Raw genomic sequence first — 121,896 nt, 5'->3', positions numbered from 1 at the left:
TGTAATTTGAACAACAGTTTTTTTAGTTTCAATTTTTGGTTTTTACAATGAATTGCAACAATAATTGAAGTTGCATCAACAATTGCAGCAGGGGCTGATCTAGGATTTTCTCGAGCGTAAGTTCAAAAGTTTTTTCAAAAGTTTTGTTGAATTTTTTTGTCGACCAAATTGAATTTCTGAGCAATCGCAGAACAATATAAAGAACCTATTTAGACAAAAAGTTATGCGCCGCTAAAAGGGTTTGTCCAAAAAGGCGCGTTTTTGGGGTCAGTTGGCCAATACAAAATAGTAGTGAAGGGGTCAAATCCCTGAAAAAAAGAACATCCACCCCCCCCACCCTTTCCCCTAAATTTGACACTGAAGTGTAGTCTGCTGATTTGCAACACTTATTGTAGTTGCAGCAGTCTTTTTTGGGTTTTCATTTTTCGAGTGTTTTGAATTGCAACAATAAGGCAGTTAATTGAATTGCAACAATAATCGTATTTGCAACAAAGTTTGTACTTTAAAGAACTCAGCAGAAGTTTTTTTGGATAAGTTTCTTCTCTCTCCTCCGTACATTCAGAAACCTTTAATTTCGAACAAACATTATTTTTTTAATTATGTGGTCGGAGCCTTCTGTGATAATAGCACAGGAGCACGTCATCCTTGTTTCGAATAGCGAACGCTCGAATGCTCATGTTCAGTGTGTCCAATTTTAGTGTACATTACTAGGTGAAACTATGTATTGTGTGAATTATAGGCTGATTCCGCAATAAGGACGCCCTGTTTGATCTTTCTTTGTTTTCTTTAATCGTTCCAAAAATAATTAACACGTTTTAACACTTGTCTCTAGATGCCAGAGACCTAAACACTCCAAATTGTGCACCTATCCAGGTCTCGTAGTGCAATAAATGTCAATTTGCTCAGAAAGTGTTGTTCTAGTATGCTCACTCGTTTAAAAACCCGATTTCATGTGAAAAAAAAAAACTCAATTTATGCTGTCTTTTGGGCTCCGCGCATTTCAATTTAAAATTCGTTCTTCTTAAAGCGAAAGTGACAAAAACTAAAGTTTCCATTTTCTTAGAATTTCAGCAGCATTCTAAGCTTATGTTGTCTTAGCAAACTTGACTGGAATTTAAAAAGTTGCCTTTTTCACAAATTGTGTAATGAAATGCTAACAAAATGGTAATTTTATATTAAAATTTGCTGTCCAATTTCGTATTGGAAACTTGATGATTATGCGATGATGTCAACTATCGTTTTTCGTTGTAAATCACAGATTATTGACTCTGTGAATAGTCTGAACAAGCTTCGGCAAATTCTGTTGCAACAGCCTGCCAGTTGACAAATCCAGAACTCTTTCTGTGTATTTTTGCATCAGAGTTCGAACCTCAGCCGGGGCTTCGGGCGGAAACTTCGTGTTTGTCAACAAAACTGGAATGATAGGTTTGCCGACTGTCATGGCTGTATAGAGATCTTTGTGACAATTACTCGAGTGTGAATACTCTTCCGAGAAACAACACAGAACAACAGTGCATTTTCGGATGTTCCTGATGATTTGATTCTGAAGGTTGTCGAGTTTGGCGGGTTCGAAGGGTTTGGAGGCGTGGCTGCTTGACGACCCTTTAGAGGAAGAAGGTTGGCTTCTCTGAGGAGTGGCTGCTGAACTGAAATCTGCCCAGCTTGGGATCCCGTAGTACTGCAGAAGTTCAGACAGTTTGTAAGCTTGCACCTTAAAAAGGTTCTTGTAAGCTATGATTGTAATCCAGATTTATCAAAGAATAATGCTTGTAAATGTTCAACGCGGCTATCTTAGGCAAGCTTAGGTGTTTTGGCACGGATTGCTTAAGCTGAATATCACAGAAAATCACCACAAATAGAAACCTAAAGTCTCTTCTAGTTTAAACTTCCCATTGGTTTATTTTCTGCGCTGCATTATAATGGGTGATAAGAAAGGTGGTTCGAGGTTCGTGATCAGTACTTGCGAAGGTGAGGTAACAATTCTCAGCCCAAAAAATACCAGAAAGTACATGTAGGTCTTAATCAGATGCAGAACAAAGGTTCTCGCTAATGAGATGAACAGCTACAATGTTGTTTCTTTTCCTCGGCAAGACAATTTTATTGGTCTTATAAGATGATGTTCTGATAAGTGCATGCTTACCTGAATATCCCAATGATAACTGATAAATACAGAGGGAATCGCCGAGTTCGCATCCAAGTCTCCGAAGGAACTGGACTCCAGGAAGTCCACCAGGAACCTGATATTTTCAGTCAACATATAAACATACTCTTGCTGGAGGACTACATTGGAGGGAATAGGGTTCGCAGGAGTGACCAGGTACTCCACTACTTCCATGTCCTGACCAAATGATGACATGTTTAAAGTGGCTGCAGGTTTGTCTTGAAGGATGGCTTTCAGACCTGGTCTCATTTTGGACTCGATTCCCTGTAAATTTAACAGCTGTATTAAATTTGAAAATCAATTAAGATATTGCTGAGGATCCTTTCAGGGCAGTGGCGCATTTAAGATTCTCGAAGAGGAAGGCGAATTTTCAAAAAATCTCGAACATTTTTTTCGACTTTTTCCAAGTGACCAAATTGATTTTCAGAGCTCTCAAAAATCACTTTGAAGACCCTATTTTGACCACTTTTTTTGCCCGCAAGCAAATTTTAAGAAAAAAAACAGGCCAAAAATGGCGCTTTTTAAAAAAAAATTTTTGTGAAAATATTATTAAGAAAATTGCGCCTTTACCGCTCAAAATGAGTATATATGGCAAAGGCACATTTAGAAAAATGTTAGGATCGGGCAGCCAAAAGTCGAATCCTTGAGAAAAGAAGCGTCCACAATCCCGAAATTGAATATGTTTTAAATGTAAGCTTTCACGAGCACATGCCTCTTCTCGAACGAGAATGGTGCACAAGTTTCGTTCCATCCACTCGACAAACACTACTTCGTTGTACACAAAGGGAGAGCCGGCTCCTGATTGGCTGACGATGACGAGGAAGTTGCTGCACTGGGCCATGATTGGTCCATTGGCTATCAGGAACTCCTCTCTGGATGCACCCAGTTTCTGATGGTATGTCACATTGAACCCTGTAATAGATAAATATAGTAATCTTGTGTTCATATTAAGGGTACATTCAAATGATCCGTCGAGAATCGAGAGTTATGTCATCAAAAGAGTCCGCATATTTTTCCAGGTCACTCAATCATTTTGAGAGGGCAAAATTCTTTTTTGACCTGCATTACAACGAAACTGTTGAAAACGTATGCAAGCTTTTTGTCAAAATTCTCTACCCAAAAATTGTCAAGTGCTCAAAAATCCTTAAACTATCCTTTTTGGCACATATTTTTTCAGCGGCAAGAGATCACTGAACACTGAAACACAATTGTTCGACTGAAAAAAATTCCAAAGATACTCTTAAATGTCTCCTTGCTGGTAGCGTGGTCGGCATTTCGGTTTGGTCTTTTAAAATCTTTTTGTGACAACATAGTTAACAAAATTTTCCCACATTTCTAATGTATTCAAAACAATCCTGACTAATCAAAAGTCAAATTTAATAGCCGAAATTTTTTCTGTGAAATTTTTACCTTTTGCAGTAAAATACTTCTGTACGTTGAACGCAATCGCGATGTCTTTCGGGTCGAAAATGATGTAAATTGTGGACGGTTTCTCTTTCGTGTTACTCAGCCTACAATGCCAAGCCTCCTCTCTGTTCAAATCCTGCTTCAGTCTTTCTTGAACCAGCTCTGGGATCTTTTTGCTGATGTGTCGCTTGTCGATCAGCAAATAGTCGGTCAGTTCCTTTTCGCCGAGTGAAGCGAGTAGAAATCCGTCAATTTTTCGCTCCAGGAAAGCGTCGGTGAAAAAATCAGAGACTCCTTTTGACCTCAGCCAGTTTTGAACGTCGTTCACCTATGAGTTATCAACTAAGTTATTCCTGAATACTTTATACTTTTAATTGCTTATGACGTCACGGGCACCGAACTTGCCAAAAAGCATACCACCTGTGGAAACATTGAAACAATACAATAAGTTGCGCCGAAGAATTTTCTGTTTCCTAAAAGAGTGAATTAATAATTTGAAATAAAGATTAAAAAGCCAGTTTTGTGTCTTTTAATCTCATATGATATCGAATGCGCCGTGTTAGCTCCGCTCCGGACCGTTTTGAGAATAATTTGCCTTCTACGAACTTCATTTTTCAACGATTTAACTCACCTCCCAATGGAGCAATGCTTTCTTTTTGTATTCCGAGTTGTTCTCCGCGCCTTCGTCCGGCGGTGCGTCGGATGTTCCGATGCCCTTATCTGATGTTGGGTTTTTGGCGAAACGTTTCTCTATCTGCGGTCCAAGCGTGCCAGTCGCGATGAAAATCTGATAAAAACTTATCATTTTAGTTGATAGATTTGGAACTAGCTAAGTCATCAAGTGTGAACAATTTAATGAAATCAAATCGCTCAATTTTAAATGAGATTGAATTGTTTTGTGCAAAATGCTTGCCTCTTTTTAATAAAAAATGGTAATTTGCTCACGATGGCAACTCTTCGCCGTTATAGCCCTTCCCTCAAATAATCAATACTCTAGGATTACAATAAAATCACAGTGCGTTAGGTATTCATTGCGTTTTCGATTTGCAAGCGTTATATATTTTGTGACATAGATCTCGGCGAGGTGTTGCATATAATGTGTCGAGAAGGTAAAACTGTCGTTGTCCAATTGTTGATTCCGATAGAAGAGATTGTCAACTTAATCTCACAAGTTAGCATAAAGAGTGGTTAGAAACAGTATCCAAGGGTGACAGACTGTTCCAAGGACAAACACCTGCTAATCAATTAGTCTAGCACCAAGAGTGAACATTTGATTGACAGCTTTCGAAATGAACTCAATTACTCTATACAACACTTCCCCTTCGATAATGAAACTTTAGTTGAGTAGAAATGGTTTCGCTGGTTGACTTTAATGACTGAAATGATTGATCATAGATGGTTGAAAAGAATTACTAGCTTCATGTTTGGATACAATTTAGACTTTAATAATGACAACTTTTAACAACTAAAAGATCACTGAGCAGTGATACCAATTGAGTTTTAAGTCACTAATGACTCACCCTCTCCCTGGGTTAGGACAGTTTTTCAGAAAGTTTTGTAACTCACTTGTTTCCTTCCTTGTTTTGATTGATGAAGTCAATCATTACGCCCCCAATCTTGGTGACCGCCGTTCTTCTGCGCCCGCTTTTTCTAGACGTCGTGGATGATGTCTCGTCCTGGCTCTCCCCCTGGCTGCTGTATGAGACCAGCTTTGCTTTCTTTGATGAGGCTCCTTTTTTCCTACTGGCTGTGATCGGCTTCGACTGGTCCCCTGGATTGGACATTCCTTGCTCCCTTGGATTTTGATTATCCAACTCGCCGCCTTGTGCCGGAATGGTGTCCTGGTCAGTTCCAACCTCGGCCTCTGGTAGTGTTGCTGCTGAGCGTTCTATAGGTGATTCAGGGGTGGTAGTTAAAGGCTGTTTGGCTCGTTTTACCGAGATAATCGGTAAGTCCTCGCTGTCTTCTGATTCAGAGTCGGTATCTTCGAAACGGCGCCCGGTCCTCTCACGTTTCTTTTTCGCAATTCGCTGTGCTAATCGTTCCTTTACTTCGCGCGGAGTCGGCGGTGGTAATGCTGTTTGAATGGCTCGCTGTTTCACTTCGCTCGATGGTACCGGTAATACCGATTTGGCTGCAATTTTAGACTTCTTTGGTATGGGCTTCGTGGCCACTCCCGATTTCCTAAGCACAACCCCATTGTCTAACGTTAGTGTATGTGTACTCTCAGATTTAATTTTAGAATGAATTTGTCTATACCTTTTTAGGTTTTTGTTCCCAGTTCGCTGAAACAACAATCCGGATGGTCCCGGTTGTCCATTGGGGTTCGCACTTCTGAGTATTGACGGTTCGTCGTCTTGATTCGCGGATTGGTCCACTGTAAGGCGTCGTGCATGGGTCCTGTTTTTGATATCGTAGGCGAGGTCTGATCTTACACTCCAGTTTGTATTAGCTGGATGGGGCATATCTTGCACATTAGGATCGGTGGCATCTAAACAAGCATTTTTTGTTTTTATAACCCGTGACCAATCCAAATTTTGCAGCGATGGTTTTCTAGTAAGATTCCGTAAAACTGTGTTTGCTTCTCTACCATGATGGGATTCAAAGGGCGAAATTTTAAGTGTCGAGTTTTTTGAGAATCTGAGGGCACCAAGGGCCCGTTCGACCATTTTCTCCATGGGTTCAGGAATCTTTTCGTGAGCAAAGGTAAGGATAGAGTTCTTAAGACTGCCAATGGTACGCTCGACGCACCCGGTTGCTCGATGGTCGTTTACCGGTGATTTAATGATTTCAATGCCCTCCCCATTACAAAAAGCTTTAATCGCGTTTGACATGAAACTAGTTCCCTGATCAATGTGGATTTTCCGTGGCACCCCGTGGTTTGATATATAGCTCTTCAAGAATTTCAATATTTTGTCTGATCGATTATTTCCACAGACCATTGCCGATGGCCAACGAGAGAACCGGTCGACCGCCACTAGCACATATTTTGGGGATTCGCTTAAGTAATTGATGGGGCCCCAAAAATCTAATTGGACTGATTCATTTGGTTCTATTGGTTCCGGTACCGATCCCAGTTGATTTTTATTTATTAACGTCTTTAAGTTCTTACCAGCTGCAGTACATTCAGGGCACCCTTCGGCAAACCAGACATCTTTTGCGGCATCGAACATATTTGATTTCCCGTGGTGGTACGCGTGGATTCGGATATTAATTGCTGACTGAAGGTTAATTGGAATTACTAACTTATCATCCATCCAAACTACGTTTTCCTTTACTGAGAAATCATTGACGAATTGGGCATAATAACGATTCATTTGAGTAACTTTTTCGTGAATTTCCGGATCTTGTGTAACAATGAGATAGCGAATAGCGCTCAGTTGGGGGTCCGATACATAATTTGATTCTATGAATTTTAAGTTAAACAGGTCAGGTAATGAAGTAGCTTTGTTAACGATCTTACAATTTCGCGGGATAATTGACATACATACAAGGTTTGGGTCCACTGGTGGTACTGTTTCTCCTTTGAATTCCGAGGGTAACGAGAGAGTTGTATTTGTGCGTATTGATCTTGTCTCTTTGGTAATGGCTTCTAGTGATACATTTGGGGGCAATTCTTCGATTTCGTCGCTACTACTATTCAGACTTGGATGTTGTTTAAGGAATTTCTGCCATTTGCGCATGCTGCGGTCCATAATGATATTTGCTTTTGAAATTTGAGGGCTGGATTTAAGTAAATTTGGATTTTGAGAGTTGGATTTATATAATTTTGAACAACTGTGTTCTGATTGAATAATAGCCCCAACTAATCCAGTGCGTATATCGCGTAGCCGTCGGCTTAAACCACGTGTTTGAATCTGATTGGTTGATTTCCGCTTACATGTTTTTCCGCCCTCTACCGAGTCATTTTGTGACGAAACTTCCAGTCTATTTATAGAATGCTTATTATCCGCTGTACAAATTGGTCCCTTGGATGTATTTGGTCCCTTGGATGTATTAAAGCCAAGCGCAGTGCGAATTAGGTTGATCTTTGCCACCGTAAACATATTATCATACGTACTTATTGGCGTTGCTTCCCTACTTGGATGACGTGATAAGTAGTCCGCCAAACCAATTTTAGCCCCCGGTTTATGCTCAATTTGAAAATCAAAAGGAATTAGTTGATCTAACCAGCGCGTTAAACGACTAAACATCGTTTTATTTTTCTTGTTATTACCGTTCAAAAGGGATATTAAGGCTTTATGATCGGTAACGATCAAAAAACTTCGGCCCAGTATGTAATTTCTAAAGTATTCAGCCCCCCACACAACTGCCAACATTTCCAATTCGTTTGTTGAGTATTTCTTTTCCGCTTCGTTAAGATATCGCGACGCAAACGAGATTGGGCGCCATCCTTCTGGTCCTAACTGTTCCAACACCGCGCCGAGCCCGTTATGGCTTGCATCGCACACTATACGAATGTCTTTGTGGATATCAAAATGCCGTAATTCAACAATGTTAGAAACGTGTTTCTTAAGGTGTTCGAACGCGTTCTGGCATTCAGGTGTCCAAATGTATTCATTATTTTTGCTTAGTAGGGGTCGCAGCGGTGCCGATGATTCGGCCGATGCCGGCAGATACTTGTGCAAACTATGAATTGACCCCATAAACGATTTTAATTGTGACAAAGTCCGTGGCGGCGTTAGCGCTTCTATTGGTTCTGTTTTTCTAACCAATGGAGTAATTCCACTCGGGGTTATTTTATGGCCTAGCCATTCGCATTCTCGTTGGGCGAATTTACATTTTGTCAATTTTAGGGACATATTTTCACGATCCAGTTTCTTTAAAATTTTCTCTACCGTCGCTATGTGGTCTATCGCCGTTCCCTTGGTTACGACCAAAATATCATCGATGAACGCATGCGCTTGCGGGTATTCAGCGAGTATACAATCCATTGCGCGCTGGAATTCCGCGGGCATTGTAGTGAGACCATAGAATCCGGTTTTGAACCGGTATGTACCCGTCGAGCGGCCTCCAATAAGAGAAAAATTGCACTGTATGCTCGTCTCAGCGTTTAGTGGCAGTTGGCCATAAGCATATGTTAAATCCATTGTTGTGAAATATATGTCTCCCTGTTTTTTTTCGCTAATCGTTTGTCCAACCGTGTCCATTAGTTCCTCGATATTCGGCATTTGGTATTTATTCTTATGCACTTGTTTATTTAGTTCCCTCGACTCGAGTGCCAGTTTCACGGACCCATCCTTTTTTACTGTTATTACTATTGGGGACACAAAATATTTGTCCGAGCATTCGGATAATTTTTCGAAATGACCCTGTTTCAGTAATTTGTCAATTTCTGCATCCACTTTCTCTTGCAACGAAATCGGGACTCGACGCCCCTTCTGTTGAACTGGGGTGAGGTTTTCAAAAAATTCGGCTTGTACTTTGTAGTTTCTTATTTTCCCTACCCTGCTAAAAAAGTTTGAAAACTGCTTACTGAAATATGTTTGCCATGAATCCAACTCCCCCTCCGGTTCCAGTGCGTCCTGGCTGCCTTCTTCAATGGACATTATGTGGTCCCCTGGTGATTGTTGCACCAACTGGAGTCCTAGTTGGGGCATCAGATCTCTTCCAATTATTGATGGTCGGTTCCCTCCGATTACTTTTATCCTTGCATGGATCTTCCAGCCGTTTGATTGTATTGTTACTGCCATTGTTCCAATCATCTGTAGTGGATTGTTCCCATAATCCCGAAAAGCATTGTCCTCCTCCGTAAGATTGTCCAGTTTTACTCCTGATGTTCCCAAAGTTTTCCGCAATTCTCCGATGGTGAAAATTGAAATTGGGGACCCGCTATCGATCCACACTCGAGTGGGTTTCCCATTGACTTTGATCGGCAATTGTGCCCCAGCAACTTTCAATTCTGTGACTCTTTTTCGTTTTATGGCCATAACCATATAGTCCCCGTCGGAGCTGCTTGAGTCCCACGAGTGCACCACTGGATTCTTATTAACCCATCCAAGGGAACTTGCATGTTGTGATGCTTCTTCGTCCGCCGAATTTTCTAGGTGATGATTGTCGCCATTCTCCCGTATCATTCCTACGGCTCCCTGTCCCCGCTGGTTTCCACGTTTTCCCCTGCAGGTTCGATCGAAATGGCCAATTTTGTGGCAAAAACTGCATGTAATCCCCTTTGCTGGGCATCTGTCCAAGTGTTCCCTGGTGAAATTTTGTTGATCGCAGTTATAACATTTGTTGTTATTGGTAGATTTCTGCCTCGATACAATCCTCGCCCTTGGTAAGAGCCCCGGCCCCTTGCAAGATTGTTCCGATAACCTCCACGGATTATTCCGACTGGTTCCGATTTTATCTGGATTCCTCCGCCTCCTGATGATGATCCTGGGGCCCCCACTGGTCCCGTGGCAACATATGATGATGCATACTTGTTACCCCTCTCGTACGAGAGAGCTATCCGGTACACTTCCTCAGGTGTTTTCGTCGACCTGCATAGTTCCTTTTGTGCATCCCGATTATTCATGTTAACAATGAATACGTCTCTTAGTATTCGGTCTTCTAGTGTTCCAAAATTGCACCGCGCTGCCAATCCGCTGAGTACGGAATGGAATTGCTCCAAGCTTTCATTGATAAATTGCTTACGAGAAAGGAGTTGGTATGTTTCATATGTTTCATTTCTTTCTTTCTTAAATTCCGTTTCCAGCGCGTCTATCATCCGTGGGTAACGAATCGTCTGGAGATCCAGGTGTGGTCGTCTTTGGTGCAGTTCATCCTGCCCCTTTTCCCCCAGACACAAATACAGGTTCGAAATCAACACCTGTTCTGATACCCGCCGATTTTTTCCGTCTACTTCCGCGGGCAAGTCAGTAATTTGGGCCTCTGTGAGTGTCGCGGCGAAGTAAAAGTTCATCGGGTTTAGTGAGTGCTTTGCGACCATTCCCCATTGGAATCTGTTGATCCAGAATTCCCACAACATTGGCGGTTCCGTGCATTTTGCTGGCCAAAAGCCCGTGATGCCCAGTGGATTCTTCCCCCCACCTGATCCTGCTGGCTGCGCCATGTCGAGAAGGTAAAACTGTCGTTGTCCAATTGTTAATTCCGATAGAAGAGATTGTCAACTTAATCTCACAAGTTAGCATAAAGAGTGGTTAGAAACAGTATCCAAGGGTGACAGACTGTTCCAAGGACAAACACCTGCTAATCAATTAGTCTAGCACCAAGAGTGAACATTTGATTGACAGCTTCCGAAATGAACTCAATTACTCTATACAACAAATGGGACAAAAAGATTCAGCTATTTTTGAATTGGTCAGTAAAAAAATCTAACTTTTTCACTGATGTTGTCTGAGTCATATGTACTCAAATCCACCTTCCCGCTGATCTGCTCGTTGATGGCAGAGGACAACTCGGCCGCTTCATACAACACCACGTACACTTTGATGCCTTTCGGGTTCTGACGACTTCGTTCCAAAATCGTCTTCAGTTCGTTCACACACTGCCTTGTAAAGGGCATTTATTAAAAAAAAAGTACTTAAAAAGCCCCTGAATCTATTTTCTTCAACTGTCACCAACTCCTATTGTACGCTATATTAGAAAAAGTATCCCTCCTATAAAAGACTCCTTAAATGATTAGGCATATTCTAAATTTCTTATAGTGACGAATTTCTTCTCCTTGGCAATTATTGAGATCAATAGCCCTCCTGCTTCCAATGATACCGTAGTATGTAATCTTATATATCACAGACTGATTGAAGGTACAGACTATTAAGCATGCAAAATAATTGAACTCAACTCCCCCTTTTAAAAATTGGGAGAGGTTATTTTTTTAAATATATTTAATTTTTTCTTAAATTTCGGAAATAGAGTTTCAGTTTTCTGAACGTTAATCATTAACTACAATCAGGGGCGGATTTTGTAGGATTTTCTCGAGAGGGGGGGGGGGTGGATTTTCAAAAAAGTTTCGAAAATTGTGTCGACAAATATCAAATATAATACTTTACCCAAAAAAAGTAGTCTCAAAGTAGAGTCAAAAGCCTTTACCTGTTGTCCATGTACGCATTTGACAGCACAACCACCGCACATTTGCATTTTTCAGCATTCTCAAGTCTCAAAGACATCCAACTAGACGTGAACAAACACTTCTCGTGGATGTCAAACCACAAGTCGTTCTCTAAATTGTACTCGGTTTTCAGAGTCGACACAAACTCTGTCACAAATTTCCGCTCCAGATAGTCGCTTTCGGTGCTGTGTGAAATGAAAACGTTCTTCTTGATTTTGGAGGCCTTGGAGCTTTTCGATTCGCGGGGTTTCGGGGTATTTTGAGGAACGTGATGAGACGCTACGCCAGTCTCACTGCTTGATTTCGTCGCCATTGTAAAAAAAAGATGATAAAACCAATCAATTCAATGTTTTTTCTGCTGATACTGATTTTATCAGTTATAAATTGAGTAAATTAATAAGAGATTCGATTTAAACTTTCTTTTTTAATGAGGAAAAGCAAGTTGATAAATTAGGATTTTACGAAGTCTAAAACACGTCGTATAACTATGCAATGAGATTGAAAATATACGAAAAGTAATTTGAACAGAAAATAAAGTAATTTCTTCTTACATGTTTTTTCGTAATTTTATGTTTTACGTGCGTAGAACGTTAATGTTAGCAAAAGCTTACGTTTTAAAATAGTTTGCTTTCAAATTTTCTAACTTAGAATCAGAAAAACAATGATTGCTTTTCATCAAAACATGTAACTTGAACAACATTTTAATAACAATTAAATGCATTTTTCTTGTCTGCCAATTTTTTTTTGTGACTAGACAAACAATATTTGTCATGGAAATTCTTCTATTATGTAATTTCTGCTTCGTAAAGCACTTTGTGCGTGAATTGAGAAAAAATTTGAGAACCGTATCTGTAAATTTTTATAAATCTGTTCATAGCAGGTCACTGAAAAAGGAAATATTGTTTGACAAATGTACAATAATTTTTCCTTAGCTTATAATCTGCACCAAATTGATAGATTGACTGAAATCAGAGTACAGGTGTTCATTTGATCGCATTATCTTGCCATTAAGTTCTGAGAACGAAAGCCTCAGAATTTGTCTTGTAGCTTAATATTGTTTTAGTTTCTGGATAATGAACAGGCTAAAACTAATTTCAAAGAAAAGCAAAAACTTTGCAAAATTTGTTTTAAAATACAAATGCTGAGATTCTAAGCTTATTTTGTTTCGAAATTGAGCGTAATTTATTGTCGATCTTAAATTCCAAAAACCTTCAAGATATCTGCGGTGATTTTTGAAACAACCCTTAAACCCTTTTTTTTCTCACACGCAATGTCAGCTGTAGGATCGGTGATCCTAACACTTTTTCGCCAAACTCAGATATAGATTAATTTGACAAACGCATGCAGCATAGTGAAGGTTAATGAGTTGTACGTAGCTTGGTATTCACTATCAAATACGAGAAGTGAAAAGTACACAGACGGTCGAGTCCCAAAATAAGTCCAAATCTTGAAAGAATTAGTCCCTCCTATGGTTAAATCTAAAAGACGGTTACGATAGTGATAACCACCCCCTCCCAATGGAAACTAAGAATTTTAACTTGATGAATATCATAGGACGGATAATTAGGATGATTTGACCCGGGCATGAAAAAACCCGGACCCCTAGGACACCACTGGCGCAAGTGATAACAGTTTCCGGAAGTGCAAATAATCTTTTTAGAACTCACTAACAAGTGGTTGGAATGGGACCAAAGCTTAATTTGTTTTAGGCCTAATTGACTGAACCGTAAACTTGGAACCCCAGACCCCCTTGACCACTACTTCCGGTGTTATACCCTAAGTGAATAGTCCCCACCCCGACTTCCGGAAGTCGTTTCTCGAGTCCAACTAAACGCAGGGTGCCAAAATTTTGGGATAAGATAGGTAATGTCAAGGAACATCATGTTTTAAGGTTTGAGCCAAAATCAGCGTTTGGACCGGAAGTTGATAACATTGGAGAAAAACACCCTTGAGACAGGAACTAGGCAATTTACGCAAAATAATGAGTGAGGTCATATTAAATTATAGCGGCAATCGACACTATATACAAATCCCGAAAAAAGACCCCCTCTGAGTTAAACTCCTCTGACAACTCCTTTTGTTGTTAAAATTCTTTTAAAGGGAAAAAGGATAATGGACCGTAGAAATGTGATAATTTGGGAAGTATTAATGGTAAATGAGTAAAATTTGGCAGGTAGGACCCCCATGGGACTCCAAACCCAAACATGGAAAACTGACCCCGGGTGACCTTGAAATGACCTTTGGGAATTTAGGGCCAAAACTGCATGAAAACCCCAGAATCAACGGGAAACGGATGTGGGAGTCGATCATGTTACTTATAATTGGGAGGACACTTATCTATTAGGAACATAATCAGAAGCTGAAGGGGGTAAAGTTCTACATTTTGCATTGTAACAATTAAGTAATAGACTAACTAGAGTAGACTTGGCAAACATTGGGTTCAGCTTTGCTTGGCGATTAATCTATCAGTAGAAGTTCAACTAGACCTAGACTAAAAAAATTAGTCCCACAGGATATCGGCAGTGATAGTAGCGCGGGATAGAACGTAGGTCTCCTAAAATATATGAATGGGTGGGATATTTACTTAGCTCCCACGAGGTGAATTTTGCCACAATTTAACCCCCAATAGACAAATTAGGTTTTCCTTGGTAGCTAGAAGGTCGGGATTGGAATAAAGTAAAGATGGGAGGTCGGAACGTTAACGGGATAACTAAAAAACAACCTCGTGATATCTGTTAAATAACCGTAACCTGGTTGAGAGATGAAGTCAGAATTGATGTTTTCAAAGTTTAGCTAGAGATACCTATAATTAACATGGGAGTTAGGATCAGTTTCGTCAGTGGACGAACTCATTTAATACCTAACTTAAAGGTACCAGAGAAAATATCAGGACTTTAAGGGACGAACATAACTATAACAAAAACTAAAATTCAAATTGAAAAACATAGCAAAAGGTTAGCCGTACGTTAAACAAATTTGGCTACTAATGAGAGTAATTGGGTTCTAAAATTTAGAGAGAATACTTGGTACTGAGTTAGAGTATTCTTCTTTCTCTGTTAATTAGAGAACAAAATTTGGTACTAGTGAGAGCAGTTGGTTCTCCGTCAAAATGAGCAGTTTTTTGGAATTACGGAGCGTAATTGAATGTTTATAATTCTCTAGAGTGAAATAATTGTTTCCTTGAGTGACGATAGTTGATAAATTGCGGACCCTCTTCTCTTGATTAGATGATTAGATTAAATTCTGTATATTAAATACTCAGAGCCTTCTGTATTTGGAGATATTTTCATCTAATATTAACTACTAATAGAAACTCTTGCAATTGCGAGTGCGAGCAATTCAGCCACAAAAGTAGTGACAATAAGCGGCCAGCAACATAGTACGACACAGAACAATTCCCACCAACTTAACCCTTACGTAATTTTGGATAGTTTGAATCTCGGTTGAATCACTGAATTCTGTACACAAGGGACCACTTTGCGGTGTCGTCAAGAAAGCAAGAGTGACAGGGAGAGAACGAACCTAGAGTAGCAATTGCCTAAATCTACATCAAGTACTTAGTCTTTTTTCTCATCATAATTACAAACTTTAAATGTTTGTTTTTCAATCAAAATTAGTTTCGCTCTGATATGAGCACTATTTCTTCTTAGAAAAATAAAGTATTCCGACAGAAAACACCGAGACTTGTTTTCGGCAGTGACTATTTTCGGAAAAAGTCGTTTAAGTTGTGTATTTTTTTCTACATGTCTATTTAGCTGGAAAACAAACCTAACCCTGTTGTCTTTCACTAGATTGCAAATAGGAAAAATGTATTTCAAAATATAGCCTGTTACTTCGAAGAACACTCGCAATAGAAAAAACTAGAGCCTAGGTTTTTTTCAGCCCAATTTGGCCCCCTCTAAAAAAATTGTGTTGGGAAAAAAACTGGTATCATCATAAAGCTCCACAGTCTCTTATTTCCGATTGCAAAAAAAATCAAAACAAAAACTCCTCAGACGTGAAAAAATAGACTTTTTCTGTTTTCCGCTTTTAAACTGAATGCAATAAAGTTTGCATGTTTCTTACGGATTTTTCTTTTTTTATCCCAGTGGTTTTTTTTGAAAGCCATCGGTTAGCCCTGGCATTGACCCGCCTCTCCGCCCATTCATGTTAAAAGCTAAAAGTTTTGCTCTTCAACTATATTATCACTTTAAAGCACTCAATCGGATAGTTTTTCAGTTTGACTTCTTTTGGTTGAGCAACAATGACTATTCCTTCTACTGTAGGCTCACAGATTGTTCAAAAATAGAGATTATTTTTTTAAACAGCAGTTTTTAGCAGTTATAAACATGCGTTTTAAAAATAATTTTAAGAAATTTTACTTCTTCATCAGTGTTTTTCAATCGCTACAGAGTTTTTTGAGACAAAAAAGATTCTGGAAAATTATCAAGACATAGCTTCATATAATGATCGATCATAGTGAAATCTAAATTAAAATCAATTAAACTTTGTTACTGGATTATTATCGATTATATTCTTTAAAAAAATTATCGATATCAAATTAGATTTGACAATCATTGATCATTATGGGCAGCAATGTCCTGTAAACTATCCTTAATCAATTTTTTCCTAATAAGATATGAATTTTGAAAACGCTGATGAAAAGTTTTATTTTTTGTTTGATATTATTAAAAACATGCTTTCAATTTTAACTGAATAAAATAAATGATTATTTTTCAGTATTCTGCCCCATTCTGTGAGCCTGCAGCAAGAGCATTGGGCATTGCTGTTCAAAAAATTAAAATCAAATTTAAAAATTAACCAATCAAGTGCTTTAAAATGATAATATAGTTAAAATCGAAGATTGATACGTGCTAATTCGCGAAATTCATTCATATAAGAGCGTAAAACAGAAAAAATTAGACCAGTTTTCTTTCGAGTGTGAGACAAATTTTTTAATGTTTTTTGGCTTCAATATGATACCAAATTATTTTCCCAAGGAACTCTCTTGGGGTCTGCAAAGTTGGACGGAAAAGCAGGCTTCTCCGTATTTTTTCCTTTTCCTTCCGGTTCTAATGCACTTTGATTTAGAATTTTTAAATAAAAGATTTGAACATCTGACCTTCTCAAAAATTTTTCATTTTATAATTGCTGGTTTTAATTAATTTAAGTATGTCTATTTTAACTTTTTGCCCTTCTCTATTACTAATCACACTAAAAAATTCAAGAACAAATTAGAGCTTTGCTTAAACTTAACTATAATAAGTTGCAAAAAACTGAAAATTATAATGGCAAAAAGACAGAATCTTTACTATATTTAAGTGCGAGTGACAGCTATCTACCATGTTTAAGCATAATAATTTTTCGTGTTCAACGAAAGAGTTTTTCCATGTTTAAGCTATAATATATTTTGCAATGCTTGAGAAAATTTTCCACTTAGTTTTGCGCAAGGTTATTATTTTTTGCGAGGCCAAATTAAGTCTGCCTGCCTGTCTGTCTGTATACCTGCTTTTTCAATTAACTTGATTATCTATCTACCCGTCTCCTAATTTTTAAGTTTCAGCCTTCTTTGACTTATTATAATATGAAATGCAGGCTTCACTATCTCGCCATGTTAAGGCGTTTTCAACGTAATAATTGCATGTTTAACAAACGAATTTGTACACGTTTAAGCTATATCGTATTTTGCTCTGGTTAAATTTTTTTTTCGATTTTCCAGTTTAAATTCTGTGTTTATTTCATCATGTTTGAAACTAGCAACCTAATAGTGGGATTTTGTCAGAATTTTCCCAGGTTTTGCGATTCTGGCCTAAATATATGAATAACCAAATCCTTTTAGTTTACGAGATAAGCAATTTTCGAGACTTTTCAAAAATTTTTAGAAAAATTATTTCTGAAAAATTTCTCGATTTTCGAAACTGTCACCCTATAGTTAGAAGCTGTCAGGGTTCTCTCAAGGGTTGCAAATCTTGCCTCCAAGTCTCACTTCTCAAATCCTTGTAGTTTGGAGATTTGAAGTTTTTTAAGATTTTTTCGATAAATTTTTCAAAAACTTAGATTTTAAAAATCTATTTTTTTGAAAAGTTTATCAAAAAAATCTTTAAAACTTCCAATCTCCACACTACAAGGATTTGAGAAGTGAGATTTGGAGGCAAGATTCGCAACCCCTGAGAGTACCCTGACAACACCCAACTACAGGGTGAGAAGTTCAAAAATTGAGAAAATTTGAAAATTAAATTTTCTAGATATTTTTGAAAAATGTCGAAAATTGCTTATCTCGTAAACTAAAAGGATTTGGTGGTTCATATATTTAGGCCAGAATCGCAAAACTTGGGAAAACTGACAAAATCCCACTATTAGGTTGCTAGTTTCAAACTTGATGAAATAAACACTGAATTTCAACTGGAAAATCGCAAAAAAACTTTAATCATAGCAATATACGATATAGTTTAAACTTGAACAAAATCTTTTGTTAAACATGCAAAATTATTACGTTGAAAACGCCTTAACATGGCGAGATAGTGAAGCCTGCATTTCATTATATAATAAATCATAGAAAGCTGAAAGTTAAAAATTAGGAGACGGGTAGATAGACAATCAAATTAATTAAAAAGCAGGTATACAGACAGACAGACAGACTTAATTTGGCCTCGCAAAATTTAATGACCTTACGCAAAACTAAGTGGAAAATTTTCTCAAGCATTGCAAAATATGATAAAGCTTAAACATGGAAAAACTCTTTCGTTAAACATGCAAAATTATTATGCTTAAACATGGGAGATAGCTGTCACTCGCATTTAAATTTTGTAAAGATTCTGTTTTTTTTTTGCAATTATAATTTTCAGCTTTTTGCAACTTAGTATACTTAAGTTCTTTTGAAGTTTAATAGATTTTTTTTGATATTACTCAAACCAAAACTCCAAAGCTTCAAAAACAGCAAAGATCTAATTTTGTTCTTGAACTTGTTCTTCGTGAACAGTAATAGAGAGTAGCAAAAAGTTAAAACAGACATAAATAATTAAACAAACAATTAAAAAATGAACATTTTTTGCGGGTAAAAGCTTTTTTTTTCAGACAAAAAATATTCATCAAACTCACGTAAAGTTTCAAATTTGCATGCAAATTCTGCTCAAAATGGCAGATTGATCTTTATAATTAATTCTTTCTTTTTCAAATTTCCTGCACCTTTTTATAGTTGGCTTTGATTGAAAATAAATCAAATATAATTGATAACAATCAAAGAAAAATACCAAAGCTTCAAAATTACCAATTTTTCAATTTTTTTGAAATCTTCAGTGTGAGCAATTTGTTTGCAGGAAAACAATCAATCAAAATTTCATGAATTATGCAAGAAATTGAATAAAATTCATAAAAAATTGATTCCATGTTTCAAACTTGTCTAATAAATTGATTTTTTGTCCACAAATTTTGTCATGCAAATCCATTATAACCGATACTTTTCTACAAAAACTTAAATTTTCGTGCAACATTTTAAACAGTTTTTGTTATAATTAGTATTTAACGGCACCATTTTTGTCAATTAATTTTAAAACAAAAGAATTGATGCTAGAAAGGAAAACGCTTTTCTCCTCAGATTTTTTATTCATTGTTTTGCGAATTACTGTTCAGTTTTTGATTAGTTCTGCAAAAATTGTTCGATGCATCTGTGTTGGGCTTCATTGTATCATGACTTTAATAGCGTTTTCGTATATGCATTTTAGAGTTCAATTTCCTTAATTTTTTTTTGTTCACGTTGGGGTTAGTTAACAAGTGAGTTTCTGACGGTTTGCCGAGTTCACTATGCTCTAATAAAAAAAATTACACCAAAACCAAGAACAGTTTATCCCAAATTCACCAAATTGGCGTTATTTAATCAACATAGCTTCCCAAAATGTTTAGTTAGGTATCAAAATGTTTTACATGACATCAAAATTCCCTCTAAAAATTTAAGTTTAAACTCCGAAATAAGCCTGAAAAAAAATATTGCCCGATTTTCTGATTTGTTCATCGGAAGTCGGAAAAAATAAGACTTAGTGGGACCCAGTTTCGTTCCCCGATTGTGTTGAGATTACGTTTTCATTACATTTTGATAGATTAAAATTTCACTTACGTTAAACTTAGAATGAAGCTTTCATCGCCTCGTAAATTAAAACTTATTAAGCGAAATTTTTACAGTAATTTGAATAAAAAATTGACAAAGTTTTCGTTAAACAGTTCAGTTGATATTTATGTTGACAGGTCCTTTATTGATATTATATCTTGCATTTTTAATGATCATAAAAATTTCATTGATTTTTTCCTTGTTTTGTGAAAGCAATTTTGAATTCTCTCTGAGCCAATTTAATTGGCTGTGCTCGTTAGACTCTAATAAAAATTAGAAATATCTCAACCATAATTTTTACCTAATCGGACAAATTGTCAATAATCAAATCAACATAACTTCTCAAAAATTGGTCGCAGGCAAACTCTAAGTTTATTCAAAGGAATCATTTTACCTGTGAATAACTTTTGAAAAGTTATGTGGGTCTAAAGATTGCCATTTTGAGATAACTAACGCTCCATATATTTCGCGCTATTGACGCGTAAGCGGAAATTTAATCCGTCTCAAAAATCGTTCCAAATTAGTTGAAGAAAACTTATTTGGCATAGTTGATTTGCTACTAGGAGCGAAGTATATGACTATGTACTTTTTATGGCGTGTGGGGGTTGGGATGACTTTCACAAAAAATCTCACAAACAATCATTTTTATTAAATTTAATTTTTCCATGTTATTACTGCTTCAAAGACCTTTAAAGCCAGTTGGAACAGTCAAGGCTTCGCCCTGATACGTGCAGTCTGGTTTATTTTAAGCTTAAGGTATGAAAACAATTAAGATGGCATAAAATGTTTCCTCCAAAATTGCTAGTTCAAATTCCGAAATTTGTCGGAAGAAAGAAAATCAAGCCGATAATATCCCCAGCCAGGAAATCGGTAATTCACCAACCCTGGTACTTTTTACGGCAACTATTTTAGCCGACAATTGCAAATTTTTTGGAAATCTAGGACCCCTACATCACAGGAAAAATCAATTCAGTCCCCCCCCCCCCCCCCGGTTCAAAGAAAATTTTATGCAAAAAGAAAAATCAGTTTCAATTGAGCTTATGGAGATTATTTGGCAATGTTCATTTATATTGTTGGTACAAAAGTGGGAAACAAACACAGCTCAAAATATTGAAGTCAACCAGAAATAAAAGCATAGACAGTCAAGCCATGAAAGACATTCAGACCTTACAAAACAGTTAATAGACATGACTCGAATAAGTACACACTATACAACTCGCTCTTTTTTCTCTATAATGTTTACTAAACGCCCTTTGGAAGTTTTAAAACAATCATGATTTGTTGCTGTTGTTTTTAAACAAGAATTATCTGGCTTAATGACATATTTTGAGATTACGACCAGAGGATAGTACATTCGTGTTCTTTCAAATTATTAACGATTTAGAACATTTTTTTTAAAATCCGATTTAAATATTACTAGTATTTTTATGTCTACAGTCAAAATCAGCAGTTTTTTTGTTAACAGGTGAGTTAATAAAGCTGAACTAAAAAATTGATGTTCTCTTTAAGAAAAACTGTCGACGCTCAGTTTTTTGAATCTTGATAAAGTTCCTAAAAGCAATGTAAGCAATAAAAGCAATATTAATACCTACGCGACATTTGCTACGTCATATTCGAATAAAGAAAAAGTATTGTCTGTTATTAATATTTTCATTCAATTGAAACTGGTTTTCATCGACATGCTGAACAAAAAAGTTCCATTGATCTACGCGACAAAAAACTAACAAGCAACTGTGAAGAATTACTGCAAAAAAACTAATTGAGAAACAAAATAACGCTTTCAGCTATGCCTCAATGACCAATTGACCATGCTCGAGCGAGCATAAAGTATATAATTAATAAACAAACTCGTGTCTGCAAATCGGAGAGGGTGGAAGGCCTTTAAGCCTGTCTAAGGAAAATCGTTTTCTTTTATTTTCTCACCTTTTCTTTTTTTTTTTCGTCCTCGCATACAAGTATTGCCAATGCTGGCTATTCTATATGAAATTTTTAATGGAACTGCAATTAAAATATAGTAGAGTTTGCCGGATTTTCAAAAAATTTCTGGGTGAGAATGTTTTTGCTATCGGATCACGTTACCATCTAATCAGTTGAGCACTATGATAAGAAACGCATTGAAATATAGTTGGTTTCAAAGAAAAACCGGAACCCAGATTCAATAAACTGCTTCCAAAAAACTCATAACAACAAGTTGAAACAGTAGAAAGTATCATTGTTCATTATTAAAATTCGAAAAATTTCATAATGTAGCTCAAAACATATCTTACAATTTTTTGTCGCTTAGGAAACTGTATAGTACTGAGCGTTCTGGGTTTTAAGCAATGAAATCATAATTTGTTTCTCGTACCCAGCGGATTTTCTATGCAAGATCTGAAATGATTAATTTTTTCTACATAAGTTGACTCTCGGATCTGAAAACTGGAACCTGATCTAAACTACATTTTATGATTGGATAAATTAGATATTTTACCACTGTAAAGTATTTAATATTAACCAATCATGATCCATCTAACTAACAACCCACTTATTTGTAAGTGCTGAAATTACTTGTAATTTCAGCACCAGAGAGATTTGAATTTAACTTAGAAATTAGTTGAACTCTCCCGAGTACTTCAGCAGCCGCAATAAACCAGTATACCCTAGATCTATTGAGCCTAGCAGAGACTAGTTAAACAACCTGAGACTAGATAGTATAAGAGTAAGATTAGGATCGGTATTAGACTAAGAAGTTGCACGAATCTATCCGGCCGAAAATAAGATAGCGTGACGAGCAGACGGTGTACCCTATCCGAAATTACTCTATGAGTTATACACTTCGGTCCTAACTCATCTGGTGCGACCATAAGTCTCGAACAAGACCTTAATAGCTTAGAATTAACCAAAAATAGATTAGAATTTAGACAAAACATTTTTAAAAATGTTACACGACGATAATTTAGTCGAAATGTCTCTACGACTCAATAGATCAAAGCCAATATTCCGAACGATAAGAGAACTACCCGGAATTGCAAGAAGACCTCGAACCAGAGACGACATACGACAAAGTCGAAACTTACCATATAGTTATATGATAGTTCGGCAAAAGCCAACACAAACTTTTGTATTTAGAATACTACTAGCAATGAATTTAGATTTTCATTTGCAAACATAAAATCTTGAAGTCAATCTTCAAAATCATTTCAGGCGCTAAACCAAATTATTAATATACAATAACGATTGATAAGGAGATCTCAGATCGTTTTCCTAAATTCTGCAGTAATATACAAAACATGTTTGAAAAATATTTATTGAAAAATCAAAATAAAAATTAGTAGCATGACAATAAATGGTTAGTAATTATAAATCATCCTGTTGTTCCAGCTTCATCACCTAAACATAACAGCATTCATAAGCTCACTAATATCATAAAAACACTAAATCTTTTCTCTACATAAATTTAAATCACTTTAAACTTAATTTCACTTAAATTTAAAATCGGATCATCAAGGCTCATCCTTGGATCTTAAATCTTTTTCTATTTAATTAAATTTAAAACTTGATCATCAAGGCCTCTCCTTGGATCAAAAAGAACAATTTTGTTCTCCCCCACCCACTTAGCTAGTGTCTAACGACCTCAAACGTCGATTCACTATCCAACCCTTTCTAAAAACCCAGGACTAACAGAAATTTTTGAACAAAACTAATCATTCAAATTAGGATAAACAGTGAAGAACTTCGGTTATTCATCCTTCACTTGATCCCCCCTCTTACCAGACCCAGGATAAATCTTAGACTTAGTAAGTTTAAAATAGTATCTAACGAACTACTCGCGTTCTAATTATACCTGAACCTTGTGGATCGATTTACTATTCTCCAACCCTGAACACAATCACTACCCTTAAGTAAGATTAAGTAAGTTAACACTTTAGCTTATACTAGCCACGAGAAAGTATAAAATCATTCTTCAGAATCGATATACTTTTCTCCCCAACCCTGAACAAATAGACCCAGGTTAGGCTAACCAAAAAATCGTAAGGACTAACAGTCTAAGTAATAGAAATCATTTAACAACCTTTTGCATCCGTCATCCTAAACCGTATGTCATTTAAAAACCTAGGAAATAAACAAACAATTGTTTTACACAATTGTGAAATAGATAACAAAAAATACGATCTTGTAATCACACCACACACACAAACAGTTGGATATATCAGAACAAAACGACAAACACTAAAAAGAAAAATAATAACCAAACAAAGACAAATTACACGAAAAAGATTTTCCAAAAACCGCAACGCATTTTCAGAATCAGAAACCAGCAGTTTAGACGAACTTTATAAATTGAAAGAATCTATAGATAAAAATTGCCCCATTCACGATCAATTATATTTTTCCGACTCAGAAACGACTTCAAATTCATCAAAAAGAGGAAAAAGAAGAATAAAAAATCAATATAAACACAAACCAGTACATTTATACAATTGGAATCAACCAATTAGACACATTGATAATTACATATTAACAGTCATCAAACAAAAAAATGAGCTCAACATACACCCCAGGTGAAGAAAGTCCAGATGATGATGATATCTTCCCCTTTATCGTAGATGCAACCACTGATAGAGGACAGCATATATTTTGCAAAAATTTACTCTTAAATTTGTTTGAACCCGGAATCAGTCCGTGTAAAACAGAGTTCCCAGATGTAAAAATCAAAAGACAAATTATCGATCACTATTTGAAAGATATATGTAACTTAACACAACAATACGGAATCTACTCCATAGAATTCAACTCACCAAACCAGAATCACAGCAAATATGTAATTCAAACAGACGACCTTGATTTAGAATTCTCAAAAGTATTCTCAGCATATATAAAAAGCATACAATATCATAACTCACAAAGAGCAAACTCCATATTCACCAATGAAGTTTTTGCAATAATATATAGTTATATCTCGATATTAGAAAACGAAATCCCAATCACAAATGTTTCACCGACAGAAACATCTAAGCATATAAGAGTACGACATGAAATCACACTACTCTCTAGTTTTCTAAATATAATTAAAGAAAATTTCACGAAAGATGAAGTTTCACAACATACAAAACACGACTTACAAAAAATTTTGGCATGGTTCATAATAGATTATTTCACACATAATATTGATTTAATTTCACAAGCAAGAAAAAATTTTAGACCCCAAAATTCAAAAACGATGATACTGCCATCACAGAACAATCAGACTATGTTTGGGACCCGAATAGTCTCATCCCGCATTCATAAACTTCCCACAATCAATCTCAAGTCAAGCAATAAGTACGATATCTTATGTAAGAGATTATGTAAGAGTAATACCATTAACCATTGATGCAACACCATTAAACTATAATACATTTTTACCTGATATGCAAAATAATAGTTTAAACTCCACAGTCATACACAATGAAAACCTCAATGGAACTAGAAATCTCACTCAACAAGATATCCAGACACCATCACACTTTATAAATGAAGAAATCGTACACACAAGAACTACACAACAAAGTATTTCACCAATACGTCCAAATTTAACAACACCAAAAAATACAAACCCTTCACAAACACAAGTAACATTACAATCAACCGTTAAACCTTCGGTTGCCCCAAAATATTCACACATGGATTATCAAACATACAGACCCATGACAATACCGTCAAAAACACGTAAAACGTTCACTAGAAACAATTTTGCAGAACATAATTATAATTACACACATCCATCAAAAACAAATTATCCCCCACGAAAAAATTTTAATAATTATACAAGATCTCGAAACTGGGATAACCCAATGGCACAAACTAATTCAGTAAACTTTCAAACAAATTTACATCCTTCACAGGATCGTAGTGAAAACTATCCATTTTTTCAACAAAATAAAAATAAAAAACAAACATCTTATCAAATGGATTACTTATCCTCAGATGATGATTTTTTACAACCAGATATATTTGCACCGTATAATCAAGAATATCGTGGACAAGGAGTACAGAAACCACATACAAATCATAGAACTTTTTCTCCACAACCGATAGATAGACAAAATCAACCACCAATTCAGCAACAAAAACCAATTAATACACAATATTTTCAACCAATTCAGCAACAAAACCCAATAATCACACACTCGTATCAACCGACACAAATGCAAAATGAAATACCACTCCCATATTATCTTCAACAACACGAAATAACAAGAAATCAACTTTCAAATTTTTCTCAAATGCCAAATGCAGCAGAATCATTACAAATGACAATGAATCCATACCTTATGGGTGGATCATCAATAACATCAAATAAACCTTTAACGGTTTTCACAGGAACAGACCCTGAATATTCTGTAGAAGACTATTTAAATGCAGTAACAGCAAATTTGATTTTAAATATAGGACCTGAACCAATTAATACGCCACTACATCAAAACTGGATACATCGACGCACAGCGTTGATACAAACAACTTTAGACGGCGCAGCCCAAAAATGGTTTTCAGTATTGCCTATAGAAACAAAATCAAATTGGAAAAGGTTTACACAAGAATTTTCAAAAATGTTTGACTCCGAAAGAAACAAACAACAACAAAGAGTTTTATGTAATGAAATTCGCAGATTACCAAATGAAACCATCAAGCAATTAGCAGTACGCATCGAAACACTAGTTCAAAAAGCATATTCATTAAATACACACGACTATAAAAACACAAAGATGACAGAAATCTTAATGATGACCTTAACACCGCAATTAAGAAAAATAGCAATAAAAAAGAGAGCATCCCATCCTTCTTCAATTCGAGAACCCGATTTAGATTTTCGAAAAACAGTAGACAAACTAGAACAAGCAGAAATCACAATGAAACTCGAAGAAACAGAAAATCTGAAATTACAATATGTTAACCGATTTGAAACAAATTCCACAAATATCAACAATATACAGGAATCAGATACAGACCTCGTTGAAAAAATCACTGAAATACTCAATATTTACGAAAAACACCCAAACTTTAAAGGCAAACCATCTTTCAAAAAATGGTGTAATTATTGCCGACGATACGGACATAGTATTTCTGAATGTAGACAAAAACAGCAAGACAATCAAAATAAACCTCAAAAATATAAAGAACCAAATAAATCATTCTATCAATACATGAAAAAAGATCAAAATCTACCGAACAAAACTGTGTACAGCAACAACAGTTCAGGAAAACCACTCCCGAACAATACAAATTATACAAGAAATCAATCACAATATAACTCAAGTTATAGAGGAAGATCACCAGAACGAAGAAATACGCAAAATTCATCACAAAATCACTACAATAGACCAAATAGTCGAAATAACTACTCTAGATCAAATTCAAATACAACACGATTTGTTTCTAGATCTAATTCCCAATCAAGAAATAATTACTATCCAAACAATCAATCACGAAATTCATCATACAATAGGAATAGAAACTACTCCAATAATCGGAATAGAAATTATTCAAACAACCGAAACCAGAATTACCCGAACAATCGATCAAGGAATAACTCATATAATAGATCGAACTATAACAGACCAAACAATAATTACCAAAACAGATCACGAAATAATTCACAAAATCGACATTCAAGTTATAATAATCGTTATAGAAATTATTCCCAATCACCACACAGGAATAATAACCATTATAATAATTCTAATAATCGCCATAGAAGTAGTACACCCAAACATCAAAGGAATATAAATCAAGTACAATCAAATCCAGAAACAACATCAGACCCTCCAGGTATTGACGACACAGTAAATGATATGTTACAACTCAATCAAATAAACTGTGAATCATCAGACTCAGAAAGTGAAACAGAAAACACTATCTTCATCAATATGATAGCAGTCGAAAATGACTATGAACCTATTATATATGAACAACCATTTTCATCACACATATATGAAAATCAATCAGAACTCCTTCATAATTATTATATTGAACCCATCCATTCCACACCGACGACGCAAAAAACTAATGAAATTAACACTACAAATCAACCCAATGAGAATGACAAAACAAAATGCTTGAATACAAATCACATCTATCAAAATATACAAAAAGAACAACCCAAAGAAAAAATTTGGACAATACCATTTCTTTTAGAAAGTCCAAGAAGCAAAGAATTTCAACCACCAGATCTTGAAATTGATTTTCTAATTGATTCAGGAGCAGAATCAAATATAATAAGCATTCCCACATGGAATGAAATAAAAACCTTACACCCAAAGCTAACACCTCTTGAAACCTCCAGTAAACTAGCAACAGCACAAGGATCAACATTGGTAAACTATGGAAAAATTCAATTATTTCTTCTCCCCACAAGAACAATGGAGCAAAATAAAATTTTAACTAAACCATTTAAACAAATATTTCATATCACTGATATTAAACACAATATCATTGGAATACCATTTATCTCTAAATATATACCAACAATCAACATATTAAACAGTAAGATACTAATCAAAGATAAAAACACAAAAGCAAAAGACATCCCTAACATTTTTTCAAAGATTAAACAAACAACCACCATTCTTTTCAAAATTTTATCCAATATATAACCAACAAAGAAAACACCTGAAACCACTATCAGGAAACATATATAATTTTTCAATAAAACAAGTTCACCAATATGATAAAAAACAAAACAAACAACAACTCTGTATGTCAGATTTTGAATTCAAACCTATCCATAAGTTTTTCAAAATCACAATTTCATCCATAAAATATTTGAAAAACTCGAATTCAGATATTATTTCTCTACATGTATACAACAATACACCCTATCAAGTAACACTACCTTTAGGACTTTTAGGCTATTGCGAAACCAACGCTACAAAATCACCAATACACGAAAAAGCATATCGCGTAAATAATATACTCCAATTATTAGATATTTGTCAATCCACAATTCTTAATGAAGAATTATCCATAAATAATATAATAAGTAACGAAAAAAGAAATACGGATTATTTCACAAAAACCCCATATTTCAAACCGACATTCAACATAAATAACTACACAGAGAATCAACAGAAATTTTTAACAATGTTTAATTTCCAACATTCACAAATAACACAAGACGAATTTGAAAAATTAGCCAAACAGCTAATTAAATATTCATCAGTCTATGCAACATCCAAATTTGATGTTGGCAAAATCAGCTCATCACTACATCTCCCATTAAAACCAGACGCAGTTTTCAAAAAACAAAGAGCAAGTAAAGTACCAATTCATTTACACGATAAAGTGAACAGATTACTTGATATTTTAGAACAATACAATATAATCTCACCAGTAAATAAAGAAGAACAACCAAAAGGTAACACATTTATCAACCCTGTTATCATTCTAGCCAAAGGAGAATCATTAAAAATTGTTCTCGACGCTAGATACCTCAACTCACTCATAGATGAATCAAAGTGTAATTGGCCTATTGAACCAATACAAGTTATTTTAACAAAAATAAACGGAAAATACTTTACAACCGCAGATATGAACAGTGCATATAACCAAATGTCATTAGATGAACAATCGCGACGTTTAACACAATTTGTTATTGGAAACCAACAATACGAATTCAACCGCTTATTCTATGGAATATCCATAGGACCAGCAGCATTTTCAGCTTTTATGAGCAAAATTTTTCGACCACTAATACTCAAGAAAAACGCAATCACCTATTTAGACGATGTTTTTATGCAATCACAGACTAAAGAAGAAATGTTCAATGTTTTAGAACAATATCACCAAATACTTCAGAACGAAAATCTGAAGGCCGCCCCCGATAAATCACACTTCTTTTTGACAAGAGTTAAATTCTTAGGACATAATATAGAAAGAAAAACAATCACTCCATTAAAATCACGCATTGACGCTATTCAGAAACTCCAACCACCGACAAATAAAAAGAAAATCCAAGAATTCCTTGGAATGTTAAACTTTTTAAGCAAATGTGTTTATAAAATGCAATTATACCTAAGACCATTCTATAATATACTCAGACAACAAAATAATTTTGAATGGAATACAGAACATCAAGCACGATTTGAAGAAATAAAGAAACTCTTAACTGAACAAATTTCAAACACAATTCCAGATCCAAATCAACCATTTTATGCAATGTGCGATGCTTCGAACTTTGGCATCGGCGCAGCATTATTACAATCACATAATGGTACAAACAAAATGAACCTTATATCAGCAAACTCTCAATTATTCACTCAAGCAGAGCTAAGACTCTCAACCCTAATGAGAGAATGTACAGCCATAATCTATACACTTACAGAATATGAATTTCTGATACTAGGATCAAAACATCCAACAGTTCTATTCACAGATCACAAACCAATCATTTTTCTCTTTACACAAAAATCTAATCCAAATCACCGAGTTTATAGATTTCAGCTAATTCTAATGAAATTCCCAAACTTACATATAGTTTGGACAGCAGGAAAGAATCTTGCATTACCAGACACATTAAGTCGAAATACGCCACCGGAATTACTTACACGTAAAACCACAGTTGAAATACCCAAAAATATAAAATTCTACCTTGCAAAAAACGAAACATCACCCCGACTAGAATGCAAATATGCAGTAAAAACTGACGTTGAACAATCACAGATAAACAATCTACAACACTTCCCACTTTATTTAGATTGTCAAAATAATCACTATGAAGTTGACCTACTTGGAACATCAACTTTTAAACCAATCCCATATTCACAATGGATAAAAAATAACACCCAACAAAAAAGAGTAAAACAACACTCGCATAAAAAAGACCTTTTTCCACTAATTGAAAAAGAAAACCTAACTGATAAAATAAATTTATCAGGACCACAAACAAACGATTCAAAATACACAATAAATCAAATATTTGACCTTCATGACCCACTTGATACAATCCCTTTATCTAAATTAGAAATAGAAAACATTTTTCTCCCCCCAACAAAAACAGTTACAATTTCAATGTTGAAACAATACCAAAATCTTGACCCAGTAATTAGACAACTAAAATCATGGCACAAATATAAAACTAAACCCGTCAAGGCAGATACAACTATTTTAGGAAATAAAACACTCCTCCGATATTTTCGAAAATTCAATAATACAACAATTAACGAAAACACAGACCTTCTAGAATACAAATTAAATGAATCTACAGTTCCCTGTCTCCCTCTAAGTATGATTCTCATAGCTTTTAATATTTCACATACACAAAATATTAAAGGACACTCTGGATCAGAGAAAACATATTCAAATTTCATACAAAACTTTTATTTCCCAAATGCACCAATTTGGATAAAAGTACTATGCAATGATTGTATAGTATGTCAACTAAATAAACCTTATCCAAATCAAAAACAAATAGCACAAAAACAAGACTTTAAAGGACAAAGTTGTACTTTAACCACCGTATCTCCTTTGATACAAAAGGACCAATTTCACCCTCATCCGAAGGAAACTCCTACATTATGGTAATTGTTGACGCGTTTACACATTATGTAGCACTTAACCCAGTACCACATTGTAACGCTTATTACGCTTACACAACACTCTATGAACACTGGATAGCCAAATTCGGACTACCAGAAATTTTAGTTACAGACAACGGTACAGAATTCATAAATAATGAAATCATCACACTATGTCATCTATATAACATCAAACAAAAACCACGTACATCTCACGCACCTTGGACAAACGGCTTAGTCGAAGGTATGAACCGTTCATTACAAGAATATCTCAGATGTATCATCAATGGAAATGATACAAGATACACCGAATGGTCAGCAGATGTAAAATTATTTCCCTTAGCATATAATTCACAAATTACGACAACTCTAGGAATGTCACCATATGAAATGGTTTTTAACCAAAAGCCACGCAAACCAATAATGTTTACAGCAAACTCTCATAAAAACGCACAAGGTTATTGTCAACCAAATAAAGACTCAATCTGTTATAACCTACTTTACATACACACGATGAAGATCATTTTCATCACCCACAAATTCTTAAATTAGCCTCCGGTACACACACCGAATGGATTTTAAACAGAGATAAAAAACACAATGAAATTTACCAAAAAGTAACAAAAAAGTTGTTACAAAGGCAAAACATTAATGAACAAATAAATTCACGCTTTACACCAGCCTCCGATTTAAAAATTGGAACATTTGTTTTAATACCCAATTTTAATACTCAAAAAGGAATTTCAAAAAAAATTACAACCCCTTCGTAAAGGACCATACCAAATAATTGCAAAACCCACTGATGTCACATATAAAATCACCGACTCAGACAAAAAAGAAATCGTTCAACACCGAAATAACCTATTACCTTATTATCCAAAAGAATACGCACTCCGCGAACTAACTCAATTATATTCTTTTACAGGTTTACAAGTTATTCAAAATGACCCACATACGGAAAATACAACAAAGGAACAAAAAGATTTTCACCTCAAAAACCAAATAACAAAATCAACCACCACAAAAAACAATACAAAAAATCTAGATCAAAATACATCTCAAAAAGAAAGAAAAAATAGAAAAATGACAGAACAAATAATACCCCAAGAAAAAATCGACAAATCAGACCATAGAGAGTCTTCACGACTTAGAAATCAACCACCTAAAAATTATAAATTATTCATCCCACAATCTAAAATATTAAAGAAAGTCGAATTCCAAAAACAACTTTAATTTTGTATTTCACAATCTTAGACCTTTGAAACATTTGAATTTTCATTTTTCAAAATAACATGCTGACAAACACGCAGCGATTCTAGTTCAAAATTAGCCAATAGGATTCATCCAATCCGTCACCTGCTATAACTCTAACACAAACCAACTAGACGAAAAATATTAAACTCCAGGCATATCTATAACTATAACTTTACGACCTCCAGGTCAAAAATAAGCAAACCACTCCAACTTGACAACTAAAATAAATATCACCATAATATCATAACCCTCCCTTATCTAATAAACCAAAGATCAACAATATTTCCCCAACTCAGACCTCAAATATCCCCCAAACAAATATGTTAAATTAGCCTAAAGTAAAAGAACGACCATTTTAATTAGCCTAAAGTATAGAAATCTCAAAAGTACCCCAGATCATTTGACAAATGAAAATAAAGAAAAAGAAGACCTCCCGATCACCATAAAAATTGCCCCCAACAATTTTTCACAAAACTCAACCCACTTGTCAAAAAACCAATAAATAATCCGACCACACTTGAAAATTGCCCCAAACAACAAAAAATATTCGATCAAGAAGTCATTTCGTAAATGCTCTTCTCTCAATCAGTCACTATAATTATCACAAACCTCAAACAATTTTTTACGATACTTAAAACCTTTGTAATATTTCTTTTTGATATCATTGAATCTTTTGTAATAATCTTAATCATTTTTTGCAACATTTTTTAAATTTTCTATTCCATATTTGAACTATACCTCCAACTTTCAAAAGCTATCGACTAAATCCACAGGTACGATTCACAAAACTTATCTAAATAATACGAACCATTTTTAGTAGAACAGATATTTTTTTACTATTTGTAATTTTTATAACATTTCTATCATCTCTCATCGTGACAATATGCAAATGTATAAAGAAAGCAATTATCACATTCGCCCTAGCAACAATCCTCCTAATTCTTTTTCTAGAAGAATACTACAATAAACATAAATTTTTTCACTAAAAGAATAGACCAAAAAAGCTATCAAAAATTGCTACCCAACAGTCACATAGTCAGTCTTCACCGACATCATCCCAAGAAAACCCGACACCACTTTCAACTACCCAAAATCCTCAAACATCTACACGAATTTCCTTTCAAGATAACCCATATACCTTTCAAGAACGACACGCTCGCTTATCAGAACCACTAGAACCAGTTCAACGACAAGCACCTCTAAGCGAACCAACATATAACTTATACCCAACACTACCACAAGAATTAAGTAGAATAAGAAATCCTAGTCAAAACCAAAATTCAGTCGAAATAAATAGACAAATTATACATCCTCGACGAAACAGAAATTTTCAAACTCCCCGAGTTCATTTTGATATACCTCAATCCCCATCACAAAACAATCCAGAAAACCCCATTGGTATATTACCAGAAACCCCTACACTTCTTTCACAACGTAGCACCTCAAGTCTACCATCAGATTACTTAGGTTCAACACCAACATCTGAACAAATACGTGAAAATCCCTTTAACCCCCCAAACCAGGCATCACGACTACCATATTGGACAACACATTCATTTACGCAAGGTGAACTAAATTTAGTCAATGATCCAATAGATATTTCTACGGATACAACAACATCCTCATCACTACCAGAAACATTATCACTACCATCAACACCATCAATAAGCCAGATTTCACCACCACCTTTTAACTTAAATTTCCCAAATAACCTCGACGCTAGATATCGAGAACAATCGTCAACAAATATTCCTTTAAGACTAGACTGGAATACATTCACAGCACCTCCACCATTATTTGGACAACACCTAGAAAGTAACCGACTCCACAATTGGGCACTAAATAGACTACAATAAAGACAAGACATTCACGAAGACATTCGTGCTCATAACATCCAAATACTCCAACAGAATAGTCTACAATTAAAATTTGAAATCACGGTTAAATTAAACAACATTACTCAACATCCCTATCCATTAAATCCACCAAATATAACAGCTCAATCCCTACCACCACCATTTATAACAACTGAAGTAATATACAAATACGACAGATATACAAAAAAGACAATTGGTTACATCACATTTTATAACCCATACTCAGGATTGTCATACACATGTATATTCTAAAAATTTTAATTTTTCTCCAACTCCTTTTTCTAATAACCTCAAATCAAAACATAAACCCTTCCCCCCGCACAGGACCACAAGATTTATTAGTAACACATTACGATTGTGAAGAAAACGAACAAAAAACACTACACAAATATGCAATAAATCAAGTATCACAATGCGAAACAGAACCACAAGCCATAGAAACAACAAATGTAATAGCGACACTCTATTCAAAAGCCCGAGCAACTACAGTTATAGGATATAAATTCACAGCAACATTTTCTGAAAAGAAAGTACATTGTTCACAAGTCTCAAACGGAAATAAAAACCGACTTGACCATGAATCATTCTACCAGAGTAATATAGAACGACTTTTACATCTCAATCCCGAAGATTGTAAAAACGAGTTACTCCGACTAAACATCACAAAAAATAAAAACACAGATAGAAAGTTAGTATATTTCCAAGTTTTTTCAGATTCTGTACATCAAGCAGAACTTGAAAGATATCAAGGACATATAAAATTAGATGAAAAGTACCCATATAACGGCGCACACGGACGATTAACCTATGACATGCACGATAAACACTGGATACCACACATTGGTATAAATAACCCATCAAACTGCAAAGCAGACACAAAAAATAAAGGATACCAAGAATTAATGTTTTTCGATTGGAAAATACAACTCGAAAAAAATCAACTCACACGAGATTTATCAGACAACACAATGATCTATCAAGGAATTAGATTACCTTGTAAAAACGACCAAGGCTATTGTGACCCTACAACAAGAACACAAGCAACAATTGTTTGGTTCCCCGAAGACACATGTACAACATTTCAAGTAGCAAAAATACACGCTCGTATGATAAAATTTCACGAAAAATATTTTATACAATCAATACCATATGAACAAGTAAATCCATTACGAAAAATAAGTTCTAATTTTAGAAACATTCATAATATAGAAAATAAATTAACACGTTTTCAAATATATCAAGAAACAGAACTTGCATGTAAATACAGAAACCCACTTCACAAAACACAATACTCCGAAATACTAGTTGAATACGAAAAAGGATTCGACATGACCACTGGAAAAACAAAAGTCGACCCATACGCCACAAGTCATCCTCCAAATGAAGGAACATCATACATACCAGTTCATTTTCAAAAAAATACAGGTCAACCTGGTGGACATTTAAAGCCCCAAGACGACCAAAGCACACGTTTACAAGAACTATCACTAATGAATAGTACATATTTCGGTAATATTCACTATGATATTCACTTAGATATGAAACTAGACTACACGATTAGCCGAATTTTTCAAGAAATGTCACTCTCTGAATTAGAAACACTACACCAACTATGCGAATTAGAAAGAACACAAATATTACAATCACTTGCACTAGCAGTATTAAAAATACCCTACGCAGGATATTTACTATCAGGAAATAGATCAAATTTTTTAGATTATGAAGGAAACATTTTATGGTTTTATACTTGTACCAAAAAAGTATCACCACTATACGTTTTTGAAGACAAACGATGCTATAAAAGAATCCCTATCTTTTATAAGAACAAAGTACATTTCGTTGACACACTTTCAAGAAGAACCTATTTCTGGGATACCGCAGTCCCATGTGGATCAGAAAATAGCCACAATGTAGTACAACTAAACCCTGATGAAGATAAATATTACCTTCTCACCCCATATCCCACATTAATGCAATCACTCAAAAAATTTTCACCAGAAAGCATTCGCGCTATCGCTCGAAACCCAAATATAGACTTACAATCAATAGGAATATACTCAAAATCAGATATTCAACATCACATTAGAACACAACAATTCCAAGAATTATTAACACAAATGGACACAATACAAAGACAATCAATTGACCAAAACTTCCGCAAACTTGCCGAAACCGCAGGATTTGCAGACATCTATACGCAAGACTATAGCGGATATTTTAAAGACATTAAAGATTATATATATCTAAACGGTGAAAAATACCGTCCCCAAGATATATCACCTATCAATATTTTTAGCTTTGTTACACTCAAGAATGAAATTCTTGATTTTCTAGGATGGCCCTACTACATCTTAGAAAAACTGACTATTTTATACGCAATGTTTAACTTTGTTGGATTTCTTTTTTCACTCTTAAAAGGAATCTATAACACATGTGCTATACACACACAAGTCAATAGACAAGCAAGTGTAGCACGCATACTATTTGCAGGATTTTTTGGAATTTTTTCTACATCAATAAACAAAATTCTTTTAGATGCACAAATAAAAGAACACAACACAAAAATAGCAACAAGACAGAACACATACGACGAAGAACATAAAAATTTAGACACAACGCCAACAGCACCACAGTTACCACCCCTACCACATAACCATCCATTATCCCTAGTCCCACGTAATTTTTGAAACTTAGCAATAACACATAATCCAAATTTTAGACCAACCATATCACAAAGTCCCATCCAACATATAATGACACGCCACTCACAAGATGAAAATACTTATGAACAAATTATAGAAATACCCCATACCACCGCTTTTCAGTCTCAAAATAATAATTTTTATAGCCCACGATGAGCCGACAACTTGGATCCCTACACCGTTCAAATTCCCACCCAACCAACCTCACTACTCCAATTACAATAATACCACTTTTTGCTTTCCCGCCACCCGATTTCCCAACCAGTAATGTAACATCAGGCATGAATTCCGATACTAATTCACACATCTCAGTTTTATACTCCACATCACAACTCAATAACCTGAATATTGAAACCCCCGATGAATTTGCCGACTCAGAACCATCTCCATCCAATAATTTTCACACAAACCCCTCAATTTTTCCCAACCCCCTTTTCAACCAATGCTACCAAATAACCCCGTCCCCACCAATTCTACACCCTCTTATGCTTCCCAAGTCACTCCAACCTATTCTTCACATCATTCAGACCGATCATCCAATTCTCCAGATACCCCCCAAATCTCCCCAGAACTAGATAACTTTATTACATTACAACAACAACCCTACCACCTTGATACCCCCATCATAAACCAAATTTCATCCACAATAGATTCATCCAACCCTCCTACCCCTACACCCTCTTCAATTTATACCGAATCATTAGCACCATCATCCACATCTACTGAATCTTCACTCAGCACTAATAGAGCTTACCGCACTTTTAAAAGAAAGTTCCCCAACCATCCTTTCCCAACAAAACCAGGAACAGCCCGTGAATATATAAATCACCCAAATCACACTAATACAAAAGAATTTTTAGCTATCACCTTACCCTCATTTCCACAATACACCTTAAACACCCCTCACGACACTAACGAAACACGTAACTTTGTAGACGAACAAGTTTTAATGCCTACCCTTCCTTGGACCTCATATTATCATTTCACTAATCCCCTTTGCTTACCTTTATCTAACACTCACATCGATATAGAACGAAATAAGGACATGCTATATCGACTCACTACACCACTAACACCTAGACAATTTACTTACATCGGATATAAAAAATCACTAAAAACATACACTGCACCCCGAGCTAACGAATATACGCTAGAATATTACGATCATAACATCATCAGAACTAACCAAGATCAATTCTTAGACGACGATCGCTTCGCTAACCCACAAATCACAGAAAAATTTTTCATTAAAACACCATATGTATTTACACTCAATATCTTTGACCGCAAATTTGACCACATCATTTCAGAAGCACTAACAGACACACAAGCTTACGAAAGTTTTAAAGAACGCTTCCAAATATTTTCACTAAACTTTCAATTCCTTGCACCACATGAAAGAGATTTGCACTGCTCACACGATATTATGTTGCGCACTAAACAAACTCACACATATACATATTATCATTTTATCCAAAATCACTTCGACCTACACACTCCCTCCAGACAACCACACCACCGTTTTCAATTCATCAATTCCAAATACACCTCACCATTCTTTCTTAACTTCACATATTGCATTAAAGATACTAACCTTCATGGTATTCTTCGAAATTATGATCCCATAACCCAAATGTATATTTTTTGTCCCATCACCAAGACCTTCAACGCAGAAGAATCCCGACCCTTTCTTCTCCCACACGAATTTGTCCAGCCTATAGAAATCCCCATTTTAGAATTCATCCACAACACTAAATTCAATCACAAATTATATAATCTAATCCAAAACACACCTTATGAGTTTGCAGTTGGCACCGAAGAACTAACCACCATTAAAGCACTTCAATTGCTTTGGCCACTGCTTCAAACTAAAAATATCATCCGCATCTTAGCTAAATTACTAACAACTTCAGATCTCATCCACGACATCTTCCCCCTTGGTTTCTTCCCCGACGACTAACAGGTAAGTATGAACTATACATATTATTAACTAATTATTAAAATTAGAAACTAACCATTCTTTATTCATGTCTTCTTTAGAATTTTAGCCTTCATCCAACGATCATCTGAAAAATTCACAAAAGAAAATGAAAATTGAAAACTTCTTCAAACTGTTTAAAACTCTATTAATTTTTTGCACCAAATAAATAAATAAAAATAATACCAATGCAATGATTTAATTTATAAATTTTTTCCCAAATGCAGTAAATCTAATAATGAAGAAAATTTGTAACTTAATTTTTCCCAACAACTAGCAGTAAAATTGAAATTCTATGTAGTAAATTAATAAGAAGCAAATGCAGTACTAACCTTTTGATATTTTCATTCACTCGCACAAGAGTTCTATCCAAATTCGCACAGCTCGCCCACGAAGAATTGTTTAAATAATGAATTTCAGTTTCAAGCTTTCACACTCAACAACTCTAACACACGATAACAAGTTTCAAACTTTCCTTTAACCTTTCCTTTAACTAAACAAAACTAACCAATGCAGCTTACTAAACACCACAACACATAGCATAACAGCATGACTAAGAAAAGGAAACCAACGGTACCCAAACCGGATTAACCCAGTTTAAAACTGGATAATTTATTCTTTTGAAGACTATTATAAAGTCTAAGAAAGAAATAATAAAACACAAAAAAGTCGAAAGACAAACCCATACCACAAACAATTTGATTTTTGAAAAAAAGACACAACCAACAAAACATAAGAAAAACCACAACAAACCCAACATAAAACGTTGTCACATAACAGGACCTCTCACAAAAACCGCATGCTATCATACTCCCACTCCTGGCCTAACCCACCAGAAGAGGACGTCCTGAGCATGCTCTATGGCCGGCCTAACCCACCGTGCTACATCCACGCTTTGTGACCACACTCCTATTTTTAATAAGAGCTACTCAAGGGTGAGTAACTCTTCAAAATAACTGAACTAAAACAAAAAGCTTTTGTGAAAACAACTAACCAAAATCATAATTAAAAAACATTAAACTAATAAAAGTTTTATAAAATGTAAATTATATTATGCAATATATAGATCAGCATACAACACCAAAGACGAACATCCAAAGACAAAATGAACCCACTACACTCGAAAGAGAATGGCCAACCACAATCAATATGCCGCCCACAATCACAACTCAAAGGATTTAGAGTACGACTTGACTTCGCAGAAAAGGACTTCATTGAACTAGACCAATGACCACCTCGATGTTCAAGTATACGTACAGATCCGAGTAACCAGGCATCCCCTCCACACACAATCTCCACGCCATTCCCAGACAAGATCAAAACACAAAGAAGTTCTCAGCAATGAAACAGAAAAACCTGACATAGCCAACCATTCTGAAATCAGATTTGAGTTTGTTGCGAAAACCCAGTCGTTGTCTTGAGAAGACACAACGATTGAATCTGGGACTTCTCTAATAAGAGAACCCAGAAGAAATATGATGTTCGCCAAATACCAACGTCCATCATCCATCCTTTGAATTACAGAAAGACTATTCTAAAAAACTCTGTAAAACCCGGATGGGTGGAACCTGATCTAAACTACATTTTATGATTGGATAAATTAGATATTTTACCACTGTAAAGTATTTAATATTAACCAATTATGATCCATCTAACTAACAACCCACTTATTTGTAAGTGCTGAAATTACTTGTAATTTCAGCACCAGAGAGATTTGAATTTAACTTAGAAATTACTTGAACTCTCCCGAGTACTTCAGCAGCCGCAATAAACCAGTATACCCTAGATCTATTGAGCTTAGCAGAGACTAGTTAAACAACCTGAGACTAGATAGTATAAGAGTAAGATTAGGATCGGTATTAGACTAAGAAGTTGCACGAATCTATCCGGCCGAAAATAAGATAGCGTGACGAGCAGACGGTGTACCCTATCCGAAATTACTCTATGAGTTATACACTTCGGTCCTGACTCAAAACACTTATTTTGGATTATTTGATTAGAATTTGAAAATTTTAAATTGAAAATGAAATTTTCAGATCTGAAAAAACCTTGAGACACAAAAATTTCAGATCTAAAATTATATCTGAAAAACCGTTTGTTCCATTATAATATATGCATTTGCGCAAACAAATGAGTTTCATCTTTTTGCTTTTTGTGCAATTCGCAATTATAGTTAGATTATTTAGCGTTAAAGAAACTTCCGAATAATCACACAAAGAGTTTTTTTTAAGCTCAACTTCTTCTTCAATTGTTTCAAAAAGCTTGGAGAAACAGTTTTAGAAGTCTCCAAATGGCCACTTTGCTGAGTACCAGCTAGCAGCTAACAGAAGTTTAAAAACAGAAGAAAAGCAAAAAATGAGTCAGAATCATGATTTTACAGATCTGAGTAACAGAGAAAAAAAATTCAGGTCTGAAATTAGATCTGAAATAGAATTTTTAAGATTTGAAATAACCAAGAAAAATTAGTTTTCAGATCTGAAATTAGATCTGAATTAACCCTGTCCTAAAGTATGCAAGCATTATTTTAAGATTTCACAACCCTTTTCAGGTCTGACGTTTTGAACTGAAACATATTATTTCAGAACTGAATTACTTACTGAAACACAAGCTGAAGTTGAAACGGATTATTTCAAAACTGGGTGCGGGTTGTAAAATAAAGTTGCTTTTTTCAAATAGCACCACACGCTGTTTTTTGGACAAATTGATATAATTTGCGTCTGTTAACTGAAACTTTGAATCAATCAGCAAGCCTATTTAAATTTTTAAATGCTTTTTAAGCTAATTTGTTTCGCCACGTTTATTACGCTCTAAGGAGAAAATGGAAAGTTCCCACGCATTATTTTTCTCAAATTGGCAGAAATGGCACAAATCAAACCAATAGAGTTTCCCAACAAATGATTGCAAGCAAATTATATATATTTTTTTGAAATTTAAGGCACACTTTGATCACAATTTTTGTTTCTTACTTACATCAGAAAATGGGAAAGGTTAGTTTGGATTAGTTTTTGGTTACCCTAGTTAGAGTTCTATTTAATTTATTTTTGATTACATTGTGGTTAATTATTAGGTGAAATTTTGACGGTAGTTTGAAGAAATTGACTCAGTAGTTTGAATACAAAATTCAGTGAATAATTGTGTTGACAAATCTTTTATTGGCATTATCTTACATTTTTAATAATCATTGGAATGTTATCATTATTTTCATTGTTTTGTGAAAGTTTTGTCAAGTTAATTTGCTGCGTTCTTTAAGCTCTAATAAAAATTAGAATGATCATTAGCATAAATTATCCCAAATTGCCCAATTTGGCAATATTCAAATCAGCATCGCTTCCCAAAATTTGGTTTCAGGCAAACTCTAAGTTTTACTATTTTAAGCTGAAGGGATCAAAACATTTTAGCTGACATCAATATTTTCCGCCAAAAATGCTAGTTAAAATTCCAAAATTTGTCTGAAGAAAAAAATTACTCTGAGCTCAACTTTTTTGATTATTTCATCCAGAGCCGAAAAAAAGAAGAGTTAGTTGAAAGAGGGCTGGATTCAGGATTTTCAGAAGGGGCAGTTTTTCAACCTTTTTTTATTTCGGCTAAATTGATTTTTTGAGCTCTCCCGATGCACTGAAAAGACCCTGTCTTAGCCATATTTTCTGCGCCGAAGAGAACATTTTGAAAAAACCAGCCAACAAAGGTTTTTGGGCCATTTTTGAAAAAAAATTGGCCAAAAAATTGCGTTTTTCGGCGCGCGCTATTTAGTAAATACTGGCGCTTATGGCGCAAAAATGGATATCTCAAATTAGTACAAAGATTGGCTCATTGGGTCGGAAGGGGGTGAATCAATGAAGACGAGCGTCCGCCACCCCCTTTCCTAAATCCGCTGGTGAGTTGAATTCAGTGTCGCTGAACCTTTTGAGATAAAGTTACGTTTTCATTACATTTTGTTTGATTAAGTTTTCATTAGTTGCGTGAAAGTTAAAATTAGAGTAACGTTTTCATTACATGGTGAATGAAGTTTCAACAATGAACAATTGACATTTATGAGATATCGTTTAAAAAGCGCAGGAATTAATTACGTTGAAACTTTATTTATTGAAATTATATCTTGAGTTTTCATTGATCAGTAAAATGTCATCTTTCTTATTTTGTTTTTTGATTGTTTTTCAATCCTAAAACGATATAAGTTTTAACTGCATTTTTTACACAAGGGTGATGAGGATACACCCTTGAGTAGAAAGAACCTGCAGGGCGTAATTGGGATGGAATACATCGTTATGGCATTGAGAAGTTCCATAAATAGCGATCGCTCATGAAATTTGTCCAGAGCAATGAGACAAAATTAAAATATCAAATGAAAATTCAAAATCGAAAATTGACAAAACATGAAAATTCACAGCCGCTCCAGAATCAAGGCAGACTGTCTTTGTGTACGACAGAATGGTCACCCCTGCCTGCAGAATAACACCTTCGATAAAACCCAGCTAACACAACCGAGACAACTTGACATGGTCAAAGCTGTGTCAGCTCGGCAGATGCTCAACAAACCGCCTTATCTAGAATCCGCCATGGTCACCGAAATTACATGATCACAAATGCATAATTTATATCGCAATTATGCAAAAATTACATAACAACAAAGACAATATGTTCCCGGGCTGACAATTCCATGCAATCATACAATCCATACAATAAAAACCATTATCATACAATTCCATACATCAAGTGTATGGAGAAAAAGCATGTCATACAATTTTCATACATTTTGGAAAAACAATAGAAAAAAATTAAACCATTTCTGCGGCTTTTTGAGAACAGTTGAACAGACTGGTGAAAAGAAAAAATGATTTGGATGTTTTTTTAAAAAAAGGTTTACCATACAATTTGATGGCGACACAAAAATTTTTTTTGTTTTTGAAATTTTGCCCTAACATTTTTTTGTTTTTTTTTAACCGCAAATTGAGTTTTGTACGCAAGCAAACATTTTCCGAAAAAATTTTTTTGCATGCAAAATTTGATTCTTTGTGTGCATAACGTAGTCCTGGATACGATAATATTGGCTTTTTTTCTTTTCACTCAATTTTTTTCTTCTTCAAAAACGCTGAAAACTCCTATTTCTTTTATATGGCGTGTTTGTGTATGCCTTGATTAATGTCTGATAAATTTGAAAATTCAAAAAATTAAAATAATCATCATTGAAAAATTTTGCCAAAAATTAAAAGTTTGTTAATTTTGTTATATTATTTGTGAAAGACAGCTCGAAAATAATCCAGGTCGTTTTCATTATAAATGCAAGACCGTCCAACCTTTGGTGCTTTGAGTAACCAATGTCTTTGGCTCTTGTATTCGGTTGCAAACACAACCCAAAATTTTTCAGATAAATTTAGAAACACAAAACAACTTTTTGGCTTATGGAAAAAACACCTATCATACAATTTCCATTTACAGTGATAGAAAATTATAGAGATTTCATACAATTTTTCTGTATGTATGGAATTGTATGAAAAGAAATTTCCCATTTATGAGAATTGTACGATAAGCATTTTTGGTCAACCCGGGTTAAGCTGCATAACAATTATATTAAATTTCACATCGTTGGAATGGTAATTATATTTTCGGCTTGTCGGTTCTTTGCCTTGCCGACCTACCACCGTTAGCTTAAAAGTTTTTTTTATATGAAGCGATAATCAAATGACGATGTTTTTTTTAAAATGACCGCTGCCGTATTATTATCGAAGTGAGAGGGCTAATTTGTACCATATTTTTATATCCTTGACGAATCAACAAGCTAAAGATATTCCAAAATGCATTTCAAGACCAGTTGTATCAAAGAATTGTTTTTTGAAAAGGGGAACATGATGGAATGAATTTTCCGTTTCTTTTTTTACAAGTGCGAAAACACAAAAACCTATTCAACATATTAAAAAGATACATGAAAGACGTATTGATTTTGTGTTTTCATTGATGATAAAAATTTTATTATTTCAATTGAATTTTCGAACATCAAAAAAGTCAATAAATAGAGTAACTGCTCTTTTATAAAAATTATTTTTGAGTCGAGTTTCTCTTTGTAAGTGCTGAGAAGTTCGTTCCACCTCAATTGCAGCAGATAAAGACTATTGATTACTTTACAAAAGAAATGACATATGCTGTTCCCTTTTTAGAAAACAACAGTTCATTTGAAACTAACAACAGTGACAATTCGATTTTGCTGATCTATTAAGCAGTTTGCTTAAAAAGCAAAGCAAAGAAGCTTTTCTATATTCAAACAAGTAAATCATTTTTTGTTTCTTATCAGTGACTTAAAATTTTTGGTTGTTACCAAGTTTTCATTTTTTTTATCACAACAAGTTTGCAATATTCAGCCGAATAACCACTGACCTAATCCATCAGGTGAAAAAGCTATAAAGTTTTCCAAAACTCAGTTTTCATTGATCACAATCTGAAGACAATCAAAACTTTTGTACAAAACATTAGAAAAATGCTATAATCACATTAGGTACTAAATCATCACTTTTTAATCTTCAAGCCATTTTGGAGTAAATTTGTAAATGTGCTTATCAGCTGAATTTGTTTTCACCTGAAAGTTGGAAGGCTCCCGTAATATTTTTGAATCGCCAGAAAAAACACAAAAACGTCTAATCTCGTAAAGTTTTGTCGCGCGAATAAAGTTTTGCAAAAACGGTCAAAATTGACCCAAAAAAGAAATGCTATACGCCTCAGTTCCACCCAGTTCTGATAAACAGAGCTAGCGACCTCATTCTTAAAAAGCTCTCAGGGAATGCCAGTATGTATAACTTTTTTGAAAGATTTGAAAAGTTCTGTTGTCTTGAGCTCAAGTTTAAAAAAAAACATATCATCTGTTATCGTTTTTCTTACAGCTAAAAAACATTTTATAGTTTATATAAAGTTTGGCCGATTAAGTTTGGGCAATTTGAGACAATTAAACGCTATTAATAAGACGGTATTTTTCGTATTTTTTGTTCTATTAACGCATAAACGGATATTCAATCGGACCAAACTCAACTGAGGCTTTCTTTGTAGACTTCTTTGATAAAATCTAGCTAACACAACCCAGACCAATTAATAAGGACTAAGCTGTATTAGCTCGGCAGATGTTCAAGAAACCGCGATATCTATAAACGGACATACCTTGAAGCCAAGCCAAGATATATGATCAGAAAATCATAATTTAATCCACATCTACGCAGAAAGTATAATAACAAAAAAGACAATCTGATGAAAATCGTCTTTTTCGGGGTCTCATGGACGAAATTGCTGAACTAAGTTACCCAGACTAAAAGAACAAAAGAACTGAAAGTTATTCAAGTTTTTATAAAATTCAGCTTTTTATTTCATCCTCAAAAAATTGCGGTTCAAATTCGGGTCAATTTTGGTTCAGTTTAGCATAACAAAATATACGCTTGCTGCCTTTTTCTTAAGAAAGTTATAACAAAGAAATTTTATTGATTTGCCCTTCAAGTATGAGACAATTATGAACTTCTAGCTTCTGTTTTATAAATTTATATATATATATATATATATATATATATATATATATATATATATATATATATATATATATAGTGTATACCTCCTGCAATTGTTAGTGAATACCTGCATTTGTTAGTCTAGAATTTGCTTTAGTGTAGAATTTACTTTGGTTAGTGTATACCTGCATTTGTTAGTGTAGAAAGCCAATTTGTTGTTTTTAAACACAAGTCTGGAAAACTGTGCGCAATTTTGTTTAGAATTAAAATGTTCTTATTTTCGTTTAGGAAAATATAACTCAAAACATCATACCGAAAATGGGTTGTTTTTGACTTCATCCATATGAACCAAAAAATTGCAAAATCTATGTGGTCATTTGCCATATGTTGTCAAATTATATCACATTGAGCTTTTCATATGCTTGTTTTGATGCGATTTGACAACGAATGGCAAAATGTTGGTTCAAATGTATATAGTCATAAACAATCCATTTTCGGTATAACACTTCGAGTCGAGTTTCCTGAATTAAGATGAAACTAGGGGCGGATTTAGGGGGGGGGGTCGGATGCCCCTTCCCCCTTTAGGGTTTCGACCCCCTGCCGACACAAAGTGTCCCCCCTTTGAACTACTTTGAGATATCCATTTTTGGCTGACGGACCCTAAAAATTTTTTAATGGCGCCTTCGGCACCAAAATGTATTTTAAGGGAGGAGCGAGCGCCAAAAAACGCCTTCAGGCATGGGGGAGCAAGCGCCTTCAGGCAAATTTCGACTTTTGTACCAAAAATTGTACCATTTGAAAGCTAATGATGTCCTGAGCTCGAATTTATTACTTTCACCTGCATGTAATTTTAATAAATTAAAAAATAACAATAATTAATTTTTCAAAGGCTTGTACTTTTTTAATCGTGGTTTCTTTTTCCGCCGAAAGCCAAATCAGATAAGTTAAACAGCAGTCGGATCATTCAGGGCTCCATACGATTAGTTTTGTTGTGGTTAATTTTGCAATTTTCTTGTAGTTAATTTTGCAACTTTGTTGCTGTTAATTTTGCATAAAAACGTTTTTTTTAGATTGCCGATTGAGGTTTGTTTCTAGGCTAATTATCTATGCAAAAAAGAATTGATTAACTGCTAAGATGAACTGTGATTACCCATTTTCAGCAAAACGTAATATTGTTCAATTTCGTTTATTTGTTGTTCATTTTTGTTTATTTCCGTCAAAAACCGCGGATATTATCAAACATGGAACATGAGTTGAAAAACTAATTGAATAAATTTTTCAAATTCAAAAGCTTTTTTTATTTTTAAGGTTGTTCCAAAGCCCGCCTAAACAAGAGTACTTGTTATTTTTTTGTCTTAGAAGATGCTTCGATTGCAAGTTTTTTTTAAAAATTTTCCTTGTTCATTGAGTCAAGCCATTTGTGATAATTACTGAATTCATTTCTAATGATGCCAACACGTCAATCAAACCCTTATTTGTGACTAAAATAGGATGTAGCGTTTCATGTTGAATTAATTTCGAAAAGATACGCAAAAATCTTCATTTACCTTTCGTTGTTTATATCTGAGTGATTATATTACCTTTTTTCTTGTGCGTTACGACTTGATTGGTTCAAAGACTGGGTTCGCAAAGAGCATTTTCAATCATGACTCAATTCTGCATGCAAGCACTAGCGCATTTAAAGGGGACCTTTGGGCGGTCAGGGGTTCAAATCCTTCATTGAAAGGGTTAAATCCGCTACTGCTTGTATGCATATTTATGTAACGATGATTTTGAATTATGAGCGTTGGTGCTATTTTACGATATCAATTTTAGCTGACTGTTCGTCAAACTTTTTTTAAGGTACATTCAGTGATAAAATAATTTTGATTTGGAGCTGTTTTGGTCAGAATCTACCTAACAGTGCCAAAAAAACCCGGGTTGACAAAAATGCTTGTCATACAAATCCATAGAATGTAAAAAACATATCATACAATTCCAATGAAAACAAGACTGCTCGTAACAGGGCAAGATCCCGAATGTTCCGACTGCCTTTTAATGTCTATGGAGCAGTAATAACTTGGAAAAATTAAATGTAGAAAAAAAATTATTATTTATTAATTGAAATTTTTGCAAAATCATCCCCCCACACGCCATATATACTACAAAATGATATATTTCGCTCCTAATAACAAATCAATTATGGCAAATAAGCTTCTTTCAACCAGTTTGGAACTATTTCTAAGACAAACTAAATCTCCGTTTATGCGTTAATAGCGCGAAATATATCGTGCGTTAATTGTGCCAAAGTGGCCAAAATGGCAATCTTTAAACCCTCATAATTTTACGAAAAATTTCCACAGTTCAAATATCTTTTCAAATTTAGGCTCGGGAAAACAATAGTTTTTGAATGATATAAAAAATCTGGTCAAAAATGGCTAGTTAAAAAGTCGAAATTTGTCTGAGGAAAAAAACCCACCCGAGCACAAATATTCTGTTACTTTCGTTACGAAGGTCGGAGCGACAAATCGTATTAAAATAGCGTGAATGGCAAGTTTTTCCTTTCAATAACACTGCATGATAAGCATTTTCCTACTCAATTGACTTGTATGGTAAACACTTTTTCCGTTCAATTTAATTGTCTGATTTTATCCCTGACAAAAATCACACGAAAGCAGTGTCTCTGATTTTCAAATTGTGTCAAACAAAAAAAATTAAATGTGGCAATGTCTTAACCTTAGACCAGCCTAACGTGCAGTCTCTCAACAGAAGTTGAAAACCACGGAAAGTTCAGAGATTCGAAACTCTAATGCTGCGTTTCAAGCATACTTCTCTCTTCGATTTCGTGACATCAGAGAGTTAACCTTTTTTTCAACAAGAAATGAATTTGAACAAGGATTAATTTGCCATAGTATTTTTGGACATGTATTATAGAAAAAAAATTATACAGAGTGCGAGAAATTTAGGAAGAAAACTGGCGAAATTAGAGTTTTTAAAATTTACCAATAAAAAATAATTTAGTTGCATGCAGCAACAAGTTTTTCAATTTATATATCAGACTTCAATAATGATAATTTGAAAATTGTTTCAAAAATTTATCAAAGTTAATAGACAAAAAATTAAAAACAAATACAGAACATTAAACTCGTTTTGAAAGTAAGTCAAAACACATTTTTTCTAAAAAAATTAATGCATCGTCAAGTATTTGATTATAGCTTATTTTTCTTGTCAAAATTACCCTAGCTTGTTATGCTGTTTTTTAATTTTAACAATCAGTTCGATACCAACTGATTTACTACTTTTCTGAAAAATGCACCAGATTTTACATTCGAACTTTTTTGGAAAACCTGTAATCTCTCAGCTACCATTTCATTCTCAATTCGCGAAAAAAAGTTTCTGCATCACTGCTTTAATTCAGAAAAACTTTCAAGTTTAGTAGTCAATTCTAGCAAGGTTATTTTACTGGATAATTGAAGCTGCATAAACAATATTCAATTTTCTGATTGCCCGTAAATAAAGCCCGTAAATAAGTTTCAGCAGCCAAGATTACAAATTTTTATTTATCCAAAATATGTAGCAATTGCAACAAAAACAACCAAACGTGATAAAAATGGTTGACGAGGATTTTGCGCTACAGGAGTCAACCTTCCCCAAACTACATTTTGTTTTAATTATCATATTCTTGCTCACATGGTGAAAATAAACTACGGGGTAGGGTGAGTTGTTCCACGCAACTGCTTCCCCATAAAAAGCTCATATGTTGTTAAATGTATTGTAATATCAAGTAATTATGCTTCCCTTTAGGTGCAGCCATTCAGAAGTGAATTTCAAAAACTCTCCAAATGGACAGATAAAATAGTTAGAAAATTTTTATAATAGAAACTTAACAGTCAATTTTGAAAAGTAGGTACAACCCTGGTTAAGCACAACATGGTTCCGCTTGGCTCCCATGAACTGTTGATTGGATGAAGTAACGAAAGCTTACGCACAATGTGCATCACTGCCACGCTAAATTTTGTTCCGACCTTTGTAACGAAAGTTACGAAATATATGTGCTCAAGGTGGATTTTTTCTTGGATTTTTGGCTAATTTTTTTTTGATATCATTCAAAAAAATATTGTTGCCTTGAGCTTATTTTTCAAACAATATTTCACCTCTGATCATTATTCGCAAAGGTATAGAAGTTCAAAGATTGTCATGCTGGCCAATTTGGGACAATTAACGCGCAATATATTTCGCGCTGCAAACGCGTAAGCGGAAAGTTAATCCGTCTTAGAAATAGTTCAAAATTGATTTGCTGCTAGGAGCAAAATCTATCACTTTGTTTTTTGTATGGCGTGTGGGGTGTTGATTTTCATGTTGATTTTTTTCCATTTCATTTCATTAAATTTCACTTTCTGATGTTATTACTGCTCCATAGACCTTAAACGTCAATCGGAACACTCAGGGTTTTTGCCTAATACGAGCAGTTTAGTTTTATTTTAACATTAAAGTGTTGCTGCCATGTAATTGTGATGGGAAAACATTTGTGCTCGGGGATAATTACTTTCTGCAGACCAGACTTTTTTTTCAATTTGCCATTCTTGAATGAAATTTCTTATATCAATTGAATGCCAGTGATGTCCTGAAATGCAACTTTTTTTGGGACTGTTTTTCCGACTTTCGAAGAAAGTGCAGATTATCAATGCTTTGTGTGGTTTTTTGTTCAGTCAATTTTCGACTTGTTAACCAGGCGTTTTTGATAGAATTTGTGTTATAAGATTTGAGAAATAATTTTATTCTAAGCTCAAGTTTCAGAAGAGTTTCCCTCTGCGATAATTTTTCGTAAAGTTACGGGCGTTTCAATATCGTTAGTTCGGCCGATTTGGAATAAGTAATGTTCAATATAATGCGTTCTTATAACACTCGTAAGCGGCAATTTAATGCACTCCAAATTAAATTGAGGCCGGCATTTTAATCTTATTGTCACGATACGAGACGCTTAACACACAGCTAGCATTTTATACAGCATTTGGGGGATTAAAATGAAGAAAAAATGAAAACAAAAAATATATATTTTTTTCTCAATTGTTTTGCGAATTATTCAACTTACAAAAAAAAACGTTTCAATTGGCTTTAAGTGGATTCGGAACATTCGTGGCTTTGCTTTGGTATAGTAGCAGCCTTGTTTTGACGTTTAAGGAGGTTTGAAAATTGCCAATTTGGCTATTTTGAGACAATTAACGCGCAAAAGATTTCGTGCTATCGTGAACTAGGCCGAGATATTTGGTGCTTTTAATGTGTTGTTAAACGCTAATAATATTGTTTGTTAATTAGCATTGCGTGTGCTGATTAGTTTTTAAAAAACCCATTTTTAAAATTTACTTTGAAAATTCAGTTTTGTAAATAAAGTTTTCAAAGTCTGTGTCAAAGATGCTGAAGGATAGTCGGAACATTTAAGGGATTTGCCATAATTCAAGGAGTCTTAATTTTTTTCCAATTTCAAGTTTGAGCCCGTCAAATTTACGCCATTTTGTGGTTCACCATTTCACACTTGTGAATATTTACAAAATGTCAGAAAATCCATACCTTACTGAAGCTTAAAATCATCTAAAAAAGTGTTTTGTAGGTCAGAAATCCGATTACTTGGAATTTTCGGATGTCGAACTTGATTGTTCAATACTACTATAGATTCAGGGTAGAGTGTAACTTGACAACCTAGTCTGGCTGAGCCAAAATCAAAAGTAACTCACATCCAAAAAAATATAACCAATTCTAATTTTTGCGGAAAATTCAACCAGTTATTAACGGCGGGATAAATTGATGATGATCAAAAGCGTTTTATTCAACCTTGTTACAACACAAATTGTCATCCCGTTTTTTTTCCCAAGGACTGTTTCCTCAGACTGCTTTGACTCAATCATCCATGAAAGGAGCGCTATTAAAAGTGTTAGCACGGTAGTAATTTGATTTTTTTTTAACATCCCCTGAGGTGCGAACGTCTTTTTGAAGAAATTCTCCAAAGGGATGAGATTGTAACATCCGTACCAGAATAATGGTTTTGGAGCCAACATTTACAGGTTTCTTAAGAGAAGAATTATAGCTTTACTAGTCCAGCGCGTATATTTGTCTATTAAGCCTGGAACACTTTCATTATCTTCTTTTTTTGCCACATTTGTTTATGTAACTCGATTTTCATTTAACTACTCGATGTTTGAAACTGTTTCTCAGGGACCCAGATTGTTTTTTTCTATTGAATTAGTTTTTCAAAGAGTTCATACGGAGATTAAAAAAATCCAAGCCAAAATCAGAATTGAAATTACTTGCAGATGAAACTAAAATTATCTGATTCGTGAGGTTATTTTTAAAATATCAAAAACACAAGTAAAAGCAAGCGATCAATTTTCTTTTTCTAAACAAAATTGTGCGCATTTACTAAATTTGACTCTTTCCAGTTAAATTTTTTTGTTTGATATTTATTCGAAAACTGAAACATCGACGAATCGATAATGAGGTGAACTTCGAATTATAACAAAATAAGGTAAAATGGTTGAGAAAATCAACCCTTGGCAATAAACCCTTGTGTATTTTTTTTGGTAATGAACCCTTGTGTGAACTACGTTCAACTCCATTCCCAAAAAAATTCAAATAAATTCCTTTCTGATCAGTAAAAACATATTTATGCGTGCAAATACTGATATTTTTTCGAGTTGGAAACATTTGGCTTTTCGCTTTTTAAATATTCTACTAGACAATTTCCATCCTTTTTTTATAAAAATTGAAATTTTGTAGTGCATCTTGTTTTAGGTATGGCAGAGTTGATCTATGTTCAATTTCATAATAATAGTATTTTATTTGTTTTTTTAAAGTATCCAAGATTATCAAATTCTGGAAAAACCGTTTCAGTTTTCTGAAAAACTTCGATTTTCGTATTTTCACTGTTTTATTTAAATTTATCATGTTTGTCTGTTTTACAATTTTATGTCTGTTTTTATAATTTATTTTCTCAACCTGTTGAAAAACGATCAACGGTCATCAATTGACGGTTAAAAGCAAAACTTGGTTGAGGAACTCCTTTTTGCTTATTCAAAAAATCTGAATCACAATAAAGTGAACTTTTGAAAAACGCAAAAAATCTAAACGGTATTTTCATTTTACATATAGCCGCTTAAGAAAAAAATTGACTCTGATTAATAAGATTTTATATTATTTTTGTGTTTGAATGCACATTTCTACTGCTCCTGTGAATTGATGCACGTTCGAATCGGGACACTAGTTTTGGAAATGTTGTAGGATATTCACTTTTGGTCGAGCAAACCTTGAAATTTTCTAACGACTCCTCCAACGCCACAAAACAATTACCATATATCAAAATCGCAACCACGGTCTTCATATAGTGTTTTAAACGAGCTTGGCAAATCAATTGTTCTCCATTCACAAAAGGTTGACAACGTTTTCCAACAAAGGGACTTTTTAACAAAGGGACTTTTTAATAGATAGTATTATTCGAGAAAAAAGAAATTTAAGGAGATCCCAATTTTTGTTTTATTTATACTGAGTTACAAACCTTAGTTTTAAGTGGTTTTTCGCGCTAGAAATTATTGAGGAAAAGTTCGCAAAAACTGTTTTTTTTGCACCTGTTACTCGTTACTTAAATTCAAGTTTTCTTTCAACTCTTGAATTCACCAGATGCCCTCTGCTCTCACCTACATATTAAGGACACGCCACAAAATTCAACAAGGACCACGTTCTTTGGCATATTTTAGAATATTTATTTAAAAAAGCTATTTTTTTTTATCTCAAAAGGTTTCATAACATACGATTGTTTCTAAAATTGCATACTGTTTTCTGATAAGGCGAAACGTTTTTTTTTTGTTTTTTAAAGTTGATGTTTCAAAAGCAGGAACACCTCTATAGAAGTTTTTGGCTGGCTGGTCAAACAATATTTTTCAAGTTTTGCTCTCACTACATATTTCAAAATTTTTCCTGGCTGACTTTTTTTAGATCTTAAGTAGATTAAGAGATCAAATCAAAAAGGTGAAATGTTTTTTGTTCATCTGCTCACTTAAAAACCACTTTTGCATACAGTGCTGATTTGAAATATCCGGACAAAACACTTTCAACTATCCGGATTTAAATTATCCGGCAAAACGTATAACATTTGAAGTGTAATTTTTTTTTCAAATTGAGTTGACTTTAGGTTAAAAAAGATGAATAAAAACTTAGTAAGATTTTCAGAAGAATTATTATGGCTCAACTTGGGGCAGAAAATTGAGAAATTTGGGGGCAGAAAATTGAGAAATTGCGAAAGACTTTACCCCTAAATGGATAATTTTTGGCCTTTCTATTCAATTAAAAATGATGCCATAACTACCCAGTCGATCATTGACAAAGGTATATCATTGTGAGCCTACTTAATGTTTGTTGGGCTACGTAAGAGGCTCTTTTTGATATACTTATGACATGGATGATATCAACGTAGTCTTAGCGCAACTTTTGATTGACTAAAAAGTCCAAAAATGATCTATTTTTGGGGGTAAAGTTTTGGACCCGAACTTCGAAAAACAAATTGAACCATTGCTGAAGCTACGGGCGTTCTTTTCGTGCATAGTTTTTCCTCTAAAATTAACCCAATTTGAAGAAATGCTTTCTAAAATTGAATTTTGATGCGTTTTGTCCTGATAATTTTAATCAGCAATCTATTTTTTCTCATGACAGTAGTATAGGCTTAGGAAATTTGAGTCTTAGGAAATAAAAAAAAAGTTTTCAAAAAAGGGCTCAAGGCGTCAAGAAAACATAAATTAGCTTCTGTGCAAAATTAACTCGCTAACAATTTTTGTTTGGACTTTCTTAACAAAAGTAACGGAATATTTCTGCTCGGGGTGGTCTTTTTCTTCAGACAAATTTCGACGTTTAACTAAACGTTTTTGACAGAGTTTTTTTATATTATTCAAAAGTATTGTTGTCTTGAGCTTAAATTTAATTCGTCTTAGAAATCGTTCCAAATTGGTTGAAAGAATCTTACATGCAATAATTGATTTGTTACAAGGAGCGAAATCTATCCTTTTGTACTTTATATGGCGTGTGGGGGGATGATTTTCATTAAAAAAATTTAAATTTTAGATATACTTTTTTCTGATTTATTACATTTAATTTTTATAGGTAATTACTGCTCCATAAATCTTAAAAGTCAGTCGGAAAATTCAGGGCTTCGCCCTGATATGAGCAGCCTTGTTCCTTTTGCGTTATGACTTGATTGGTTCAAAGACAGCGCTCGCAAAGAGCTTTTTCAATCATGACTCAATTCTGCATACAAGCACTAGCGGATTTAAGGGGGATTTTTTGGGTGGTCAGGGGTTCAAATCCTTAGTTGAGAGGGTTAAATCCGCTACTGCTTGTATGCATATTTATGTAACTTATGGACTTTTGAATTATGAGCGTTGGTGATATTTCACGACATCAATTTTAGCAGGTTCTTCCAAAGCCCGCCTAAGCAACAGTAATCGTTATTTGTTTTGTCTTAGAAGATGCTTCGACTGCACGTTTTTTAAAATTTCTTCTCTTCATTGAGTCAAGCCATTTGTGATAACTACTAAATTCATTTCTAATGATGCCAACACGTCAATCAAACCAAAATAGGATGTAGCGTTTTACATTGTCTTAATTTCGAAAAGATACGCAAAAACCTTTATTTAGCTTCCGTTGTTGATATCTGAGTAATTATTTTACCTTTTTGTTCCGACTTTTGATACGAAAGTAACGGAATGTTTGTGCTCGGGTGGGTTTTTTTTTCTTCAGACAAATTTCGACTTTTTAATCAGCCAATTTTCACAACAAATTTTTTTTATCATTCAAAAGGTACTGTTGTTCTGAGCTCAAATTCGAAAAAATATTTCCCCTGTGATTATTTTTTCGTAAAGATACGGGGGTTTAAAGACTGCCATTTTGGCCAAATTGGGATAATTAACGCGCGATATACTTGCGCTATTAACACGTAAGCGGAGAGTTAATCCTTCGTAGGAATCGTTCCGAATTGGTTGAAAGAAGCTTATTTACCATAATTGATTTGTTACAAGGAGCAAAATCTATCTTTATGTACTTTATCTGGGGTGTGGGGGGATGATTTTCATTAAAAAATTCGAATTTTAGAAAAAAAAGTTTCATTTTGTTTTATTACATTTAATTTTTCAATATTATTACTGCTCCATTAACCTTAAAAGGCAGTCGGAACATTCAGGGCTTCGCCCTGATACGAGCAGTCTTGTCTGTTTTGAATTTCAAATTCAAAAATTCCTTTTATAGCTATGCTTTTTCTACGCTTAACTCGTAACTATAAAGAATCCATCGGTTACTGTATTAAAAAGGAATCGATCAATTGTTTTGATTTTCCTATTTTTTCCGGGGAACGTTCGAAGCTACATAATTTAATTATTCCTTCTTTGAACGTCCGAAACTCAGCTAAGTTTTCTATATTTTCTGGCGTGTGAGGGGTTAACATGCACTTTTGCATTCTTCTTTTATGCCAAACAACTTTTATGGATTTTCGCTAATCTTTTTAATTAGCATTAAATATCTTGAAAACTGTTAATTTTGAATGACTTTTGTAGAGTTGTTCATAACTTATTTAACATTGAGTTAACTCATCCGTTTAATTTCTTTCTAATAAATTTTTCCTCTAATCAGAGAGCTTTGATTCAATCAACCCGTGAATAGACATCCATTAAAAGTGTTAGCGCGGTAACAAATTGATTTTCAAAATCCCCTGAGGCGCATATGTCTTTTTGAATAAACCCTTCAAAGGGGTGAGATTGCAGCTTCCTACCAGAATAATGTTTCTGGAACTAACATTTAGGATCTTTTGAGCTATGAATTATTGCTGTACTAATCCAGCTCTTAGTTGTAATTTTGTCTGCTAAAACATGCACACTTTATTGTTATTTATTGCCCATTTAGTTACTACTTTCGCTTTTTATTTTTTTTTCAATTCTTTGTAGGGTTTCAATTTTGCTTATTGAAATACAATCTTTCAAAAATTGTATACGAAATTCAATTTGCCTAGACAAAATCAGATTGATGAAGTTTTCCTGGTGAAAATAAAAATGACTGATTCGTTTTGCTGCTATAGAGATGTCAAAAAGTGCAATAGTATCTAATTGCCTACGTTCAATAGTTATGGACATTTATTACATTGAAAATTTTTGCGTAAGTGATTTTTGTTTTTGCTAATGGAAAATAAAAACATTCGTCATACGCAATGAAGCAATCAGTAATTAAGTTGCGTTATTTAAGTAAAAAACTCTTTTCCTTCAAAGGGTTATTGTTTTTTTTTATAAATTGTTTTAAAGCCTTATGGAAATTGTTGTTTTTATTCATGGAACTTTTTGTTCAAATATTTGGCAACAAACAATGTTGCTGCAATTATTTTCTTGTAAAAATATTGAAATAATTATGCCTTGAACAGAAAAAAAGCAATTTGGAGACTATAAAAAATAATTCACCCGATTCAAACAATTGGTCATAACGCTAGTGGAGAGAAAAGATTTTCTTTCAACCTGAAATGCTTTAATCTTTTTTCAAATACAAATAAACGACTATTTAGTCTATAAAATTGAACCCAGATACCTTACATTAGAGAAACAAAATAAAAACCAATAATATTTATAGTTTATGCAATGCGCTATTTTGAGAAAAACAAACTATATCAGACGGAAATTCTTAAAACTTTTCACAAACTTGGAAATAATGGTCATGTACTTAATATACAAGTTCATACTTTTCAAACCTTTAGAATTGCATCATAGATCAATATTCATATGCTTCATGTGGCGTTTAGAATAAAAACGCGTTTTAAAAAACGCTCAAAACCGTTTTTTTAATTTTTTTTTATTTTTTTTTGTTTTCTGTTTTTTTTATGTGTAAAGCACAATGATCAAAAATTGATCACTTAATTAAAAACCAAGTCGGAGTCACGTTTTTCATTTAATTTTTTATAACTTTTATAGTCTAATAATATACAGTTAATTCGAATGACAAAACCTAAGTTGACTTTTATATTTTTTTTTTGCGAATTTTGACTATCGTCATCCGAAAAAAAAAACAAACAAGTAAAAAGCGTAAAAAAAGAATAACGTATACTATCCGCACAAAGCGTGGTCTGCAGAGTCTTGATATGTTTTACACAACACCTTGTCAGCTCTTTCAAACAACGTTTTTTAACATTGTTAAATTGTAAAGCGATTTAGGTTTTTCATTTATTTGAGCTACGAACAAAAAATCAAACAATCGATTTTTTTCAGAAAACAGAACCTGACTGCTATTTTGGTTACCATTCTGAACCAAAAACCAACTAAATGTTAAATAAAATATCTTAGGCTCATGCTATGAAGACTTTGATTAGGCCATAAAAACGATGACTACTGTTTTTTTGCCCATAATCTGTGAAGTACTAAGTGTTGATTTGTTGAATAATGCCGGACAGAACAATTAAACCTGCCTGCATTTTCGATCGCTTTTCTCAAATTGGAGAAAAATTGAAAGCGATCGAGTTAATCTTAGTATGAGCCAATTAAACATCAGTGTCGTAGTTAGCTTAAACTAATTAAGAAGGGCTTAACACCTGAAAACTTATAGAAAAGTTTGTAATGAGCAGTTTCGACCAATTAACTGAAAAAAAAATTACGATTTTAAGACCTTAAAATTTTATTGAGTTTTGTTCCTACTCTCGAAGAAAGTAAGGAATATATATGCTCGGGATGTTTTTTTTATTCAGACCAATTCCAAAAAAATTCCTCGGGGGATCGATCCAAGAATATTCTTGCTCCCAGCGTTCACCACGTCGATCGCACTGTGATACTTTGTAACTGAAAGTTCAACGCTCATTATTTACGCGTGGCAAATTATCCCGCACCTCAAAATCGTTACAAATTCAATTGAGGCAGGCTAATTGGACTTAGTAATTCCATACACGATTCTTAATATTCAAAATAAGTGAAAAATTTGTTAACCAAAAACTATTCGAGACTAGTTTATGGACAAAGCTTTGCATTTGGGGGTTTGCCCTGATACGAGCAACCTAAGGTCGTTTTTAGTATGAGTTTTCAATAAGTTCAAAATGGCTTGTTTTTTAGGTTGAAATTTTGAAAAACGTCAAAATACTACAAAATCAACTCGGTTTATCTCTCTCTCTAAAAAAAAACAAGCTTCAAATGGCACCCAGTTTCTGTTTTCGATGGGAACAAAACAAATCATGCTCTTAACGTGTCCGAACGTGTTTGAAAATATGCGAAAGACCCCAGTTTGTCCATCTAACTAACAACCGTTTTTTCCAAAGATATTTCAAAATATTGCCTGGTGGATAAAACACAGTCATAAGAATTGGTTAACAGTCGAAAACATCAATAAACTTTTTGATAACTATTCGCAAAAAAATATAAACAAAGTTGTTTGACTAAATAAAAGAATGCAGTGTATTAAAAAGAAACCAAATCGCTACTCTTGCTAACTTTTTCATTTTTTCACTATCCGACAGGTGTAAGTTTCAAAAATATGGCAAAGCACAATATGCGACAAACAATTAGGATGAGCATAAACATTGTTTAATCTTAGATTCTAATTCAGATTTTTTTGATATTATGGACAGATTCTTTTCAAACTGATTGCTTTGGAACTATTTCGTTGATGCACATTCAAAACATATTCAAGCAAGTTATGAAAAAATCCTAAAGAAAACACTGCTCGGTTTCATGTTTATTTAATTAGTCCAGATAACTAAAATCATAAAACAACCTTAAAATCCCGGCATCAATCCTTATTTCTATGAATAAATATTGAGAGAATTAAGTACCTGAGAAAGTTGCATTTAAAATAAACACCCATAATATACTGCCAAACTTGAAACTGAGTTTTGATTTGTATGCTATTAAACATCAAATATCACGCTTGTTTTAAATGAAGGATTATTTACTAATCAGTTTAAGCTATCATACTATTCAACTTTTTTGGTTTTATTACCTTTATTAATATGACTTTCGTAATGAAATGAACGGAATATTTGTGCTCTGGGTAGTTTTTTTTCAGACAAACATCGATTTTTTAACTAGCCATTTTGACGGATTTTTTTCTATATCATTCAAAAAGTATTGTTATCCTAAGCTTAAAATTGAAAAGTTATTGTTCCGACTTTCGATACGAAAGTAACGGAATATTTGTGCTCGGGGTGGGTTTTTTTTTTCTTCAGACAAATTTCGACTTTTTAACTAGCCATTTTTGACGGAATTTTTTATATCATTCGAAAGGTATTGTTGTCTTGAGCTCAAATTTGAAAAGATATTTCACCTGTTATCAGTTTGTGTAAAAATACGGGGGCTTAAAGATTGGCGTTTTGGCCAAATTGGGACAATTAACGCGCGATATATTTCGCGCTATTAACGCGTAAGCGGAGAGTTAATCCGTCTTAGAAATCGTTCCAAGTTGGTTAAAAGAAGCTTATTTGCCATAACTGGTTTGTTTCAAGGAACGAAATCTATCCTTTTGTACTTTAAATGGCGTGTGGGGGGATGATTTTCATTTAAAAAATTTAAAATTTCAGAAATTTTTTTTTTTTCATTTTGTTTTATTTCATTGAATTTTTTAATGTTGTTACTGCTTCATAAACCTTAAAAGGCAGTCGGAACATTCAGGGATTCGCTCTGATACGAGCAGTCTTGTTTCACTTGTGATCATTTTTTCTGAAGTTATGGGGGTTTAAAGATTGCCATTTTAGCCAATTTGCGACAAATAACGCGCGATATATTTTGTCGTGATATTTCAAATGTGTCTGTAAACATTTCTCTTCAACTAAATTTTTGTGACAAAATTATAAATTAGAAGATTCCAAACAAAGTCTTAAAGTTGTTGCGACCATGCGATGAGCGTTTTTATTTCGTATCCGGGTGTTTTTTTTTGCGCATCATGAATTTTATCGGCGAAATGTTTAGGTGGATAGTGTCATTTTACTTGAGAGATCATTTTACTTGTAGGTCGAAATGAGTGAATTATATTAATCTTACTGGCCGCTGTAGGTGCCACCCAAGACCGAGTTGGTTATGTTTAATTCAAACTTTTATAGTCACAATCAATTCTGCCTGGCACCGAAAACATACAAAGATGATCTCAACCCTGTAAATTTTTTTTTTCGTTTTGTTTTATTTCATTGAATTTTTTAATGTTGTTACTGCTTCATAAACCTTAAAAGGCAGTCGGAACATTCAGGGCTTCGCCCTGATACGAGCAGTCTTGTTTCACTTGTGATCATTTTTTTCTGAAGTTATGGGGGTTTAAAGATTGCCATTTTAGCCAATTTGCGACAAATAACGCGCGATATATTTTGCGCTATTAACGCGTTAGCGGAGATTTAATCCGTCTTAATAATCGTTCCAAATTATTTGAAGGAAGCTTTTTTGCCATAATTGATTTTTTACTACTACCGCATTTTATCACGTTGTACTTTATATGGCGTGTGGGGGATGACTTTCACAAAAATTCACAAATTAAAAAAAATTCGTTTGATTTCATTATTTTTAATTTTTTCATGTTTTTACTGCTCCATAGAAGTTAAAAGGCAGTCGGAGCATTCAGTGCTTCGCCCTAATACAAGCAGTTTTGTATTAGTTTGGGGGCAGGGTAGATTTAGATTGACGGTTGATCTCAAATCAGCACTACTTTTTGTTTTTCTACCAACATTCCACTAAATAAACCACAGTACAATTCTAATTGCCTCTTCTAAAAAATCACGCTCAAAATAACTCCAGCTTCAATTTTGTGCACGTTTTTCATGGGAACGAAACGAATTATTCTTTGCAAAAATTCTCAAAAGACTTAAAAATTGTCTATCTAATTAACAACGAGGAAAAACAACTTATTTTTGGATTCAAATTTCAAATGTGTCTGTAAAAATTTCTCTTCAACTAAATTTTTGTGACAAAAGGGTCCAAATTTTCACTAAATCATTTAGAATTGATTATAAATTAGAAGATTCCAAACAAAGTCCTAAAGTTGTTGCGACCATGCGATGAGCGTTTTTATTTCGTATCCGGGTGTTTGTTTTTGCGCATCATGAATTTTATCGGCGAAATGTTTAGGTGGATAGTGTCATTTTACTTGAGAGGTCATTTTACTTGTAGGTCGAAATGAGTGAATTATATTAATCTTACTGGCCGCTGTAGGTGCCACCCAAGATCCGAGTTGGTTATGTTTAATTCAAACTTTTATAGTCACAATCAATTCTGCCTGGCACCGAAAACATACAAAGATGATCTCAACCCTGGAACGCATTTAGACACTTAGGACCAATACCAACTGTGAATTTAACGTTTTATTGCGAAATAAACGTTTTCAACACCTGCAAATTTTCCATTTTTCATTATCCGTCAAAATAATTGGAAAATTATTTAGGGCGTTTCATAAAACTCTGAACTCTGAACTCTAACCACACAAAAAATCAAATTATCAAATTCAAACTTAGTACGAATGCAGACTATATTTTTGAGCTGCTGCTTCCAACAAATTATCTGTATAGACAGATTTGTCTTGAACTGATTGCAATGGGCTACTTTTTTGCACATTCAAGCCACATTCAAGCTTAGCAAATTATGGAAAAATCAATTTGGATTTTAGAACAACTTTTACTTCCGTATCTTCTCTGTTTCCATTTAATATTCCTGCGTTCATCTTTTTTCGTCGTTTTGTTTGTTTATATTATTGATTTACTGGATCAATTGAAAATACATCAAAGGATGCCAGGCTGGAAGAAAAAAATGACAAGACATTAGGACTACGTGACATTAACACGACACAAGAGAGTTTCAACATTACGAGGCAAAACTGTTCGATTTTAAGCAAATTCTTTTTTTTTTCCGAAAAACAAAGAAAATGAACTTTTTTCGTAGACTGAATTGTTCTATTTTAAATCAGTTCTTTTTTTCCGAAAAACAATTTTAGAATTCGTGGGTAGCTTCGTCTTTGAGTCTCACCACAAGCGGTTGCCGTCTTAACAGCTGTCGTCTTAACAGCTGTCGTCTTAACAGCTGTCGTCTTAACAGCTGTCGTCTTAACAGCTGTCGTCTTAACAGCTGTCGTCTTAACAGCTGTCGTCTAGTTTTTCGGACACCAGATTAATGGTCTGGACTCGAAACCAAAATGTGTATTTTGAACCAAGCTTTTACCGCAACTTATTAGTTTGATTTACGTATCAGTATTGACATATGAAGAATGCGAATACACTTTTTAAATTTTATGCATGGGTAATAAGAAAAACGATTGGCTTTGTCTGCTGCGACTTGGTTTTGCATTAGTTAAATGAAAACTTCTGTCTATCAAATTTAAAAATAACTTCCGTTAATTTGATAAGTTTCAGTTATGCTTAGGATAAATTTTTTTTAAACAGATTTTTTTGAAAAGCTATTTTTCGATCGTTTTATCAAACCAAAAAAAATCAAATAGTTGATCAAGTGACTTTAATTAAGCCTCGTCAGAGACAAAACTGATAAATGGTGCGAATGAATTGCTTCAAGACAAAACTGTTTCATACACAGCTCTTGAAAATTTTGTCGATTTTTTTTCAAAATCAATTAGTGTATTCAATTAACATTTGAAATAGAGTCTACTTTTTAATGAACATTTTTTTTCTTTTTGTATTTCAAATATACTAGAATTATCAAAGTTGCAAACGTAAACCATTTCCATAAAAAATTTAATGGTTCACAGTCAGGGGCGGATTTAAGGGGGGGGGGGACGCTTACCCTCAGGGATTCGACTCCCTGTCAACCCAAAGGGTCCCCCCTTTTGTACTTTTTAAAAAATCCACTTTTGGCCGACCACCATTGGCGCCAATATATACTAATTTTGAGGGGGAAGCGCGCGTCGAAAAAACGCAATTTTTTGGTCAAAATTTTCCTTTTTGGCCTGTTCTTTCAAAATTTTGCGTGCGGCGCAGAATATTTGGCCATAACAGGGACTAATTAGTGCTTAGGGAGAGCTCAATAAAACAATTCGGTCGACCTAAAAAAAATGGTCGACAAATTTTCGAAAAAATCTAGATTTGCCCCTGTTCACAGTCTTTTTTTTGTGATTATTGTTAGTGCCAAGAGATTACTGAGAAATTTTTTTACCGGTCTAAAGTATTAAATTTTTGTAGGTGGTAATAAGTTGAGAAATTTTACTATGTTAAGGCTGAATAAACTGCCTATTAATTATTCAGTTGTCCTTAATAGTTTCCTGAAATATAGAGTAACAGTCAATTAGGCAAAAGTATCATATTTTCTGCTAACTTTTAGCTTGTATGTTGCTCTTTCAACCAGTTTAGCAAGTTTTCTGACAATTTTATCTCTCCGTTTTGCTTGAATTGTAGATATTGATGAATGAATCATCGTCAGCTCCTGAACTTGAATACCAAACAGAGATCCTCATCTGCCAAATATCAGCAACTATTATCACTTTATTCGGCCTAGTCGGAAACACATTCGCATATCTCACAGCTGACAACTTCCCCCAGAAAACATCGGGTCAGAATTTCATCAAATGTCTGGCTGTTAGTGACGTCGTTGCTGGGTTCCAGGATGGAATCATGGAGGCGATGTTGGCAATGTTCGGCTTCAATTTCTTTGCACTGCATCCGATGTTGTGTCGATTTTTGGGATGGTTCACGTATTTTTCATCAAGTGCAGGTAAAAATAAGGAAATTTTTAAGGCATCTCATATGCACAATTTTCAAATAACTTTCAAAGGTTTTTAGCGGACATTTTTTTTTACCGCAACGAGTATCTATTTCTGGCTATTATTAGTTTTCAGAAAAAAAAACGTTACTTATCATCTGTGGTAAATTTTTGGTGATTTTTTGATTCTACCAAATAATATTTATGATAAAAAATTGGGCTTTTTATTGGTTATCCAACAAAAAACTCAACTTTCTAGAACAATAATAAGAATTTAATTCTATCTATAATTTTACTGATAAGAGGCGCCTGAAAACAAGCTGTGAATTTTACAATGAATGAAATCAATATTTTAAACAACTTATTATGATCAGGGCGGATCTAGGATTTTATCGAGGGGGGGAAGGGGCGGATTTTCAAAAAAAAATTCGAAAATTTTGTCGACCTTTTTTTCTAGGTCGACCAAATCGATTTTCCGAGCTCTGCTTAAGACCAAAAAGACCCTGTATGGCCAGATTTTCTGCGCCGCAGGCAAATTTTTTGAAAACACAGGCCAAAGAGACGTTTTTAGGCTTTTTAGGCGTTTTTCGGCGTGCGCTCCCCTCTCAAAATTAGTATATATTGGCGCCAAAGGCGCCTTTAGAAAAATTTTAGGGTACGTCACCAAAAATGGATATCTCAAAATAGTACAAAGGGGGACCCTTTGGGTCTGCAGGGGGTCGAATCCCTCAGGAGGAGGGCGTCCGCCCTCCCCCTTCCCCCCGTAAATCGGCCCCTGATTATGATAATTATTTATTGTAATCTAGTGATATATTTCAGCCGGATTCGTTCTTCTCGCCGCCGCAATTGACAGACTAATTGCAATATCAAAACCCATCTGGTACCAACAGAACTCCAAACCCCCCAGAGCCACCAGAACATCAGTCATAATCTGGGTTGTAGTGGGACTATGCATGCTGCCTAACTTCTTCGAGTACGATTTGAACGGGGTGTATTGTAATTTCGATCAGGGCAACCCGTGGTCTTTTCTTACCAAGTGGCAGTTTGGACTCTATTATGAGATCATCTTTTTTGGAGGCTTCATCATTCCACCGGTTGTGATGGTAAATAATTTTGCGATTTTTTTGTTAAAAATTTAAAAGTTTTTAGAACTTTTGCAACAATTCTGGCGTCCCGTTTTTTGCTTCCAGAAAAATGAATACCAAAACTTGAATGATGCGCATGCATCGCATTATCCTCATTAAAATTGTTTGCCGATTGTGAGGGGTTGGGGGAAAAAGGTCGATAAAAGAGTTAATTTGAAAAGAGCTTGAAAAGAGTTAATTTACTGTCCAACTGTAGTTCAACAACATCAATTCAAAACTGTAATTTAGAGGTCAAAACTACGACCAAAAGATCGCACTCCCGGATGATTGACAGGCAGGTACCTGTTCGCACTTAGCACACTAAGAGTAATAGAAAGCTTAAATTAACCTTTTGTAACCCCTGTCAAGGGATTTAAAAAAGATCCTTATTTGTTTCTTTGTTTTTAATTGTAGCCGGTTGTAAAATCTAAGACAAAGGTATTGAGAATTAATTTGCCAATATAAGTGACTGAAGTTGATGCTTTTGCAGGTGTTTGTGAATGTGGGCATCGTGTGGCAGTTGAGAGTGAAAGCATCTTCAGTGTCTAAGAGAGACAGGGAGGTGACTGTGTCTCTGATTGTGGTCTCCCTCTGTTTCTGTCTCTGTCTGGGGGGACTGGGCATCCTGGCCAGACTCAGTCTACATCTGGGCAAAACAAACCCAAGGGGGGCTAACTTGGTCAACTACATCAGGGTAGGAAATGAAAGAAACATACTCAAACATAAGCTGAAGAAGTTTTCACTTGTGGATAAAATAAACAAGGATAGCCGGTTACTGTGCAAGTAGCACAGAATGTTCCGACCAGTCTTAAAAAGTTACAAAATTATATTTTTTAAGTTAGTGTTGTTTTTTCGGCCTGGTGTGATAAAAAAAATTGAGCGGAAAAAGTAGAGTTTAGGCATTTTCGTCAGTGATTGTAAAATATGCAAATTGGAGAACAGTTTTTTAAGATAACTAACGAAAAAAAAGTAATTTCGTAAAAACTTTATCCAAAATGTTTTAAAGTTTTTGATCCCTAAAATGAAACTAAACAGCCAAAAACTAACTCAATTTGAGTGAAACTAAATTTTCAACGCATAAAATAAGGATAAATGAGTTAATTTAAGCCTGCTTGCTCAAAATTAGACAAAAAATCAAAATTCCAACCCAGTTTTTCTCGACACTAGGAAATTATGTGTGAAATTTTTGAATGTCGTTCGAATCCAGACTGAAAGTGCTTCAATATGATATATCACTCAACCATGTCCGATGATTATTTGTGGTAGCTGATTTTGCGTGGAAAACAAAAAATAAACTAAGACACACCCAAATACAAAGTTCCTCCCCATTTTCAATGATGGAACAATGAAGATCTATGTATGTAAATAGTTAAATAAAGTATTTGTTAGAGCTGGCAAGCTATTTCAGCAGTTTCTACAGAATGAAAAAAAAAACAAAGGATTTTTGTTAAAAGCGAACCCTAATAGTTTCCATTTTAAATACTTTTGACAAAGTAGACAAAAAACTGATGAACAAATTCCAAAAAAATTAACGATAGCCAATTGCTGACCAAATAGCACAGAAAGTTCTGCCAACGTTCAAATAAAGTGATAAGTTTTTTTTCTTCAATTTAGGTCGTTTTTTGTGCGTAGTCTGAAAAAAAACTACACAAATGGGTAGAAAATTAGGCCTAATCGACAACAGTCGTCTTCAAAAAATGATTAAAACACAAAAAAGTTTCAAGAAAAGATGCTATATGACGGGATTCAACTCAACGCATTCAGATGGTTATAATTTTTACCTCGTTTTGTGTGAAAACAAACTTCAGAATACAAAATCTACGTCAGTTTCAATGGTTAGATGAACAAAATAATCGAACAGCCAAATTCGAGAAAATTTCAATCATACTGGCATAATAGCACGCATCTTTCACAAATCTGTGATCATTCACGCAACCTAAATTAAAATTGGCTCGATTGGAAATTTTAAAAATAAACTTATGTTTGATCAGAAGGGTGTAGTCAAACAGACAAACTTTTCGCCTCATTTCTTGAGTCTCTGATAAAGAAAAAAATGTAAATTTTCGTTTGTTATTTTTTTGTGTGGAAAAACCGATCATCTTTAAATTAAAACTGAAATTAATATGATAGTGGGTGCATGCTCAGACTTGACACAATGATCTGAAACTTGAATTGTAGCGCAAGCTATAGTAAAGCATTCAATTGGTTGCAAATTCGTTCTGTGCCACAAATAGCAAGGTCAGCTCTGGAAACTAAGTCGTAGCTTAGTTAAACTAAAGCATTTATATATTATAACGGCTCATATTTCTTGCTCCCAAATTGAAAAAAGCATGCTCCAATGGATTAGAACTGAATTTGATTCTTTCCGTCTTGGGTTTTGAGCATCTAGACCAAAAACAGTTAATCATCTGGCAATCGTATTTTTTGAGACAATTCAGTTATCAAAGGTTAACCGCGGTTAACTGACGGCCATTTTTTTGCCTCAGGTCAATTAACCGAAAAAAGGGGTACTCGCCGATCAATTATCCGGTTAATCGGCGGTTAATCGTTAAAAACAAAAAAGTAGACACGAAGAATGTACTTTTCAGCGAATCAACGGGATATACATTCCTGTACAGTTTTTGTCCCAAAGTCTGTGGTTGACTTTCAGGAACAACTGCATTTCTAGGTTGGAAGGTAGTAGGCGGTGCCGAAGATCGCTAAGAATATACCCGGCAAGGCTGAAAAATCTTTCGACCAGGTTGGAAGTCGGTAACACAAACTTGCAGTTTCCATATTTCGGTGTGGCCATTGAATATAATTTCTTCTTTCGGATAATATTGGTTGCAAAGTCACGAATTTGGATACAGTTTCTTTCTTGTCTCCTGTAAGTAAATGCTCCTGGCCATTTTGGATTTTGGACAGGGCAATTTCGAAAGTAGGGTTGAAAACTATGTTTGCATCGCAGGCTAGGTAAGGACGAGCAAAATGGACAAGGTGAGGTTTTAGTTCAAAGTAGCAAAACAGTAGAGTATCCACCGACGTTGTTATCTGGATAACAAGCAAAAATGGCGAAGTAATGGGTGCCACCCTTCGTCCACCCATCCAGTAGAATGGAGAAATTACTGGTGAGAAGATCAGTAATTTTTTTTCTCCACTTTTTAGTAATTTTTGACATGTATTTCTTAAGAGTGTTAACACAAATTGGTTTCAAACGAGTGTACTCTCTGGCAGAACACTCCGTTACGAATGGGAAGGGTTTCAGTTCGTCAGTAACCCAGTCAACCCAAGCATAAGTATTTTCGGCCGGTGAAATGGTAAAATAGCCGGTAAACGAAATAATTTGGGACTGCGCTGAGTCGTTTTTATACTCCGGGTGGTGTGCCTTAACGTGATTAAACGTATTCGTCCATCCGGCCCTTTTTACCCGTGAAATACTTTTGTTACACTCCTTACAGCACCAAACACTAGTTCTTTCATTCTCTGAAATTTTGGAGAAACATTTAAAAGAAATAGATCTGGCGTCAGCCATCGAAGAAAGAGCGCAGCTATAGCCTATGCTGTAATGTAAACCTGTAAACGTTGTGTCCTGCCGTTTGTTTGCACCAGCCGTTTTTTTGCTACCTGCCGTTTGTTTGCTTTCCAGGCCTATTACTCAGGCAGTTAACCGGCGGTTAATTGGGACAGTCGCCGATTTTAACCGGAGGATGGTTTACACCCATCGGTCAATTAATCGACCCGATTAACCGCGAATAATCGAGTACCAGATTAACCTTTGATAATCCCTGGTAGTCAAAAAATTAGGCAACTGCAGACAGTTTTAAAAATTACAGGACTTTTTTATTTGACGCTAAAACTCTGGATTTTTTAACTTAAAGATTTTTTTCTAATTTGTCTGTTGGTTTCTTGGGTCAGTGATTTTTTTAATTGCAATTTGTTACGGAAGCCATTGAACTAAAACGTTTTCAAATATAGAGACTTGGCAGTAAACGTGTTCATATGAGACGATAAGCAAGCGATAATGTTTCAAATTTCGGTGATCCTTAAGACGAAAACAAATTAACCTAAACGTTTGTTTAGAAAAAAAACAATTTGATTTCATAAGAAAACTTTAAATTTCTTAAGTAATATGCGAAGTGCACGATTTTCAAATCTGCATAGCTGAGCAAAGAAAGCAAGCATGCACATAGAACGTTCATTGTCAGATATTTTTCAATAAAAGTGAATAACAAGGGATTGCTTAAAACTGTACTATTTTGTAAACACCAAAAAATGTTGTTGAAATGACGACTGTTTGAGTACAGTCTTTTTTCAAATTATCATCAACAAAGGGTTACGGCATAATTCATCGGAACCATTTAAAGGTTTTTTTGAACTTCAGAGAACACATTTTCAAACTCCTAGATGAAATATGTATTAACTATCAACGCTGGTCAACGGTATCCCTAAATATTTGTACTTACTTTGCTACACTAAATAATGGGCCACTAAATGATATTTTTACTACCGGATCGATGTGAATTTTGTAAGAATTTAATTAGAGAATCCGAGAAAAAGCACGTTGAAACTAGCTATTTTTTTTGTCTCGGAATTAGTTTTGGTAATCAGTTATGTATCTCATACCATCTGAATTATACTAATGTCTGTAGCTCAATTTCCATAAGACATTACACCTGTCGGTCGCCGTTTTTGTACAGTTTCAATTTTGTCATTTCCGGATAAATAACACGCAATCTTTTCGTGCAATTAAAAAATAAGCGAGGAATTTACTCGGTCCAAAATGAATTGAAGGCAAGGTTTTAATCCTTATATTGCATTACCAGACTCAAAACATATCAGTTTGTTTTGCAAAGCGTGAGGGGTGATCGACTAGAAACATATGAAAATAAAATCAACTTTTTGCAAATTTTTTCAAATTAATTTTTACAGAAAAAATGTTTTAATCGAAATTGAACGGCAGTCGTAATTTTGGTTTTTGCCGTGATACGAACAGTTTTGTTGTTCCAAATTTTGAAGAAAGTGAGAGAATATTTATTGGAGGGTTTTTGTTACTCATTCAGTTTTCGACTTTTTAACTAAACGTTTTTTGTTTACATAAATCTGAAAAAAAAAATTTCCTTGAGCTCGAAAGTAAACAAAATACTTTAAAAAAAAGAAAATTGCTACTTTGGTCAATTTAGGGCAATTTACGCAAGACGTATTGCTTTCTTATAGCAAGAGCAAGAGCATAATTACTCTATATAATAACTATATAGAGTTTGAGGGGATAGATTGAGAAAAAATTTTAAAAAAGTTTTTTTTTCTTCCTGTTTCTCAACCAAAATTTTTCTAAAGTGTCTCAGACTGCAGTCGGACCATCCAAGTCTTCGCGTTGGTATACCAAAAGTATGCTTACTTTGTTTTTTGTTGATAGCCTTGTCTGTAAGGATCAGAGCAGATAGCGCGGTGAATAAGAGCAGACTTTCATCCTGAAGGACACCGTCATCGAACTCAAAACGAACGGGGTTGACCACCCTACAAAAAATCCCCTCTCTTAGAATTAATGAAAGATGAAATATTTGAAGCGAAACTCCGTTATTTTACATTTTTTTAAATAAAAACTTTTAAGATAGCAAATTTATAAGCAACTCAATAATCGGCAACCAGGGTTGACTTCCATGAACCGAGAATACTGGTCTTACAATTCCATACACCGAAAACGTTTACCATACAATTCCATAGATCAAATGTCTTCATGGAAATGCATGTCATACAATTTTCATACATTTTCGAAAAACAATGGAAAAAAAATAAACCATTTCTGCGGCTTTTTGAGAACAGTTGAACAGACTGGTGACAAAAAACTGATTTAAAATATTTTTTTTTGAAAAAAATGCATTCCATACAATTTCCATATATGGATCCCTAGCATTTTTTTTGATGATGACAACAACAAATTTTTTTCCAAGTAAAATTGAAATTGCCCCCAATTTTTTTTCTTTATTTTTTTAATTGCAAATCGAATTTTATACTCAAACAAACATTTTCCAAAAAAAAATTTTGCATGCAAATTTTACTTTTTTGTCTGCATAACGTAGTCCTGGATATACAAAAGTTGCATTTTTTCCGTCTCTCTGAATAACTTTTTTCAAACAGGCTAAAAACTCCTATTTCTTTTCTATGGAATGTTTATATATGCCTTTAAAAGTTTGATGCTTTCAGCATATCATTTGTGAAAAGAATTCTTACACAATTCAGGTCGTTACCAATGCATTGTAAATGCCGGACGATCAATCTTTTGAGGACTGTAGATTTGAGAAATATTGGTTAATGAAAAAATGCTTGTTCTACAATTTCCATTTATGAAAAAATGCTTATCTTTGAATTGTTGTAATATTTTCTGTATCTATGGAGTTGTACGAAACTTTATGATAAGCATGTTTTCGTAGATGAAAGTTGTATGATAAGCATTTTTGGTCAACCCGGAAAATCAATTCTAATGTGGTTTTTTATCGTAAATAATGATTAAAAGTTTTGAATAGTTTGTTCTGTTTTCATTATGCGTGTAAAAGTTTCAGATTATGTTTATAATGTATGCATTTTGAACAAAAATTCCGAAACAAATTTTAACACTTTCTTAGATATACACTTTTCGCGGTTCGAAATTGTTTTGGAGACTAAAAAAATCAACTTTGTTGAATTATATTATATAGTTTGTATGTGGGATTCAGCTACATATTGACAAAGTTTCTAAAAATCAAAAAAAAGCTCATCATTAAGTTCTTGTGACGAATAGTTAAATTCTGTTAATCATATTCAGTTATTGTAATCTGCGACAGTGGTGAATTATTGTACTGGCTAAGATCAAAAAGTACAAAATTGCAGTTTGAAATAATTTTGAAATAATTTAAGGATTATAATTAAATGTTACAAACCCTATTTTGTAAAATTTTTAGAGCCTAATTTTGCAAGAAGTTGCAAGATTCTTATAAGAAACCTTCTAAGATTTGGCCAACTTTCGTTCCATTATTGGAAAAATGTTTCAATATACTTATTACTTTAAAAATATTTCATTTCAAGATTTTTATCTTGAGGAACATATATTTTCAAAGACTGACGGCGCAGAGGGAATCTTTTTGTCTAGCTTTGAACCCAACAAAGGAGCTTCGAGTCACGTATTATCTGTACAGCTATGAAAAACTGGAGATCTTAGAGCACATAAAGTTTTGGTCGCTTAAGTTAGCTGAAGGTGTTTACCAGATTTCAAATCAGAAGCTAATGTTTGTTGGTTGTGACTAATGTGCTGATGTGTAGCTGAAGTAATTGTTTCCGGATCAAAAGGAAGATCAAAGCTTCCAATAATTGTCGTTAATTGTAGAAAGAAACACTTAATTAGCAGTTGGAGCGCACTTGCCATATTTCATTTGATTTGCGCTTTTTTAAATAAATATTCGAGCTAATAAATTGTTCCGACCGATCTCGAAAAATTGCGAATGGATGACGCATCTTGCTAAAGGTGCCTTGATTACTGTACAAAAACTATATATAATAAGCAATGCTCTATTATCGGAAGTTACTGTGCTGCCCTTGTTATATGTCAATATTAACTTTTGGCTCACACACTTTTCATGACTCATAAAAAATTTTTCAGAAATTACCAGCGGTGATGAACAACTCGATGAACTTCTACGCGTACTTTGCGGCCAGTCGATTCTTCAGGGAGACTTTCTTCGGGTTAATTGGGAGACAAAACTATCGGGCTAGAAGAAGATCATCCCAGTCTGTGCCCAAAGGCAACTATGTCAAGTCACGTGTCTCTCATGCACTGATGGAATCCAGGCAATGATGACGCCTGTGTCAAAGTGCTTGACTTATGCTCAGAGCTTCGAACAAAAAGCAGACGATAGTGATATGAAGCAGTTTTCCTTTAGAAATTACCAACTCACCCGATGTAGAATTTAATCATTCCCCTAATAGTTTTTCTACTTTTGAACTCAACTAGATTCGAGTTATTAATTTCTTAAAACATTCCCATTTTGAAGAAAATGAAAATATTACCGAAAAATAATTTTTGCCCCGCATAGTTTTGGTTATTGTTCCTACTTTCGAAGAAAATTGATTATTTATGCTTGGGGTTTGGAATGTTTTGCATATAGAGTAGGTTATGCTGGAGTGCTATATAATAAGATTCAGCAAAAAAAGTTTATTCTTTCACAAAATTTGATCCCTCTGATAGAGCAACTTCGAGCATCAACACACACTAATTTCTTAAATTTGGAATTCTTATCATGACTAAAAAGCAGAAAAAACGGCTGAAGATTGATCGTATATCAGGGCGAAGCCCTGAATGTTCCGACTAACCCTTTTATGGTCTCGAATAATTATTTCGACTTAGGAAGAAAATGGATTATTTATGCTTGGGTTGGTTTTTTGTTCAGTCAATTTTCGGCGATGAAAAAAAAATAGCTTTTAACAAAACCATTTTTTTCTAATTGAAGATATTGACTCCCTCAAATTAAATGTAAAAAGATATTTTATCTCTGATTTTTTTGCAAAGTTTTAGGAGTTTGAAATTGGCCAGTTTGGCCATGACTTGGACTAACTTATGCGTACTCATAATGCTGAAAGCGTAACGCAAACTATTAATGCGTGGCGATTTATACCGTTCCAAACTGATTTATACGATTCCAGAAAATCGTCCCAAACTGAATTGAGGCTAGCTAATCGGTCGTTTTAGTTTCGTACGACGCAAATTTTCACACTTGATCTTTGATATTGTCCAAGATTTATAGTTTTAAGAAATTTCTTTTCCCGGAATTGTTCTCGAAAAATTTTACATAACAAATAAAAATTACTAAAAACTATTAAATGTTTTAAACGAAATCTTTTATACAACTTTGGACGTCTTCTGAAAAAAAATGTCTTCAGTTAAAACAATTTGAAATTGGAAATGGATTCTTGAACAAAAGGTTAGATTCGAACCTACCCTTGCAATTTGTTCACTCCGAAAAGTTGAATTAATTAGAATTGGTTTGACTGACACTAAAAGTTTGCAGGGAAAAAACGACGTGAAAACCCAAATCAACGACAAGTTTGCAAAAAATGGCAAAAAAGCACTTGTAAAAAAGCACAGTACGCCGCACTGTCACTTCTTTTGATAATCTGAAAAAAGCGTTGAAAACAAGAGTTTTGGAAATGCATTTAGTGGAAAACTGAAAGCAAATTATAGTTTGCACAAGTTAAAGTAAAATAGTAGGCCCAAATATAATTCTTATTCTTTCAATTTGTTAATTTTTTTCATTTAGTTTTGTATGAAGAAACCAAAAGTCTCAAATTTTTTTCATCTGTGTTTCCCACTCAACTGTAAATTTTGTCGGTCCACTTCTAGTTTCATTGAAAGGTTTGATTGCAATTGCTAACAATTTGGCCTAATTAGCAAAATCCTACTGTATTGGTTACTATGTCAGAATTCAAAACTTCTCTCATTTATCATTCTGACATAGTGATGAATGTACTAGTGTTTTCTTAACTAGGCCGAGATAGTTGCAATTAAAACAAGCTAAACCACAATTAAACTAGAAGTGGACTAGAAACACAGCTGAGAAGAGAAACACAGCTTAGAAGTATTTTTTTCTCAAAATAAAAAAAGTAAAAGAAAAAATGAATAGACTGATAGAAGGAGGATTTTATCTTAAGCCTAATATTTTTCTTTACTTTGTGTAAACTGCAAACTTCTGTCGATTTTTTTTTGAAAAAAATATGATGTAAAATTTTAACTGAAGAGTTTGGCTCAGAAATGTTTTTCTTTGATTTTTTGGCTACTTGGCAAAAAGCAGACATACAAAAGAGTTGAAACTTAAATGATATAAAGTAGAAAAAATAGTATCTTAATCAATCACAATTGAGATAAGAAAACAGAAACGTCATAAAGTAGAAAAAAAGTGTTTTAACCAATCACAATTGAGATAAGAAAACAAACGTACGATAAGTATTTTTGAGAACGTTTTTTTGGTACAAGTACGATAGTTGGGTAAAGATGGGTCCCCGAAGAAAATGATTGCTTGTGTTTCTTAAATTCTTACAGAAGTTGCGGGACATCTTTCAACTTTGGTTTTCCTGACGCCCAACTGTGATACCTGAACCGTTCGTTTTTCTGATCTTTTTGTTTCGCTGCAGCAGTTTATGATTTTCTTACAGCACTACAAAAAAGCCTATTGGTATATTTAAAAATACGTTTTTGATTTTTTTCTCGAGTTGATATTTAACGAAAGACAGATGAGGCAACTACAGAAATTGAGAGCAATGAAAACCGCCAAATGGAATAGATCCCAGAATGGCAATTTTCTAAAGTAAACTAAACAAAGCTGCTCGTATATCAAAACCAATTCCCAAATTTTCAGCTGGGATTGTTTTTTTTCCCGCGCATAATTAATTTGCTTTGCGCTTTGAGCATCATGTAAAAAATTTTCAGTGCGCGCACAAGTTCTACAAATCATGGCCCAGCTTACAGTTTTATTTCAATTTCCAAAAACTATGCTGAAACCTTGTAGAAAACTTTTTTTCAGATTTTCATTGAAGGTGTTACTGCAGTTCAAAAAGATGTGCATTCAATAAATTTATTTTGACCAACAAGTTTTTTTTTGAAGGATGAAAAAACCTGTTCTTTTTGAAAATTGGAACTACGAGACTGCTGTATCAATGCAGAGAGCTAAATTTTCCGACATCTTTTTTGACTTATATGGTATTTTTTATAGTTTTTTTCCAAACTGTCAAAACGTTCAGAAAAAAGTTTTGAAAATTGGAAATTTTGGTTTGAAAAATCCACAAGTTGACCATAACGTAAGCCCAATACATCATTTTTTTTTTCGTTAAATGGCTTTAAAATAGGCTAATGGCATTTGTCTGACACGCAGCAAAATTAGAAAAACCGAAAATCGGAACAAAAAGGCTTCTCGTTTATCAGCGCAAAAACCTGAATCGCTGGACCACTCTTCATGTGGTCTCAAAATGGTGGGTATGTTCTGAATTAATGCTTTTCCTGTTGCTGGTCTTTGAATTCTGAAATTATTTGCAAGTCTCATGTAATAAAATTTTTCTCGAAAATCAACCAAAAAAATGAGCGCAAATTTTGAGTATTTTCTCAATTTGTCTCGCAAACTTGAAAACAATTCCGTTTTTTCTATGCAAAGTAACTTTTTATAGGTTGTAGAAACAAGTTTTTTGGTTAAAGTGATAGGTTTTAGAAAGGTTGATAAACGTGAACAAAGTCCTTTATGAAGTAGTGGACGGCTTAGTATAATATCAAAATTGTTATATTAAGCAACGTAAGTAGTATTGTATCGTGTCCCGGATCCTAAGGGGGGGGGGTCCTTCCTAAGGGGGGGGTCCTCACGTAAAGCAAAATCCTAGGAAAGGGGTCCTTATTTTTTTGGAGGACCCTCATCCTAGGATTTTGTAAACGAAAGAGATTTTCCACCCAAAAAGCAGAAGACCCCCTACTTAGGATCTTGCTAAGTTTAGCTTAACAACAAGGGACACGATACAAAAATCTTTCTAATTCCAAATTTTGGGGTCCTAATTATTGGTCCTGATTAATTATATGAATCATATTAATTGTTATGTTTGTTTAGGGTAAATGAACTTTCGACCTAGTTGAAATTTGTTAGTGAACGGGGAATTGACTTTTATGGTATATAATAAAAATTCGCCGGCCATTTTGGCAGCTTAGCTTAACTGTTGGCAGCAGTAAACTAATTCCTTAACTTGACCTAAATTTTATGGTGAAAAGGCAGTAAATTGAAATTACTCTCAAAAGGCGGCGGCCGTTTCTGGGCAAAATATACCAAATGATAAAATTGTCAAATTTTGAAATAAGAAAAATGAAATTAGAGGGAACTTGGTGTACTGAAGATATTGATAATGAACATTTACAATTAAGAGTGTTTTCAACCGCAGAAAAAAACTCATTTTTCAAATTATGTAATGAACGCTACGTCGTCTTCCTCGAAAGGGCAAAGGAAATTTCAAAGAAAGAATACGAGTTGATTTTCAAAGAACAATTTTATTTGAGTGAGCTTCAACAAATCTCTTGGTGCATTTCTACAAAACAAAAGTATGGCACTGTGAGCGATTTGAATATTGCTGATTATGAAAACGTTTTCGACTATTCGTTTGACTTTAACTCATTATGGGTTGATAAAGACTTGGAGAGAAAAATCCGTCTATGCTTCAACAAGCTATCAAAATACAAAAAACTTCCGGTGGTTTATTTAATTATTTACCACCGTTATCTTAATGAGTCTAAATGGTATTTGCAAGGTCACTTTTATTTCCACTGGCTTGAAATTCAGCAGGTTGGAGAGGTGTTGGAAAAAATAAATAATGAAATTGCAAAAAAGCAGAGTAACTCCTATTGATTTGAAAATAATTCACGAAATTTATACGTCTTTGAAAACAAACTTATCCTGATAATTCTAACCGACGCAACTATTTTCTAGCTGCATGTTCTCTGTTTTTTGTTAGTTCTGATAACCTTAACTACGACATTTTAATTAAGTTGAGACATTATGGTGGCTTGATTGGTATTGATAACTCTTCCTTGGACAAATATTTGAAAAATTCCAAAATTTTACGATTGCACGCTATTTTGCACGATGCGGCCGGATTTATACACGAATTTTATCAACAGGGTCCCACGTACTGTTACATGTTGCCCTGGAACTGTAACAACAGCTTATTGGGACATTTGAGTGGAATAGCGTTCTGCCTTTTCATTAAGTTGAAAAAACCAGAAGTTTATCATTTACTAGAATGCTAGGCGAGAGATCAGTTGTGCTTGACGTGGAAGGCTTTCGTTACAAGAAAAACGCCTTTGTGGTTAAAGAATTAGCAATAACAACTTCAGACTACAGCGATCGACTCATTTTCCTACCTCCAGTGAATTTCAATATACTACCAAAGCTTGAACAAAAAGCTTACAACTGGTTAACTAATTATTTACACGGTCTCCATTGGGAAAACGGTGATTATCTTTATATAAACTTGAATCAAATACTTCAGAGTTTTGTGCTGAGAAATCCTGGTGCCGTTTTTTACGCTAAAGGAAAAGAAAAGACAGAATTTTTGGCCAAGTACTTGGACCGAAAGATTGAAAACCTAGATGATTTGGGCTGTCCTCGGGTTGAAAACTTATATTTTAAAAATTATCCAAGTTGCAATAAACATATTCCACATTACAACTCCAGGAATCATTGTGCCCTGAAGAAAACCAAGGTTTTTTATGATTGGATGAAAAATGAACAACAGCGAGAGATCAGCGAAAGTGGAGACATACCTATCACCAAATTCAATGCTTTGTGCGTGGATGACTCCAGAGGGTGATATTAAAATTTCATGAACGAGTATAGAGCGTATTGATTGCAGTGGCCAAATTGTTCAGAGGAAGGAGCAAATAATAATTTCCGAAGAAGAGTTGTCTACGTTGAAGAGGTTTTTTCCAGTTATTGATCAATTTGTATACTTCCAGAGATTCAAGTTTATCAGAAATGTTAGCCAGCAAGCGAGGAGTATGTCTTCCCGAACTAGTCTTAGTACCCAAACGTCAGCCAGGAGTTCAGATGGATCTAAACAGCAGTGAATTGCCAGATGAGATTAAGACGATTGTGAAAGAGGATACTGTGAAGAAAATAATGTACTACAAAAAAACTGCAAATATCCCAGCGAACTTTGTTTTAGAAATGCATGACATAAATGATAGAGATTTCACACGTTATGAAATTTTTTACTGTTCTCAAAAGTAATTTAATTTTTTACAAGCTTCATTCGCAGAGAGAAAAAGTCTAACACAGTCTGTAGAATAAATAGTTTCTCAAATGTCAGAAGCAACAACAGCAGTAGATGAACCTGACGCAACATTAGTAACAGAGTTTGTTTATAACGAGACAAACAGTGAAAAAAAATCATGGAAGTTTTGTAACAATGTAACTTTGCCAAGGTCTGAAGTAGTTTTTGTTGCGCAAATGGTAGTAATTCTAATTTTACTAACTTTCTGCATTCTCAAACTTTCTTTCACTAAATTAAGTTGCGAAGAAACGTCAGTTTGGTTCTCGATTTTATCAGGCTTGGTTGGTTACGTACTACCAAACCCAAGAATATGAATAAAGTGATTGATACTTCGACAAGAATTTTTATGGCGATAGTGGGACCTTCAGGATCCGGGAAAACTGAGTTAATTTTGAAACTTCTGATGGGAAATACTTTTTACCCTAAATTTGGAACCGTTCTATATCTTTACAAAGAGATGCAACCTGCATTCTCAGAAAAAGTGTCTTCTCGCGAAGTGAATGTGGAGTTCATGAAATTCGACGGATTCGAATCTGTGAGAAAATTAGAAAATGTTCTTCTAGTTTTCGATGATTCATGTGAAGACATCTATAATGACAAGGAATTTGTTAGGTTAGCGACAGCGGGTAGACATAGAGGGATAGATGTAATATATGTTAAGCATAACTTGTTTCAACAAAGTCGATGGTCGCGTACGATTGATTTGAACACTTCACACATCATTCTGTTCAAATCGCCTCGCGACGTTCAGCAACTAGATCTATTAGGAAGACAATTGAATGTATCAAAATTTTTGAGAAACTGTTACGAATTAGCTACCAGAGACTCTTTTGGACATCTTCTAATCGACTTGGACCCTCGTACATCAGATTGTTTGAGATATTGTTCAAATATCACACCACCTGGGCCAACAGTTTTTTATTTACCCTTATCTGAAGCAGAAACTACTCCAATCACAAATGAAAAAGAAAAACTTATCTATTCTGCGGCATATGGTACAACTGAAACCTGACCAGCTAAGAAGATTAATTAGAAAAACTTCAAATCGTGAGATCATAACACTTATTTGTGAATGTTTGCTCAATGTAGTCAATGGAAACGTACCCGTTAAAATCGCAAACATCGAACGATTCGAGACAGCATACAAATACTTAATAACTCCAAAAACCAGTGTTTTCAAAAAACGTGCGATTATTTTGAGTAAAGAAGGCTTCCATTTAGTTCGACAAATACTTTATTTTTGTTACAAGTACCTCACAACTTAATGATGACTGCTGAAGAATTCATTCTAATTCCGAAACACTTATATGTTAAAGAGCAGCCACATGCTGCACGTGTTCTTCATGATAATAATATTAAACATAAAAATGCTCAACTGTCCTATCTTAACCGGCTTAGACCCCAATTACCTCCACAAACTAGTAAGACTACTGCAACGAAGGAAACATTTACGGATAATGTTGAGCCCCAACAAGAACAGCTTAAACTGTTAACGGACGATGAAGAAGTACCGGTCGAACGTGTTAAAGACGAAATACTAGAAGAGAAACACAATAGACAGACCGAAAGCATTTTAGGACAGTTACAAGTTTTAGAAGACAAAAAATTTGTTAGAGCAAAAACCGTACTTGAAATCATAGAAAAATCAGAAAGAGTAACCATAAACCGTGACAATGAGGTGATATATGAAGATAAAGTACCAACAGGACTTAAAGCTACAATATTTTTATACGACATACAACAACCAACGAAAAAATTACACAATCCGGCGTTCATTAACATTTTAACTGCTCTCAACTTGAATGAAAACCTGGTAATAAATCGAAATGCCAAACACGCGGTTCAGTCAGCGTCTTTTAACGCTCAAGAGAAACGAGAACCCGGACTCTCAAGAACCCGCTCAACGTCGCCCACTTGGCAGGAAAAAAGTAGTGCAAACCTTAAGAGAAGTAAAAAACACAAACGAAAAAGTCTCAGCGGTAATAGAAAAACCCAAAACCAAAAACGTGAAAAAGATTCAGAAGAAGGCTCTGACTCATACGGAACGCCCCATAACGATTCAGATTCTCCAACGTCAGAAAAGACGAAGGCGCAAACAAAACAATGGGAAAATTACCAAGATTGAAGAAAAATTGTTGAAAACTAAATACAGTGACAAAGGTCCCGCGTTATTTGGTAGTGTGAACAACTTGATAAAAGCAAGCAATTTGTCGCGAAAGAAAGTTAAACATTTACTTCATACTGAACCTGCTTACACGAAATATCGAACTGTGATCCGAAAAACGCCGCGACTCAAGGTCATAGTTTACGATATCGACGAAATCTGGTCATTAGATCTGGCTTTTGTTGATAAACTTGCCCAGTACAACCATGATGTTAAGTATCTGCTTGTTGCAGTTGACTGCATGTCCCGCTATCTCAGAGTGCAACCCTTGAAATCAAAGTATGCTACTACAACAGCAGAAGCGTTCAAACTAATGATAACGACAAAACAACCGGAAAAAGGATGGGTGGACAAGGGCACAGAGTTTAAAGGGTCCTTCGAAGCATTATGTAAAAGGAAAGGCATAAACACAAATAGCACAGAGAGCGATAAAAAGTCCGCATTCGCTGAGAGAAATATCCGTTCGTTGAAAAATCTTATTTATAAGTACTTGGAGGATAAATGGACTTACTCATACATTGACAAATTACAAGATTTTGTCAATGCAATTAATTCGAGAACAAATCGTGTCACAAATCTTGCACCAAATAAAGTAACTAAAAAAGATGTTCCTCGCCTGATTTCATTAAGAGCAGAACAGTCTTTGAAGTTAGTTCGACGTCCAAAGCTTTATGTTGGTGATTATGTTAGACTTGCCAAAGTAGACATACGTTTTCGCAAGGGTTACAAACAATCGTTCACCGATGAAGTGTTTGAAGTTTTTGACATACCAACACGAAATCCCCCAACATACAATTTGATTGATTCTAACAGAGAACCGATTGAGGGAAAATTTTACGAGTCTGAACTAATTCGCGTTCTGGAGAAGGACAATCATGACTGAGGGCACTTCCAACAGCCTTTTCACCCATAATGTTCCCCCTTCCTTCACAATTACCCTAGTTTCATCTGCATCAATGAACGTTTTTAAAGATACCACTCTGGCCAACTTCAAAAATCTCCTGAGTGAAGAAATAAATTTGCAAGGTGAATGGAGAGTAGCAGTTACAGAAATTACCTTCCCTACTCAGATAAACAACGTAACTGACAACAACATTGTGTACTACAAAAAAGATCGGGTTATAGCAAGCATGAAAGTTGAGAAAGACAAGATCTCCAGACCTTACCTTGGAGAAACAGCAAAAATAACAAAAGGAGAATATACGAGCATTGATCAAATACTGGACGAGATCCGTCGAAAGACAGAATTAGAGAAATTGGATTACGTAATTGATCCAATAACCAAACATCTTTCCTTATGGCTGCATTATTGGGAAGGTATAACTTTTTCAAGCCCGCAAATTCCTAGTCTACTTGGATTCAAAGGCGTCAGAGATGGAACTGGTTATCATATAGGTTACAAACAAGGAAGCACGAAACATAGCACATTCTCTACCCAAGATCTTATTGCTGACTATCCCGTTGATGTATGCGCTGGTACTCAGCTTATGTTTATTTATCTGGACATAATTCATTATCAAATAGTCGGAGACACAAAAGCACCCCTTTTACGAGTCATTGATACAAATCGTCGAGTGAAAAACGGTTACGCATGTACAATTGAACCGAATCATCGTAAAGTGTTTAGTAATTTGGATTTTAAAAAACTTTTGGTCAATAATATTTCCAATATTTCTGTGAAATTGCGCACAGAAACTGGAGGACTTGTTCCTTTCGCTGGAGGGGGAAAAGTTGTTCTGACTTTGAAATTTCAAAAGTTTAGCAATTGATCAAAATGGATTCATATTACCACAACCAAGCAAACCTACCACATTTCTCGGGGCATTATAGACAACGAGGCAGTGGCTTCGGTGCATTAGCCTTGGGAATAGGAAGAATCGCACTTCCACTGGCTCGAAAATTTGTGATACCCGCGGCTAAAAAAATCGGAAAAGAACTACTTCTTCAGGCAGCTCCAGAACTGATAGAAGTTGCAACAAAAAGAAAAAGTCCTAAGCAGGCACTCAAAAGCACCGTTAGAAAAACAATCAAAAAGCAAGTAGGAGGAGGAAGTAGATCTCGGAAAAGTCATCCGAAAAGAACGACGGCGTTTAAACGAAAAACGAGACGCGTCATTCCCAGAAAACGAACTGCACAGAGAAGTCGCTCCGATTTCTTTACAAGGGTTAAAAATGATTTCTAATTTAATCCCGAGTGAAGCAACTCACAGCTCCTTGGACTTATTTGAGAAACCGCCTTTACTTTTCACTTTTGAAAATGCATTCGCCCAAAAAATTGGACCTTCCTACTCTCCTGATGGTCCTATGCTCGAGTTTGAAGTACTCGGCGACAGAAATAATTTCATCGATCTTCAACGTACTCGTTTGGAAATAGTTGCACGAATTGTTCGAAGCAATGGAAACGTGCTTCGAACGCATGCTACAGAGGCGGCAAACAGAGATACGCCGTATTTTGTTAACAATCCTTTATCTTCATTATTTTCTGAGTGTACACTGTCTCTGAATAGTGAAAAAATATCAACTACCAATGCTAATTTTGCCCATAAAAGCTTTATTGAGACCGAGTTTTCATACGGTAATGATGCCAAGAAAACATGGTTGGCTTGTCAAGGTTATTATTATGAAGAAAATCCATCAGCCATTGACGGTGCTGGAAGGAGAGCTGATGATGTTACGGAGCGTAAAGGTCTCGTTGCGGCCTCGAGCGAGCTGAAGCTATTTGGTAAAATTGCTTGCGACTTTTTGTCGTGTGACAAGCATCTACTTAGCGGTGTGACAATAAGATTGTCTCTTAGACGTTCTCCTAATGATTTTGTTGTCATATCTGAAGATAAAGCTAAACACTACAAGGTCCAAATAATCGAAGCTAACCTCTATGTCAGAAAGATGACTGTGACTGACTATGTTCTCTCATCAATAGAAAAAACTTTGTTGAAGAACCCGGCAATTTACAATTACATCGAAGTAGTACCAAAAACGTTTCTCGCAACTGCAGGAGTACAAAGCTGGCGACAAGAGGATGTTTTTGCAAAAGAACCTGTTCGAAGAATGATAGTAGCAATGAGCATAAACGAAGCATATTTGGGTACTAATAGAACAAACCCTTTTCATTACCAGAAATTTGGGTTGAATGAGATCATTGTGTACAGAAACGGTCTACCCATTGCCGGAACTCCCATCTCAACATCAGACAATAAAATACGCTTGAGGCTCTTGATTTTGTTTTAAACACTAGTCATGGAATCAGTCTCGCTAATTATGATAATCATTATATTATGGCTTTTGATCTCACGTCTACTCAGGAGGCTTCACACGATTTTATTCATCCTGAATTGACCAATTGCACTATTTCGCTCGAACTCAAGTTTGACGCAGGTCTCGGTAATAACGTCGAGTTATTGTTTATGGGAGAGCGTGCATCAACAGTTTATGTGCGTTCAGATAGAAAAATTACCAAAAACAATCTTATGACCTAAGATAGACATGGATAATCTTCAACTAGTAGAAATTATTAACCGTTGTAAACATTTGAAACATCGCTTTAGAGGTGTTTTTCCGGCAGATTTGCCATGCTCTTCAGTACTGAAAAACGATAATACATTCATGATTATGAATGCCTCACCATCGGATCAACCTGGAACCCACTGGTTGCTTTTTGCTCAAGCTGGAGGACAGATATTCTTCGTAGATCCTCTAGGTAAACGATTATGTGATTATCCCCTCGTGTACAAGAATATGCGACGTACAATTCACGAGGGAAATCAGCTACTGTTGAAAAAACCAATACAATCAGCTGATTCAGTGTTATGCGGACTTTATTGTATTTATGTTGCTCATGTTATAATTACAAACAAATTTCCAATAGGTTTCAAACTTAATGATCATGATTTGATAAGATTTGCCAAACATATGTTATTCTAAATTAATTTATTGATGTTTTTGTAAAATTTATAAATTCGTTTTTTTTTCAATTCATTCTTATTAACAACAAAGTTTTTTTTCTGCAAGTTTATGTGAACCGCGAAAAATTTCATATCAAGTCCTTCGAAATATTAAGGCATGGCTGTTTGGTTTAAGGGGCAATAGCTAACCCGGCGTTGCTCGTCGCTACGCTCCTCGGGAACGCCTCCCGATTGTGTAGTAACATTTTTTTTTGATATACAAGAGCGAAAGAAAACCAATATTTAAAACTTGAATTTCTTCTCCATGATAATTTTCACAAACAAAGTGTTTGAATCAATTTCCATACAACCATACCCACTTAAAATTATGTCAATTATTTTAGAAAACTCAGCAGCGTTTTCGCCATTCAAAATATTAGTAAAGCGTTCAATTGTTACGTTAGAAATCAGGTCAGTTTGAGTTTGAACAGATTTAGTCTGCGAGCCGAAGCAAACTTGAGGCAATCGTCTTCGAACTGGAATACCACTAACATCTAAGTTGTTGATGGAGTTATAATTCACAGCTATTTTCAGTTTTTCCATCAGAAGGCCAGACAATTCATAGTTGGAGCAACCCAAAATTAAATATTTGAATGTAGAGAGAAGACAAGGAACAACGAAGGCTTTTGAAGTCATCTTGTTAAGTAAATCGGTAGACTCTTTCGTAAATTCGACCAGCACATGATAATGTTTTTCGTTGTCAATCGAATGGTTGCAAAAATCTAATTTATTCGAATGGGAGGATACTGCAAAATTTGCTTTTGAAGCGAAGCCCGAAAAGTTGGGTTCATGATTCAGGATGAAAAATTTGTAATTTTTACGGAACTGTTTGAAATAATCAGGGGATTGCTCATACATTGCTTCAACCATTGCTTTGAAGTTTCAATAGAATAACGAGTTGATAATGTTACACAACCCGACAGTTATCATCGTTTTCACTTTCGCATTCCTTTTCAGAGCATGAAGATTTTTTAGATTTGTTTCGCTTTTTTCTAAGTTTTTCAGTCACGTCGCAGTTTTTTGCTTTCGTCAACCTTTTAATTTTTGTGTAATTGTCCGCCAAGGACTCGAATTCACCAGTTGACAAAGTTATTCCTTGTCGATACTTGAAAGTTCCTTCTTCGTCTTTTTTGTACAATTTGATAGTTATGTAAGTACCGGTCTGTGCGAATGTTTTTGCACCGACTCTAACTAAACGTTTATCATTCGAAGATATATCCCTAAAATCATCGAAATAGTCTACATCCGTGTCAAGAGAAGCGTACATTATAAATGAATAACAACCAACTGGTTTTTAGTGTGGAACGTTGAAGAATGACTGATCACAGTATACGAGACAGATCATGCGCTCCCAAAGTAAAAATTTAGGTGATAAAGTTTACGAGCGCCCTAAGCCATATTAATTAGACTTAACCACCAAGGATATAATTTCTTTAACGATAAACCTCTTTTTATATGGGTATTTAGTTGTTTTTTCCCCCGGCTATACCCTAAAAATCTTCTAGTGTTATTTATTGTGATGGTTATTTTAATGACTGTTATGAATCATGGTAATGAATTTCTAACAGCATAACAATGATTGTCTGGCAAACTATCATGAAAACTTGATTTTGAGTGCTTTCGCCCGTAGCCACTATAATAAAGCTGTCACATAAATCTAAAAAATCGGGTTTTCACATTCATTCCTAACATGACCTCAGGCGTCATGCTTAAAAGAATGAATAAAATTTGATAGCCTCGCCTAAAAAGTTATTAGCTTTGACCTAATTGAGCTATGCCACCCCTTTCCTGATCTCTTTCTCATTAATAAACTTTTCATACTTTTCATTCTCTCAATTTCATTTCGGTAGTTCAGTCATTTCATTTTAACAAAACTTTAAACCTCTTCAAGTCATGACTAGTCCTTTACAAATAATCTCAGTGTCTGATCGAGAAAGAACAATTATCTACCAAACATACACGAGAGAGTCGATTGCAGTCATCCATCAACAGAAAGAGAGAGTCTCTCCGTCTACAGCAAGTCCGTTCAATGACTTGGCTCCCCGAAAAAACGACGAGAATCAAAACGAGGAATGGACTACAAAAAGTCATATCATGCTACCGAACTACCTCCTTGATCACATCGATCTACTTAGACAGAATCGAAAACGAATGTACGAGAGTTGCACTATTCACGAGAGCTATCCGGCATTAGAAAAGACGGAGATAAACGACACAACCTCGCTCGAGCAGTCTCCAAGAAAAATTCTCTTCGCGTATGACTGCGAGTCAATGCCGTTGTATGAAAATCAGGAGGGATGTATTCGTGACTATGCAGAGCGCGAAGCGTATTGGGATATTCCGACAGCAATGTCTCCCGAGTCGTTTGTTAGGGGAGCAGTTTCAACTCCAGAACAATCAACTTCCTATTCGGATGCTCGGGTTTCATCTAGTGCGGAGACAATTGATCTAGTCACCCCAGATCTCATTCAAGGCACTCCTCCAAATGCAGCTTGCTATGCGCCAAAAAAGAGAAAACTACAGTTTCGAGGTTTCTAATAACTTAAACAAAAAACTTTCCTTTGTTTCAAATATTATTCCAAGGTTTTATATTTTCATTTTTGTTTGAGTTGACTTCTAAGCTGTTTTAACATTACTGTGTGCATATTTTTTGTCTCAGTTTTTATTTTGCTTAATAGATCAATTAAAGTTTGCCCCGTAAACTTTTCAGCAAAATCTTAGAGAAAAACTAGAAACAAATCACAAATCGAGAATAATTTTACGCTAAAATTGTTGTTTGAGAAAGAATGAGAGAGAGAGAGAGAGAGATAAATACACTTGCTCAGTAGTGAACCCCATTTGGAATATCCTTTTCGGGATATTGCTTTCTTTTCAAAAGAAAGATAAATATGGAAGGGTCCAACATTTTCTTGTTGGTAGTCAAACCATATTTATTTGGCTTTTTTATCAAACACTCTCTGTCCTCTCTCTCATCATACTTTGTGGCCGGTGGGGTTAGCCAGGTCTTACGAAAAGTAACAGAGAGTGTTTTAAGCCATAAATCTGCATTATATTACATTCATATACATGTTTTGGGTGTAAAACGGACAATTTTTTGGTAAAAATGTGAAAAAAAAAAATTTATGTTTTTTTTTTCGAAAAATGAACATGACCCTTAACCCTGCTCAGAAATTCATGGCAAATTGATTGAGGGTAGTTTCAATGGATTTGGAGAGAAAAAAAAATTTTACCAATTTTTTTTCAATATTTTCACAAAAATCAGATTTTCTCAAAAAATCACAATTTTTAAGCGTCTACTCTCATTGATTGGGGTATAAATGTTTTTTTTTTAATTCTACGCTTGTTCTAATTACGTATCAGATAGCTCTTAAAAATTTCAAACCACATTCACTTGAATTTAAAACGTGAACGAATAATTCAAGCTAAAAATGAAGGAAAAAAGAAGTTAAAAAATTATGTTTTTTAAATTTCGAACTTGACCAGTAGAACTGTGCTCGAGGTCCCACAAAACTTACTAGATTTTTTGTTGATAGATTTAAAAGATACTTTTTTAAACATTACTTTTTCTTTTTTCACAACATAAAAAGTTTGAGGTTTTCGTTTATTTTGAAAAAACAAAAATTCACTCGAAATTACAGAACGGGAGGCGTTCCCGAGGAGCGTAGCGACGAGCAACGCCGGGTTAGCTATTGCCCCTTAAACCAAACGGCCATGCCTTAATATTTCGAAGGACATGATATGAAATGTTTCACGGGACACTGAATGACATGAAGGAAACTTTGATTCCGATATCTTTTACACATTCAAATGACAATCTATGCTTATCATGCATCGGTAACTATCAAGGTGTCGAATTTGCAAAATTTTCATTTTTTAAGTTTACTATTTTATTTCAACTTAATTAGTTAGTTGAGGGCTTTACTTTCTGAATACTTTTATCTCATGTTTCTACTTTTTATTATACCTATTTACGCAAACCAAGAACTGGGCTTGAAATCATTAGGAAATTACTGTTTCACGGTTAAAATTAGTCAGAAAAAGTTTTAGGCTCTATCTGAATCATTCTAAGCTTTAAATTTTGTAATTTAGTGCTGAAATGTTAATTGAAAGTCTAAACCAGTCCCCTAAAAAAAGCCAAAACTTTATCGCTAACCCTTAAAATTAACAGCAAAAGTTTGAGGCTGTAAATGAATCAGTTTTTAGTATACAAAACCCCTGCACTTGAGCAGAGTGATGAGACATATAGAGCTTAAAGCTAGAATAAACCCTGTTTTTGGAAAGGAAAGTACTTATTACCGAGACGGCGAAGTATAACTCTCGTTAATGGCTTCTACTTGCCCTTACCCGCAAAGTTTTTTGGTGCTAGTCACTTCTCGCTTTTGCTTTTTCATAACCAGTTCTACTTCTTGAAATTTTCCTGAATTACTTCAGTAACTTCAACAAACAATGCCGAACTCTACTTCTATCGCGACACCTGTTCCTTGCCAGCAGTGCGGAAAAATACTGAGCTCTAAAAGGAACTTGAGAAGACATGAGCAAAAAGTTCACAAGATCCTTCCTCCCCCTCCTCCTCAAACTGTTTGCGATGAGTGTCTCGAGTCATTCGAGAGTTTGTCGGAAGCCCGAGAGCACGTCAAGCTGGTACATGACATGACTTCGAATAGTCATTGTATCTATTGCCATACAATATTTCTCACCGCGGAAAGCTATGGACAACACTTGCTGAAGAAGCACGCATTGCCAGTTTGGGACGGCATTGAGACGACGTCTTCCGCTGCCCCAACGGAAAGCGCGTTCAGAGGCAAATTGCGTCGATACGATCTCAAAGTTGGTGAAAAATAAATGGATTTGCTTCAAGTCATGATGCAAAACAAGGAGGAAATAGATGCTCTTATACTGGAAAGGGTCAAAGAGGGTCCGAACAAGGTGCAATTCCACGTGGAAGTGGGAATGATCAAAATTCCCACTGTGCAAGACGGGGACAGTGGAAACTTCGAAAGGACCATGCTGTTTCTGAACACTAAGACATTGACAGTGTACTTCGAGGGAATAGCTGGGGTTCAATTCTTGGAACTGATTGAACATATGGTCAACCAAGTCAATTCGTTCTCTTCTCATGGTAGCGGATGGATTATTGACAGAATTGAAAAATTGCAAATCAGTTTCGCGGCCTTCTCACCAATAAGAGCAGGATCCTACCTCGAGCTACCTGATGCACTCAGCGCAGCATCTACTCTGCTCACAAATATCAACACTAAAGATGATGACCGTTGCTTTATCTACTGCTTTGTTGCCGCATATCACAATGTGAATGAGCCGGCCCTCTACCCCACATCTAGACGGTGGCTGGAGAAAAACAAAGTCTCAACCTACAATCTCGACAAAGAAGGAATTGTGAAAATCAATGGGGAATACGAAATGCCAATGGGTCTGATGGATATGGACAGATTTGAAAAGTTGAACAATTGTCAAATCAACGTCTTCCGGTAAGCAAATTCTAATTGCCTTCTAAAAATTTTAAAATTCCTTCAATAATGTTCTTCACCTATTCAAACACCCTTTTTATTTCATTTCAAACCTAGGTATAAAAGTTATTTTTCTGTTCAGGTACAACGATGGCGAATTGTTGCCCATAAGAGTATCGAGCAGATTCACTACTAGCCTGATTGTGGACTTGTTGCTGCTGACAGATGGATCAAAATATCACTATGTGTTGATAAGTGATCTCCAGAAACTGGTCGAGTACGTGCGGCACAAAGTGCACCGATTTCAATCTGAGATTTGTCGCAAATGTTTCCACACATGCGCTTCATTCGAAACTCTGAGAAGACATCAAGAACTGTGCTACCAAGACGAAGATGTCGTCATAACAATGCCCAAGCCGGGAAAAGATGACCACAAGTTCAAAAACTTAACAGCTCGTTGGTACGTACCCAGAGTAATCTACTTTGATTTGGAGTCACTGCTCTTACCAGTATACGGACCGCAACCTGATCCGCGAAAATCTAGCACGCAAACAATTGAAATCCATCAACCGTGCGGCTACGCGTTAGCAGTAATCGAATTTGGGAAAAAAGACCTGTTAAAGTTTGAGCTTAAAAGAGGACCGAATGTGATGGAAGAGCTAATTAGCTCCCTTGAATCGTTAGCGAGACAAATTTACGTAGAAAAAAGGAAATATTACACTTTCACTGGTATAACAGACCAGGAACGGGAAGATGCTACAATTTGTTGGATATGCGAGAATGATTTTTCCGACAATGATCAAGTGGTACTTGATCATTGCCATTACACCAACAAGTTTCTGGGTTGGGCACACAATGAGTGTAACGTTAATAGAAAAACAACAAATTACATTCCAGTGGTAGCTCATAATTTGTCAAATTATGATTTACACTTTATAATCAAAGCGCTGGCAAAAAGCGATTCGGAAAACACTTTTTCCGTAATACCCGCATCTGAAGAAAAATATATATCCTTGACAATCTCAGTCTACATAAAAACGTACACGGACAAAAACGGAAAAATCAAAAAACTCTACGAAAATCTGAGATTCATCGATTCGTATAGGTTCATGCTAGCATCGTTGGCAAAACTTGTCGATAATTTGCCCAACGAAAAGTTTTTTCTGCTGGAGAATTATTTTGAAAAACTCGGCCACTCACGTGAAAAAGTCAGTCTGTTGAAACAGAAAGGGCATTACCCCTACTCATACTTCAACTCATTCGAAAAATTCCGAGAAACTCGCCTTCCCCCACGAGCAATGTGGAAAAATAGTCTAACAGGAGGGGATGTGAGTGTTTCAAGAAGCGAGTACAATCATGCCCTTAAAGTTTTCACCGAACTGAAGTGTGGCTCACTTGGTGATTACCACGACTTGTACTTGACTACAGATGTGCTATTGCTTGCTTCCGTTTTCGAAGCTTTTCGTGAAGTTTGCTATCAAACATACGGGCTGGATTACGCCTGTTACTTCACGGCAAGTAACCTTTCCGGGGACGCCTTTCTAAAAGTTTGTAAGCCCGAACTGAAACTCTTAACGGACCGTGAACATCTAGACCTTGTGCAGCGAATGATACGAGGAGGCATGTCGTCGGTTTACGCGCGCCGATTTTACAAAGCAAACAATAAATACCTCGACGATTTTTCGCCCTCAGAACCATCAAGCTACATCCTCAATATTGATGCAAACAATTTGTACGGGGGGATAATGAAACACTGCCCTTTGCCCTTAAACGATTTTTCAATAGTTGAAAAAAGTCTGGCAGACATACTGCTCACCAGCGAAACCTCAGAGTGGGGTTATATAGTTGAAGTCAATTTAACCATACCCGAAGAGCTTCACGACTTCTTTGCTGATTACCCCCTTGCCCCCTCTCGTGAAGTAGTGGACATCGGTGCAATGAGCAACGAGCAAGTCGACATGTTGGGAAAATTGGGAATCACCACACTGCCAAAAGTGCCAAAGCTTCTACAGACCTTGCATCCTAAAGAAGGTTATGTTTTGCACTACCTTACCCTAAAATTGTACCATGAGCTGGGAATGAAAATAACTCACCTCGGAAAAGTTCTTCAGTTCCGCCAAAGTCACTGGATGGCACCCTTTGTCGACCTCAACACCCGCGTACGAAAAGCCGCGGTAAATAAATTCCAGGAGAACTTCTACAAGCTAATTGTTAATTCAGCTTTCGGTAAGACAATGGAGTCTAAGTTAGGAAGAAAGAAGCTGGAGATTGTAAGGAATGAGAGAGAACTTTTACAAAAAACAGCTCTGAGCACAATGAAAAGCTTTCAAATCATTGACGATCAATTAGCCACAATTAGCTTTTCAGTAACAAAAATATTGTGGGATAAACCTATGATAGTTGGTGCGACCATCCTAGACCTCGCCAAGCGTTTCATGTTTCAGTTTCATTATCAAAAAATGAAACCAAATCTAAACTTGGAACTCCTTTACTCCGACACGGATAGTTTTATTTACGCTATAAAAACTGATGACGTTTACCGAGACTTGGAGAAAATAAAAGCTGATTTCGACTTTTCAAATTACGATAAGGACCATTTCTTGTTCGAGGATACCAACAAGAAAGTTGTGCTGAAGTTCAAAGACGAGACTGGTGGGAAGCCGATCAGAGAATTCATCGCCCTAAAACCGAAACTATATTCGGTCGTCCTTAATGGTAAATAAAATTTAAGCCACCCTTCCACCCCCCATTCCTACCTTTTACAGAACAAAAATACCACCACCAACCTACCTACACCCCTTAATTTGTTGCATTAAACTATGGGCATTTAGCTGATTTAGGCAACATTATACAATGTTGCCTAAACGTTGATTTATCTGACAACATATTCCCTCTTTTTTCCTCTTTTTTAATCATAATTTAGAGTCTTCTGCTCTTTTTTGGTAAAATGAATCAAATTTTGTTCGGTATAAATTGAGTTGCTGAAGTGAAATGAAGCTATCCCCAACGTTGTAGAAAAGAATAATAATTTTGCTTCTGTTTAGAAGGCACTCAAAAATTGAGTGCCAAAGGAATTAAACGGAGTGCACAGAGAGAACTGGTCCACCAAACCTTCAGGGACACATTATTCACTGGAAAAACAATGAGAGTGTACAACTATAATATAGTTTCGAAAGGTCACACCAATATGACAGTGAAACAAAACAAACTTGCATTATCACCATTCGACTCAAAACGTTTTCTACTTTTCGACGGAATTTCGACAGTGCCCTTTGGCCATAAAGCCGCTGAAGAAAATGCTTTTCTAGAAGACATTTACATGGACACCGAGTGGGCCAACTCATACAATGAAACTGATAACAGTTCTCCCGATTTTACACTTCCGGATTGGGGATTTTTACAGCGGCCCTACTCAGAAGCAGAGCTACAAGAAGAAGAAGAAGAAGCTTCTAGTAGCCGAGTCCGTGAACGTCCCCCTATAAAAAACCCATTTATTTTATCTGAAGCTTCAGAAGAACGACCATCTAAAAAACAGCGCAAAGAAAACCAAAACAATAAACATTAAAGTCTGAAACAAATATTTTCAGATGATTTTTACTGTTCGTCCTTTGTATACTTCGACTTGTATATGTTTTGGTTTTTACCAATTTACAACTAATAAAATACTCGTATTGAGCTCAATCACTGTTTTAACATAAATAGCTTCAGGCAAATAAACTAGTAGACGCAAACCAAGTGTTAATTCAAACAAATGTGTGAAATCCTTAGGCTTGTTTTGAATAACAAACTTTAATAGCATGACAAATCTTTGACGAAAAGAAAGAAAGAAAGCCAGGAACTGATATCCACATGAAACTAGGACGAAAAAAGAAAAGTTCAGGAATTAGGACGATTAATTTTAAATATCGCGGGAAAAGGGACCGCTTTCAAAGGAATTAGAAGGAATTATTGTATCGCGTCCCGGTTGTTGAGCTCAGCTTAACAAGATCCTAAGGAGGGGGTCTTTTACTTTAGGGGTGGGAACTTGCGATCATTTACAAAATCCTAGGATAGGGGTCCTCCAAAAAATTAAGGACCCCTTTCCTAGGATTTTGCTTTACGTGAGGACCCCCCCCCCCTTAGGAAGGACCCCCCCCCCTTAGGATCCGGGACACGATACAATACTACTAACGTATCATTTCAAAATTTAAGTTACAGGCTTCACCATCTTTAAATCATTCTAGGTGAGAATAAAAAATTGATAAGAATTCTATCAAAACTACCCGCACCATAGGTGTTATACGATTATAATGGATTCCCGAAAAAAAAATATTATAATCCATTACAGACGTAAAATTCAGACCACAAAAATGATAATACAGCCATTAACTTTTTAAAAGGAATAGTTTTGGTGAAAAAAATTATTATAATCCATAATTATTGGCATTTAAATCTCTTTTTTTAAAGATAATTCATTAAAATTGGATGTTTTTGAAAACTAAAGGTCCTTTATAATGAATTATAATGCAGATTTTTTAGTTAAAAAATTGGTTATTTATGCAAATATTACGTCCAGACGCAACGCAATCCAATCCTACCCAGCCCCTCCCCTACGCGATGAGCGATATAAGTTTCAGGGTTTGCTCTAGAATTTGTTTCAATCTCAGAAAGACCTCAGTATGAACTCTTCTACCTCTTTCATTAACACCACAACCCCCCTCCCCCAGTTTAACCCCCATTTTGCGGTGGGAGGGGGGTTGGTAAATGGAGTGGGGTTAAACTGGCTTGGGGTGGTAAAAGAGGTCGAGTTGAGTAACCCCCATCAAACCACTAAATAATCCCCCTCCCTCTGTTCGACCAACCATTAACCCCAAACCCAACCATCCCGAAAACACAACATCCCCCACGTGAACTTTAGGGAGTTGTACCCAAGTCCATCAATCTTAGATATCTTTGAAAAATCTTGAAGAATCTTGCGCGTTGCGTCTGGACGTAACATTTGCAAAAGTAACCAAATTTTTAACTAAAAAAACTGCATTATAATTGATTATAAAGGACCTTTAGTTTTCAAAAATTACCAATTTTAGTTTTGTGAGCAGAGAAAATAGACTAGTTTAATTTTTCTTTTATTGAGTGTAGTTTTTTGTTTTCAAGAAAAATCCGCGCTCATAGAGACATTCTTGGTTTGACATTTTTCAAAAATTACTTCTTCACCATTCAAGAAATGGTGGTCATAAAAACTGATTGTTAAGAGGCCAGCAATCGGTATAATCTGGTTTTTGAAAGAAACATTTAGTTTAATCAAGACAAGAGATGGTTAAGGTAGTCTTGAAATGAGAGCTTTTAAAAATATGACACGTTGATGGTGAAAAAACATTAAAAAGAGTTATCGAAGGAGAAAGGAATGAATGATCTTTTACATGGTGTACTTTACTGACGAAATTGACTTAAAATTTTGACACTTTTGGCCAAATAAAAAAACGTATACCAATGATCAAGATCACGCTTAAGAACGAGTTTAAGAGTTTTTTCATATATCCATTTATTCTCCGTTCCATTGGCTTATGGGCATATCCATCTTGAAGTCAACAATTTGCTGGTTGGAATGATCGCGAACTACGTGTGAGCTCCACGAAAAATTTCTATTCAAAATTTTTTTTCTGATTTTTTGTTCATTTGTTCACTTTTATGGCTAAAGCTGAGTCCTAGATATACTAATATAAGATTTGTTTCCTTTCTCTTCATAACTTTTTTCAAAAACGCTAAAAACTCTCTTTCTTTTGTATGACATCTTTTTGTATGCCTTGATCAATGTCTGGTAATTTAAAAATTCAAATTTTCGAAATAATCATTTTTGAAAATGTTTACTAAAATTTAAAAGTTCGTTACTTTCGTTATATTATTTGTGTGAGACAAAATTGAACCATTTCAGGCTGTTTCCAATGCATTATCAATGCGAAACGGCCAAACCTTTGGTTACTACGTTTGAGTAAACAATTTTTATGTCATTTGTGTTCGGTTACGAACATAACCAAAAAAAAATTGAGAAATTAAAATCTAAAAAACCAATATTTTTGACTTATGGAAAAATGCTAGTCATACAATTTCCATAAATGAAAAAATACTAATCATAGATCTTTCATGCAATTTTCTGTACTTATGGAATTGCATGAAAACTGTATGATTAGCATTTTTCCATATATGAAAATTGTATGGTTTGCATTTTTGGTCAACCCGGGAAAGATAAAAAGATTATTATATTTACTAGGGGGTGATTTTTCTACTGAGACCTTTTTTTAAAAAGAATTGTTTGAGAGTTTGAGAATTTTTACTTTAATCATCAGGTTCTCAGATGGATTTGCTTGCAGTAGACTTGATGCGGGTGAAATGTATTATCCACTCGGTGTTGTTAACATGAGACCATATTTAAAATATATTTTCACATGTGGTCAATTTTTATAAAATGTCAAAGTTGCCCATTCGGCTAATTTTGGAAAAATATACGCACTTGGTTTCTTTCTATTATAGCGTAAGCTATTATAGCGAAAAGCAAATTATACCAGTTCAGAATTTGTTCCAGTTTCAATTAACTTGAGACAAGAACTATCAATACTTTGCTAGGCGCAAGCTACAAAATTTTGTACTTAACATAGAAGAGAACTACATAATGTGTAACATTCGCCCGGAAGATACATATCGACGGATAACAAAACTAAGTCTTAAGACGACTGGCTAACGTCTAAACAGAGCTTTGCATGCTTTTCACCGTCTCTACCAAGCCAGTACTTTTCGGTGGTCTTTCCAACATCGGGTCGACAAAAACGTTACTGTTCTCCGGCTTCGACCAGAACGCTCAAATTAACTTAATTACATGCAAATAGTGAGCTCATGGTTGGGTCTCAGTATCCCCAGACCACGAGGTCACTCCTAAAAACAGGGCTACTATTTATTATATTATTATTGTTTTTGTTCAGTAGATAAAAATCATCATCTCCATCGAAGATGGATCAACCCTTTCCCCCCAACTCCTAGCTTCTCATCCTTATCAAAATGAATCCAAATATTAAATAAATTCAAGTCAGGACATGACAGGAAGCTAAAAGTTTTTATAACAGGCTAAAAGTTTCAGTCCCGAAACCCTTCCGAATTCTTGAATCCACTGAATCAAGCTCGCTAATCTTGATTTCCTCCTAATCCGGAAGGCTGGTTTCTCACCCTTCACCGTTGCTCGCAACGGCCTTGCAACTATTGTAGCAGCACAATAGTTGCAACTCGGAACGTTCTCTGCTATTCCTGCAATCTGCTGCTGTTTTTCAATCACGATTATCGTTGTTATCGTCAGCGCAACTAATGTTGTTGTGTTTTCTCTCTCGTTTTTTGTTAAAATGGCCGTTTCAGCATTTCTCAGAAATGTTACGTCATCACTTCGAAAAGTTAAAATTTTAAAATACGGGAATATCCTGACCTTCACCGTTCTGCTAATCATCCGAATAACGTCGTTAATCCTTCAAAATCATTAACTCGGAAGGTTCACTGCTAAAATTTCGAAGTCTGCAGAGATTGCATTTTGGCCATTCTGGTCGAATGTCACATACTCCCCGGACAGTCCGGTCAATGTCCTCATTGAATCGCGCAATGTTCGTAAAATGGTTACAGTGTCATCGAACAGAATTTACAAAATGCACGAAATTACTTTTATCCACGTCACATCGACTCACTGCAGAATATAAATGGCATCATACTACATCATTATAGCCTTCAAATTCTCTCATTAATCTGCACATTGAGGATACAACCTAAGATAAAACATTTTTTCTGACTTCCAGTGTCAATGTCCCGATTAAAACTTTTTCTCTTAGATTTAAAAGGTGTTGGCTTGCAGGACAGTCCTGCCAACCAACAAGCTAAAATTATCCTACTATGCTTCTTCCCTTCGGAAATCTTGCTTGTTATTGTCCTGTATATTAAAACTAAGAAACTCTGTGGTTAGAAAGAACTATGAAACAATCTCCCTCTTCGAGAGATTACTCAAGCCTTCCACGTCACCACAAAGTGATCAGTTTTCCTAAGTGATTAAAAACAATCATGCAGGCTGGAATATTTAAATATACTCTTCCCTTAAGCCTTTCTAAATAAATAATAAGTGAGTGTCTCTAAAGCCACTTCAACTAAAATCAAAATGCAAATTTATAAATGCAACAATTTCAAAACTCAACTAAATGTTTCAGTTTTCAATTACAACTTGGTTGCTTGGTTTCTCACTTGAGTTTTTCACACACATAAAACAATTCTGAGTTTTAAGTTTTCTTCATCACTCCTTTGTTCTCTTCTTTTTTCGTCGTTTAGAAGTTCTAAAACTTCTAAATTCTTCTAATTTTCTTTCTTGTTGCCTCTTGTTTTCTCGACCATTCATCAATGTTCCATTTCTTCCTCCTGTGATACTGACTCCGCACTTTCAGTTTCCGTGTCTTGTAGCACATCATTGGCTATCCTGACGCTGTTGGAAGCCGTCCTCCAACACTTCTGCTCTTCTACCCTCTGTTTACAGCAAGGTAGGGGATCCACGTTGGACTCTCTGTTTCTGCAGAAACTGTTGTGGAGACACAACGTCACGTTTCTCTCCAAATCTTCTTTCAGCATCTCTGCCTTCTCATTTCCACTACGCTCACTCGTCCTGGAAATTCTTTTCACGGCGGTGGTCACTGCATTCCGATGAGTCACGAAAGCTCGCTTGAAAGCTCCTGCCCCAATGTCCAGCTGATATTCACCGTACACTCTGCCATGCTTCGACATATGCTTTATCGCATACTCGTACAACCATGCAGTCATGTTAGCTCTGAACCATGGCATCAATCGTTTTCTCGCCCATATCTTCTTCACTTCCATCGGAATATTTAGAACTTTGCACATTGTCTCAAAAAGATCTAAATCTTTTAGACAATCTAATTTCCGCAATTGTTCTCTCGTCGGCGCCTCCTGTCTATTATTTTCTCTCACATGAGCTTCCAGCCATCGTATCGCCATCATAACTCCCACTATCACTATTGTTACGGGCTGTGATGAATCTGGTAAATCCATGGAGAGCAGCTCTCCAGAGTCCCAGATCAACATCAGATTACTACGCTTGGGATACCACCAGGTCTGCAGCAAGCAGTGGCAAGGAAACTCGTCATGTGTCAACATGATGCTCCTCCAATTACGTTTTCCCGAAGCTTCCAGCAATGGTTCCACTTCCATCATCACTCGGTGGATTTCATCATTCTCATCTACTGCATTGTAATCTATGACAGTTGATCCTCTCTGTTTCTGTTTTTCGAAGTCACTGAAGTTCCCGCTCACATATCCCATGAACTTCTTTCCTAGTATTGACTCCAACTCTTCTTTGGTTCTCTCTGGAATTGCTGAGAACATCTTACATAGTAACTCGTAAGACTTTTCAGACATTCTCGCCAATCTCACACACTTCGGCACTGAGAAGGCTTGATCCACAATCGTTCTTGTACTCTTCACGTCCACAGCTACGAAATGTACAGGATACCTGCTCTTGCACATTGGAGCCAACGTTGAACCCACCAAATATCGTGCTCCTGATGGTCTACAATAAGTTTCGCTGTGTCTGATGTTCATCTCTGTTTCGATTGCTTCCCTCCATTTTCCTAGATATTTCTGCTCAGTCTGCAGAACTCCTGGAAATACTTCTACGCTGATGGCTGTGACCATCTCATGTTTCTGTTCTAGATTCAATAGTGACTCTAAAGAACCAAACATGCTGTAGAATCCTAGTGCAGTCACTAGATTCACATCGGTTCCTCCATGGCAATCTGCTATCAGTTCCGTCTCCGTTCTTGCTTTCATCACTACATTTCCAAACAATACTGTCAATTGCTTGTGTTGTTTCTCCAGGGTTTTCACACAGTCCAGACCTCCACAAACATGACCCTCCAGTCCACAGACTTCCGCCAGACAGCTACCAGGTTTGACCCAGTATTCCGGTCCCCAGCCAGGCAACTCTACTTTATCTTCTCCGTTGCTCTTAGAGGCTGTTATCATCACATTATATATGATGTTGAGGTCACGCAGGTTACAGTCTGCATTCAGTTTCCTCTGTACGTCTTGTGTCGCCCGTAATATTGAGTCAGCGTTGGGACTAGGACACCATGATGGCCTCATCAATTCCCACACTGCCATCAAGCTCGTTCTCAGTAATTCATCTGAGAATCCCAACCCAAACTCCACTCTCTTGTCGGATTTTGGTACTGAAGGTGCAGTCACCTCTTCTTCCAAGACCAATCCCAATTTGGCCTGTGAATTGTTAACGCTCTTAATCGTTACAATTCTGGACGTCCAGAATCTTAGTAACACCGCCTGCTCATAATCAAAGAAGCAATCGCGTATGTCTTCACTCAGGAAAGGATTGTACGCTATCCCTATAATCCCGGATACGTAGCTATATGACTTCTTCTTGATCGGTCCACAGTATTCACTGGATTTCGGCAATGCTCCCATAGATTCTTTAGTGAGTCTCAACTCCTTGTTTGAGAATCTCCTGATCTCGTCTATCTTTTTCATGGGTTCCAATTCTTCAGGTTCTTTCATGTTTACCCTCATCGGTTTACTTTGCTGCATATCCAGCATTGCTAGTAAGAACAAGGCTTTCGTTCGCTCATCGCCTTCCCTCAACATTTTAACACAAGTGTTTAATGCAGGTACTGAAATCTGCTCTATCAGGAATCGAATGAAACAGAGAGCGTCTCTCCGCTTCGCACACGCTACTGCTGCCCCCTCCTGGACTATCAGATCCCTCAGATTCGTCATAAGGAAAACCTTTTCTTCTTTTGATCTCTTTCTTTCTTCTGAATCATATTCTTCGCGAGTCAGTCCCATCATGCACCAGGCGAAACTGAGTTGTAACTCTGTCCTTACGTAAGGTACTGCCACGAGAGCATGTATTCTTGGCGTAGTCCTCATTTCTTCTTCGAAATACCTCAATACTACTGCTTTCCATGGAAGGCTCACTAACTGCTCGATTGTTTCCGCCTGTATGTCAGACGACGCCAAAGTTCCATACGCCTTCTGCTTGAGGGTGGTGCCTTGCAACATCATTTCCAGATAACCCTCCATGGCTTTTTCGTCTTCCAGGGCCATTACATACCCTCTAGCCGAGTCCCGGCATTTCAACATCTCCATGTATCCTCCAGTGGGTTCATCTATCGACACTGTCTCCGACACGGTTAGTTGGTTGTATTCCACTGGTGTTAGTTGTCCTGCAACACTTCCCTTTCCATGATTCATGGGAGATGGCTTGAAGTCCCTCATTTTGCTCTCTCCGCATTGGCTGAGTATTTCCATTTCTAACGTTGCTCCAGTCAGAGTGCGGTCACTCCTTTTGGATTTATAACCGGTTGACTTTATCCCCGCCATGAGAATGGGTGGCACCATCGCTATATCGGTTAATATTCTATCTGTGCCAGACAATTGATAATCACCTTGTCCCAAATCCATGACCTCCTCGACTCGTTTTCTTTTCGCTGAGTTACCAGCTTTCATCGATATTTCTGAATCCACTTTCGTCTTCCCAATTCTCCTCGGCATCACTCTGCTGCCTAACTTCATTTTCATCGCATTGATTTTATCAATCACCATTTTCGATCGCATCGTCCCTCTCCTGGTTCTTGACAGATACACCACCTCTCCTTCATCGTCCTGCGGTGTCATCTTGATGGGAGAATTCGCTTCACTCTCATCAGTGGCTGAGTCGATCAATAACTCACTCAGTCTCCCTTCAAACTCATCTAGCTTGTCAAGTACTTCTCTCATCAAGGGTTGATTGAGACCTGTTTTGAGGATGGACTGAGTCCCATAGCTCTGAATCACGGTCCAGACTTCTTCCATAAACGCCACTCTGTCCAGCTTACATCCCGTCCTACTCTCGTGGTCTCGGTGATGTACTTCCCATTCCTCTTCGGGCAGCGTTCCCAAGAAAGGTACTCTGGCTGAGGCCTCTATTCTTCTCCTCCGAGGTGATTCCATGAGGATTCTCTGGTCGTTATTTCTTGAATTGCCAGGAGAGCTGCTCTCCGCCAAATTCCGTTTCATTTCCTCAAAGGCTGACGGAAGCTCCAGTGTCGAGATGCCTTCATCCGCTGGCTCAGTCGTTTCCAACGTGTCTGCATTATTCTCAAGATCACTGAAGATATTGAAATCCAGGCTGGATGTTCCTCCTGTCGGTGCCCTGTCGTCTTCCCCACCAGCTTGATCTTGTTGCATGGGTTCTTCAGTCTGACGGCTTCCACCCTGTCCGTCATCTCCCTCTGACTTATCCTTGTTCGAGCTCGATGGTCCTTGTTCGTCATTGTCAGCTTCTTCCTGGAATCTCGGTATGAGCAATGTACCGGCTGATTTATCTTCCTCTTCTCCATGGACCACTTTGATTTCTTCGCAACCGAAGGGTGCTAGGAAGGTTCTCGTCTGCAATATTCCTCCCACTTTCATCTCCTTTTTCACACTGGTCAGGATTAACGAGGCTTCAGGCAATTCTGTCCTGCCTCTCATTCTCATCGGAGCTAAGCCTAATTCCTTCCATTCCTCATCAAATCTTCCAGGCTTGGGAGTAGCAGCGTTGCTTATTCGCCTTCTCGTCGCTTGATCCGTGTATGCAAATCGTGTGTACTGTAACACGGCGGCATTTCTCCCTACGAAGTATGGATCCATCGTTCCCACGAAATTCCCTATTCTCCTTTCATTGGTTTCGAATGCTCTCAACCTAGGAGTTTGTACCACGGAGACTGCTCCGAGCAACATCCTTCTTATTATAGGGAATTCAGGGATTGCCTCCGGTAGCTTCTTGTAATCGCCCCAGTCCTTCGTTTCTTCTCTCACCTTGTGGTATGCTGCAGTGAGACGAGGCACTCTGGTTATTTCACCATTCGTTTTGTCATAGGGTCTCAGATTCCAAAGCTTTGGAAACACCTCGATGTGTCCTCTTTCTACTTCTCTCATGCGGTCACGGAAGTGATCGTCAAAATTGATGATCGTCATTTCTGGCTCTGATATCTTCGCAAACAACAGATCTTCACTCATGAGTTCCCGCAATGTGTTCTGCTCACACCAGTTCAGTGTACTACCGTCCACTGCCGATATGAGGTTCAGGTGCAGCACCGACCTCCTATATGCTTCCACTTTAACGTCAGGGAACGCAAACGTGACTGCTGGTCCATAGATCACTGTCACGAACTCCGTGACTCCTCTGATCAGCGCCAAGGGATCGGTTCTCATAGCTAAGCTCAAATCTGTTAATAGCGGCATGCCTTCAACATGTCGTCTAACATCTTCCTCTCTTTCAATTGTCTCGTCTTCTCCGGTTCCAAAGCGATTTTGCTGCAAGAGATACTGGATAAGAGTGTGTCTCAGGTCTCTTATTTTGTTCCACGAGTCCGTGGGTTTCTTCATATCCAGATTCCTCACTCTCTCTTTCATCTGCTCTGGACAACGTGCCAGTTTCATTAGTCCTCCCAAGTTTCCGTGGGTTATTGCGATCAATGTCAGAAGTCCGTCTAGTCGCAGGTTCTGTTTTCCATCCGTGAGCAGTATCGCCGGTCCTTTCACGAAACTCTCCGCTCCGAATGTCACGAACAAGGCTATTAATTCCACTATCGATACTCTCACTACTGCTTGGAGGAATTCTTTTATCAAATAGTGCGAGACTTTCGGGTAAACTTTCGCCAAGAAGGACGCGGTCCATCCGGCTCCCAACCCTTCTAGCATGCTGTCTGTCCTTTCAAACCCCTCCTGACCCTTCACTTCCTGGGTCCAGAAGGTTTCCAGAGTAGTCTGACACATTCTTTTCTCCGGCATTTTCCGCCAGGTTCACCTCCTTCAACAAGTAGGCATGTATCTTCGTGATCATTACGGGGCCTTGCTGAAAAGCATCTGCACCCAATGCCGCTACTCTAGGATTCAGGTGTAGCCACTGGTTGGCTTCCGGCTTGGTTCTCAGAACCATCGCCTCCAGATGAGCTCTCGTCTCTAGTGAGTTTTTTCTTCTTGTGTCTTCACTCGCCACTTCCATTGCTCGGAACCATAAGTCGTTGGACATTGCCGTGATCACTCGATGGTAGTCGTCTATTCCCGGTTTCAGTTTGAATTGCCGACTGAAGTTGGATAGTTCCAACCCCAGCACTTCGTCCAACACTAACATGTGTAGCGCGTGGTCCTTGAATCCTCTCATCGCGTTTGAGATATCTGACCATGCTGCAGGCAGTTCAGCCTTAAGTGGCCTCAGGTTCTCCAATTCTATCATGCGATTCGGGGCCGATATGATCACATCATATTTTCCTTCCGAAAGTAAGGCTACCATTGCATACACAAACTTCAGTCCATCCGGGAGATGTGCGTATCCCGGAGACAACGCGAATACTACTCTCAGCGCCACTTTATTGAATGACCCTTCCTTCGTCGCATCCACCACTTCACCCATCGACTTCAGGATGTCTTTTATTGCTGGCCATACTGCGTTTTCTGCTGTTGCAGGATCTCTGAGCCTGCTCAGAAAACCTCTACTGTGTAGATGGTCATTGATGCCAGCAAACACAATCGTAATTGGGTTCATTTCTGTCTGCCTTTGTACCCCTATAGCCAAAGACACTGATTGCAATAGGTCTAGGTCAACCGCGGCCAACATTATGACGTCCGGCCAAAACAAAGACTTGGAGGTGTACACGAACTCTGAATTCGCTACTACCATGATTTTGGCCTTCCTCATATCTGCTTTGTCATAGGCGGCGAAGATGGTCTCATCTTTCTTTATCGCTGTCAATCCGCCATATCTCTGGGCATCACCATCTTGGTTCACCAGTTTTGGGTACACTCTCTCCTTCACATGACCAGGTGGTGTCGTCAGCTGCCTAAATATCTTCACGTGTTGTCCAATCGGCGCTCTCGCCGTCAGGAATCTTCCTGGTCTCTCTTCACGATTCCCCTCATCATGGTTCAACCTCACATCTTGCAACGGTCTCGCATTCACTGGTCCCATCGTGTTGTTAGAGGGCAGTCCCTCCAAATCAGCAAATCTCAAGGCCGTCGTGGAGCTGAAATTTATGCTAGCGGCTATCAACCAGTCTACGCCGGTTATCGAGTACAATTTGCTGACGGATAGCATCGCTCCATTCAACATCCTCCTTGCATCTTCGATGAAGCTTACTCTCTGGAGATCCAGCTTCAATAGTTCGTCTTTGTATATATGCCAAGGAGACGGTATGGACCTCGACCACAACAATGAGCCTCTGCTCGGTCTTTCCTCTCGACTGGTACTCGTCGTATCCGATCTAGTGTCCGATCTAGATGTGCCGGCTACTTCTTCGATTGGTTGGTTGACAGGTCCTATCCTTCTCCTAGGATGAATTGTTCTCCTCATCGGTGCTTCTCCCAACCGATCCTGCACGTCTGTTCTTCGACCTGGTTCGCTGGAGCTTTGTTGCCGGTAATTCGTGACGGCTGGGACCGTACCCAGGCGTGTTTCCAGGCTAGGAGGCACAAAGGTGGTAATTACCGCATCACTCACCGTTCCCCCTTCCTTCAGCACTCCTGTGTCAAAGAGTTCTGCTTCCAGCTCCTCCAACCGTTCTTGGAAGACTCGATTCAACCAAGCTTGTCCTTCGATACTGTCGAAGTGGATGCCATCCGTGGTCAGTCTGGCCTGATCCATGGCTCTCAACTCATGTTCAATGTCCATGAAGATCATCCTTCCGGCATTTCGATTTGCTAGGTTCCTCAGGATGTTGTTCCATCTCATGACTCCCTCGTTGTGCCTCCTTCCTGATGCTGTCAGGCTTCTCGTATTCATTGGCACAGTGCAAACGGTCAGTACCGCGCAACTGAACTTCTGCCAGAGGGTAGTGAACAAATACACCATCATTGACTCCCACAGTGCTTCCTGCTCGTCTGATCCTCTGGAGATGTCATTCGTCCCAACTAAGATCATCACATTGGGAATCTTCCCTGGATTCATCAGTTCCACCATCCGATATAATTGGGCTATCGTCGCACCTCCAAAGGCCATCACCGTGGTGACCCACGAGGTCCTCAAATTCGACAGCACTCTGACTAAACTGTCTCCCAATATCAGGTGAGATGTCCCGAGTGGTGGTTGCTGCAGGTTCACAGCCGGGCTCCAGGTAGCTCGATTGAAGCAGGCCCTCGGATCTGTCTCCGGAACTCCCGTGAAATTATACTTCAATTGATTATTCTTCTGCACGTCTATTACACGAGACACTTTCTTCGCTGGCATCTTTCGTACTTTCCTCTCTGGAATTCTCGAGCTCCCCATGAGTGGTCTCAAGTTACTTATCCCTTGTCTGATCACGGTCTGGGAGAGTTGTACTCTGCCCGTATCGTCAATCGTTCCATAGGGTGCAGTCTTGTTCAGTTTCCTCACTGTCTGTTCTACGACGGGGTCACCCAAGGTGTCACTAGGATCCGGGATCGTTACTCGATTTGTCTCTGCTGGAGGTCGTGTCTCCGTTGTTTGACTCATTTCTCGAGGCGTCAAGAGCTCCATCGGGGACTGCCCACGAGGAATATCCCTTGCAGGTATCACTTTCTCCACGGCCGTTGTTAACGCCACCTGCTCCGATCGCTCTTTGTATTCCTGCCTTAAGCGTTCGATCTCTTGACCCTGCTTTTTGTTGCAGTCTTCAAACAACTTTCTCCACATGTCCCGATCTTCCTCCATCTGGAGCATGCTTCTGGTCATCTCGTCCAGCTCCTTCTTCGTACTTCTCAGCTGATCGTTCATCTCGTCCAGATCTTGTATGGTTTGGTTCGTCTGAACCTTCTGTGTTACTTTCGCCCTTTTTGGTGGCACAGCTGCTCTCAGTTGTGAACCAGACGAGGTCGCCTCGCTGTTCATCTCCCGATGCATTCTCGTCAGCCCAGGTTTAGGCTTAGAGGGCATTGGCATCTCACCTGGTTGGTAAGTCCTAGAACTTCCCAATCCAGGCTCATTCGCCAAGTCACTCCCTGAGAGAGCCCCGTTTCTCCACCTCATCACTCTCATGTTCGGGCGGTCTAGTACTCCTCTTTCTCCATATGCTGCCATCAACAGGACTTCCGTGGGGCGGTCCCCACGGTTGTCGTGCCCCAAGATGTTGATCAGGGCGGTCAGCAACATGACCACCTCTGGGTCCTCCAGAGCGAAGCCTCGTTCGATCAGCCGACGATAGATCGCATCTACCATCGGTCCTACATATGCCTCTGCCAGGTCCATCAATTCATCCAGGTTGAAGTTGTCCATTCTATTCTTTTCAAGTTTGATTTGATTCGATTCTTTGACTCAAGTGAGTAATTTAAATGATCAATCAGGATCTAGAAAAGAAATCACGAATGTCACACTTGTCAGTTTCACCTTAACATATATCGTTAAAATTTGCTTAAAACAGTTCAGATAAAAAGATATTTATCCTAAAATTTATTAAAATCAATTGGCTTCTAAAATTTTGGAATTCGACCTAAGATTGGACAGTCCAAACTTTGGATCTATTCCCAAGATCTTCATCTAGTTGTTCATGGTCACCAACCCCTACTTACCCATGATCTTAATAACCTAACATATAACATAACATAACATAACACACATATCACATGCAACTTAGTCTTTGGCCTAACACTCTTTCGCACATCACTCAGCCTATACTTAAGTAATATTTCTTGTGTAGATATACTTGTATGTTCGTATCAGAGAATATCACGTGTACAAGCGCGTACAATTCCCGAGGATGCAGTCTTCCTCTGTTTGGATCGTACACTGGAAGCGAGAGCTCCTTCACGTCCATTTCTACAAGGAAGTCCCTCAGCCTCGTCAAAGACAAGACTAGGTTTTCTGGGTCCACGTGCTGCTTCTCTGTCGCCCTCGTTACCAAGAAGCATAAGTACTTTCCCGGTATCTGCGACACCGCCGGAGGTAAGGCTGCTACGCCCCCTATCCCTGGTCTTTGCTTCCAAAGGAATTCCACGTTTTTGTATTCTCTCTTAAAATCTGCCGCTAACGCTGTCCTAAAACTCATGTCTGCGGTGATTGCTATCGCACATGTTCTGTTTGTGAGTATGAAATCACTGTCTGTTAGTATTATGTTACTAGAATATTCATTCGGTAAATTAAAATATGACTCAACTACCCTGTCTATGCCAGGTTTCTTAGGTTCTTCGCCTGTTTCTGCTTCTAAGTCTCCTGTTTCTCTTGCTATTCTCAACTTTTTTATTATCAGGTTTTCAGTGTGGGTAAGTCCTACCCCCACTCCCCGGACAAAAACATCCATCGGCGTCCCCGTCGATCGCATACCGGATATCAAGTCAAGGTTAGAAGCTGGAATGAGAAGTTGTCCTTCCTGGGCAGCCCAGGAAGAATCATCTCGTTCGGTCTTAATGTATTTCGCGCTTTCGCGATCTACGTCTTGAATCGTAACGCTGGTCTCTTTAGGGTCTGATGTCATTTCGTTCAGCCACTCTAAGACGCGCAGATTCGTCAGGTCCTGTTCATTTGACTGCTGTTGCTCATCGTCGAATTCTACCTCGGGTTTCGACCAGTCGTCAACCCACTCATCGTTGTGATCATCGACTATGACAATGTCTTGTGACACGGTTATTTCCTCTAAACCCACTACTTCCTCCACTATTTTCTTTAGATCTATCCTATCCACTACAAAGTCGTCACCGTAAGGATTGTATTTCTTTCTTGGTCTCGTCCCGTCCTTCTGACGAGTCCGCATCGTGAACGGAAGATCTGGTTCCAAGTTCTTGGGAACCTCTATCTGTTCGGGATCCTGCCAATCCTCTTCTGCGTAGGGTAAGGTTTCATTGTCCGCTTCGATCTGTTCGTTTGGATCCAGGTCCAATGGTGTATCCGTACCTTCCTCTACGACTTCGTTTCCATCGTTCTTCTCCCTGGTGCCCTTTTCATTGACCTCACAAGCAGGATCCATCATAAGATAATCCCCTTCTTCCATGTCTGCAGGTATACACCAGTCTTCTGTCGATGGATTGTGTGGCTTGATGTTCTCGTAGTGGGCGGCTCGGCCAGTACTCGGTCTATAAAAGCGTCCCTCCTGGTGCACCTCCGTAATCATGAAGGGTCCCCTCCATTTCTTTAGAAGTTTTTTTGTCCCTTTCGGTGGTATAACGTTCTGAAATACCCATACATAGTCTCCCACCGAGTAAGCTTTTGCGCCAGCTGCTTTCTTGTCGAATCTTTTCCTTTGCCTTGCCTGTGCTTGCTGAGTATTTCGTCTGCACAGATCGTTCAACTCCTGTTGACGTCTGATCACATCCCTTACGTAAACCTGTGGAGATGTTTTCTTTCCCTCATACTCTGGGTAGAAGAATGTCAAGGGTAAAGACTTCTCGTGCCCCGTCAGCATCATGTGTGGACTGACTCCAGTGGTGGAGTGTTGCGTGCTATTATAAGCTCCCATCACCTGTGGAAGGTATCTGTCCCAATCGGTCATGTACCTGGAACAATATACCCTCAGCATCGACACTAACGTCCTATTCTGCCTTTCCACTAGGCCATTCGTTTGAGGGTGGTATGTCGTGGAGTGAGCCTGAGCGACCTGTGAGCGTCTCATAAGCTCTTTCGTAAGCTCTCCTACGAAAGCTGTTCCATTATCCGATTGAAACGTCATCGGACAACCATGTCTTGCTATCCACGTGTTGATCAGGTGGTCGCATGTCTCTTCCGCCGAGGCAGTTATGCAGGGCACGGCCTCTGCATACTTCGTGAAGTGATCTATCATGACCAAGACTTGGTTATAACCGCTGTCTGTCATGCATATTTTCTGGTGATCTATCTGCACCACCTCGTTGAATTCAGACGACTCAATCGATTGTAAAGGAAATCGTAATTTCCTTGGATCCTTGACCTGTTGGCATGACAGGCACGCTGTTACCCATTTCTCACATGCCTTTTTCATTCCAGGCCACTCAAAGCGCTTCAGAATCCTCTGATACACTTTGTCGATCCCTTGATGGCCCATCTGATCATGCGACCTGAATAATAGTTCTGTCTGATAGAGTTGCGGCAAAACTATCGCGTTATATTTGTATAAGACCTTGTCTTCTTCTCTTCTCCTGCAAGCCACGATCCCGTCCTTGTTCAGATATAATCTCCCCTCCTTCTGCATGAAGTATTGTCTCAGGATCCTATAGCTGTCTTCTTCTAGGTCACCTTTGTCAGGTGCACCGTTTTCTATCCAGCTTTTTAGGTTGCTTGTCATGCGATCATTTCTCTGCGCCCTTAGAAGGTCCGAGAGTCTGTATCTCGCCTTCAAGTACGTCTTCATGACTCTCATCTGACTATTCAGCTCGTTGGGCTGATGTGTGTCTTCTTCCATCTTAACGCACCAAATCTTCGCCAACGGTTGTGTTTCTTGCTGGAACGGTTGAAGATCAGTCCTGACTGCCTCTTTCTGCGGCAATAGGCTTATCGAGCGTTTCGATACCGCTATCGTTTCTAAGTCATCCGCTGCGTTGTCAAAGACTCTTTCGCTTGGTATTAGGTAGCGATCACTGTCAGGATCCTGGTATACTTCTCTGTCCAGGTCCCTTGCCCGAGTTTCCACTAGTAGCGTGTGTATCGCTAGTTCTGACAGTTCGGATCCCGAACTCGAGTTCCTGTCTGAAAAGGTGTCCATTCCTGAGTTTCGGGAATCATCATCCGTCGAAGAGGTTGTGCTGGAGACTGCACGCTCCTCCAGATCATGTCTGTGCTTTCTTCGCATCCACCTGAACTCCCCGGACAAAACCTTGTTCTCTGGGTCCTGTCTCTCATCAGGAATTTCCTCGTTTATCTCAGACTCCCCGGACAAATTTCCTTGTCCCGGGTGTTGATCTTGTGATCGCTGGTTCTTCTCCTCATCCTTCTCCCCGGACAAATAGTCTTGCGGCAGATTTTGTTCTACAACTTCACCCTCTTTATCCCGGTCTACAAAGGTGACGGTTTTCTTTCGCTTGCTGCTCCCCTGTTCTTTCTGTCCGTAAGAAGTACTTGTTAAAATCTCTTGGGGTATTGAGGATACTAGTTGCTGAACTATTGTCCTACAATCCCTTTCGTTCTCTTCGTGCTGTCGTCTGGACGGCATGATCTTCACCTCCTCACTGACTGTTAGTGATGCCACTGCTGCTGTCCACTCGGGTTCATCTCTGGTCACTTCTCTCTCTAACAATCCACCCAGCATCCGCATTACTTGTGGTGTGACTTGCACCGTTTTATCCAATAATGAGAGGCTGTTTATATTCATGCAAGAGAGTTCTTGCTGGACCAGGTTCGAGCGCAGCAACAAATCCAAGAGGACCGGGTCCTCCTTGGACAGGATCTTTATCTCGGCTGCTTTCTCTACAGGTAGCTCAGGGTGCCCTGGAATTGGATGTCCTGATTTATCCAACCATCTCGTTAAGGGAAGCGCTTCATAAGTTTCTTTGTCCAGAAACGAGAATCCCTCCTTTATTTCCGCCTATTGGCCTGCTTCTGTTCCAACCTTTCATAGAACTCAGTTTTCTTGCTGAGGCTGTCAGCATTCTGGTGTTTGTCACGCATCCTATGTTCGATTATCATATGGTAGCCATCCAATCTTACTATCCATCTACCAATATAACTCTGATCTATCGAGTAGGTCTTCAACCAGGATAAAGCTCTGTTGTCCACGCGTAACTTGAAGGGAGCGCTCCCCAAGTATGCACGGTACTTCTCCACAAAGGTGACTACTGCAAACATTTCTGCTTTTGGTGCGCCATATTTCATCTCTGTGTCACTCAAGACTTTGCTGCCGTATGCAATGGGACGGAGAACTCTTCTTCCGTTCCATTCTTGCTCTTGATGCAAGATTCCTGAGATGGCCACCACCGATGCGTCTGTGTCGAGAACATACATGCCCTTTTCTGTAGGCATGCCCAGCACTGGCGCTTCGCACAGTTCCCGCTTTATGTTCTCGAAAGCAACCTGTGCCTCATCGTTCCATTCGAACTTTTTCCCTTTGTTGCGCATCAGCTTCTGCATCGGGTACACCTTATCCGCATATCCTTTAATGATTTCACGGTAATAATTGGCAAACCCCAGGAAGCTCATTAGCTGTGTGTCCGTCCTCGGAGCCTTCCATGTCAGCACAGCCTCTACTGCTTCTGGATCTGGCCTCACACCATGCCTGTCTACCATCCTCCCTAGGTACTTTATCGAATCCCTAAGGATTTCACATTTCGATGGTTTGCACTTTAATCCTGCTCTTTTCATGCATCCAAAGACCTCATCGAGCCGATCAATGTGATCCTCCAGGGTCGGTGTCGCTATGACTACTTCATCCACGTAGTACATCAAGAGATTCCCGTACTTTTTGGTCACTCCTGTCAAAGCCTGAGCCATCAGCCTTTGAAAAGTTGCTGTTGCATTGCACAAGCCGAAGGGCATCCTCTTCCACTGGTACAACCCCAATTCGCACGCGAAACCGGTTTTTTCCCTATCCTTCTTCCGCAAAGGAACCTGCCAGAAGGCAGAACCCAAGTCCAATGTGGTGAAGAACTTTGCATCACCAAGCTTAGAGAGGCTCTCGTCTATTCGCGGTATCGGGTACGCATCTTTAATCGTTACCGCGTTCAAGTAACGAAAGTCGCAACAAAATCTAAGCTGCCCCCCTTTCTTTTTCGCCATTACTACCCCGCAAGCCCATGGCGATTTCGAGGGTTCTATCATGTCGTATTCAAGCAACATTTCTATTTCCGCTCGGCACGCTTCCGATTTATGTGGCTATGGAGAACGGCGCCCTCTTCTAGTTCGATTTCGTGTTCGACGAAATTACAGCAACCGATGTCCGCCTTATGTTTCGAAAATACCTCGGCGTTCCGATTTAGGAGGTCCCGCAATTTTTCAAAATCTCCCTCACCTATTTTCCCTTTTAAATGTTCTATTTCTGGCAAAACCGGTTTGTCAGAATCTAGTTCATATGACGAGGGGCGTTCCGGAAAATTCGAGCAGCTTGATAAGCCGTCGTCCGTTTCGGATTTCATTGAAAACAATTTATGAATAGATTTTAATTCATTGATTCTCTTTAAAATTTTATCTTTATTTGCATGATAAGGACAGTCTTTCACACTATATTTCTTCAAGTTTTGTGTCTCCTCATAGTCGGTCCTCATCGGCAAAGCGTAGCCAAGCTTCTTTCCACGCTGGATTGAAACCGTGGTGTCCAGTGTATTCAACAACACACTGACACACAGTCCGTTTCGCGTTACCGAGAAGCTCCGGCTTAAAATCAACGAACTCTGGCTATTTGGATTCGGTACCAAGCAAACCTGTTTACTATCACTCAAGGAATTTCAATTTCTCATTCTAAAAATTGCTACTACAGCTTGTCCTGGTTTTAATTTTACTTTTCTATCCAAAAAAACTGGTACCTTATTTTCGTCTGTTATTATCCTATTAATTGGTCTCTTAACATACTTTCGGTCCGGGTTTCTAATCCGTATCAGACCGTTGTTCAAATCAATCATCACGTCAAAATTCCTGACAAAATCTCTGCCCAAGATGAATTGGTCGGCATCGTCCAGATTCTCTACCACCAGGAAGCTCATCCAAAGATCTCGTCCTTCCATGTGAAGGACCGTTATCGGTGTTCTTCCGGCTACGTAGATGGCTCCTCGATTGGCTGCGGCCAGTCGGAGATTCGTTGGAATTAGATCTTCCCGCGTGAAGCCCATTCTTTCCTAAGTTTTTATCGGCATCACACTCACTACCGCTCCTGTGTCCAGAAGCCCTGTGACTCCGGTTTTTGTTCCGTTGGTGTCGAGCAGATGTGCTGTCACATCTGCTTCATATCCAATGTGTACTGCGTCTTGTTCCATCATGGCGTCATGGCCTATCTTGCGGACCTTGAGTTCCTCTTCTCCCAAATAGATCTGCCCTATTTGGTCATCATCTGTTGTTACATAAGTCCTGGTGTAGATACTGATCCCATCCACGTTCAGCATCACTTGATACGGCCCATAGACTTCTAGGTAGCGTCCATGAAGTTTCTTCATGCGAGGGCCACCCGTCGTTAGTAGTGCCCTCACAGCCCTCGACTCGGTGCGTGGCTCCATCTGCCTCAGATAGTCTGCATATGTGTCCAAATGCATCAAAGTGAACTCAGACGGTTCACTCAGATTTCTGATTACCTGATGCCCTGCCACCGAGATTATCGACTGTATTTTACTTCCTTGCGGCACCATGCCGAACCTCTGACCGGAGATCACATTAAGCTTCATGCTCAAGCTGCTTGGTGCTTTTGCCTCTTCAACTTCCGTTGCTTCGAAGGCGTTCAGTTGCTCCTGTAATTTTTCATTCTCCAGCTCGAGTTTCACCTTTTGTTCAATCTCTTTCGTCACTAGTTCCTGCTGTACTCTATTTATAGCATCCCTCGCAGCTGCCCTATAATCGATTTTGAAGTCATCGGCCGCAGTTGCTGGTTCCGGTTCACGTGCTTCCTCTGTTACCGCTTGCATCTTCTTTGCTACCAGCTCTTGAGGTTTATCCTTTCTGCGTGCCTCCGCTTCACTCAAAAGTCGAGCCTTGCTGGCTTTCACTCCTGATAAAGCTTCTTCATGTCTTGGATGCTTGATGTCTGCCACTGCATCCCAGAATTGCGGACAATCTGATTTAAAATGACCTTCCAAGTTACAAAAGAAACACCTTGGGCCGAATTTCGCAATTACTCCTCTCATGAAATCCTCATGGTCTAACTCTGACGCATCTTCGTCCTCGAGGCTAAAGCCTATTGCTTTCATGCCTTGTTTGTAAGCTGGGCATGCTGACACATGATGGTCTGTTGAACTGCAATTAGCACAAGAACGTCTCTTGTCCATATCATCCCTCGGTTTGTACCAATTGTTCCCTTGGTTTGCTGGTCCGTTGTTAAATTTTCCATAATTGTTCTTGTAATATCCAGATCTCGAAGGAGGTTTCAACAAAAGATACTCTTTTGATTTGAGCCTCAACTCCTCCGGTGTTGGCGCATTAGTTGATAGTGGTGTGTAATGCGTTGCTAGCATCGTACGAAGTTCATCATTTTTCACACCATCGATGAATTTTGAGGCTACGGCCAGGTTCATCCTTCGGTTTGACTCATCCGGTTGGCTGCGTCTTCTCAGCATTTCCAAATCATCGAGAAACTTGTCTATTGTTTCATCTTCTCGTTGCCTCCGTTTCTCGAAGCGCATCATCGCCTGGTGCCCCTGCACCCCTGATCCGAAACGGTTTAACAAGATTTCGAAGATTTTCTCAGCAGTGTCACGTTGATACTGTTTCTTGGCCATGACACAGTTCAGGGCTGTCCCTTCTAAGTTGCTGGTGAGCGCACTGCATTCCTGTCTCTCCGACAAGTCCTCTTCCTCAAAATGCAACTTCAATACCTCTATCCAAGTATCAATACAGCCATCAGATTCGTCTTTGTAGCATCTTGGTTTCTTAAAGACTCTTCTGGACTTCTCACTGCGTTCATTGGTTCTTGATAACCTTGTCAGGAATGTCTCCAAAGACCTGTTTAGGGGTTCAAATGCTGTGGCCATTGCCGTAGCATCCCTTGAGTGTCCTGCTTGAGTGTCCTCACACCTCGTCGAAGGCTCTGTATGAGGTGCATCCCTGCAATCCGAATCGCCGTGAGTGTTTCCCTCTTGACCTACATGACTCCTCTTCGGGCTTGCATGCCCCCTGTTGCCGGAATCACTTCTCCCAGTCGCATGTGTGCCTTGCGTTGGTCGTTCGTTAGAGGTCTGTCTGTTCCCCGTTGAATTTGCTCTACTGTTCGGGCCCCATGCTGTATTACCCCTTGTGGCATAGCCTGATGAACTGCCCCTGCCTCTAGTGGATCCATACATCTTCCTCCTTTGATGTTCATTGAAGTTCACCCTCGGTTCCCTGCTGGGAACTCCCGAGTTCGGCTCTCCTTCTTTTGGTCCACTCTTGCTGCTTAGTAGCCCATCCAACCTATCCATGATAGCCTGAGTTCGCCTCTCCATCATCGCGTCTATCTTTGTGTCAAGAGTCCCAAGAGACTGCTCTTGCTGAATTCTTAACTTCTCCATGTCGGCTCTTAAGCGTAACTCCCTCTGTTCCGCCTCTCTTGTCATTCGCGACAAGTTCCTCGTCATATGTTCGTCCGTTCTTTCTTTCAAGCGTTTTTCGCATCTGCCAACTTCTTGTCTGTTGCGGTTTATTTCTTCCCGCAGACTTTCTCATTCAATGTGAACTGCTCTTTCTAGTTCACTCATCCTTATCGACATCTGTTCATTTTGTTCTCCTAAACTGCCCACTATGTTGTTTAAGGCTTCCTCTAGTGCTGCCCCGTTATCCACGAGTGGCGTCACTAGTGGCGGTGTAACCCTGTCGGTCCCAGGTAACTTCGTGCTTGTCGAGATCCGGGCCTTGACTCTCTGCTTCAACGTCTTTTCATTATTTATTTCAGGATCCATTAACGCGTTGCCGAGCCCTCTGGTTCTACTCTCTCCAGGTTGTGGCTCCGAACTTGTCCTAATCGCGAAGTCCTTTGACTGGCCCGGTGTGTTTGCCTCCTTGCTTATCGTTGTCACTACACCAAATTTGTCCATGGTTCCAGTCTCTCTTCCTTCGTGTGCCTCACTCTCCTGGATCGAAATATTGAGGCTGACTTGAGATCCAAAGTCCCCTTGCTCTTCTTCATCTTCCTCATCCTCCTGGGACTCACCATCGTTTCCTGCTCCTCCTCCCATGCTGAATGGAAAGATGTTTCCAAAGGTGTTCTTCATTCTTTCTGAGAACGATGATGACGTTGTTTGCTTCCCAGTTCCGCTTGCCATCATAGTGTTGTCTGTCGGAGATCTTCTAGTTGCCGCTACTTCAGTTGAGATGTCGGACAGTTCCGACATCTCTTCCCGATCCAATGTCCCGGTGGAAGTGGCAAAATCTTGGCCTTGTTCTACCGGAGTAGATTCACTCGCCAGCCTTCTGCCTCCCCCTTCCAGTCCATTTACTTCCTAGTTGTCGTTCATGGTATGGTCCGTATTGACCTCCACTTCTAACAGTTCTCTTCGCTCTTCTGAGGTCTTCTGACTTCTCGTTTCAACCATTCTGCCTGAAACCGTCTCCTCTTTATCGGACCGGGATCGCTTGATCCAATCCACAAAAGGATCGGTCATCGTTTTTCTTTGCTTTTCAGGTATGAATTTCCTAGAGCTATTACGTCGTTTTGGTAACCTTGACTTGTCTAGACTCATCTTCTATTTGTCACTTTTTAATGCCTATATTTAACTCGATTGCTAGAGACCTTATAGTTTTATTAACAATAATAATGACACAACACAATAAATTTCACCAGATTCTATTAAATAGTGACCACGAATCCCTGTATGTTGTCAGAGTACAGTTTGTATAAAATTTATTCACACTAACCGAATATCGGTGGTAAGATTTTGAAATTAGCACAATATGATGTTATCAGTCAATTTAAAAGATAGTGTACTCACTACCCAATCAAGCACAGTTTATGTTGATTTAAAATCAAAAACAAATAATTTATTTTGACACAATTTGAATGTATTATATATAAAAAAAACGTATGTGTCTTGTACTCTTAGTCGGTCGCAGTACAATAGTCGAACCTGTCTTTTAAAGAAAAAGCTTTCCCTGCTCGGTGCCGCACCAAACAGACAAAACTTTGAAGGCAGTAATTTTCTCAAGTGGGCGTCTATTGCACCCACCGAGTACTTGTTACCTATCTGCCTTCGGACTGCCCGAGCTAGACCTACTAAATTCCTCAGGGCAGTCACTTTTCCCAAAAACGTATTATGTTTCAATCCACACCAATGAATCACGCTCTTTTTAATTTAGACTTAGTGTCGCGAATATCCGAGTTCGGACCTGTTCTGTATTGGTCTGGTTCTTATTGAAAGGCAAGTTACCAGTGCAGTCACTGATACCTAGCCTGTGTGCTAATAACCTAATACCTCTCACTTTTTAGTCTTTCTTTCGTCTACCTAAGTCCTTAATAAAATAATACCCCTCCGGATTGGCACAAATAGGACCCTTCCGGATTAATAGAATCTAGACCCCTCCGGATTTGGACCCCTCTGAGTTGGTTACTATAAGACCCCTCCGGATTTGGACCCCTCCGAATTAGCAACTATAAGACCCCTCCGGATTCGGACCCCTCTTAACTTGAAAAATCTTTGACCCCTCCGGATTGGGAGCCCTCCGGTTTTGTAAAAGTGGCTTTTCGGAGATTTCCTTTTTCAACCTATACCCCTCCGGATACGTTCTCCGATGCAATTATGCTCTTTCGATTAACTGGGAAGGGTATTTACTACCTTCCTAGACCCTTCCGGATTGAAGTTAAGCCTCTTATTTGACAATTCACGCTAACGGTGAAGGGTCTTATTGCTGGCCTAACTTCGGCTCGATTAAGCTTTTGCTGTGCCTTTAGCCCTCCCTTTTGGTCTAGAATGGCCTAAAGTTACTTTATTCAACCGCTATTACCTTTTGGTAGGGGTCTAAGGGTTTTTCAGAAAAATTTATAAAACGTGAAGGGTGTACCCCTCCGGATTTGTGTAATTTGCTAAAAACAATCTCAAAAAATTTTCTCGCTGGCTTTTTCGAGTAATTTCAGCTAATTTCTGATCTAATGGTACCAAGATTAACCAGAACTGTCCAGCTGTCGAAAAGTTATTAGCCAAAACGTCTTTCTTGCAAACTCAAAAAATTTCTCACTTATAGGTTCCACCTAACTTTTTCCGCAATTCTGGTCCTTCCGACCTAAAAATTATTGATCCGAGCTCAGAAGGCCTAGACTTTTCTAGTTCAATTCAAAAGACCCGATCTAAAACGCTTTTGTAGAAAAAATTTTGCGAAAAACTATGCTACCTGGACCCCTCCGGATTGATGAATCCACCAAATCAAACACGTTATGTTCGATTTCTCTGCAACCCGGAAGGCTTTCGGGTAGCGGGTTTTAAAACTTGTAGATTCACTAGTGGACGTTGTCCGAACAACTATTTTTACTGTCGTAACTCAAAAATTTCAAAACATTTTCTAAATTTATAATGTTCTGTTTTCTCAAAAATCACGAAATTTCAGTTTTCGGTACCAAAATAGTTCCAACCACCTTCGAACTTAACTTAACCGGTTCTATCTATTATGGTAGTGCAGTTACGATGTAACACACTAACTTAGCGCTTTTTTCCGTTTCAAAAAATATCGATATCTCAAAAATCGCGACTTGTGGGGGGATCAAAACATCGCTATTTTGACTCTAAAAACCGGTCTGTTTTCGTTGTTTTTCACTGAAAAACGATATAAGACTATTAATATAGGCTATATAAATAATAATATTAGTAATACTATACCCCTCCGGGTTTCCTCAATATCCGAATTAAGGTGCTTAACTCGGATATTCGCAGTTCGGTGAAGGGTCACTACAGTGCAGCACTGTCGAGCCCCCCACAGGTTACTATTTTACTTTTTGTACCAAAAGGGCTACAAAACTTGTTAACGATACCCAACAGTCGATTGTTGTTGTCGTTGAGCCCCTTCTTGTTGCTCCTTGTACTGCTTGCCGGATCGGTCTTCACCCAAGACCCTTCCGAATTGAGCGCAAATCAGCTGACCCTTCCGGATTGAGCGCAATTTATCATTAACGTACTTAAATGCTCAAATAACCCTACAGTACAAGCCTCACAAACGGGCTACAAAACTGATCGTAACGATCCTGACTGATATAAATGCCTGTAACAACAATATATCTATCAACAACAAACGGGGGGGTTGGATCACATCTTGTCTGGGGGGATGATTTCTACTGATTTTTTACTTTTTTACTGTTTTTGGTTTTTTCGGTTATTTTTTTTTAATCTTTTTTGTTTTTCTTGGGTACTATACTACTTTTTGTTTGGTTTTACATATATCTTTAAGTGTTTTTGGTCACAAACCACTCAGGGGATGAGGGGTTCGCGATTCCCCCCACCCTTCCTGGTTCGTGAATTTTCGGTCTTAATTAGGTTAAAAAACTATTCACGGTAATCCGGAAGGCTTCCGCGTTCCGAACTACCCTTCCGCCCGGCGGTTTAGGCCTATTAAGGGCGTTAATGTGAGCATCCGCTCGGCGCGGAGTGCTCGTTAACGGTTCCGCCGGTCATGATGTTAAAAAAGAATAACACCCAGGAGCGCCATAAAAACATGTATGTAACTTTCGCCCGGAAGATACATATCGACGGATAA

The 121,896-nt window shown here is 36.9% G+C and overlaps 2 protein-coding genes across 2 annotated transcripts; one reads left to right on the top strand and one right to left on the bottom strand.

Moving 5' to 3' along the window:
- Positions 1-1,043: 1,043 nt before the first annotated feature.
- On the bottom strand, positions 1,044-12,229 carry LOC134843874 (uncharacterized). Its single transcript, XM_063860190.1, has 7 exons — positions 11,603-12,229; positions 10,890-11,061; positions 4,200-4,355; positions 3,572-3,896; positions 2,874-3,073; positions 2,141-2,425; positions 1,044-1,711 (listed from the first exon to the last, which is right to left on the bottom strand). Exons 1-7 carry the CDS (start codon positions 11,932-11,934, stop codon positions 1,253-1,255), a joined length of 1,929 nt encoding a protein of 642 aa, XP_063716260.1. The 5' UTR covers positions 11,935-12,229; the 3' UTR covers positions 1,044-1,252.
- Positions 12,230-21,114: 8,885 nt separating this feature from the next.
- On the top strand, positions 21,115-74,213 carry LOC134844669 (C5a anaphylatoxin chemotactic receptor 1-like). Its single transcript, XM_063861471.1, has 5 exons — positions 21,115-21,166; positions 64,865-65,180; positions 65,988-66,271; positions 66,783-66,986; positions 73,902-74,213. Exons 2-5 carry the CDS (start codon positions 64,871-64,873, stop codon positions 74,094-74,096), a joined length of 993 nt encoding a protein of 330 aa, XP_063717541.1. The 5' UTR covers positions 21,115-21,166; positions 64,865-64,870; the 3' UTR covers positions 74,097-74,213.
- The last annotated feature ends 47,683 nt before the right edge of the window (positions 74,214-121,896 follow it).

This window comes from Symsagittifera roscoffensis, chromosome 4 (assembly GCF_963678635.1).
Source record: "Symsagittifera roscoffensis chromosome 4, txSymRosc1.1, whole genome shotgun sequence".
Classification (NCBI taxonomy): Eukaryota; Metazoa; Xenacoelomorpha; order Acoela; family Convolutidae; genus Symsagittifera; species Symsagittifera roscoffensis.
Note: the sequence above shows the minus strand (reverse complement) of the source record. Positions and strands in the feature narration are given on the sequence as shown.

Bases quoted from the DNA above. Each gene is read 5' to 3' on its own strand.
- LOC134843874 (XM_063860190.1), bottom strand. From the start codon at position 11,934: ATGGCGACGAAATCAAGCAGTGAGACTGGCGTAGCGTCTCATCACGTT. The intron at 4,356-10,889 runs GTTAGATTTTTT...AGTTTTTATCAG, and splicing joins CAGACAACATCAGTGAAAAA to ATTTTCATCGCGACTGGCAC. The intron at 3,897-4,199 runs GTGAGTTAAATC...GATAACTCATAG, and splicing joins AAGCATTGCTCCATTGGGAG to GTGAACGACGTTCAAAACTG.
- LOC134844669 (XM_063861471.1), top strand. From the start codon at position 64,871: ATGAATGAATCATCGTCAGCTCCTGAACTTGAATACCAAACAGAGATC. The intron at 66,272-66,782 runs GTAAATAATTTT...ATGCTTTTGCAG, and splicing joins TCATTCCACCGGTTGTGATG to GTGTTTGTGAATGTGGGCAT. The intron at 66,987-73,901 runs GTAGGAAATGAA...AAAATTTTTCAG, and splicing joins ACTTGGTCAACTACATCAGG to AAATTACCAGCGGTGATGAA.